General features: G+C 41.5%; 5 protein-coding genes across 10 annotated transcripts; all 5 read left to right on the top strand.

Annotated features, from left to right (window-relative positions):
* On the top strand, positions 5,084-16,460 carry TLR3 (toll like receptor 3). 3 transcript variants are annotated; one of them, XM_018041934.1, is made up of 6 exons: positions 5,084-5,420; positions 7,618-8,070; positions 9,577-9,768; positions 12,656-14,505; positions 15,256-15,424; positions 16,301-16,460. In XM_018041934.1, the coding sequence occupies exons 2-6, from the start codon at positions 7,627-7,629 to the stop codon at positions 16,445-16,447; spliced, it is 2,802 nt and encodes a 933-aa protein (XP_017897423.1). In that variant the 5' UTR covers positions 5,084-5,420; positions 7,618-7,626; the 3' UTR covers positions 16,448-16,460. The 3 variants fall into 3 exon arrangements, with proteins under 3 accessions (XP_017897423.1, XP_017897421.1, XP_017897424.1); XM_018041932.1 differs by having other exon boundaries at positions 5,084-5,430; XM_018041935.1 differs by lacking the exon at positions 16,301-16,460 and having other exon boundaries at positions 5,085-5,430; positions 15,256-16,167.
* On the top strand, positions 32,487-71,160 carry FAM149A (family with sequence similarity 149 member A). Of its 3 annotated transcripts, none has more exons than XM_018041936.1 (14): positions 32,502-33,820; positions 52,325-52,435; positions 52,729-52,867; positions 55,012-55,154; positions 56,458-56,583; positions 57,667-57,837; positions 58,375-58,559; positions 59,370-59,524; positions 62,437-62,540; positions 62,956-63,165; positions 65,577-65,697; positions 67,336-67,464; positions 67,551-67,629; positions 70,840-71,160. In XM_018041936.1, exons 1-14 carry the CDS (start codon positions 33,114-33,116, stop codon positions 70,911-70,913), a joined length of 2,454 nt encoding a protein of 817 aa, XP_017897425.1. In that variant the 5' UTR covers positions 32,502-33,113; the 3' UTR covers positions 70,914-71,160. The 3 variants fall into 3 exon arrangements, with proteins under 3 accessions (XP_017897426.1, XP_017897425.1, XP_017897427.1); XM_018041938.1 differs by lacking the exon at positions 32,502-33,820 and adding an exon at positions 47,953-48,160; XM_018041937.1 differs by lacking the exons at positions 65,577-65,697; positions 67,336-67,464; positions 67,551-67,629; positions 70,840-71,160 and adding an exon at positions 63,581-65,158 and having other exon boundaries at positions 32,487-33,820.
* LOC102188826 (cytochrome P450 4V2) lies at positions 76,724-92,737 on the top strand. Its single transcript, XM_018041939.1, has 11 exons — positions 76,724-77,469; positions 80,173-80,285; positions 80,662-80,747; positions 81,515-81,705; positions 82,098-82,167; positions 83,452-83,578; positions 85,465-85,656; positions 87,801-87,903; positions 88,851-88,985; positions 89,080-89,259; positions 90,464-92,737. The coding sequence occupies exons 1-11, from the start codon at positions 77,256-77,258 to the stop codon at positions 90,634-90,636; spliced, it is 1,584 nt and encodes a 527-aa protein (XP_017897428.1). The 5' UTR covers positions 76,724-77,255; the 3' UTR covers positions 90,637-92,737.
* KLKB1 (kallikrein B1) lies at positions 95,242-117,431 on the top strand. 2 transcript variants are annotated; one of them, XM_005698743.1, is made up of 15 exons: positions 95,242-95,328; positions 95,922-95,980; positions 97,647-97,809; positions 99,559-99,665; positions 100,294-100,453; positions 101,963-102,072; positions 108,576-108,735; positions 109,801-109,910; positions 110,047-110,215; positions 110,310-110,422; positions 110,589-110,754; positions 113,429-113,604; positions 114,502-114,597; positions 116,344-116,483; positions 116,984-117,431. In XM_005698743.1, the coding sequence occupies exons 2-15, from the start codon at positions 95,923-95,925 to the stop codon at positions 117,164-117,166; spliced, it is 1,911 nt and encodes a 636-aa protein (XP_005698800.1). In that variant the 5' UTR covers positions 95,242-95,328; position 95,922; the 3' UTR covers positions 117,167-117,431. The 2 variants fall into 2 exon arrangements, with proteins under 2 accessions (XP_005698800.1, XP_013830847.1); XM_013975393.1 differs by lacking the exon at positions 110,310-110,422 and having other exon boundaries at positions 110,047-110,166; positions 116,984-117,428.
* Positions 122,333-142,338, top strand: F11 (coagulation factor XI). Its single transcript, XM_005698745.3, has 15 exons — positions 122,333-122,686; positions 123,536-123,591; positions 125,812-125,974; positions 127,391-127,497; positions 128,664-128,823; positions 131,113-131,222; positions 131,997-132,156; positions 134,344-134,453; positions 134,546-134,708; positions 134,796-134,902; positions 137,956-138,124; positions 139,210-139,385; positions 140,175-140,270; positions 140,826-140,965; positions 141,535-142,338. Exons 2-15 carry the CDS (start codon positions 123,537-123,539, stop codon positions 141,694-141,696), a joined length of 1,878 nt encoding a protein of 625 aa, XP_005698802.2. The 5' UTR covers positions 122,333-122,686; position 123,536; the 3' UTR covers positions 141,697-142,338.

Raw genomic sequence — 143,437 nt, 5'->3', positions numbered from 1 at the left:
CTCAAATATACCCAAAAAATGGAACTCAAAACTAATATCCAAACATCAAAGAGTCGATTATAATAGAGTTTTTTAAAAAATGCTCTCTTGACCCAGTTTGAGGCCCTAATCAGGGGTTGGTCAGCTCCTCTTCTTAGGAATTCACTCTTAGGAGTGAATTCATTCTTAAGAAGCATTTGAGGGCCTTTCAGAGTCCAAGCCACTTTATAACAGGTAGTTTAAGCAGAAAGAAACATTACTGGTTTTTTTTGGTGATGTTAAAAATGTACGTTTAACTCTTATATAAGCCTATTTCTAGGTAAAGAATAAGATTAACATTTTATACAGACTGTAGACTCTAGATTACAGCTTTCTGAGTTCCATGAAGTTTTTGTTCTTTTTCTCCAAATCTTAAGCCTAATAAACCTCCCTTTCCTCCACCTTTCTTCCGCTTTTACTTCTCATTTTCTAAGGACCAGTTCTCATATTATTATAAATCATCCCAGATGCAGTGTAGCTTCCTCTTAGGGGAAAGGCAAGAAGCATGTTCAAAAGCAAATACCAATCCTTTCAACACTAGACAACCTCTTTAATTTTCTGTGTTTATCTTGCCTGGGAAATGCCATGGACAGAGGAGCATGGGGGGCTAGAGTCCATGGGTTCCCAAAAGAGTCGGACACAACTTAAGAGACTAAACAATAACAAATTCAAATTTTGCTTTATAAAGTGGAAATCAGCCTGCAGGAGCATTCAGCTCTCACCAACAACCATTTCGATTTGATTCCAGTAAATTATTAGTTGCTTTTGATACTTTGAACTTCCTTGTGTTAAGTGTGATTGTTTAATGGCTTTGTCTAATATTTATAACTCCATTCATTGGAAACCCAGTAGGCATCAATTCATTCAGATTTAATTAGGATATTTAAAGTGTGTTGTGTCCCAACTGTTTGCAACCCCATGGACTGCAGCACGCCAGGCTCCTCTGTCCTCCACTATCTCCTGGAGTTTGCTCAAATTCATGTCCATTTAAAGTGTAGGATGATGTAATATTGCATATCAACTATACTCCAGTTCAAAAGAAAGGGGGAAAAATAAGAATAATAAGGACAAATGCTCTTATCAGCAGATTTTGATTTGAAATTAAGCTGCTCCTCATATAGACAGAGGTAGCACCCCTAGGGTTATTTATTTAATCATAACTCTGTAGAACAATTCCAGGAGGCCAGTTTAATCATTATAATTACTGAGAAAATGTCCACGTTGAAAATAAATAAATAGTGTAGGATGCTAGTGAAGTGGAATTTTATTTTATTTTGCTACTCCACATGGTATGTAGGATCTTAATTCCCCAACCAGGGATAGCACCTGTTCGCCCTGCAGTGGAAGTGAGCAGTGTTTAACCACTGGAGCTGGGATTTTATTTTTTTAATTAATAAATGAATACCAAATTTAAAGCAAAGAGTTTGAAGCACCCTTCACCATATCCTGAGACTGTCAGTGAAGAAGCGCAAGACCCATTCACACGAACCCACCTCCCTAGATTTACAAGAGAGAGAAAGTCTAACCACTTTCAACCACCCTGTAAAATTACCAAGAAATAACAAAATAAAGTTCAAAGTAGGTTAGATGCTCTGTGTGCCCAATGTTGTGTGTGCGTGTTCTTTTTTCTTTCGGAGGGGAAGTTCAGGTTCACTCTTGCTTAGCAGACATGAATGAAAGTAACAGGAGGGGCACAGCGTTACTTCCTCTCATTAAAATTCTTGCTGAGTTTGTTGTCTGGCCAACAACAAACTTAATTTAAACCATCACTTCAGTAAGCAGAAGTGGAAATGACGCTGGCAAGAGAAACTGCGTCTTTCACTGTATTATTTTTGTGGTTTTAAAATTTATTTTATTTGCTTTATTATTTTTGGCTGCACAGGGTCTTCACTGCTGCACTCAGGCTTTCTCCAGTTGTCGCAGTGCTTGGGCTTCTCATTGTGATGCTTTTCTTGTTGTGGAGCACAGGCTAGACTCCAGAGTTGTAGTGCATAGGCTTAGTTGCCCCATGGCATGTGGGATCTTCCTGGACCAGGGATTGAACCCATGTGCCCTGCATTGCAAGGTAGCTCTTAACCACTGGCCCACCATATGCGCCAGTACTTTAGAGAAAGAGTTCACAAAGAAAAAGCAATGCCTTCTGGAATTTCAGACAACTCAGAGCAGGATTAATGTCCTTTCTGAACAGTGGTTGTGAAAGGAGACCAGTGAGCATAGTTCAAACTGACTGTCATCTGATGCTTTAAGGGAAATATAACTGTTTATCTAGGTCCATAATACACTAAGCACGTAGTAAACTGATGGGAAGTTTTTTGTTTTGCAATCATCATTAACATACAATATTATATTAATTTCAGGTATACAACATAGTGATTCAGTATCTTTATGCATTTTGATCACAATAAGTCAAATTATAATCTGTCACCATGCAACCTTGTTCTCATATTATTGACTCTATTCCCTATCCATTACAGACTGGTGACTTACTTATTCTGTAGCTGGAAGTTTGAACCTCATCTGTTCTCCCGCCCACCCCCTCTGGTAACCACCAGTTTGTTCACTGTATCTGTGAGTCTGTTTCTGTTTTGGTTGTTTCAAGTCCATGTATGGACATATATCACAGTTTTAATTCCCTTAAAAGGGGGAAAATAAAGTTTTTCACTGTAGCACCTACCGCCATAATAGATAAATAAGTTAATGCATAATTAAGAAACATACACTGGAGAGAAATTAACCTGTGTTGTTTTTAGAAGCCAGCATGAACTGAGGACTATTCAATCACGATGGGAACTGGTATTATGCCTAAACTGATCATTGCATTATGAGATCACCATAAAAATTATTTTGGGAAGCCATTTGTTAGTTTAGCCAACATTATAGAAAGACTGATATGTACAAGAAGTTATAAGGCATAAGAGATGGGTGTGTTGGATTATGGAAGGAATGAATTTTATGTAATGATGTCTAACATATCACTTCAAATTTTTTTGATTTAGTACATCACGTTATTTATGCTTGTTCTTCTGGAATTGTTGGGGCAGCACTTGTGGGGACAACTCGTCTCTGCCCACTGGGGCATCAGCTGGAGTCACTCAGCTGGGATTGGAAGATCTGCTCCCAATGTGGCATACTCAATGGCTATCTTCTGGTTGCTCCGTTGGAGATACCGGTCAGACCCTCACTTCTCCTCCCTGTTGCCTTGCACAAGGCTAGGCTGGGCTTCTCACCGCATGGCCACTGGGTTCTGAAAGGAAGCGGGAAAGTCCTCATGTGCCAATGCTTATCCAGTCTTGGCTAGCTGCCTGCTCCTGTAGGCCAAAGCTAGTCACGTGGTCAAATCCAGGGTCAATATGGAGACCACTCAAGGGTCTGAATACTGAAGGGCAGCCTGGTCCATTGGAGCCGGCAGTGTTAACCTACCATGGAAGAGTGACCGGAGAGTCACACACAAACACATCCTGTCCTGCCTTCGGGGGCTCACAGAGGAGAAACCTTCTGAATACTGGGAATGTTTGACTGCACATCCCAGTGCGTAGATGTAGTGGATAAATTGTTTACTCAGGAAAATTACCTGCTTATGCTATTATAACATAGATGTGACAACGGAGGCTCAGAAAAATGTAGCCACAAGGTGGTACGCCCGATGCTGGGGGCCAGGAAAGGGCATTTTGCATCTGAAACAAGTGTATTTCTTGCTCTCATTTCTGCAGTCAAGTCAAGCTAGCGACAGGTTTCACCTGTTCCAGGCTCTTTTCTTCCCTCGTTTGTATAAAGCATTGCAGCAGCTTGCAGTATGTCCTCAGGCAAAGCCCTCTTCTTGCGGTGTTTCATTTTCTTCCTTTCTCAAACAAAGAAGTTGGATTCAGTGATCTCTACAGTTCCTGCTGATTGTTATATTTTACTATATAACATGATAGTGAGAAATGGAAAATTTCCTGCCGTATCAGTAAACAAGGATGTCACAGTTATCAGCGATTGCAGCCTTCCAACCTGAGCTGTTCAGCCCTGAGGGAACTCAGGAAGGAAAGAATACCTGCCATTTAGCAGCCATCTGACTGTAGCCACTCTCCACAGTGAGCTCTGAGGAAACTCAAGATGTGAAAACATAGGATACTGGCCCCAGATAGCCAAGGTGTACATCAAAGGAATGATTTCAGTGAAACCAGACTCTTGCATCTTCCTATAGGTAAAAAGGTGCTAAATTCCTTGAAAAGTGTTAGACACTCAGTCCTGTCTGACTCTTTGTGACCCCATGGACTGTAGCCCACCAGGCTCCTCTCCCATGGAGTTCTCCAGGCAAGAATACTGGAGTGGGTTGCCATTCCCTTCTCCAGGAGATCTTCCCAGCCCAGGGTTCTCCTGCACTGCAAGCGGATTCTTTACCGTCTGAGCCAGCAGGGAAGTCCTGAGAAACCAGAAGTCTGGTTTCTTTAATTAGTGATTGAATTGATACTCCTGACTACCTGCACTTTGTTGGAAAACTCTGATATATTCTAGTTCCTCCTCTTGCCTCCTCTGAATAGTTTCTCAGAGCTATCTAAAATGCTATCCCCCGGGCTGCATTTCTCATTTTACCCCCAAGCAAACTTACCTCCCAACTCTAAAAAAAAACCTGAGTAATTAATAAAAAAAAAAGCATATCATGTTACATTAACAATGAAAAAAATGTGTTCTTTTTTTGACAAGCATATTCCTTACACTAGGTGAAGTCAGTAAGCTAATTGATAACTAAATAGTGAATCTGAATTTTCTCTGGATGTGTCTATTTGTTCCCTAACGAAGTCTGACCATGTAAAGTGGAACAGAATGAGTTAGGACCGGCTCGTGGCTTTGCCAAAGCCAGCTTTTCCTCTACTGTGAAACTTGGTCTCTTTGGTCAAAAGATTAATTTCTACATTATTTGCCTTACAAGGTTGCTGGAAAGATAAAGCGAGATAAGAGAAGTGAAAGTGCTTAGCTTTAATTAGGGACTGAGGGTTTCTTCTGTTCCTCTAATCACATTCTACTAGATTTCTGACAGCCATGCATCAGACTTCAGTTTGGAAAAAAAAAAAAAAATAGAGGAATTCACTCTCAGTCAGATATTCATCAACCTCTAGAGTATTAGCTGTGCTCATATCAAAGGGTGAAGTCTTAATTCTTTCAACATTCTCTGTCACTGTGTCTGTGACCCTTTTAATAAAACCGAAGGGACTGTAAGGAAAAAGAAGACATTTTTAAGAAGCAATACAAAACACTTCTGAGACTGTGATGTTTTTCTTTTGAACGTACCCAGTAGAAAAGCTGTCTTTTTTTTTTTTTTAAACTTTAGTTTCACTTTCAAAATTGCGGCACATTCCCCAGATGAAAACGAACTGGATTTGGACTAATGACAAAAGGAAAAACGGTCAGCTGTTGTCACAGTAAGTGAAGGTATATTTTTTACATTCTTACTGGGATAGGAGCTCTCATGTTGGGTAAAGCTAGAATCACGTTGGTTTTAACACTCTTTGGTCTTTATTTGATCTGGTGCTTGAAATGGAGTCAGAATCATTCAACAAGAACAGAGGAAAGGGGAGAGGGTGAAGGAGTAGGGAGAAGTGTATGGTAACACAGAGGCCAACTGACATCAGCAATTTCTAATTAACATGATGAAACATTTTGTGCGGTAGTCTTTTTCTTTGTGATGTTCTGTAGTGGGAAAGCACGCTGAGGAGGTGATAGAAATCATTCTGCAACTGCCTTCTTAAAACCAACAAACAAAAAAAATCACATCTTTTATTAAAGTGACAAAGCCCTCTGAGCTTTAAAGAACTTATCTCCTTTTCTCAGTTTTGTTGGCTGGAGAGGAGATAGGGGCTGACATTCTGTAGTGAATCTGACTATGAGAAAATATTCAGGCTTTCCTAGGAGTAAGCAAACAGCTTTCTTTGGCCTAAAAAGGAAAACGGAAGACGAGGAGACATGGAATAACGTCCAGAAGTGTAGAAAGGTCAGAAATGAGTAAATGTGGGTTGATCAGCCTTGAGAAGTACTGGTTTGGGGAAATTGTCTCCAAATCTTCAAGTAGGATTACATGTTAGTGTGTGTCTGCATAAATTTAGGGGGAAATGTTGTGAATTTACAAACCAAACTATACAAGCCAAACTATAAACAAGGATTAAGCAGCCTGGCTCCAGACGCCATGTCCCAAACATTATTGTCTTTCACTTGGAAAAAGAAATGTATAATCCTAGGTTTTCCAAAATTGCAAGGCTCAGTGAATCTACTTTTCATCTCTTTCAGCCTTTCTTTGTTTCCATTACATCTCATGAAACATCAGCTCTTCACTCTCCTCTCATTCTCTCGCTGTGTTTTTGTTTGTTTTACTGAAGTACATTCTAGAATTAAAGTCCTTTATGGAGGTTGCTTAGTTATAAACTTACTGAGTCTGTGGGTATCTCAAAATGCTTTTTCCCCTTATCTTTAATTGTTCAGCCTGACATGAAATTTGAGGTTCAAAATTATTCCCTGTGAATGTTTTGAAAGCTTATCACTATTATTTTCTAGTGACTTAAGTTGCTGGTGAAAAGCTTTGTAGCAATCAGGATCTCTTTACTGTGGAAGTAATGGATCATATGTTCTCCTTAGAGAGTTTTAGGATGTTTTTGGTGAGTGATCACTGAAGTTTCATAAGCGTATGTGTATTTTTCCTTTATCACTCAACCTGCCTGGCATTTGGGGAGTCTTTTCTAGCAGATGAAGTGTTATCTTCAGATCTGGGAATGTCTTTCAGTCCTTACATGTTTTATAAATGGCTTAATCCTTCTCACTAATTCTGATTTCTAGCTGTTGCCCTTCTGGAAGTGGTAAATGTCACCTAGACAAGGAGGGGAGTGTATTTGGGGGACTGTGCCTATGAACTGGTAAATAGAGGTCCTACCCATATGGTACTAGGAGAAGAGTTTTAGGAATAGGTTTTAAAGTGAGAAATGTAACAATAGATTAAATGAAATAAAAAATAACAAGAAATGTGAAGAGGATGAGGAAAGTGTATAATTAAGTTCCCTATTTTTTGGGGGGTGGGAAGAAACTACTAAAGTCTGGAAATAAAGAAATAGAAACATAAGCATATCATTCAGGTTTGTGTAAGTGACCATCAGAATTAAAAGCAGAAGCTGTTAAGAGGTTTACCTTAGAAGGTTGCAACTGTGCTGTGTGCTGTGCTTAGTTGCTCAGTTGTGTCCGACTCCTTGTGACCCCACGGACTGTATCCCGCCAGGCTCCTCTGTCCATGGGGATTCTCCAGGCAAGGATACTGGAGTGGGTTGCCATGCTCTCCTCCAGGAGATCTTCCCGACCCAGGTATCAAACCCAGGTCTCTCGCATTGCAGGCAGGTTCTTCACCACTGAGTCACCAGGGGAAGGGGAGAGTTTGTGGGTTCCATTTGTGACTTCTTTGTGCTGATTCAGTCCACCTGATGTATTACTTGTTAAAACATACTTGTTTATCATAAACGTTATGAGTATCAAGAAGACACATAGTCATGTTTGGTTGCATATTATTGCAAGGAATAAACCAATGAATATGAAAACGTATGTTATTAATGCTGTCCATTATTTCTATGCTTTTCTTTATAGGGCAAAATCATGAGCAGGCCTTTGCCTTATCATATCTACTTCTTTTTGGGACTGTTGACCTGTTGGATATTATGTACATCTTCGGCCAACAAATGTACTGTTAGACATGAAGCAGCCGATTGCAGTCATCTGAAGTTGACCCAAATACCTGATGACCTCCCAACAAACATAACTGTGTTGAATCTTACCCATAATCAACTCAGAAGATTGCCAGCTGCCAATTTTACAAGATACAGCCAACTTACTATCTTGGATGGGGGATTTAACTCCATCTCAAAGCTGGAGCCAGAACTGTGTCAAAGTCTCCCTTGGTTGGAAATTTTGAACCTCCAACACAATGAGATATCTCAGCTTTCTGATAAAACCTTTATCTTCTGCATGAATTTGACTGAACTCCATCTAATGTCCAATGCAATCCAAAAAATTCAAAATGATCCCTTTAAAAACCTGAAGGTAAGAAGGAAATGAACATTTTCATGTAAGAAATGAAATATATATTATCAAATATTGTTTTCAAGTCATTTATGCATCATTAGACTTCGTAGCTATCAAGGTGAAGACTTCTCATTCTTCACCTAAATGGTAAGAGGGGTATCCCACACTCAAATATGGCCATTATGATTGGAAATATTTTCAAAAAGAGCAAATATTGCCTTAAGTCAGTTTCGATCTTAATTATAAAGAACTCTTCTCTCTGGCATCCTTCCACTTGAGACAGAACTTAGATACAAGACATGGAGACCAGAGACGAATCAATATCCCATGATGAAAGGCAAATAAACTCTCAGTACTGCTGATTTAGTACCTGCAGGGATGAAAAAGAGTCGAGTCCAAAATCTGATTTAAATAAAGTTAACAAATTGATGCATTACAAAGCAAATTGTTCAACTAAAAATTATCTCCTTTTGATTTATGAAATCTTCTACTGTATTGCTTTTCCAATGGCTACCATCTTTTTCTTGTCAGCACTTTGCCTGAATTGTAAATCCATGCAAAATGTATGCTAAATCTGAGGCAGTTATTAAGTGCTTTTTTATATCAGGGTTATTTTCAGAACTCTTTGTTTTCTTCATTTTGTGAGCTAACAAAAAAATAGCATGCCTTGGCCTTAGACACCAAGAATAATGAACACATTTAATATACTTAGACATATTTATAAAATGATTCATTGGATAGCTAGGGATTTGAAATGCTTTCTTGTTGTGCCTGATGTTGATGTGGGTGAAATGTCTTTGGACACAAAGACCTCAAAATCTGGTTAATTTCTGGCAAGATGTTATTTTTATTTTTAAAACATAAATTGACAGCTTAAGCTATTAATAGACATTACATAAGACTTGGCCCTAACGTGTATCAGCTTTTCCTTATGTTTTACCTGAGTGGAAGTTTACATATTCAAAAGTAGCATGAAATGGTAAAAACATTCCAAAGCACAGACAAAACAAATAAAAATTAGTATTCTGTACTAGTCAGGATGCAAAATTTACACAATCACCAATATTTCTCAATATAAAAATCCTTTTAAAATTTCATGGCCAGTAACATTCTCTTCATGCCTCTTAAGATGCTGTTTCTTCAACTTTTTTCCTGTTGTTTAGATTCAAGACTAATGCATGAGTATATGTTTGATAAGCCACATGAATATTTCCTATATCATAAATGAAAGCTTATTATAAATAAGTAAAATGCTTATTATGAATATTCTTTACACCATGACAAATAAAACATGTCCTTATATTTTGGAAGAGAAGTAAATTCTTTGAATTAAGAAATTCATCTTTGTAGCAATGGTGTTTTCAGTAACAATCAGGATTTCTTACTACGCCTACAGTCAGTTTTCTAGAGAATAATTGAGATGTGCTCTTTTGCTGGCCAGTTATTTCTAAGATTCATGTACATTTAGAAGAACCATTTTTGATGCCAAGACTATAACTTACATACATATTTTTTTCTCCTCAGAATTTAATCAAATTAGACCTCTCTCACAATGGCATATCATCTACGAAATTAGGAACTCAGCTCCAACTGGAGAACCTCCAAGAGCTTCTATTATCAAATAACAAAATTTCTTCACTAACACCAGAAGCACTTGATTTCCTTGGCAATTCTTCTTTAAAAAGATTAGAGTTGTCATCAAATCAAATCAAAGAGGTAAGGTAAAAATTCTTGTGTTGTACTTTTCAGTGTGGGCAGACCCTAATTGTCTCATATGGATGAGAATCTAAAGCTAGAGATGAGAAAGGGATGATAACCTTTGTCACGTTTTCCAGAAATCCTTCACACATACTGCTTTGGGCCATTGACATCAGCCTCACGAGAAAGTGAGTTTGATAGCTATTAGAATCCAGAATCTGGGGCTGTGCTGTCAAAAAGAAATGGAGGGCCCACTACAGACCAGAACTTTGGTCTTGGGGAACCTACATACTTTTCTTGGTCTAGTTTCTTTGCCTATAAAGTGGAAATAATGCTACCTATTGTACAGAAGTCCTGGAAAAGTTAATAATAGTATGATGGTTAAGAGCACAGACTTTAGAGTTGGGTTAGCTGACTCCCTGTCTGGGCTTTATTTGCTAACAATTATGTAATCAGGCAAATGATTCAAGTTCCGTCTGCTTCAGTTCCCTAGATCTGAAATGGATATAGTAATTACACTTCCCCATAGGGTTGTGTGGGGAAGAATTTAGCACAGTTTCTGGCATGTAGGAAGTTCTCGATAAATGATAACTTGCATTATATTTTTACAAACATCTTCCTATAAAGGAGTAAACCTAACCTTTTGGGGGGGGGCGGTCTATGACCATCAGTTTGCTAATTATTTTTGCATATAGGTATGTCTGTATTTTATTCCTTTACAAGCCAAGAAGAAGAGTATCAGGAATTCTAAGCAAAATCAAATGTTTCAAAGCTATGTTGATTTTCGGATAAAAAAAGAGACTGTGAATGAAATTATCCTGAGATAATAATTAAATATCTTACGCAAACTATTCATGTTTGTTTTGAACAGCGTTTTTTGGTTTAGAACATTTATTGTAGAAATATATAAATAAATAAGTGTAAAATATGTTAACTAATGAGAAAAAAAAATCATCCAAAACCCCACGATCCAAGGCAACCAGTGTTAGAATTTGCATATGTTTGTATCCAGCTTTTCTCCATGTAATAAAAGAAATAACAACAGCAACTGAAATTCATACAGTACTTATGTGTCAGGCATTGTGATAAGTTCTTTTTTATTAACTTTATTTTGTATTGGGATATAGCTGATTAACAATGTTGTGATAGTTTCAGGTGATTAGCAAGGGAATACAGCCTAATTTTATACAGTTCTGTAACTAACATGCTTATCATGGTATTACACAGCAGTAAATTGAGGGACTTCCCCCAGTGATCCAGTCGCTAAGAGGCAACACTCTCAGTGCAAGGGGCCCAAATTTGATCTTTGGTCAAGGAACTAGATTCCACATGATGCAACTAAGAGTTTGCATGCCAGAACTAAGTCCTGACACAGCCAAATAAATAAATAACTTTAAAAAAGAAAAGAGTAAATTGAGATGAGGTAAAGTTAAGGAACTTACCCAGAATCTCAGGTGATGGGCTGGTGACTGAGCTGGGTTTCTAGAAGTGTTAGACCAGGGCAATGTACTCTTCGCAGCTGTGCTATATTGCTTCTCTGAGGATGACGGTGCATCCTGCCTTTTAAAATTAATACCATGTCATGAGTATCCTGCGTGTCATTAAGAGTCATTCAAAAACTTAATTTTAGCGACAGCAAAATAACCCTATCATATAGATTTACCTTAATTAATCTGACCCTTAATTAATTAAAGACCCTGATGCCGGGAAAGATTGAGGGCAGGAGGAGAGGGGGACGACAGAGGATGAGATGGCTGGATGGCATCACTGACTCAATGGACATGGGTTTGGGTGGACTCCAGGAGTTGGTGATGGACAGGGAGGCCTGGCGTGCTGCGGTTCTTTGTGCTGGGGTTGCAAAGAGTCGGACACGACTGAGCGACTGAACTAAATCTAATCATTTTCCTGTTTTGTATTTTGACTCACTTATGATAAAGCACACTTTCTTCCCCGTCTTTGTTATTTCTTCCATTAGCCCTAAGGTCACAGAAGTGACAAGTTAGAAGCCAGAGCCTCTTTGCTCTCCCGGTAGACTTGATCTATCCTCTCTGGATTCCTTCTCTCCTGCCTTCTGCCCTCTTTGTTCCAGCACTGAGTCCCAGGGCAGCCAAGGCTTCCGGTGAGGGACTGGGGGGCAGAGCAGAAGGCAGATGGAAACAGGATAATGAAATAGTCAGGAGAAACCTTGGTGGAAAAACAGAGAGTGTCACTGGAGCTCAGAGTCACAGAAGGGAAAGTGCATGTCAGTGAACACTTTGGTCAATGGGTGGTAATAAAGTCCACTCATTCGTTCCAGAATGTTCACTGAGAGCAGTGATCACCAAGACAGAAACAGCATCTGCCCCAGAACTTACTTTGCAAAGAGTTTACTAATTACAGTTATTATACACAGTGTGGTGAAGTAAAAGTACTAAGTGTGTGTTAGCCACTCAGTCGTGTCCAACTATTTGTAAACCCTTGGACTGTAGCCCGCCAGGCTTCTCTGTCCATGGGATTCTCCAGGAATACTGGAGTGGGTCGCCATTCTCTTCTCCAGGGGATCTTCCCCACCCAGGGATCAAACCTAGGTCTCTCACATTGCAGGCAGATTCTTTACTGTCTGAAACACCAGGGATGCCACTTAACCTAGTCTGGGAGATCAGGGAAGACCCTCTGAAGAAGCAGCATGGAGGCCAAGATGTGGGTGCTGAGCAGTGGCCAGTGACCAGGGAAGTATAGGCTGGAGCAGGAGGCGGGTGACCCAGGCAAAGAGGAAGACGCTAGGAGAGAGAGGGATGGAGAGAAAGCCCGGAGGAGGTGGTGAGAGAGGAAAGGAAATTGAGTAAAGAACTGTACCTGTTTTCCAAGGGTCATACAGACTCTACTGTGTTTTGACTATTAACCTCTTCTTCCATCCCACCCTTAGTTCTCTCCTGGGTGTTTTCATGCCATTGGAAAATTATCTGGCCTCTCTCTGAACAATGCCAAGCTGAGCCCCAGTCTCACAGAGAAGCTCTGCTTGGAATTGTCAAATACAAGCATTGAGAATCTGTCCCTGAGCAGCAACCAGCTGGACACAATCAGCCACACGACCTTCGGTGGACTGAAACAGACAAATCTCACCATGCTGGACCTTTCTTGTAACTCCTTACGTGTGATGGGTAATGACTCCTTTGCCTGGCTTCCGCATCTCGAGTACCTCTCTCTGGAGTATAACAACATAGAGCATTTGTCTTCTCGCTCTTTCTATGGGCTTTCCAGCTTGAGACACCTGAACTTGAGACGGTCTTTTGCTAGACAAAGCATTTCACTGACTTCGCTCCCCAAGATTGACGATTTTTCCTTTCAGTGGCTAAAACGTTTGGAGTACCTCAACATGGAAGATAACAACTTTCCAGGCATAAAAAGAAATACTTTCACAGGATTGGTGAGGCTGAAAATTTTAAGTCTATCCAACTCCTTCTCAAGTTTGCGGACTTTAACAAATGAGACATTTCTATCACTCGCTAGTTCTTCTCTGCTCCTACTCAACCTAACCAAAAATAAAATCTCAAAAATTCAGAGTGGTGCTTTTTCTTGGTTGGGGCACCTGGAGGTCCTTGACCTCGGCCTTAATGAAATTGGGCAAGAACTCACAGGCCAGGAATGGAGAGGCCTAGACAATATTGTCGAAATCTACCTTTCCTACAACAAATACCTAGAGCTGACCACCAACTCTTTCACCTCAGTTCCAAGCCTTCAAAGACTGATGCTTCGAAGGGTGGCCCTGAGAAATGTGGATAGCTCCCCTTCACCTTTTCACCCTCTTCCGAACCTGGTCATTCTGGATCTAAGCAACAACAACATAGCCAACATAAATGATGAACTGTTGAAGGGTCTTGAGAAACTGGAAATTCTGGATTTGCAGCATAACAACTTAGCTCGGCTCTGGAAGCATGCCAACCCTGGTGGCCCTGTTCTGTTTCTGAAGGGCCTTTCTCGCCTCCACATCCTTAACTTGGAGTCTAATGGCTTTGATGAGATCCCAGTGGAAGCCTTCAAGGACTTGCGTGAATTGAAGAGTATTGATTTAGGAATGAATAATTTAAATATCCTTCCACTATCTGTCTTTGATAATCAAGTGTCACTAAAGTCATTAAGCCTTCAGAAGAACCTCATAACATCTGTTGAAAAGACTGTTTTTGGGCTAGCATTCAGGAACCTGAGTTATTTAGATATGCGTTTCAATCCATTTGATTGTACCTGTGAAAGCATCGCCTGGTTTGTTAATTGGATTAATAGCACCCACACCAACATCTCTGAGCTGTCCAACCATTACCGCTGCAACACTCCGCCTCAGTACCATGGTTCCCCAGTAATGCTTTTTGATGTATCGCCGTGCAAAGACAGTGCCCCATTTGAACTCCTTTTCATGATTAACACCAATATCCTTTTGATTTTTATCTTTATTGTACTGCTCATCCATTTTGAAGGCTGGAGGATATCTTTTTATTGGAATGTTTCAGTGCATCGAGTTCTCGGTTTCAAAGAAATAGACAAAGCAGAGCAGTTTGAATATGCAGCGTATATAATTCATGCCTATAAAGATAGAGATTGGGTCTGGAAGCACTTCTCCCGAATGGAGGAAGAAGATCATACTCTCAGATTTTGTCTGGAAGAAAGGGACTTTGAGGCAGGTGTTCTTGAACTTGAAGCAATTGTGAACAGCATCAGAAGGAGCAGAAAAATTGTTTTCGTTATAACACAGAATCTATTGAAAGATCCATTATGCAAAAGGTAGGTGAACACTATGACATTTGAATTGTATTCTTATCTTTAAACTGAGCTTTTATTTTATTGATTTGGCTGTGTCCAGTTTTAGTTGTTGCACTCGGGATTGTCCATGCATTAAAGGGGTCTATCGACTCTCTAGGTGGCCTGTGGGCTCAGCAGTTGGTGGCATGCGGGCCTAGTTTCCCCACAGCATGTGGGATAGTAGCTCCCCTGTGCGTGCTTGTTCAGTCACTTCAGGCGTGTCCGACTCTTTAGTTTCCCCACCAGGGATCAAACCCATGTCCACTGCATTGGCAGGTGGAGTCTTTACCACTGAGCTACCAGGGAAGCCTCTGAACCACCAGAAAGTGATGGTCGCTCAGTCGGATCCGACCATTTGCAACCCCGTGGACTTCTACAGTCCATGGAGTTCTCCAGGCCAGAATTCTGGAGTGGGTAGCTGTTCCCTTCTCCAGGGGATCTTCCCAACCCAGGGATCAAACCCAGGTGTCCCATATTACAGGCGGATTCTTTACCAGCTGAGTCCTTAAGGAAGCCCCTGAACCACCAGGAGAGCCCCTGAATCAAGCTTTTAAATATTACTAACGTTATTACTCACAACTCAAAGTATTTTAAAAATAAAATTAAGAAGAAACATAACCTGTGTTTTAGTGACAAGACTAAAGTTAATTACAAGGAGAATGTTAGATTTTAGAGTGTTGGGCTGTTAAAAACTGTGTATTGATATATGACTTAATAATGTTTTTAACTTAGATTCAAGGTTCACCATGCAGTTCAGCAAGCTATTGAACAAAATCTGGATTCCATTATATTGATCTTTCTTGAGGAGATTCCGGATTATAAACTGAACCACGCACTCTGTTTGCGAAGAGGGATGTTTAAATCTCATTGCATCTTGAACTGGCCGGTTCAGAAAGAACGGGTAAATGCTTTTCATCATAAATTGAAAGTAGCACTTGGGTCCAGAAATTCAGTACATTAAATTTATTTAAAGACTAAATTAAAGGAGTAAGTTCCAAATTTTAAAAAGTTCCATAGTAAATTTACATTTTCCTTGACAATAACATAAATCTGTTCATTCATATTCATAAGTAAGAATATCACCACTGTGTCTCTTCTATGGAAATATGTCTCCCTATTTCAGGCCTTTTATTACCAATTGACATAATCTGACCCAAAATAAACATATAAGAATATCTCTTACTAATGAACACACAGGTTACTGAGGCCTATGAAAACAGTTTTGAAATAGTCCTCAATTTAAAGAAAAGTTAGAGGTATATGAGGGTTTGTGATAAACATATCTTTTTTTTTCTGGATGCACTCAGAATAAAATATGACTTTTAAGAAAAGTTAGAGGTATATGAGGGTTTGTGATAAATATATTTGTTTTTTTTTTTCTGGATGCACTTAGAATAAAATATGACTTTTAAGAAAAGTTAGAAGTATATGAGGGTTTGTGATTAATATATCTTTTTTTTTTTTTTTCCTGGATGCACTTAGAATAAAATATGACTTTTAATGGGTACCATGCTATTTCAATTGTGAAAGGGTAAAATGTACACCTATATTTTTAAAAGTTTAATTACAGCAATTTTTTAAACTGAAACTTTGTGTTTTAGTGGTGCCTGTTGCAGTGTTGATTTTATTAAATGTTAACTTCCATTTTAGTGTACATGTGTGTGTGCTCAGTTGCTGAGTTGGGTGTCTGACTCTTTTTGACCTCGTGGCTAGGCACTTCAGTCCATGGGATTTCCCAGGCAAGAATACTGGAGTGAGTTGCCATTTCCTTCTCCAGGGGATCTTCCCAACCCAGGGAGCAAACCCGTGTCTCTTGTACCTCCTGATCTGGCAGGCGGATTCTTTACTACTGTGCCACCTGGGAATCCCATATACTCAGGAAAAAAAAGCATTCATTCTTCATTTTGATTACTTAATAAAATGAATCTTTTAATGAATACTTGTGTTTCCTGATATTTGCACTTCTGAGGCATTAGAAGAAACAATTCTTTTGCTTACAAGTGTTTCAGGAAGGCTTACGTCCCAAAGGTTAATTAGCAGATTGGCTTTGTGGAAACAAAATCTTGTCTTTTACCCTGGTCACAGACTCAGGAGATGGCCTTGGCTGATTCACTTGGTTCCACTGGGATTTTCTGCCTGCCGATCTTAAAAATTATAGTGATTAACAAAATCTTAACTATACCTACCTGACTCATTTGAAAAGACCCTAATGCTGGGAAAGATTGAAGCAGGAGGAGAAGGGGATGGCAGAGGATGAGATGGCTGGATGGCATCACTGACTCAATAGACACGAATTTGAGCAAGCTCTGGGAGTTGGTGATGGACAGGGAGGCCTGGCACACTGCAGTCCATGGGGTCGCAAAGAGTTGGACACAGCTGATCCACTGAACTGAACTATTCCTATGTCATAAGTGATGATGATCGTGGTATAATATATTCACATAGACTGTATTATTATAACCATTTAAAAAGTATCCTGTGTATAAGTTACTCCTATGATTATTTTGTTTTACTTTCATTTTACAATTTAAAAAGGGTCTAATTATTGGAAATTGACATGAATAGCTTTTTAAAACCTTTATAGTTCTGGTATTCAAATATAAGGGAGAGTTGAAATGATCATGCTGAGATACTTTCTGTATCTGAGGCACTCATTTGTCTGCTCAATTTAGGAAGCATGTGAGATGTCACATTTTGGAGATTTGGTTTAAATATTTTGTATTTCATATTAACTGTATATATATATATGAATACAGAACTATTTAATAGTTCTGTATCTCAGGGTAGGTTCATGTAATCCTAAATAAAGTACACTCGCTGTACTGCTGGTTCTGAAGAACTCTACAACAACGTGAGTATATGGAGAATTCACTTTCACGCTCGCATTTATATGCCGCCTTTATGCTTGAGATGTTAGTTTTGTTGTTTTTTGTAAAGATTTGTTTTCTAACTGGGAAAAGTGAAAGTGAAAGTCACTCAGTCGTGTCCGACTCTTTGCGACCCCATGGACTATAGTCCATGGAATTCTCTAGGCCAGAACACTGGAGTGGATAGCCTTTCCCTTCTCCAGGGAATCTTCCAACCCAGGAATTGAACCCAGGTCTCCCGAGTTGCAGGTGGATTCTTCACCAGCTGAGCCACAAGGGAAGCCCATCTGTGAAAGAATCCTGTTTTATTTTGGCATCATAAAAAAAAAATCACAACTGCTTTTTTCTTGATGCACTTTGTATGTTATCAATACTCCCAACCTCACTGAAACATTTTGAGGTCTATTTATTATTATTATTATTATGAATTTATCAATATATTATCAGTTTGTAAAAAGCAAAGCAGGAAGTAATATTGCTTTCTCTCTCTTGTTTATTTGTTTATGAGGTCATTGATCACAGGGTCACAATTTAAATTGAGTTCAAATGTCATTTTTTACAAGTTGCTTAATATTTATGAGGTTAGGCTGTACAAGGGATGACCAGTTTAACTGAATGGTATAAGCCTTGACTTGTGTTTGACCCACACAGGAAGCAGCAGCCGGTTCTTCTGCAGGGTGACCTTTCTAATTGTTCTCAGGGGGAGTCCATCCCCCTTGGGTTCAAGACAAAGGGAGTACAGAAAAGGATGTTTGTCTGACCTAATTTCCATAGTTGAACTGACTTGTCTGAATGCGCTCAGGATGTCATCATGTAAACCATTCACCCCAACCCCTTCCCGTTTTCACTTTCAGAACAGAATCCAGCTGAATCAACAACATGGAGTGTGAAATAAATCTAGGTATTGAGATTTAAAAATGATACCTTTTAGGCTGCAGTAAGAAGTAGGCACAATCCATTTGTGAGAAGGAGAGGTTTTCAATGCCATTTACTTAACATTTACTTTTTCGAATATCTACCTTGGATTATTTGTAAAAGGGTCTCAGTAGTAAGTGATGGCCATCCCGAGAAAATGTAAAGATGTTCCAAATCAAGAGCTCAAAATAAGTTTCTTGCCAACCCTAGAGACAGTGGGCACCAGAGATCTTTTGGGGGTGGTGAAAATGTCCTGAAATTTATTGTGGTTAATGATTGTACAACACTGTAAATTTACTAGAAATCAGACACTTAAAACAGGTGAATTTTTGGTATGAAAATTAAACATTAATATCAGTTCAGTTCAGTCACTCAGTCGTGTCCAACTCTTTGCAACCCCATGAATCGCAGCACGCCAGGCCTCCCTGTCCATCACCAACTCCCGGAGTTCACTCAGACTCACGTCCATCAAGTCAGTGATGCCATCCAGCCATCTCATCCTCTGTCGTCCCCTTCTCCTCCTGCCCCCAATCTCTCCCAGCATCAGAGTCTTTTCCAATGAGTCAACTCTTCTCATGAGGTGGCCAAAGTACTGGAGTTTCAGCTTTAGCATCATTCCTTCCAAAGAAATTCCAGGGCTGATCTCCTTCAGAATGAACTGGTTGGATCTCCTTGCAGTCCAAGGGACTCTCAAGAATCTTCTCCAACACCACAGTTCAAAAGCATCAATTCTTCGGCGCTCAGCCTTCTTCACAGTCCAACTCTCACATCCATACATGACCACAGGAAAAACCATAGCCTTGACTAGACAGACCTTAGTTGGCAAAGTAATGTCTCTGCTTTTGAATATGCTGTCTAGGTTGGTCATAACTTTTCTTCCAAGGAGTAAGCGTCTTTTAATTTCATGGCTGCAGTCACTATCTGCAGTGATTTTGGAGCCCAAAAAATAATGTCTGACACTGTTTCCACTGTTTCCCCATCTATTTCGCATGAAGTGATGGGACCGGATGCCATGATCTTCGTTTTCTGAATGTTGAGCTTTAAGCCAACTTTTTCACTCTCCTCTTTCACCTTCATCAAAAGGCTTGTTAGTTCTTTACTTTTTGCCACAAGGGTGGTGTCATCTGCATATCTGAGGTTATTGATATTTCTCCTGGCAATCTTGATCCCAGCTTGTGTTTCTTCCAGCCCAGAGTTTCTCATGATGTACTCTGCATATAAGTTAAATAAGCAGGGTGACAATATACAGCCTTGATGTACTCCTTTTCCTATCTGAAACCAGTCTGTTGTTCCATGTCCAGTTCTAACTGTTGCTTCCTGACCTGCATACAGATTTCTGAAGAGGCAGGTCAGGTGGTCTGGTATTCCCATCTCTTTCAGAATTTTCCACAGTTTATTGTGATACACACAGTCAAATGCTTTGACATAGTCAATAAAGCAGAAATAGATGTTTTTCTGGAACTCTCTTGCTTTTTCCACGATCCAGCGGATGTTGGCAATTTGATCTCTGGTTCCTCTGCCTTTTCTAAAACCGGCTTGAACATCAGGAAGTTCACGGCTCACGTATTGCTGAAATATTAATATAGCTATTTAAAAATCATATTCATTGAAGAGCTAGCTACACGTGCCTGTAGTTAGTCATTAAGTCGTGTCCGACTCTTTGGGACCCCATGGAGTGTAGGCTTCTCTGTCCATGGGATTCTCCAGGCAAGAATGCTGGAGTGGATTGACATTTCCTTCTCCAATATGTGCCTAACCCTGTGCTAAGCACTGTGGGGTACAGTTGGGTCTGAGATGCACTGTGAGAAATGGGGCAGTAGAAGTTGAGGTGGGAAGGGATGCTCAGAGATGGATCTGGCCAAGGAAGGATTCTGGTGAGTGACAAGGAAGATGGCAGAACGAACTGTAAGATGGAAGGGAAGGAGGGAGACATGGCTTGGTGCTGGAAGACAGTCAGGGTACGCAGAGGATGGAACCATATTGCGGAGGGCATAGCAGAAGAGCTTAGATTTAAGGGGTTAGGTATTTTGTGCTTATTTTGGTTTTGCTTGTTTCTCATATTTATTTATTTATGTAGCTGTGCCTGGTCTAAGTTGCAGCACACAGGGTCTTTGGTTGTGGCATTCGGGCATCTGGTTCCCTGAGCAGGGATGGAACCTGGGTCCCCTGCATGGGGTACTTGGTATCTAAGCCATTGAACCACCAGGAAAGTGCTTAAAGTATTTTGAAGTTGTAACTGGGTGGATTTCTATTGGCAAAATTAGAAATTATCATAAAATTCCCTCTTGGGGTCTGTGACTTCGATTTACATGACACCTGGTTGAACAGAGGAGCATAACTTGTAACTTCACAGTCCACACAAGCCAGACTTACTCTCACATAACACAAGGGGATTTGAAGCGTTTATTTTTTTCCGATACATATATAAATCTGTATTAAAATAGTAAAGCATGATAATCAACTGATCACTAGTTACTGAATACACCAGGTGATATATCAGCCATTCTTAGCTCTTGCAACCAAGCTTCAATCCAGATTACTGTTTAGCGGAAAAACTGGTTCTGTGACTTTCCCCGCACCAGTTTAACAAACAGTCACAAGGGAGGGGTCACGGCACTTTTCAGTGATGGAAAACGTTTCCAGTTCTGTGTGAGAATTCCTGGGAAACCTGTTCTGAATTCTTAGCTCACTTTTATCTTAAATCATTTCCCCAGGAAACAGACTCCTGCATGGAGATTAACTGAAGCAGGTGTCGAGTTAAAAAACATTCACAACCTAAAAGTTGAGTCGTGTTTTATTCGCCAGGAATTTTTAGAACTTCAAGCCTGGGAAGCAGCATCTCTAGTAACCCTGAGAGAACTGCTCCAAGGAGGCGAAGGGAGGAGCCGGATTTCAGAGAAGTTTTATAACAAAGACAGGGTAGTGTGAATGTCAAAAGATACTTGTTAATTAAAGGAAATCAGATATCTCAAGTTAAGAAATTTAGGGCTTTTCCATCTATGGGCTTCCCAGGTGGCTTAGCAGTAAAGAATCTTCCTGCCAATCAGGAGACCAGGGTTCAATCCCTGGGTTGGGAAGGTCCCCTGGGGAAGGAAATGGCAACCCACAATAGTTATCTTGTTGGGAAATCTCACGGACAGAGGAGCTTTTGGAGGTCTACAGTCCATGTGGTTGCAGTCAGACACAATTGAATGATTAAACAGCATGCATGGGAAGGTGCAAGAGTCTGGGATCACTGAAATCATTCCTTTGATGTGCACCTCAGCTATCTGGGGCCAGTATCTCCTCTGAAGAGACCTAACCCTCGAAACTTACAAGCTTCCTAAACATGCCTCCTCTGTAGAATGAGTTATAGAACTTTATCTTAGATCAAGTACTCTTGGACAGGAAGGGCCCAGGCTCGTAAACACCAGGAATGCATGGGAGGAGTCACAGGAAGGAACAACCTTAGGACCCACTGTTACTGATGCAAGCATCTGTACAAACCAAAGCCCTGGTAGAAGAAAGGGCTTTTTCTTGGCTGTGGCCTCAGAGGGGACTCTCAGATCAGAGACTTTTCTCCACTCTGCTTGTTTGCTGAAGATAACCCTTCGGTGCAGGGGGATTTAAAGAGCTGTTCTGCTGGGGTTGTTTTGGTGTGAAGCAGCCTTGACTGGGATAAACACTGGGTCAAATGAGATCGTCCTTCCTCAGAGAGACCCGGTTACCTAAGCAGTGGTGAGAAACAGAGGATCCCTCTAGATTTCCTGATAACAGTGATTCTGCAGCCTCTCCTGATGTAACTTATCTCTGGCGGCTCACAACATTCCCTGGCCTTAAAGGGCGTGTGCTCCCAAGATTAATCCTCACCCAGAAGAGAGAGGAACGCCCCTGCCCACCACCAGATCCACACTTCCTAGGGGACAGCAGGCGAGTTCTGGACAGGATAGCAGAGTCTGCAGAGGGAAGGTGGTATTTCAGGGATGGTCCAGGACTGAGGTTAGGAAACAGAAGTTCTGGTTAATCTTTCAAATAGGTTCTTTTTATCATTCATTTTCACTTCTCTATGTATTTGGGGCTGGGTCATCATTGCTTTCTCTAGTTGTGGGGAGCGGGGCTACTCTCTAGTTACAGCGTGCAGGTTTCTCATTGCAGTGGCTTCCTACAGGCTCTAGGTGCACAGGCTTCAGTAGTTGTGGTCCATAGGTTTAGTTGCCCACAGCATGCAGCATCTTCCCGGACCAGGGATTGAACCTGTGTCCCCTGCATTGGCTGGCAGATTCTCAATCACTGGCCCACTTGCGAAGTCACTTAGCCCATTTTAGAAATTGGGTTATTAGGTATTTTTTTTTCTTTGTTATTGAATTGTAGTTCCTTATATATTTGAGAAATTAATTTCCAAGTTTCTAAAACCAGTTTTAATGTGTGGTGGTGTGGGTGAGTTCTCACACAACCAAGTAGTCCTCTGACACAAGCTGGATGTCCTGTAACTCAACTCAATTCTGACACTATCTACCTGGAGAGAGCGTTAGACCCCAAAGGTGGAGGGCTCAATCCTACAAGACTGCCTCCCCCCCCAACTTCAGACAAAATCACACCAAAGTCACCACCTGATTGGATCAGAGTTCCTGGTACCAACTCCTGGGGTTCCATTAATTTGCTAGAGTGGTTTGCAGAACTTAGAGAAATATTTTACTTACTAGATTGCCAGCTTATTACAAAAGGATATAACTCAGGAATAGGCAGATGGAAAAGATGCCTAGGGCAAGGTAAGGGGAAAGGGTGTGGAGTTTCCATGCCTTCCTGGAGTTCAGCCACTCTCCCTGAATCTACCAGTGTTTGCCAACCCAGAAGCCCTCTAACCCTCATACTTTGGGGGTTTTATGGAGGTTTCATTACATGGGCAAAATTGATTATATCGTTGGCCACTGGTGGCTGAATTCAGTGTCGTCCCCTCCTCCCCAGAATGTCAGTCCCCTCCTCCTCCAAACCTCTAATCACATGCTCAGCTCTGCTGGCACCCAGCCCCCATCCTTAGGTTCTTTTCACGTCATCTCATTAAGTTAAAGCCAGTTGTGGTGGAAAGGGATTTTTCAACAGTTGTGGTAAAAAGTGAAGACACCAAGCTTCACTTTTATGGCTCTGAGTATTTCAGGAACTGAGATCAAGAAACCAAATATTATAACAAAAGCTGCTCCCATTGCTCTTCTTACTGAAAGAATTTCGAGGGTTTTAGCTCCATGCCAGAAATGAAGAAAGGCCAAACACATATTATAAATCACAGTATCACAACCCATTATCAGATATACAGCTTACAAATGTTTTCTCCCATTCTGTAGGTTGCTGTTTACTTTCCATTGTATTCATTGCCGTGCAGAAGCTGTTTAGTTTGGTGTAGTCCCACTCGTCCATTTTTGCTTTTGTTGCTTGTGCTTTGCGGGTCATATCTGTGAAATCATTGCCAATACCAAGGTCTTGAAGGGTTTCCCCTGTATTCTCATCTAGCAGGTTTACAGTTTCAGGTTTTATGTTTAAGTTTCTCATCCATTTGAGTTGATTATTGTGTATGGTGTAAGATGAGGCCAACAGGTATATGGATAGATACTCAGCATCAGGGAATTGCAGATCAAAGCCACAATGTGATATCATCTCACATCTGTTGAAATGGATTTTATTGAAAAAACCAAAAGACAGCACGTGTTGGTGAGGTTGTGGAGAAACTGGAACCCTTGCACACTGGTTCAGTTGCTATGGAAAATAATATGGAGATTCCTCAAAAAACTGCAAGTATCAAATGATCCTGCAATCCCATTTGTGGGTATTTATCCTGTAAAACATTAATAGAGACCAGAAGAGGGCGCTCTCACACCCATGAGGATAGCTGAGCCAAACAGGAAGGAAGACTCTCTTTCCTGGCAAGGACCCAGCCAATGAAAAGTCAGGGACTCTGTTTACTACAGCTCTCCTTACTTCGCTGGGTTTTCTTCCTCCCTAGAAAGATGGTCTCCTTCTCTTGTGTGGGAACTTGCACGTGGCTCACCCTGGTTATGGACCCCCAATTGCAATTCTATGCTTATCCCAAATTAGCTCATTTTTTGCTGGAGAAATATCTGGCATTTGTTTCAGGTCAGCAATCCGAAAGAGTTACTGTTAAGGATCTCAAAGAGATACTAGCAGATTCATTACACCACAACAGTCAAAGGCACAAAAGTGCAAAAAACCCAATTATATATTATTATTGTCTATTATTATCTAATGTATGCATGCATCCGTGCTCAGTCACTTCAGTCCTGTCTGACTCTTTGCAACCCTATGGACTATAGCCTGTCAAGCCCCTCTGAACATGGGGTTCTCCAGGCAAGAATACTGGAATGGGTTGCCATGCCCTCCTCTAGGGGATCTTCCTGACCCATCTTCCTGACTCAGGGATCGAACCCTCATCTCCTGTGTCTCCTGCATTGCAGGACAATTCTTTACCACTGAGTGACCTGGGAAGCCCTAATCTAATGTGTGTGTGTGTGTAAAATTATTTTTTATAATATTTATAAGCCTCCTTAAGGCAAATTTATTTATATGCAGCTTGGACAGTAATTAGCACACTATGACATTTTGTCCATGCTATATGAGAAATTATCTATTTTTAAAAAAGGAGATATTGGAACTTCCCTAGCGGTCCAATGGTTAAGACTCCAAGCTTCCAGTGCAAGGCCCTCAAATTCCATCCCTGGTTGGGGAACTAAGATCCTACATGCCGTGTAACATTGCCAAATTAAAAACTAAATCAATAAAATATTCAAAACTTTCCTTGAACTCACCTTTCTGTGACGCCCTTCTTAATCTTCCGCTTTTCCTTGTGTGCTCATTGGCCACAGGGCTTTAAGCAACCAGAGAAAGCTTATGGCCAGTTACCATAACCTCAAAGAAATGACCACTGGAGGAGTCCAAAGAGAGAAGGTCCTTGACTGTATTCCTGGAAAATTGATGAGGCAGTCCCCAACAGTGCTGTTGTTTTTGAAAACTGTTTAAATTTATCATATGAATTATCTCTGTGCTTTTTAAAACCAGTTTTCCTCACAGTGGCCTTTTCTTGCTGTACTTTAAAAGTCAGAACTATAAGCATCATGTCCTTTATAATCTACTGAACTTTAAGCACTTAAAGTGTTATAAGTCAAAGGTAAGAATATTTTATGCCCGCCGTGCTTTGTATACCACTCCAAAATGTGTGACGCTGGCATAAGCGTCCTTTTGAGCTGACGGCAGTTGAGAAAAAGGACAACCAGGATGAGCAATCTGCATCCCTATCCACCTCCCCTCCAACCATCTGCATGAAAGCAGAACAGAAATTCTCATGTGAAGGTGAACCCCCCCGCACACCGTCTGCATCAAAGCAGAACAGAAATCCCCATGTGAAGGCGAACCCCCACCACCAACCGCCACCCCCAACCTCCCGAACCAGGAGCAGGAAGAGATAAGATGGCACCATGGAAAGGTCAACAGTAACAAACCTCACTAAGCAGCCGTATCATCCATTACTCTCCCCATGTTTTCACTGTCCCACACTTTACTCTCCCTAGAAACGTGAAGTCCTTTTCCCATGCCTTCTTGATCTCAAGTCACTCCAACCTGCAGCGCCTTGAAGCAGCATTTTGATTTTTGACCAGAGATGGAATGAGGTCTCAGAGTGAGAGCGCTGACCGGCGGGCCAGTGACAAGGCCCCTGGCCCGTCAGCTTTGTGGAAATGAATTCCCACAATGTAATGGAAAGCAGTGAAATAAGTCAAGTGTTTATTAGTAGGAACCAGAGTGCCTGTGAGCAGGCATAGGGGGCAGAGGCAGAGAGTCATGCCCTCGTGGTACTTTGAATCTCTTACATGGGGCGTTTCTTCTGGGTTTCCTCTGACCAGTCACCTTGCTTTGCCTTGTTCTGAGTCCTGTGTTTGGTTTAGCTCAGGGTCCTCCCATCTGGGCGTGCATCTCTTAGCCAAGATGGATTCCAGGGGAGAGGCCTATGGGTAGGTTGACGTCAGCACTCTCTTTTTGACCTCCACCGAGCCTTTCTGTACAAGTGTAGTCAGGAAGCTCTCCTTGACCTTGAGAATGAAGAACATGTGGTCTCTATCTCTTATCTGGGCAGGGCTCAGCCTCTCCTCTTATCCTCCTACTATTGTCTTCATCTTGGAGTGTCTGTCCACAGGGGAGGAACTCCAGCTGAAAACCTCTGCTCCGGGTGACTTTCCTCCTCTGGATCAGTTTGTGCTTTGTAATCCCAGCCAGTGGTTCGATCTGTTCCAGTGTCAACTGCCATATGCTCTGTTTCAAGTGGAGAGCTCAGCTTTCGTGAATTCTTTGTACATAAATATTTGTTACCAATATTGTATCAGATGCTTTCAATTTCTCTTGTTGATGCATTATCTTGGCTGGTGTTACAGAAAAATAGTAGAAATATTATTTCCTTACTGGGAACCTTCTTAACTTCACTGTTGTTAATCTTTCTTTGATCAGTCTTTTATTTTAGGGCCCAGCCAATGAACCTAGGATATAGAGAGGAAAATAATTTTCTTCCTCTTCTACAGTTGCAAACTTTTTTTAGAGAACTGTTCACCAATCCTTTAGTTTCCTCTCTGTTCCTCTTTTGGAGTGTCTTGGTTTGTGAAATGTTTTTCATGAAGATTCAGGGATTTTTTCCTCCCCCTCCCATCCCCCAGCAATGACCTTGGTTCTGCAAATGTTTTCAGATTTCAATTTATCAGTCGTTTGCAAGACTAACATGTGTTATGGAACAGAAGTTCACGTGCTCAGTGCACGGTGAGGCCAAGCAATCTGAAAGGGCACAGTTTGGAGCAGAGAGAGGTTTACTGAATGGCCAAGCAAGGAGAATGAGTGGCTCCTGCTCAAAAAAATCTCAAACCCCTCAATGGTTTTCAGCGAAATGCTTTTATAGGCTTAGGGTGTGGGCTACAGGATGTGTGACTTTCTTCTCTGGTTGATTGCGAAATAAAAGAGACTGTTCCAGGACTCAGCGGGAAGTTACCATCCTCCACGTGGGTGGAAACCTTAGTTCTTTCAGAACTCAAAGGTATTGGTCTGTGTGTCCTTTGAGGAGGAGCCTGGACTCTGCCTTAATCGCTGCACTATTGTTTCTTGATTGTTCCTCCTTTGTTTCCAAATTCCTTCACTTCCTTGATTCAGTTCAGTTCAGTGTCTGACTCTTTGAGACCTAATGGACTGCAGCACACCAAGCCTCCCTGTCCACCACCAACTCCTGGAGCTTGCTCAGACTCACGTCCATTGAGTCAGTGATGCCATCCAACTATCTCATTCTCTGTTGTCCACTTCTCCCACCTTCAATCTTTCCCAGCATCAGGGTCTTTTCCAGTGAATCAGTTCTTCACATCTGGTGGCCAAAGTATTGGAGTTTCAGCTTCAACATCAGTCCTTCCAATGAATATTCAGGACTGATTTCCTTTATTATGGACTGGTTGGATCTCCTTGCAGTCCAAGTGACTCTCAAGAGCCTTCTCCAACACCACAGCTCAAAAGCATCAATTCTTCGGTGCTCAGCTTTCTTTATGGTTCAACTCTCACATCCATACATGACTAGTGGAAAAACCATAGCCTTGACTAGACAGACCTTTGTTGATGAAGTAATGTCTCTGCTTTTTAATATGCTGTCTAGGTTTGTCATAACTTTCCTTCCAAGGAGTAAGCGTCTTTTAATTCATGGCTGCAGTCACCATCTGAGCCCTGAAAAATAGTCTGTCACTGTTTCCACTGTCTCCCCATCTACCTCCTTGATTAGCAGAGGCTTGAATTTGCCGTTTGGAACTCTGGTAAGTTCCAGGAGGCTGAAGAAACCTTTCCCTACAAACACAGAAAGGATTTATACCCAGGTGGACTCCGCAGGTTCTTGCCCCCTTTCATTAGTCTTACACACAGTTACTATGTGCTAAAACTGAGGCTTTATACCAAATCACTCTCAGGCACAAGGCTGCTGTGTACCTCCCAGTTCACTTTAAGCACAAACTTGGACGTGCTAGACCCTTGAAGTGGACAGAGACCTGCTGGTGAGACCTAAAGCCCTTGAGCCCAGCAGCCCTGCGGCATGCACTGATTTCCTGTGCTCCGCTGGAGGGCGATGCAGCTGCAGGCGCTGCTGCCTGAGCCCTGGGCTTCATCTGTGCTGAGATAAAGAGGATCCTGTCAGTGTAACTCGGTATCTGCTGCCACTGCTGCTAAGTTGCTTCAGTCGTGTCCAACTCTGGGCGACCCCATAGACGGCAGCCCACCAGGCTCCCCTGTCCCTGGGATTCTCCAGGCAAGAACACTGGAATGGGTTGCCATCTCCTTCTCCAATGCGTGAAAGTGATAAGTGAAAGTGAAGTCGCTCAGTCGTGTCCAACTCTTGGCGACCCCATGGACTGCAGCCCGCCAGGCTCCTCTGTCCATGGGATTTTCCAGGCAAGAATACTGGAGTGGGATGCCATTGCCTTCTCCAACTTGGTATCACATTGATGAAAAACCAACATCTACTGAGAGCTTATCCTGTGGGATCATATCACATCCCAAGTATGTGTCAATTAATGTAGCTCTCCAAGTCCCATTATTTGAGATGGAAACTGTCATCACCCTGGGATTACAGGTGAGGAAACTAAGGAACAGAGAGCCATGGGTGTTGTCCAGTAGCAGAGACAGTGTGAACTAGGAAGTCTAGCCCTAGAGGTTTCCATACTGTACCGTCTCCACCCAGGTGCTAAGCTAAATCTTTGTCTAATCAACAAATGCCTTTCCTTGCCCAGAAGTTTAGTTGTTTCTTTTATAAAATCGGGCTTCCCTGGTGGCTCAGACGGTAAAGCGTCTGCCCGCAGAGCAGGAGACCTGGGTTCGATCCCTGGGTCAGGAAGATCCCCTAGAGAAGGAAATGGCAACCCACTCCAGTACTCTTGCCTGGAAGATTTGGGGTCACAAAGAGTCAGGCACAACTGAGCAACATCACTTCACTTTATAAAATCAGATTTGATAGTATTTTTCGTTATAGAATCTTGACCGTGGTGTGATGCTGAGACAATATAAATCCCTAAACAGATTAATTCCTCAGGCTGTTTTAACTTTCAGGTTTCCAAAACATAATATCTCTACATAGCAACATGGTCATCACTTCCTAATACTTTCTCAGTGATGTAGCCAAGCATCATTATACACATCAGAAGACCAATTAATTAAACAACTTAAGCAGGAGAGTTTTATCACATAAAACACAGCTTTGACATTTCAAATAAAGTCTATCCAAAATCAACACTGTCAAAGTTAGAAAGGATGATTTGCTGCCTTTACTCTCATTTCCCTACTCTGCCTGAGCCAGGCCATCATGGTACATCACCCGGGGCTCATGTTTTAAGAATGACATGCTACTGGTAATTAACAGAAAAGCCGGGTAGCCTCTAACATCTGTCTGAAAGACTGTTGACAGATGCACAATGGGTATAAAAGACCTAGCGTCTTGTGTAGAATTGTTTATCATGTTTGCAATTACTGTCGTTTTCAAAGGACCTTCAAACAAAAGGATCAATCACTTATCCATTGTGCCTTCTTCATGAAGCTGGCTGACCAGAAGGTTCTTATGTCCACTGTTTAAACCACGATTATATTTTTTTCTGTCCTTTTTATATATTCTGTCATCCTCCTTGTAGATTTTTTTTAGACAATTATGATAATTATTTTAATTTGTAGCCAGCTTTTTAGAGTCAATACACCCACTGAGGAAAAGGAAATGGCAACGCACTCCAGTAGTCTTGCCTAGAGAATCCTATGGACAGAGGAGCCTGGAGGGCTGCTGTCCATAGAGTTGGACAGAGTCAGACACGACTGAAGCGACTTAGCATGCCTGCATGTGTTGGAGAAGGAAATGGCAACGCTCACCAGTATTCTTGCCTGGAGAATCCCAGGGACAGAGGAGCCTGCTGGGCTGCCGTCTATGGGGTCGCACAGAGTCAGACCCGACTAAAGTGACTTAGCACAGCAGCAGCACACCCAGCGAAGACTTTCATAGAGGTACCAGAAAGATCCTATGATCATGAAGCACCCCAAATATTAACTACTACCCCAATAGTGTATTTGTGCCCTAGGGCTGTTATAACAAAGTGTCACAAACTGGGTGATTTTGTTTTTAATATTTATTTATTTATTTTGGCCGTGCCAGGTCTCAGTTGCAGCATGTGGGATCTTTTCATTGCGGTGCATGGACTCTCTAGTTTCGGTGCATGGGCTCAGTAGTTGCATGGGCTCCAGAGCACGTGGGCTTCAGTAGTTGTGGCTCATGGGCTTAGTTGCCCTAGGGCATGCAGGATCCTAACTCCCCAACCAAGGATTGAACCCACGTACCCTGGTGGCTCAGCTGGTAAAGAATTCGCCTGCAATGTGGGAGACCTGGGTTTAATCCCTGGGTTAGGAAGATCCCCTGGAGAAGGGAATGGCTCCCTACTCCAGTATTCTGGCCTGGAGAATTCCATGGACTGCATAGCCCATGAGGTCGCAAAGAGCAGGACACAACTGAGCGACTTTCACTTTCACCCTGCATTGCAAGGTGGGCCACCAGGGAAGTCCTACAAACGGGGTGAGTTAAAACGATAGAAATGTTTCCTATCACAGTTCCGGAAACTAGAAGTCTGATAACAGATGCCAGTGGAGCCAAGCCCCTCTGAAACCTGCAGGGAAGGGTCTTCCTTGCCTCTTCCTAACTTCCGGGGGCTGGCCTTCAAAGACTGCCACCCCTGGGCTTACAGCTGCCTCACTCCAGCCTCCACCTCTGGCATTACATGATGTTCTCCTTGTGTGTTTGTGTTCGGAGATCTCTCTCCTTAAGGGCATTGGATTAGAGCCCATGCTAATGACCTTGTCTTATGTTGATTTTATCCGTAAAGATCCTATTAATATCTCCAGATAAGGTTACATACACACACACAGTTAGGACTACATCGTATCTATGTGGGGAACACAGTTCAGCCCATAACAGAGAGGCTACCTGCAAACACACCTCAGAGACAAACTATCTTCAAGGCTGGGGCTTGAAAGAGCAGGAACTTTTCTGTTGGCCTTATTGACAGTATCTTAGTATTTAAAGCGGTCTTCCCTGGTGGCTCAGAGGTTAAAGTGTCTGCACGTAATGCATGAGTCCTGGGTTCGATCCCTGGGTCAGGAAGATCCCCTGGAGAAGGAAATGGCACCCCACTCCAGTATTCTTGCCTGGAGAATCCCATGGACGGAGGACCCTGGCGGGTCCACGGGGTCACAAAGAGTTGGACACAACTGAGCGACTTCACTTTCCCAGGTGACTCAGTGGTAAAGAATCTGCCTGCCAATGCAGGAGATGCAAATTTGATCCCTGGGTGGGAAAGATCCCTTGAAAAGAAAATGGCAACCCACTCCAGTATTCTTGCCTGGGAAATCCTATGGACAGAGGAGCCGGGCGAACTACATCCATGAGGTCGCAAAACAGTTGGACAGGACTTCGCAGCTATACAACAATAATAGCATGTATGTAAAAAAAGGCCTGTGCAATAATGGAAGTGGTTAGTAATGAAAGCATAGAAATAACTAAAGTTAGAGAGCTGAAGACAGGTGGGTGAATTCCCGGCTGTTCATGGAAAGGGTGATTTGCTCCTACATTGCTGCCCTCTGTATACGAAATATATATCATATATATGACTCACTCCCCTTGCTTTGATTCTGTGCTCAACTTAATTTGACCTCAACAGGAATTCCTCTCTTAGAGAAAGAGCAGACAACACTGCAGCTGTTATTACTTAACACATCTGAGTTGGATTTACACATCAGTATTTTATGAGTTAAGTTACTGGGGCTCCATCCTAAGAGGTTGCTCAGCAATGAAGGTCCTGGGCCTGTATAATCAGAAACCCAGAGAGGTGGCAGCAGACAAGTGCAGCTCCCAAGGAACTGGGTGAGTTGAATCAAGCTTCACTCAGCAATGACCCTTTGTGCTGACTCTCCCTTCAAGTTACATTACTTGTGTTCAGAATCAATCTGATGATTACAGGCTTAAACCCTGAAAGCTCATACTCTAGAAATGATCTGAATACAGCTTCTTATTAACCTTCCCGCCTATCAGAGAGCTGGCCATGGTTCATTTTGTCTTTGCTAGTCCAGATCTTTTGGTCATTTGGTTCAGTTTGTGTCAACTTCGTATTTTGCCCAGAGTCCTGCGAATCTGGTGAAGTTCTAAGGGTGATGGAGAAATTGGAGAGTGTTCCTTTAAGGCGAGGTTCAAGGAGGAGACCCAGGTGTCTATTGTAGACGCAGCCGAGGCTGCAGTCTGGGGCCCAATTAGCAGTGAGCTAATCCGGGTTTTTGTTTAGCTTAGCAACCGCCTTCGGCGTCCCAGGGGCCCGTCGGGGTCTCTTCAGGGGCCGGAGGCCCGGGTCTGAGTCCTCCGCCCGCAGTGGCACCGGCGGCTGCGGGAGTCGCCCCCCGTGGGCACGGGGACCCCTGCCCTCGGAGTCTCGCAGCAGCGCTAAGGCAGAGAAGGATCTGCTCACCGCAGAGGGCGGCCAACCCGGCGTCGGGGAAGGTCCGGCCGAGGAGTCGCGGGGCCGAACGCCCCGAGGGTTTCCTCCGCGAGGAGAGAGCATCAGAGGCCCCCCGGGGGTGCGCGACTAGAGAGGACCCCACGGGCCCCGCCGCGCTCCCCCTTTCCCCCGGGCCCAGGGCCGCTTCGTCCCGAGCCCTGCGGGCGGCGGTGGATGGAACCCTACAGCCCCGCTCCGCGTGGACTTGAGGTTCGGGCCACAGCCAGGACGGCGTTTCTAGGGCCAGGACATGAAGGTCGCAGTGTTGGACCTCGGGTCTCTCTTTGCCAAAATCTTCAAGACCTCGACGGCGCCCCCTGCGGCCCCCTCGCCGGTTGCCTCCTCCAGCCCCTCGCGAGGCGCTGCTGCCGCGGGGGCTGCGCGTTCCCGCCCGGGCACCTCGCTCAGCGCGGCCCGGACTTTGACCGTCCTCCCGGCCCTGGCCCCCGACTCCCCGTCCAGCTCTCGGGGGCCCTCGGTCCTGCTGCAGCCGACGCCCGTCGCGCTCCATCCCCTGCTCGCCGCCCCCCACGCCGGAGTCTCCGTCGCCGGCCGCCCGGCAGAGGCTGTGGAGACTCCCGCTTCGCTGCCCAGTAGCCCCGGAGCAGCCAAAATCGGGTCCTCACCCCTGCCCCTGCCCTTGGCTCTGCCGCCCGCCCCCTCCAGCGGCGGCCGCAGCTCGGCGGGCTCCCCCGCCCACCTGGTGGTCGTGGCGCGGCCGCCCCCGGGCCCCGGCGCGGTCTGGGCGGCTTATCCGTCCATCGGGGGCTCGGCGGGCAGCAGCATCAGCAGCAGTGTGACCGCGAGCCCGCGGAACCCTTGCCCCCTCTGCCCTGGGGAGAGAGAGCCCAGCGCTCGGGTGCCCCCCGGGCCTGGCCCCAAGACCCTGTTCTTCACTTTGCCCGACATCGGCGAGGAGTGGGCCTCGGACAGCGACTCAGAGGACGGCCGGCGAGGGTGAGTAGTCCCGCTGGGGCCAGGCAGGTCCTTCTGGGGACCCCACCCCTCCACCTGCCACAGCCACCTTGCCGGGCACCGGGTTACAGAACGGCGCTATTTGCCATCACTCCCACTAACTCCCCTGGATCACCCTCCTTGCACTTTTCTTGGGTCCTGATTCCTCGGCTTTCTGTTCTTTTCAAATACAGGCTGTGACAGGCTTGCGCTCAGCTTTCTGGGAGATAATCCTCTGGTGTTTACCATCAGGGAGGGAGAGAAGATGAAACAGGGCTTGCAGGAAAGGAGGGCAACATTTTGTTTCTTTTCTCGGTGAAACCTTCCCTCTTAGATCATTTCAGAGAGTCTGGTTTCCTTAAGGATTTACAAAGGAGCCTTTGAGTCCTCTCTGATGCAAGATTAACAGATGTGCAGGTAACCCAGTTCCTACACAGGCAGCTCTCATTTTAAGAAATGGTGAGACTCATGGCACTCGCTTTGTCAAGGATCAACTCCAATTCTCATTCCTTTAAGTGGGATTTTTTTTTTTTGTATGAGATTTGGAGTTAATTTATGTATGCATAACATCATCTGACACAAATGGATTTGTTGTATCTTGTATCCTAGAGCTCCTGCGTTCTTGACATGGGACCTTGAGATACTCCGGAAACACTGACTGACTTCATGGGGACCATCTCAATGAGAATTGGGAGACACTTCCCTCAACACACAAACTCACACACATTCCTCTTGTAAAATGTGGATGTCAGAAGTCAGGCAAATTTTATTTTATTAATGAGCAGAAGATAGAGCTTTTCTTAAGTGGGTATAAAGATGTTCAGCCTTCTGAATTTCACAAAAGGATACAGTCAAGGGCAAATGTAGTGAACTGGTCAAGCACAAACCATGAAGTCCTGTTCCTGGATGTAGATTTCTTCATTGTAGTCTAGTGAAGGAAGAATGGTCAGGCCTGCTAGCAGAAAAGCTCTCCTCTGCCCACAAAAATGGACTGGAAAGCTTTGGCATTAAGACTGATTCTAAGTCATTCAGAATTCAAATAACTACTTTCACAAAGCCATGTGACAGTCATCTCAGTGTTAAACAGTTAAGTAGGAAGTTGTTTCTTTTCACTTAAATTATTGTATTATGAAATAAATGAATTAACTGATTTTTCCCCCTAAAGGAAAATCAGTTGCATTTGGATGAGTGGCTAGAATCCCTGGAGGAGGGCATGGCAACCCACTCCAGTAGTCTTGCCTGGAGAATCCTCACAAACAGAAGAGTCTGCCAGGCTATAGTCCATAGGGTCGCAAAGAGTCGGACAGAAGCGACTGAGCATGCATGCCTGCAAGTGGCTAGAATACGTATGCCTAAGGAATTAGACCTTTGTCATTGGCTATTGGTCCTTAACATTTATGCAATTAATGTTTTATGAGAAAACAGATATACACACTGATCTTGAACTCTAGTCAGTCCTTTTCCAGCAGGCACTGAAACAGGGCCAGTGAAAGCACTAGTGTGGTTTTCTTTCTTGAACATTTTAGTCTATGTTAGCATTGTCCAAAAATGCTCAATGGATACTTTTTTGAATTACACTGTATTTGGCACTATTTACAGTATGCTAATCTGCATTAGCAGAGATCCAATTGTCTTGAAAGGGCAGACACTAAATTTTATAAAAGTGCTTTGAGGAATAATAGGCACAGATAGTATGTTCAAGGATCTTCCTATTTATGCTTGCTTGTTCTCTCTGTGGAACACCCTACAACGCTTTGAGTACATTAGTTGTTTATTTCTTTTTTTTGCATATACAAATAGTCATATTCCCTTCCTTTCATACCTCATTTCTTTTTTTTAATCATGAAATTTACAAAGGGACAAGGGGGAAGAAAGAAAGAAAGAAATTTTTCTTTCGATCTTACAGACCTTTTGCATCTTGAAATGTATTTTCTCCCTCCTGGACATCTGGGTTGACTGTAACACTGAATAAGAAAACATCCTTCAATAATGGATTTAAATTGCACAATTTTCACCTTATCTATTTGTTTTCAGATAGCTGCTATTAATCATTAGCCTGCTTAACTAATAATACAACCATATATTTGGTTTTCTCAAGCCAGGTATGTGAGGAGTGGAAGGTGGTTAAAGTAGGAATAAGAGAGGGAAGGGGGGAAGGCATAACTAAAGAGAATGTAGATACATGTCAAACAAAGGTATGAAAATCTTGAGAAACAGTTAATCTAATTTTAAGACCACCACTCATTTACAAAGAAAAGTCCTCATTCACAATTTATATATTTTGGAAGATCTATGCATCTTACCTTTGACCTGATTCTGTTCTTGGCCTTTACTAAAATTAAAAATACTGAAATTAATTTCAGTGGGGACATATGCAAACTTTCTTTTAGTTCAGAGCCTTTTTTCTTTTTCACTGAGGTGGTGTGTAATAGCATAAGTTTTGATCTCTGAGTCATAGATTAAACGAATGACTAGCCCACAGAAGAGGGGTTCGCTCTTTCCAGTGACACGTTTAAACAAGAGGCGGAGGTACTGAGTTGCCTCCTTTACCCCATTCTCCCACACCCCCCCAGTGTGTGAGCCAGCACTTGTCAACTTCACCGTCATTTCCCTGTGTCTTTCATAGACACATTGTCCCTCCTTCACACTGATTTCCCGTCTCCCCATCCTTCATCACTACCTCCTTTTGCATTTCTGGTTTGATCTATACAATTATCACCTTGTTAAAGGACTTATTCTTTCTTTTTCTATGAACAGAAGAACTTCTATCAGTAGATAAGATAGGCAGATAGAGAACTGTTGTTTGTGAAGACTGGTAGATTGAAACTTCATGTGGTTGGAAAGTATTTCTATCTTTTTAAAGTTATTGCTGATAATATACAGTCATTGCTTTTGTGAGTGGTTGAGTTCCCTTGTTAAAAGTCTTGTAAGTGTGGAAATATCACAATAGTTGCCTGCAGGACTTATGAACTTGACTGCCAGTGAAAAAGAATGCAGGGACTTCATGTGAGTCCAGAGCTGGGGTGACTCTTCAGGACTCAGGCAGAATGAGTTGAATTCCAATCTCAAACCATTTGCTCACTATGTAATTCTGGGCAAGCTCTTCAGTTTCCTCCTTGATAAAATGGAGATAATAATGATGCTTTTCTCATACAGATGTTCCAAAAATTCATTGAAATAATATTTTAAGTGCCTAACATAGAGAAATGTGTATAACCTTGGGGGCTCAGATAGTAAAGAATCCTCCTGCAATGTGGGAGACCTGGGTTCGACCCCTGGGTTGCAAAGATCCCCTGGAGGAGGGCATGACAACCTACTCCAGTATTCTTGCCTGGAGAATTCCACGGACAGAGGAGTCTGGTGGGCTACACTCCATGGGGTTGCAAAGAATCAGACACGATTGAGTGATTAAGCGCATCTGATTTTTATCTACTTCTTGGTACAGAAATGAAAAAAGAAATGTATGTTTCATTGAAGAATACATTCCAGAGGAAGAAAAGTGACAAAAATTCATTTATATTATCTTTTAGTGCAGTTATTAGGCAGAACAAATAAAAATATACTCTAATCTTTCATCATTTTCCCTGTAAAACTTACAGAAGATACAGGCTACTTTAATTAGTATTACTACTGATTGCTGTACAGTATCTAGAAGAAAATGTATTTGCCACCCGGGGATCAAACTTTTAAATTTTAGAGACACTGCAGAGTAACCAGTAGCCTCACAAATCAAATCATACATGGCCAATAGTTCATATAGCCCTTGGCATTCTTACTCAATGATGTGTTCTTTATATGTACATCATATCTTTTTTAAACTATAAACTCTTTGTCTTGTGACATTTAAGACAGCACACATCCACAAAAGGCATTTAATAAATATTTATTAAATGAATAAATGAAAATATTTTCATTACAATATCCTCTTTCATATGTCCCTAATCTTGAAAAATCCAGAGGAAACTTAAATGTACTTACGTCTTGTTTTAATACGTATTTATTTATGGCTGTGCTGTCTTTGTTGCTGCTCAGGCTTTTCTCTAGTTGCGGGGAGCATGGGCTTCTCATTGCAGTGGCTTCTCATTGCAGAGCAGGGGGCTCTAGGCACACAGGCTTCGGTGGTTGCGGCATTTAGGCTCAGTAGTTGTGGCCCACGGGTTTCGTTGCCCCATAGCATGTGGGATTTTCCCGAACCAGAGATTGAACCAGTGTCCCCTGTATTGCAAAGCAGATTCTTAACCACTAGAGAGCCAAGGAAGCCCTCTTTAAGAAAAAGAAAAGTGTTTATTTGACTGCACTGAGTATTACTTGTGGCACGTAGGAGCAGCATCTTTGTTGTGGCATGCAGAATCTGGTTTCCTGACCAGGGATGGAACACTAGGCCCTCTGTGTTGGGAGGTTGGAGTCTGAGCCACTGGACCACCAGGGAAGTCCCTGAATGTCCTTCTTTAAGAATAATTGTCTCGGGCCTCTCTGTTCCCTTGTCTTGGAGTTTTCCCAGAGTTGGTAGTGCTTTCTGTTGGGACTTTGCATTCCCACAGGGATGAAAAGTGCACTCAGTAGACAATTGTCATTTGACTATTACTTTCTATTACAGTCAGATGACCATAAATTTCATTAAAAAATAGTAATGAATCTGACTTGGGCATTCATGCCTCGCATTTGCTTAAACCCAAGAAGAGAATTTTGTTCTTAACATCTTAAACAGTAGGTTTTTAAGCTTTAAATTATTTTCTTTACTTTATTACTTTGAAGGCTCAAAAACTAAACTTGAGCTATTATGTTCTTCTGCTGTGTATTTAAAAGACACATATTGAACATTTTCTAATGTCATAGCTAATGTAATGTAATAACTAATGTGTGTAACGCTTGGTTATTAGCAGTTACCGGTTACCATTCCATGGTAAGTATAGAAAGTAAGGACAAATTCCTGGTGGTCCAGGACTCTGTGCTTCCAGTGAAGGGGGCATTAGTTTGATTCTTGGTCAGGGAACTAAGATCCTGAATGCCATGGGGTATGGCAAAAAAAATAAATAAAAAAATTTAAAAGGACATCAAACTCCTTCCCAAATTATATTATAATAAAAATAATAACCTTTGAAAACAAAGAAAGAATGAGAGAATAAATGTTTAGAAAAGTTTTTAGCAATTGACGGAGTAACATTATGTCTATTGACTGATAAAACTTTTGGGCTTCGTATTTTGTGTATCTTTTTTTCCATTTTGCCTTCTAATAATTTATTTTTATTATACATAAAAGTTATAACATCCACAATGAGTAGGAATGAAAAATTTAATAGTCAGACTACACATTAGTCCTTGGGGTTGCAAAGAGGTTGCAAAGAGTCAGACACAACTTAGTGACTAAGCCTGTAAGCACATGTTAGCCTGAGAAGCACTGAAGCAGACTTTACTTAAACGCTTGTAAACCACAATGAACAGCAAATTTCAGGACACCAAGAGGGAAAAAAACAGCCGGATGACCACACTAGCATTTTACTCTTCCTAAAATACAGGGCTAAGCAATGTTTGAACAGTATCCTCTGATTAAAGAAGACATTCTTTAAATGATTGTTCAGATAATCTAGAGTCCAGAATATGCTCTAGTCACAAAGTTTTTGGGAGCCCTGGCTGTGGGGATATAATCTGTGTCCAGAAGGAGGAGGTTTCTCACACTTAATGCTTTTTTTGTTTTTTTTTTAAGTTTTACACCAATGCTGTATCCCATCAGAGCTCATTCACAGCCCTTGATGGCAGTTGTTTCTCTCGTAAGGCATAACTTGCAAGTACAGATAATGTGTTTTTTGTTTTTAAAGGAACTTTAAAGAGGAAATTTACAGACATGACATACTTTCTTCTCTTATTGCCAATCTGTAGTCTGTTTGGAAGAATCCCTGACTTACCACTAATAAACGATCAGATGTATTAATCCCTTCTGAATTGCGTTGGAGGGAATCATGTCCCATAGGAGGGAATCCTATGACCCATTAAGTTTTTTAAGTTTAATTTACATTTGAAACTCACTTTCTTCCCCTGGTGGAAATGAAAGCCCAGTTATCTGGGATTGCTCTCATCTTTATCCTTAGACTTGAGCCTCATTCTGGGGGCTTACATAAGACCAGGGCATTCATCAGTGGGGAAGGAGCCCACTTGTTTTTTAATAACCTCTGTTACTGCTGAATATACTGAGATATCCGTAATCTTGTCCTTCGTAATAACGCAGGTCCCATGCCTTTATCTACAAAGGCCCTTCCAGTTAGGGGTCTCCCCGCTTAACTCTGTGGTATTGCTGGGAGGCCCTGGGAGGAGCCCACTGCTCTCGTACCAACATTCTCTGTCACAGGACTTCCAGGAGGATGCCAACCCACACCACACAGCCTCCCTCTGGGGTTCTACCAGCCCACCTAGGCTGTGTACAAGGATCAGCGCCCTCTGATCCCTTACCTCGTAACATCATCGGTCAGCCTCTGTTACCCCTGAGGTCTGCACTTTGTGCTTCTGCGTCAGTTTCCTGAAGGACATCCTCTAGGAACTCCCTGGTGCTGAAAGGCTGATTCAGGGCTCCACTGGCATAAGAATAAGAAAAGAAGCACTTTTCCAATGATGGGCTGGGTGGATTTCCGCCCTCATTAACTTCCTGGCCAGGCACCTTCCTTATGGTACAGTGTTTCACTGCTTTAAAGCATTAGTTTTGTGACTGTTTCTCAAATATGTAGTATTCTATGGAGCCAAGGTTCTTAGCATAACGACTGGTATTTCCTTGTCTACCAGGTACCAAATGCTGTCTGCATATTCTATAGTCATTATCATGAATCCCGAGAACACACACACAAGGAAGGAATTACATTTCCATTTACATATGAAGAAATTGAGGTTCAGAAAGGATTACAAATGGTCTCATTCAGACGGTTAATATGTGGAAATGAAAGATTCCAATTTAGGCAGTCAATTTTTGTCACCCACGCTTACGTAGCCAAGTTTTTTAAAGAATTAAGATGGTAATAAGGATTAAAATCTACTTCTAAGGAAATCGGTAGCATTTTTTCTGAAACAAACTGACTCTAAGAAATTGTACTCTTTCCAATAGAAATTAGTTTGAAAATAAAAAATCATGTTAATAAGTAAAATTATCTTTCTCAAAATAATATTCCTAGTAATACTATAAGGACACAAAAATTAAAGTGTACTTTTGTCCACTTTGAGGCACAGAAAACAAATGATTTTTATTATAAAGCTAGAATTTCTTTAAAGCATTTCCTTTCTTTAAAGCAAAACTATTGTCATCTCTTTTACTTTATTATGTATGTGTTTTGCATAAATTATTTTGTGTATATTTAATAGTAAATCAAATATTTTATTTGTACCAGTAAGGCAGATAATTAGCAAGCATTGCCTTACTGGGGAAAAATAACAGGAGAAGCAATTAGATATGCCTTTGCTAAGGGGAAAACGTACACATTAGCATTTTCTTAATTAGCCATTTCACTTAAAGGGTTTAGAAGAAGCCTTATATTAATAATTAAATATTGACAACTCTAAAGATATGGGAATGGAGGTGAAAGGGATAGTCTTGGTAAAACTATTTTTAAATTTCTGATTTAATTTAATTAGAAATTTAATTAATTTAATTTTTGGCCGTACCATCCAGCCTTGGTAGGGTCTTAGCTCCCCTACCAAGAATCAAACCCAGGCCCTCTACAGTTAGAGCACTAACTGGACCACTGGACCACCTGAGAATTCCCTACTCTATTTTTAAAAATGTTAATTACTGATAAAATTAGTCCTAAATTTCTTGGTTCAGATTTCACACAACTGAGACCGAGGTGAAGGACAATCATTTTAGGTGAGATGTGGGTAAGAAGAAATTGTTCTCTTACTTACAAAACAGACTCAGAGACTTCGAGAACAGGCTTATATTTGCAGGGGATTGGGGGGAGGAAGGATGTGGGAAGGGATAGGTAGGGAGCTTCAGATGGACTTGTACACACTGCTTTATGTAAAATCGATAACCAGCAAGGACCTACAGTATAGTACAGGGAACTCTTCTCAATGTTATGCAGAAACCTGGATAGGAGGGCAGTTTGGGGGAGAACTGATACATGTGTATGTAACGGCTGAGTCTCTTCGCTGTTCACCTGAAACTATCACAACATTGTTAATCGGCTATACCCCAATATAAAAGGTTGACATTAACACATGTAATAGGCAGTTGACTAAAATAAAAGCAAAGCAAGAAAAAAAAGTTAAGAAGAAATTTTTCTCCATAGAAAATTTTAGTAATCTTATCTTCAACAGTAACTCAGCTCAGTGTTATAAAAAAGTGGGACACCTCACTACATAATACCTTTTTTCCCCCCTCCTTATAATGAGGAAAATGTGCTTTTACCTTTATTTTAGCCAAGGATTGACGTGTGTCTTAATGTTTCAGAGCTCATGATTCTTGTGAATTCAAAGTCAGTATGAAATTCAGTTTAGGAATGGAGCACTTTTCTTTACCATTTAATGTATTTAATGTTGCTCTTTTGCTTAACATGGACACTTTGAGTTTAGCATCGTGTGTGTGTGTGTGTGTGTGTGTGTGTGTGTGTGAACTCCAAATACACATAAGCCATCTACCTGTCCCTGTTGGAACCTCTGTTTTTGCCTCAAACTGACTACAAAGCAGCAGGCAATCTTGTTTTCACCATAAGTAACAATGAATCGTTCTTGCATTAAAGAATTGCAGGAGGGCCGGGGCCTTCCCTGGTAGTCCACTGATTCATCCTCTGAGCTACCAGTGCAGGGAGTGAGTTTTCTATCCCTGGTCAGGGAACTAAGATCCCTCATGCCATTCAGTGTGGCCAAAAGATTAAAAAAAAAAAAAAAAAAGAATTAGGGATAAAAATGTGTATTTTCCCTTGGGAGATGAATGGAGATTTGTATCACACATTGTACAATATTTCAGTGCAAAAATTTCCTTCATTCTACTTCCAACAGTGACAAATTAGGTTGTTTTAGGAAAACCACCACCTGAGTGCATCTAGAAGAGCTGGACAATAAATTTTAAAAAACCACTGAAGTTTTTATAAACTGGAAATTGACCAGCCTCATAGGAACTGAAACCCAGCTTTAAATCTTCTTAATTCCTGATTGGATTTAGATGATTTGAATTTGCTGGCGCTGCTAGCCCTGTCTGCTGTAAGAACCAAATTTAATCCCCTCTGTATTTAAGATTATAGCAACAACTGTGTATTGTTCATCAAAGACACAGTTTATAAGAATACAGAAATATTGAATATAAATGTTTATGGATGAAGAGTTTGTACATGCAATTTCTAATGAAAAGAAACACACACTTAGAATTTCCACAGCAGAGAAGTAGTAATATTAATCATCTGAGAAATTATGCTGGTACAATGTCATTTTCCAGTTTAGACTGCTTTTTAATAAAGGGTTACCTTTTCTATACAAAAAAGTAGTCACCTTTTAGGGTTTCTGTGAGGTTTGGGAGTAAGGTATGTAGGTCCCTGACCCCTAATTAGCTGCCAAGCTGAAAGCACCATGCATGGGGGGTGTCAGTGAGGTGAAACTTTGTGTTGGCTGTGCAGACTAGATATTGTTCACTGAAACAGTGATTTCTGACCTAAGCAGGGTCTATACCTGTGGTGGTGGTGGTGGTAGTTTAGTCGCTAAGTCATGTCCGACTCTTGTGACCCCATGGACTGTAGCCCACCAGGCTCCTCTGTCCATGGGATTCTCCAGGCAAGAATACTGGAGTGGGTTGCCATTTCTTTCTTCAGGGGATCTTCCTGACCCAGGCATCGAACCTGGGTCTTCTGCATTGCAGGCAGATAACCTACTGACTGAGCTATGAGGGAAGCCTATATCTGTACTATAATGAAAATTCACTAAACCTTGCAAAAGCATTGTTGTTGTTCAGTCACTCATCCATGTCCCACTCTTTGTGACTCTATGGACTGCAGTACGCCAGGCTTCCCTGTCCTTCACTATTTTCCGGGATTTGCTCAAATTCATGTCCATTGAGTTGGTGATGCCAATCCATCCATCTCAACCTCTGTCATCCCCTTCTTCCCCTGCCTTCAGTCTTTCCCAGCATCAAGGTCTTTTACAGTGGGTCAGCTCTTTGCATCAGATGGCCGAAGTATTGGAGCTTCAGCTTTAGTATCGCTCCTTCCAATGAATATTCAGGACTGATTTCCTTTAGGATTGACTGGTTGGATCTCCTTGCAGTCCAAGGGACTTTCAAGAGTCTTCTCCAACACCGGTCTTCTCCAACAGTTCAAAAGTATCAGTTCTTTGGTGCTCAGCCTTCTTCATGGTCCAACTCTCACATCCATACACAACTCCTGGAAAAACCATAGCTTTGACTAGACAGACTTTTGTCGGCAAAGTAATTTTTCTCCTTTTTAATACGGTACATTTGTCATAGCTTTTCTTCAAAGGAGCAAGTGTCTTTTAATTTCATGGCTGCAGTCACCATCTGCAGGGATTTTGGAGCCCGAGAAAATAAAGTCTGTCACTGTTTCCATTGCTTCCCCATGTATTTACCATAAAGTGATGGGACCAGATGCCATGATCTTAGTTTTTGGAATGTTGAGTTATAAGCCAGCCTTTCATTCTCCTCTTTCACCTTCATCAAGAGGCTCTTTAGTTCCTCTTTGCTTTCGGCCATAGGTGGTGTCATCTGCTTACCTGAGGTTATTGATATTTCACCTGGCAATCTTGATTCCAGCTTGTGCTTAATCCAGTCCAGCATTTCTCTTGCCTGGAAAATCCCATGGAGGGAGGAGCCTGGTGGGCTGCAGTCCATGGGGTTGCAAAGAGTTGGACACGACTGAGCGACTTCACTTTCACTTTTCACTTTCATGCATTGGAAAAGGAAATGGCGAACCACTCCAGTACTGTTGCCTGGAGAATCCCAGGGACGGGGGAGTCTGGTGGGCTGCCGTCTACGGGGTCGCACAGAGTTGGACACGACTGAAGCGACTTAGCAGCAGCAGCAGCACCCTGCATATAAATTAAATAAGCAGGGTGACAATATACAGCCTAGGTGTACTCCTTTCCCAATTTTGAACCAGTCCATATTCCATGTCTGGTTCTAACTGTTGCTTCTTGACCTGCATTCAGATTTCTCAGGAAGCAGGTAAGGTGGTCTGGTATTCCCATCTCTTTCAGAATATTCCACAGTTTGTTGTGAGCCACATAGTCAAAGGCTTCAGCATAGTCAATGAAGCAGAAGTAGATATCCTTCTGGAATTCTCTTGCTTTTTCTATGATCCAATGGATGTTGTCAACTTGATCTCTGACTCCTCTGCCTTTTCTAAATCCAGCTTGTACATCTGGAAGTTCTCAATTCACATACTGTTGAAGGCTAGCTTGAAGGATTTTGAGCATTACTTTGCTAGCATGTGAAATGAGTGCAGTTGTGCAGTAGTTTGAACGTGCTTGGCATTGCCCTTCTTTGGGACTGGAATGAAAACTGACCTTTTCCAGTTCTGTGGCCACTGCTGAGTTTTCCAAATTTGCTGGCATATTGAGTGCAGCACTTTAACAGCATCATCTTTTAGGATTTGAAATAGCTCAGCTGGAATTCCACCACTTCCACTAGCTTTGTTCGTAGTGATTTTTCCTAAAGCCCACTTTACTTCGCACTGCAGAGTGTCTGGCTCTAGGTGAGTAATCACACCATCATGGTTATTTGGGTCATAAAGATCTTTTGTGTATAGTTCTTCTGTGTATTCTTGCAACCTCTTCTTAATCTCTTCTGCTTCCTTTAGGTCCGTACTGTTTCTGTCTTTTATTTTGCCCATCTTGTATGAAATGTTCCCTTGGTATCTCTAATTTTCTTGAAGAGATCTCTAGTCTTTCCCTTTTTATTGTTTTCCTCTTTTTCTTATACAAAACATAATGGAATTAAAATGTAACTGGGCATGGTTTTCAAAGTGCAAAAAGGGTGCCATCTAGTGCTTGTGTGCCAGTATTGCATGCAAACAAGTCAGTTTTAAGGACTTGGCTCCCATTATTGTGGCTGCTGCTGCTAAGTCACTTCAGTCGTGTCCAACTCTGTGCGACCCCACGATGGCAGCCCACCGGGCTCCCTCGTCCCTGGGATTCTCCAGGCAAGAACACTGGAGTGGGTTGCTATTTCCTTCTCCAGTGGAGGCGGTGGTAAATCCCATAGCTGCAGGGTAGATCAGCGGGCTAAAGACCCAGGGGAGAATTTTAGTTGCAGTTCAAGTCCAAAGGCAGTCTGCTGGCAGAACTCTTTCTTGGTCTTCAGAGCCAGAGGACGGACATGCTCCCAAGGAGGAGGCTTCTCTTCCTCACTTGGCCAGGACTGGGGTGATGACATTTTAGGGGATTCTTGAGAGGCCTGAGTGTACTGGGCATGTGGGAGGGATAGAGACTCAGAGAGGATGATGGCAGAGTAAAGGAGTCTGCAGATTCTTACCCTTTTCCCGCTGAGAGAGGCATTCTGTCTTCCAGCAGGAGGGATAGATGGGCTTCTTTATACCTGCTCAGGGTTAGAAGGCCTCGGATCTCACAGGAGAATGGACGGCCAGGGCAGGCCGTGTCCCCTTTATTCATCGTAATTATTAAGAACTTCTTAGTGGGAAAGGGCACACCCCAGGTAGTGCCCACCTTTGGACATCTTGCTTTGATAATATATCTTACTTCAGCCAACTCTCTTGTTTCTTTTAGTTTATGAAAACAGTGGCTTGGCCACTTGGCTGTCTCACAGCATAGCTTCTGGTGACTCTCATCCTGGTGTCATTGTGTGGCTTCAAGACTGAAACAAGCACATATTAATAAACCAAAACAAGGTGTCTGAGAGAAAGCATCTGAAGATGGAGACACCGGACCGCACAGGAAGTGAATCCGGGTGCCTAATGACACCTAGTGCTGTGTGTGTGTGAGACAGAGAGAGAGTGTGTGTGAGAGTGTGTGTGAGAGTGTGTTGTGTGTGAGTGTGTGTGTGAGAGTGTGTGTGAGACAGAATGTGTATGAGTGTGTGTGTGTGTGTGAGATGTATGTGAGAGTGTGTGAGAGAGTGTGTGAGTGTGTGTGTGAGACAGTGTGTGTGACAGTGTGTGTGTGTGTGTGTGTAAGAGTGTGTGTGAGACAGAGTGTATGTGTTTGAGTGTGTGTGAGACAGTGTGTGAGTGAGTGTGTGAGAGAGTGTGAGTGAGACAGTGTGAGTGTGTGAGAGAGTGTGTGTGTGAGAGTGTGTGTGTGTGTGTGTGTGTAAGAGAGTGTGTCTGTGAGAGAGAGAGTGTGTGTGTGCGCGCGCACGCAGACTTGTGACTCCAAGGAGTGTAGCCCGCTAGGCTCCTCTATTCATGGGATTCTCCAGACAAGGATACTGGAATGGGTTGCCATTTCCTACTCTAGGGGGTCTTCCCCACCCCAGGATCAAACACCCCTCTCCTGCTGTTTCCTGCGTTGGCAGGCAGATTCTTCACCACTGAGCCACCTGGGAAGCCCAATGAGACCTTGAGTTCCCTGTTAATCAGATTAGCATCTTGCCTTTACCAGGCTGAGACTTCACTTTTTATTAAACCTCCCTCTACTTACCCTCACCCCCACTAGGAATCCTTTGACGCGAGGAGGGATGTGGGTGAAATGGTTCCGTATTCCTTCTGTTGATTAAAATTCTATTTTTAAAGATTAAGGATGTCAGACACCTGTCTGGGCAGACCCCGGGGAAGGGGGTGCGAAGCCCAGATCGGTGCGCTCTGGAGGCGCAGAGAGGGCAGTGGAGCGGTGGACGCCTGCGGTCAAAGCTCAGGGCACTGGATTGTGAAAGGTGGCCCCTGGCAGCGGGAAGAGGGCACGCGGACCGAGGCCCTGGGAGGCTTGGTGGGAGCAGGGAGCGCCGAGTCTCTGGAAGACGGGGACGCAGCCAGAGAACCAGCCTCCGGCACTGCCAGACCTCCGCGAGAGGCGCGGCAGCCACGGAGGCGGAGGGGAGGGCGGGCGCGGGCCGGGAGGCGTCGCCCCGCCGAGCCGGAATCTGGCCGGAGGAGCCGGAGGGGGGAGCAGCGCCGGGCGCCCGGCGATCGGCGATCGCAGTGCCCATGGTCCGGGCTGCCTGGGCCCAGACGCCCCTGGCTGCACCCCCTAGAGACTCGCGGTTCCCGGCGGCCCCTCGGAGGCACATGCAGGGCTAGCTAGTGGGCTGGGGCGCAGAGCTGGGCGGCCGGGGACCCCCCGCCCCCGGGGCGCGGGGGCGCCGCCTGCAGGGCGCGGGTGCGGGTTGGCAGCGCCCAGCGGTGCCCAGGCCTCTGGGTTCCGGGCCCGGCCCACAGGACGCAACCCAGGCCTGGGGCTGGTGGTGATTGGGTAAGTCCTGATCTGGGAAGGTAGGAGGCATGAACTTGCCTTCCGTATAGACAGCATTTTTGTGCCATGCGCTTGATTTTTATTTTCCCCCCCACTGCTTGCAAAGCCAGAATCCATCTGGTCTGTTCCTCGGCATCCATTCATGAAATCTCGTGCTGACATCATCCGGCCTCCTAGAGCCAAGATGCTCGCTTGGTCTGAGGAGCATTCGTGGCGTCTGAGATGACTTTTCATCAGTCCTGAGGGCAGAGAGCCTCAGTTGCTTCTAGGATGTGCTTGTGTAAATCCGGGTTTATCATCCTGCATTTCAGCCCATTCTCGTTTCAGACAGTCTTTTAAAGCAGAAATAGCATTTTGAAAGCTGCGGTTACTGATTACTAATTGAATTTCTGTATAGCAAAGTGACAGAGGTTTGTGGGCTATCGAGGGTTGTTGTTTTTTTTTTTTTTTCCCTTTCTGCTGTGGGGCGCTTATAGGATATCAGCTCGCCAACCAGGAGGGAACCCTGGCCAGGCAGTGAAAGTCCAGTTAACTGGACTGCCAGGTAACTCCCAAGAGACAACTTAAAAAAAAAAAAAAAAAAAAGTCGATTATCTAGTCATTTCCTTGACCTGGAATAGAGTGACTCAAGGAGGCAGAGTGCATGTGCATGCTAAGTCACTGAAGTCGTGTTCGACTCTTTGCAACCCCATGGACTATATCCGGCCAGGCTCCTCTGTCCATGAGATTCTCCAGGCAAGAATTGTGGAGTGGGTTTCCATTACCTTCTCCAAGGGATCTTCCCAAACCTTAGCCTTAATGTAACTTTCATGTAGCAACCAATTAGTGCAATAGAGTTCAGTGGTTGCCTGCCCTTCAGTCTTCCCTAAGACCCAGATCCTGTGCCCAGATCAACAGCCTTAAATATACTGACTAGTGGCATTTTACTATTTCTAAAACTTAAACAGAATGGACAGGAAATAGTGTAAAACTCTTATATGTCTGTGTATCATGTAATACAAGCTCGCTAGACATCTCACCGCTTTACAGTTTTAAGATATTTATAAGACATACTTTTAAGTTGTGTTTACTTTCCTAGACTCTATAGATGACAGAGGAGTTGACAGTTTACAGGATATTAAAGATGCTCAATATTAGGTCTGATATAACTATAGTACATGGTTAGAGGACAGAGAAACCACAAGGTTCAAAATAAACTGTAAAAAGAAACATGGCTAGTTTTATACATTTTATCCTTCATTCACTGCCTCAGTAACTTGTGGTTCCTGGAGAGACATCCAGATTAGACGGCCTGGGTCCCAGGACCAGCTCCAACCCTCTCTTCTTCATGACTTTGAGCAGTCATTGAGTTTGCTGGGCTCAAATTCCTCTTCAGAATTCCTCTGAACTTTGTGGTCAAATGTATTTGCTGTTCAGCTGAACTGTGATGTTGAAGGTGTCCCACAGAAATACAGGTGCTTCAGAGAAGATGAGGCAGGGAAGAGGTGAGGAGAGAAGAGTTGGAGAAATGGTGTGGAGGTATTTTCAGGCATCTGTTTTCCAGCTATCTGCCCCCTCCCAGCATCCTTGCATCTTTCAGTCCTCCTGTCCTCAACTACACTTTGAAGTGAGTAGGAATGCTGATCTGAGCAAGAATATGGTGTGATGCGAAGACAGGGGTTCCTTCTTCAATTTGTAAGCAGCTTTCTTCTTCGTCTGAAAAGATATCCCCTTGCTCCCTTAGAAAAAGGGTGATTTTTTTGGAAGAAGAAATTACTGTTCATTGAAAACAAAGCAGACTGGCATGAGTCTGATTAGTCAATTTAACTTTCAATTGCAGAAAAAGCAGAGGAAGAGCTCAAAATGAGAAAGGTGGACTTGAGAGGCTTAGGTGCTCCATAAATAGTCATTTTTGGAGATAGCAGCTATGCTAAGAACTGTGAATCTTCTTTCTTTATAAAGGATAAAGAATTCTCCAGCAATATCTTAGATGTGGAGGATACTTTCATTTTGTATTAAACAGAAACATTCAGAGTGATCAGAGGGCCAAAGCATGCTCTTTGAGGTACTAATTTAACTAGGGATCCTTGCAGCAAACTGAGAGCATCTCTAAGTGAAAGGAAGTATTTTGGGTGCTATAGATGGAAAATATTAATAAGGTATCAGAATCATCCCAAGAAAAAACTTAAGTAGGGGCTTCCCTGGTGGTCCAGTGGCTAAGACTCCACGCTCTCACTGCAGGGGGCTGGGGTCAATCCCTGGTTGGGGAATTAGATCCCACATGCCTCAACTTCAGTGTTCGCATGCCACAACCAAAGATCCCACGTGCTGCATCTAAGGCCTGGTGTAGCCCAATAAATAAATATAAATATTTTTTAAAAACTAAAGTACCAAGACAGATGAATAATAGGAAATGCTGGGAAAAGTGAAATAACATAAGAACGCAGTGTTTTCATTAAGTGGCATATGCCAACAAGGTAGTGATTTATCTGGCCTGATTATGTAGACACTTCACATATTCATCTAGTTTAAGTCTCACAACAACTGGAGAAATAACTTGGTCAAGCACACAGCCTTGGGCAAGATTCTAATCCATGCTATTTTGTTCTATAGATATTACCAAAGAATAATATTTTATCTAATTTACCACCCTGGCATTTAAAATTTTTTCTCAATAACAAGCAAATTAACTTATATATGAGTATGTATTTTATAACACTCAAAGCAGATCTATTTGATACAATTTTTTATTGTATCTTATGTCATAAGTATTTTATGTTTATCTAGAGTTATAGTGTCATGTGGAAATGACTGGATAGGGTTAGAGGTAAGGCAGTGTATTAGCATGAAAGCTTGTCTATATTTTCTCCATTACTCTTTCTTTAACAGCTTTGCTCTTAGGATTGCTTGCTTGTACTTATGACTATTAAACAATGAAGGGAGGGGAAAAATCCTATAATTCTGCTATTCTCCCTTGTAAATACATATATGATTGCTCACTTTTGTGTAGTAATAACTACACAAAGTAATAGTTGCTGCTGCTAAGTCACTTCAGTTGTGTTCGACTCTGTGCGACCCCATAGACAGCAGCCCACCAGACTCCTCTATCCCTGGGATTCTCTAGGCAAGAATACTGGAGTGGGTTGTCATTTCCTTCAGTAATAGTAATTAACTTGTTAAAAATTCTCTTTGTTGTAGAGTTCTTTAGTATATAACAAAGGGTAAAACTGATCCTCATATTAATATTTTTTAAAACTCCATTTACAGTCAGAAACACAAGTGTTGAAAATTACATACCATTTATTTGAAAAGCAAATTTTTAAATGAATGCTAGAGTGGTGTCCCTATTAGAAATATTGAAAATTGACTTTTTTCCTCAAATAACTACCATATCTAAAGTTAATATAAAACATGTGGGAAAATATGACTTTGATAAAAGAACAGAAGTAGTTTATTGTTAGAAAGGTTTTTTGATTAGAGGGAAGTAAATGTTTTAAGAGGTTCGTTGAAAGGACATTTTAATGATTAACACTAACTGGACTACACCAGCCAGGTTTAATGCCATATTTAAAATTGAGAGTTTTCTTCTGTTTTAGTTTTCCATTACTTTTAATATTTTGGTACAAGGCTAGGGGCTGGCTTTTGCAAGCCCAAGGGCACCTGGGGTCAAAAAATACCTGGGACCTGAAATCCAGCTCACGTTTCCATCGCCAAGTTTTGGAGTGAGGCTGTGTCCACCTAGGTTTGGGGCAGCCTTTAGACCAATCTGGTTGAGTCACAAGAAGTTGCTTTTCCCTAGTTTATGTAACAGTGCATATAGGTTAATAACAACCTTGATTTTTTAAAAATTAATTAATTTAATTGGAGGCTAATTGCTTTACAAAATTATGGTGGTTTTTGCATACATCAACATGAATCAGCCACGGGTGCACACGTGTCCCCCCATCCTGAACCTCCCTTCCAGCTCCCTCCCCACCCCACAACCTTGATTTTAAGAAAAATAAAAATGGTAGGGAACTAAGCCTCAGTGTCTTGAGGTGTGTGTGGGGTGTGTGTGTGCGCTCATACATGTGTGTGTTTAGGGAGACATGATGGGAAGAGAGGGGCAACTTTCTATGAAAGGAAATTTTAAATGTCTTAATGAATAAACTTATTACAGTTACTTTTCATATTTTATTTTTTCAGAAGAGGACTGTCAGAAGGATCTGGAAAGCAGAGTTTCACTGTGAAAAGCAAAGATCCTTTACCTACCCATTTTACAAAAAATGTACAGAAAGCCATTGCTAAATACAGCCGGTAAGAATTAGCCTTTTAAATGTTTCTGATCACAAAATCAAAACTTGCCTGAATGAATATGGGAAACAGAATCACTGATGGGCCATGGATTTCTATAAGGTAAAAAAAAAAAAGCTTTATTTTTAGCCAAGTGGAACATTACACTGCATAAATCTTTTAAAATCAGTGTAGTGTGAAAATTAACCAGTATATTTAAAGGAAGAAAGAGGAAGTAAGCTCAGAGAGGTGAAGCTGCTTCCCAGTAAAACCTGTTCCCAGTAACTGTCATTTGTTACTTATATTTCTTCCTGCAGGGAATCTGCGTCATCATTTTCATCAAGTGGGAGCCCCACGCCTACAGAAGCCCCCAACTCCTGGTCTGGGTCTGGGACACAGAGTTCAACAACTGGTTTATCTACGGAGAGGAGCTCCATTTACTCCTGGAGAGATGATGTATGTCTCACAAAATTTTGGATAATCTCATGGTTACAGTTCATAACGATGATCTAAAGTTTTTACCAAATTAAAACCTTTACCTGGTACACTTATACATACACATAAATATAAAAGCACTGACATGTCACACATAAAACTGAAAATACACTCTTAAGAAAAATTAAAAAGCTCCCATTACCACACAGTCCAGCATCTTAGCTATGGATAGTTCTGTTTTTCCCACCTCCAACCCCCCCATCAGGTTGTTATATATGATTTCTTGCATAAATATCTGTAGTTGCAAATTCAAGAGAGATTCTGACAGTTAGGAACTTGAATAAGAGAAAAATTGGGGGAAAATAAAAGCTGTTTAAAAACAAAAAAATCATGATTAGGGAATTTCCCCTGAATGTTCTAAATCAGATATTTTGCATCTAATCCTAGCAGATGTTAACCCAGTAGTGAGACTGAGCTGGGTGGGACTCTATTCTGCAGCCCAAGCTTGCCATTCACATCTGTGTGATTGCACAGTCTCTGACCTCTTCATCCCCTCAAGAGCCTGAGAATTCTGGAACACAGGCTTTTGTGACGCCCCTGTGCCCATGGAAGATTCCGGACTAGCTCCTTGGATGGTCTCATTCCTGCTGTTTTCTTGTTTGTGTTCTGGTTTTCTTTGCTTTCTTTAAAAGCAGCTCTCCGCCCTGGACTGTGCATGTGGGTCCACTCCCCGGGGATGGTCTTACATGGTTTTGTAGCAGCGGTTCTCCAAAGGGGCCAGAGGAAAAGGGTTGTGGGGTGCAGGGCAGGGGTTGAGGGGGCGGCTGAAAGAGAGTCAGCCCTGAATCACTTGGGCACTTTTCGGAGGAGATGTGAGTCTGTCACTGGGATAAACACCGCCCACTCCCACCCACACTCTTTGATCAAAAGAGGGCAGATGGGAAGAAGGCTGAGAACCATTGCTTTATGGAGTATTAGCATCCAAATGCTGGGTTCCTTTCCTACAAAATTTCAAGTAATTATCCAAAGAGAGTCTTACGACTTACATTTATAGAGTTTAAATTATTCCAGTCCCTAAACATTGTTTTGCTTTGAATTTAAAAACGTTTACTTACTTTTCAATAGGTAATATTTGTAAAAGCAACAAAATACAAAACAGAGAAAAATGAAAATAAGCCCTCTTCACACCCCAGCCAAATATTCTTCTGAGTTTTCTCCTTATTTTGTATTTTAAAAGAGGTAATTCAGCTACCCTGCAATCTGGGAATCTAGTTTTTTATCAACTAAGGGGAAGAAGTATCATGGAAAATATGGAATAGCAGTCTGTGAAAATCATCCTGAATTGACCATTTTGGATCAGATATGTCAGGCTGAATTTGTGGGTTAGATTTCACACACCCGCCCTGGGAGAAAACGGACCAGACTAAGGCCTTTGCCCGACAAGCCGATAATTGGTTCTTCCAATTGTGCTTCTGTTCATGTTTTCCTCACTGACTATAAGGGCACAAGGCCTGTTACTTCTCAGTCATTTTCAATATACAGAAAAACTGAAGGGTTTTCTCCCTGACAGTTCACTGCGCCCTCAGCCCAAGAATCTCTTAAGACCAGACAGGAAAAATGAATACTCTGGTCTCATCCTAATAACCACATCTTTTCGGATACCTAAGGTGGTTTTTTGTTTGTTTGTTTTTCTGTTTTTCTTGAGTGAAAGAAAGTGATTCTTTCCCTTTCCATGAAATAATATTCCTTTGCATTAGAAAAAGATTGCAATTTGCAAATGCAGTTAGGTGTCCAAGGCACAACTACATGAGGGACACATGTCTGTGTACACACATATGTGCATGTGCTTGGATATATGGTGTGTGTGTTTCCAGCATTATCAATGTCTATGTCAGTATGTATATTCATAGCTGTAACTATGTTTATGTAAAATCTTGGATTATGAGACTTTCTCGTAGTAGAGATTATCTCTATTTAACAGTTAAGGAAACTAAGTCTCAGTTGGGATGTACTTTTTCAGAAGAGTAAAAATTGGAGCCCTGGTATGTCTGGTTTCGATCGAGTCACGCTCCCTCCTATTATATAAATTTGTAAGTATCATTGATTCTGACACCCTTATTGACAGCTTCTAGTCCTGTAACTAAATGTGCGTTTCTATATTTTAGGAGTTTGACAAAGCCAGTGCACAGAAGGTGCAGCAGTTATTCTGGGAGATTGAGGAAATGTTGTTTGAAGGGAAAGGAAGCCCTCAGACCCAGAATCTCCAGGCTGAGTGCCGTGAATGGGCAGGCCGGTCCCTGCATCTGAGGTGAGGAGGTTGTTCACAAAAATTCTCCAGAAGGGGGTTGGGAACTGCTCCCTGTTGACCTGTTCAATACGTCGGTATATTTTCAGTGAAAGTGCTTGTCAAAATATGTAACGGGAACACACGTGCTTTACTGAGAAAAGTCACTCCCTTTGAAATGGTGTCTGAGGAAATCTGGAGACCTTCCAAGCGCACTTTAATTTGTGAGACGCGCATGGAGCTCATGCTCGGAAAGGCATTGCATGCATCACAGATGCAAGAATGGACGAAGGGAGGGAGCTATCCGTGCCTTCCCACTCCCTAGTCTGTGAGCAGCTGTGTCTGTCAGCCTCGAGGAGCAACGCATGGGGCAAGGTCTGGGCAGGAAGAGAGAGATTATTTGCATGGATGAATCTGACTATCTCATCAAGATCCCTTATGTAGGAGAAGGTCATCTATTTCTTTTTAATATCAAAGACAAAGGATATAGATCGAGTATATAGATTGTCTTCCTTCAATTACTCAGCCAAACCTACTAGGAGGGTAAAAAAAAAAAAAAATCCATGTCCGTTATCTGAAGTTTCTCGGGGTTATATCTGGGAGACTACATTAGAATTTCCATACAGATGTTGATAAATCTTCTGGTTATCTTAACTAAGTAACTAAGATTTTTAAAAAATCCTGACTTAACTAAGATTTTTAAAAATCTTTACTCAGTAGGTTTAATTTTTCGTCTCCAGGCCATTGTAAGCCCCTGCCTTAGAGTCCACTAGACGTTAACAATGCACGTGGACTTTCCTAGGCATCACCGTGCACTTGCCTAAACCCAGGAGCTCAGAGCTGTTTCTTTCAGTGTTGTCCTACATACTTAAAATGAAGGAAGCAAGAGGGTAGAGAAAAGAAAAGATGGCAAGGACCGTAAACCAAGTATATATATTCACATTATTTTCCTTTGTTGCGTATATATCGGTTAACATAGGGAGCTTCCGTGTGCCTAGCATTACCCTAGCTGTCTGAATGTCATTATACTGTCTCTAAGCTACTTGTTAGTCCTACAAGGGAACTGTTATTCTACTTTGCATACAAAATGGAACAAATGAAACCAGTGGCTCAGGGAGCCTGCAAACTTTGGCTCAGGGCTGTCCATCAATGGCAAGAACAGTGTAGTATGTCCCCCCTCAAAGCCCGTACGTTTCATGTGATCCCGTTACACTGTTCATGTACCAGTATTTACCTTATCGCTTCATCCTTTCAAAACTGCTTCAAAACATCTTCCCCTTTCCAATAAAAAGTATCAGTTTCCTTTTTTTTCCCCTCCCACTTTCAGAGTATTAGGAAGACAGCTCATCCCGCCCGCTGATGAAGGAGTTGAGCATTTCCAGAGCAGCCGGCCTGCTTCTGCCATCCGCGGACCCGTCCTTGATGACTGTGGACACAGCAGCAACATCAGAGAGTATGTTGCTAGAAGTTACTTTCGAAAGTGAAAATGTGAAGGTGTTAGTTGCTCAGTTGTGTCTGACTCTTTGCGATCCATGACATAGCCTGCCATGATGAACACTGATGGTGCCATCTTCTCCAGGTTCGACCGGTTCTGCTTGCAGCAGATGTTACACTGGCACTGGAGCATTTCTATATAATAGTAGTAGCCAGATGTCAGACTAGTTGCTCAGTTGTGACTGACTCTCTGCCATGACTCATCTGCCATGGTGCCAGTCCTCCTGTCTCCAGACTGCAATCTCTGCCATGCAGTGCAAGTAACTACTGGAGAGAGAGCTCGCCAATCTGTCGCTCGACTCTCAGCAGTAGGCGCATCTCTGTCCTGATCCAGGGATGGAACCCGAGTCTCCTGTGTCTCCTGCATTGGCAGGTGGATTCTTTGCCACTGTGCCATGTAGGAAGCCCTAAAAAGTATTTTCAAATGCATTTTAGTTATACTTTTTCATGTCTATCTCAGCTGTGATCCTTGGCTTCACCAACTTAGAAATTTAGATTTCAATAAAGGGCCAGTGCAGAGCACTTTTTTTTTTTTAACCCAAGATACTTCTGATTCTAAACTGATGATGCTGTGTGCATGTAATACATATATCAAGACAGTTAACTTTTAAACTGTTGTTTCAAATACTCTGAGGGGCGGGGTCTAGATGCCAAATAAGAACTGCCTCATGGTAATGGATACTAAGCCTCAAGACAGTAGCCGAAGAAATAAAGCTCTATTCTGTGTTCTTTTGCTCATGAACAGATTTTGGTAAGTCCCTTATGCCATTCACACATCTTAGGGACTATGCCATGATGCTCCTTCATCATAGCAAAGAAAACACAAACTCGTAGAATGATTTAGACTTTTAGGAAGCCCTTAAAAATTTTAATGATGCCTGGGTTAAAATGTTGCTTTTAAGCATATGACTTTTGTCAAATGTAGTGTTTAGTGCTTTTTAAAATTTGGAAATCTGTGGCCTTGTAACTAATTTAAGGGCCCACCCCGATCATGTAAACATTGTATTGTTGACCCTCATGCAGAATCTGCTTTTCCCCATAGGCTGTGCATCTCTGGGTCTCAGATAGTTCCGGCCGTGCTCTCAGCCCCCTCCCTGCCGGGTCCTGATGGTACCAGGGTTGTGGACCTCATGGCACATTCATCTCTGGAAGAAGAGGTTTTTGATGTGGATGGAAAGATTGAAGAGTATTTTGCTTTTGACCGAAAACAAGAGTAAATAGAATTTTATTCGACATTGACTTAGTACAGTAATATCTGTTGGGCATGTGTGTTGATTATAGGCTCATGTAGTGTTTTGTGCATTTTTCACTTATCCGAAAGATTTTCCATTCTTTTGAGAGTCCTGTGCTCCCCAAAGTTTTTCAGTTCCTGGCAGAATATGCATATGTTAGAGCAGTGTTTCCCTTTCTTACTGACAAAGTGGCACTGATAGAAAATAAGAATTGTGTTTAGCGCGTTGGTGAAAGTGGGAAGGCTTCTAGTGGGCTTTGTCCCCCAGGGTTTCGGAATCTGGCTGCCCAGGAGAGCAAAGGGGAAAAGGTCCAGGTCCAGTCTCTGCTCTAAATGCGTATCTGATTCTTAGAGAAAAGCTATTGGTATTGTATAATAAAAATTTGGTACTGAAAAAATGCTGTTTGTTTATATACATACAGTATACATATATGCATGTGAGTTGGATAGCTAGAGGAGTAGCATTCTTTTAACCTCAACCATTGATAGCTCAGTAATGAGAATGGGTTTTGTCCTTAGTGGCGAGGACTGTCTTGAACAAAAGCCAGCTCGTCGTCGCAGGACGTGGTGTACGCACGGACTTCCTCCCGTGTCGCCACATGACTGTATCAGAGACGCGGTGGCTGCGGAAGTGTTTGATCACGTCTGGATGAATGTGGTGGAGGTGCTGGAAAAGCTGACCAGAAAAAACTGGGAACTTAGAGGTACTTAATTTGTAGAATGTGACGTATTGAAAAGAAAAAGTAACCCCTGCTCCTCAGCTTTCTGTCCCACTTGCTTGACTTGGCCAAATCTAGGACATGACTGGAGTGAGAAGGGAAGTGGGTGTCTGCCTTTATTCACAAGTAAACTTTAATCACCTCAGAAATGATATTCTCATGTTTTGAGCTATAAAAATAAGATTGAGGTATTCCTGAAAAAATACAGAAATACATTAGAGAGAAGCTAGAAGTCACTTTTTAAATTCTGATTTTAAAAAATTACCTAACTAATCTCTAGTAATGGGATATTGTTTTTTAATTCTAGATGACATTATTTATAAAATAAAAGGTCAACAAGCTAATTTATTAATCACTTCATTTACCTGTATAAAATGTTTTCTACTCGAAACCGAGCAGAAACAAATGATAAAAAATGTCAGTGGTGTACAGTAATGTAACCAATGTTAACCAATTTTCACAATAGTATAATAATCATATTAATTAAATATTACTTTTTGCAATCAAAGGGAATAATTGGGATATTATAAAATACCAAGAATCATTCTTGCCTCAGTGTATAACTCTGATTTTTTTTTTTTTTTACCTACCACTGAAAGGATAGGGATTTCATTAGATGCTCTTGGAAAAGTGTCAAAGCCCATTCCTCCATAGGGTCTGTTCTCTTTAAGGTTCAGTGGCCACCGCAGACTCGAGGTATCTCAAGAAGAAATACTCTCTCTGATCAGTGAATTTTAAGTACATATATAGTATTACATAATGTTTCTTAATAACATTGGTTTTTCTTTGGCACAGAAGGAAGAAAACAGAAAGAAAAATTGAAAGTAGCTGAGAATAAATCTCCACCCATGGTTATTTCCCGCATTAATGCTGATATATCCAGTGTTCCGCCATCCAGAAGCTCTGAAACTCGAAGTGTATCCCTGGCTTCTCATCTTAACCCACCGCAGGTAGGTGCTTTCTCGCTCTCTCTTTCTTTCAGTCTTTATATCTGGCCTCAGGTTGTCCAGAGTGCCAGTGTACAGTGTTAAATTCTGTTATCAAGATATTTGGGTCTGTTGGACAATAAGACCAAAATTTTAAAATATTTTATGAAGTTTAATAGAATTTCCAGATTGTCTGATAGAACAGGGACACTCAGATGAAGTTTAATAAAATCGCCAGATTGTTTGACAGAACAGGGACACTCAGATTTGTGACATGCCAGCTGTTTGGAGGGGTAGAACTGGTTCCACAATTTTTGAAAAGAAAACATGCTTTCCCCAGTATTTCTAGACAAGTTGAAGGTTACAGATGTTCTCCTTCCCTCCCACCAAAGCAATAAAAGACTCAACCAATGAGTATGCATTGAGTTCATTCAGCATTTATTGAGTTTGTATTAAGTGAACTATATCGGGGCTTCTTAGGTGGCTAGGTGGTAAAGAATCTGCCTACCAATGCAGGAGACTCAGATCCGATCCCTGGGTCAAGAAGATCCTCTGGTATAGGAAATGGCAACCCACTCCAGTATTCTTGGCTGAGAAATTCCATGGAGGAGCCTGGTGGGCTATAGTCCATGGGGTTGCAAAGAGTCAGACATAACTGAGCACCACACACCAACTGTATTAGGTGTTTTAAGGACATACAGAGATGATCACAGCGTATTCTCTGAAATAGTCGCGTGAAAAGTATTATACAGGTCAGATGCAGTGTCTTCTCTAAGTGATGTACAAAAGAAAGGTTGTAACAGAATGCAGACGAGGATGATTTACCCTGCCTGAAGCGAGGCTTCATCTTTTCGGTTGGAGATGAAATTTGAGCCAAACATGAAGAAACAGGTAGTTTTCCTGGGTGGGAAGACTGTGTGGGTCAATTCAGACAATTGTCACGTGGAGGCGTGAGGGAGGGTGGCAGAGACGGACAGAGGGCTGGAGAATGGGGCGCTGGGACCAGCAGAGTCTCTGTGGCAGGATGTGGCGTTGGGAATTGAGACCCGTAAGGAGGATTATCTTGGATATGTTGTTCAACTTTTCTAAACTCCAGTTTCTTTATCTGTAGAATGAGGGCAATCATATGTTGTGCAAAGGGGGTGTTGTGAGCACAGAATCATACAAACATGTACTGGGAACTCAATACGGTTTTCTTGAATTATGTCCCTATGCAAAGATCTAGTAGAAAGTGGGCTGGAAAGGATGCACTTGTTCATGGGACACCTTCAGGAGGACTAAGGAGTTTGGACTTTATGTTTGCACAGCCCATCTGGTGTGGGGAAGCAGACAAAAGAGAAAAAGAAATTCCTGGTTCTTACAAGTTAATTGGAGGGCGTCAAGCCATGGCAAAGAGTACAGTGTGCGCGCATGCGCGCACACATATATACACACACACAAACACACACACACACACAGAGGCAATCTAGTGGATATGTTTAGAATAGATGACAGTTGTAGCTTTAGATATAGGCTACAACTTTGGAGGATGACAAAGCAGAGGCAGAAGTAGGCACCCAGCATAGGAGCAATAGGGCGTGAGGTTCAGGGAACAGTGGATTAAAACAGAAATAACTAATAGAATTTACTCTCTAGTGCCAGGGCTTTCCACTTAGTCTTTGCTTGTGCTGTTCAAAAGAAACTTTTGAAATTGCTACCAGCTTAATGTATGTTTTTGTCACTTTAAATTACTGACAGGCTCAGTAATATTTCCCACTTTTCATGTTAAAATATGAAATATGAATCACATACAAGTGAACACTTATAACAACATAGAAGAGAAGCTTTAACTATCAGGCAGCATAAATATAGGGCTTCCCTGGTGGCTCAGAGGTTAAAGCATCTGCCTGCAATGTGGGAGACCAGGGTTCAATCCCTGGGTTGGTAAGATCCCCTGGAGAAGGAAATGGCAACCCATTCCAGTACTCTTGCCTGGAGAATCCCATGGAGGGAGGAGCCTGGTAGGCTACAGTCCACGGGGTTGCAAAGAGTCAGACACAACTGAGCTACTTCACTTCATGTCAACATAAATATACTTGAGAAATACGGAAATTTTCAAATCTAAGGAAATTTTTCAACAGATATTTTGTTGTACTTATGGCTTTTTATGGTTTTTAGAAATGTTTTTTATAGCTATTTTGTTTTAATTTGGATAAATGTAAAAGAAAGTGAATGGGCAACAAAGTTATAAAATACTAGTAGAGTTTATTTTGAAATAGGCAAAGCATTTTGTGGTAATCACACTAGGTCTTAATTTATGCCTCTGACATTTATTTTTATATGTATTCGATATGAGGAAAATGGGATTAGGGTTGCCACATTTTTCTGGAATTAGAATTCTAGTTTCAGAAACCCTGTTTGCCTGAAACTAAATATTATTTTAAATCTACTTGGTCGTATTACAGGCTGGATACGAGATTAGTAATAATTTAGCCTTTATTTCATGCTTTCACCAAGGTTATCAAATTGAATTCTCCTAATAACTCTATGAAGTTGGACTTGTTACCACCAACATAAAGATTGAGTGAGTGTCAGTCACTCCGTTGTGTCCAGGTCTTTGTGACCCCATGGACTATAGCCTTCCAGACTCCTCTGTCCATGGGATTCTCCAGACAAGAATACTGGTGTGGGTTGCCATTCCCTTCTTCAGAAGATCTTCCCAAGCCAGGAATCAAACTTGCATCTCCTGCCTTGCAGGAGGATTCTTTACTGCTGAGCGACTGGGGAAGCCCATTTGGAAATTCAGTCATTCTTTATTAATTTCTCTTCACATATTTTTAGAAAATAGAGTCCCTTTGTTAAATGCACCTCTTATTAGCCAGTTTGAAGTTGTCCTTTAACAGTAATTGCAGTGACCGTGGATGCTTTTTAATTTTTATTGTGTTTACTTTCCTCAGATACATCGCTTCTCCAACAATTTTTATAGTGACTTGAATGGTGTGATGACAATTCAAGCAAAACCACTTCAGCAGAGACCTACCTGTTTTGCAGATAGAACACAGTGCGTATAAAAAATAGTGATCCACCCTCTTCCCTGAGCTGGACGCATTCTAGCCCTAAAGACCACGTGCAGTCAGTGTGTAAAAGTAAAAGGATGATAGTCAGGTATCAGCCACAAAACAGTTTCTGTTAGGTTGGGGCTGATAAGAAAAGGGGACTGTAGCTAAGAATTCTGCCTCTTGTGGACTATATGGTTTGATGCAAACAAGAAGAAACTTAGATCTTTTTTCCCTGTTGATGATCCTTCTTTGAAATTAAAATTGAGCTGGAAATGTTAGTCTGTTCATTCAGTGAACAAATGGGACTATGTTCTGCATGCCAGGCTCTAGACAGAGTCTGGTAAAGGATAAATATTCTAAGTGCCCTGTTCTCGCAGAACTTACCCCTGAGCAATTAAGTTGCTTTCTCTCCCCCAGGAGTGAGCAGGAGGACAGACCACTGGGTGTAGGATACGCTGTTCTCTCCTCAGCCCCAAACCGTCTGGCCCGGATCACAGATGCTCGTGGACCACAGACCTCCGCAAAGAAAACACTTGCACACAGGAGGCTGCCTTCTCTTACCTCGGACTCCCAGAGACTAAAAATCCCCAGTGTGTACAGTGATGAAGTTCTTAGGGGGACAAAACTGTAAGTCTTGCTTCTCTCTGATGGTAAAGCAAAGGTCACAGAGGACAGAGATGCTTGTCAGTTAGTTTGTGGTTTATTCCAGACAAAGCATCCGCTGTCAAATTTTATATGAACATTTTTCTAAATGGTTCATTACTCTGGATATTTAACATGAGTTGAAGTAGTATACTTAGTTGGATACTGGAATATAAAGTCAGGCCATGTACCTCTAGCACAGGCAGCCAAACAAAAGGAAGTTCTTTGAGGGAGAGGGTCTTGGATGGGTTTCAGTGACTGAGTCTGTAAAACTAATAAGTAGCTAAATATTAGCCTTTAAAAAAACATAATTGATACTTTCATTGTGATATGTAAAAGTTGATGTACATAGCTATTAGAGTAAGTGGCTCAGCGGTAAAGAACCTTACCTGCAATGCAGGAGATGTGGCAGGAGCTGTGAAGGTCGATTCTTGGACTGGGAAGATGCCCTGGAGAAAGAAATGGCAACCCGCTCCAGTATTTTGCCTGGGAAATCCCGTGGACAGCCCATGAGGTCACAGAAGAGTCGGACACAACTTAAAGACTCAACAACAACATACCTATTGGTTCTATTTATTGCTAAGGACAAGTTTCACTCTGTGTGGGGAATTTCAGAAAATCTTTTGGCCTTGGGGATCAACATCAAATCATTGCCTTATTAAAAAGGCATTTGGCACTTCCTTTAATTGTAGAATCACAGAGGAACAGTTTTCTCAGTCACCCAAGTGTCAGGCAATATTTAGGTTAATAGCTAGTGTCTTGTTGATTGCTTTGACATTCCCAAAATAGGTTTTATAAATGTATTTTTGGCTGCTTTGGTTCTTAGTCACTGGACACAAGATGTTACATTGTGGCACATGGGATCTTATCAGTAGTGCCTCAACCAAAGATCGAACCTGCATCTGCAAACAGATTCTTAACCACTGGACTACCTGGAAAGTCCTGTAATGTAGCACTTTTTCATACACTTTTTCACTTAAACATTATTCATATTTTCCATGTTATTGCATATTTTTGAAAGCATGATTTTAATGACTATAATTATGTGGGTATATGTGTTGCCCTGTTACTGGAAAATTTCATTTCTTTTATATTTTCACTATTATAATGTGCAGTGAATATTATCTGACATAAATCTTAGTTAGGGTGTCTTAAAATTGTTTCCTGGTGGGGAGTCCTAAAAGTAAAGCTACCAGGTCAAAGATTATGGATATTTTTAAGGCTCTTGAAATATTTTTTCAAAGTTCTTCTAAGAATGGTTCTACCAATTTTTATAGATCCCCTGGCAACAGACAAGACTCTTTCCTTTACAGCCTGTAAACTTTAGGTAGTATGTGTATTTTAAAACCTGATGGATCAAAACCTGTCATATTTTAATTTGCATAAGTTTATGATTAGTGAATAAATGAAAAATAGAATTCATTTCTAGAGTAACCATCTCTATTCTTGTGCATGAGTTGGATCATTTAATTTTTCAATGTTATTATCTGGTAAGGAAGGTGTCTTATCATCCTTACTCTTCTTTTATTAAAATTTCTAATCCATCCTGATAAATTTTACAATCTGGTTGTCAAATTTTAAAAAAAGTATCACATCGGACCTCATAGCTTTAAATCTATTTAAAATTTAGGAATAACTGACATGTTCACAATGTTTAGTTTTCCCATCAAAGAACATTATCTTGCCTCTTAATTTTATGGCCTTACATAAAATGTTGTGGTTTTCCTCACTGACGCCCTGCACAGTAGAATTAATTTTATCCTGCACTGATTGCTCTATTCTCTAAATTTCTACAGCAGTTGTAATAAGAACCAGATGCTGGACATAGCACTATGTTATATCAGCTGCATTACCTTGTAATCTAATTACTTACGTGTCTTCATCTTGTTTTCAATAACTTCTAATCTCCCTGAGGGCTTCCCTGGTGGCTCAGTGGTAAAGAATCCTCCTGCCAATGCAGGAGACACAGGTTCAATCCCTGAGTCCAGAAGATCCCCTGAGGAGGAAATGGCAACCCACTCCAGTGTTGTTGCCTGGGAAATCCCATGGACAGAGGAGCCTGGTGGGCTACAGTCCATGGGGTCGCAAAAGGTTGGACACAACTTAAAGACTAAACAACGACAAATCTCCTTAAGGGGAGGAACTAGACCTTCAGAAACTTGTGTGTTCCGTACATAGCTGAGCACTTATTAAACACAGGCTCATAGTCCTTGCAAAACACAGGAGTGACTGGAGCTGGGGCTCAGTCCCCTGCCCACATTCATCTTCAGGAAACTCAGCTCATTCTGCTAGGCACTGGAGGCAGGCTGTGATCAATAGCTCAGGTAAGGAGCTTTGCGGAAAAGTCTTTCGTCTCTCTGCACCTGGGTGCTCAGGTCACATTGTTGTGTTTACAGGCAAACTGGCGTGGAGCGTATGGGCTCCCCACCGACTCAAACCCCACGGAGCCGGCTGCCCCCAATAGGCTCCGAGACTGGAGAGCACCACACGGCAGGTCCAGGATCGCGCCCTGTTTCCGTAAGACAAATGTCTTGATACTTCAGTGCACCATTTTCACTGTTTGTTGGAAAGCAAGCAGACATAATTCGAACACTTTCACAAGAGCTCAGTAGCATAAAACATCTCCCTGATCTGCTTCCTGAAAGTCAGTGTCTTGTGAGAATTTACAGGAGGTCAGAGGGTTGATTGATTATTTTGTGAAATACAAACATGGCCTGAATTAAATCAGAGAGTCCAGCTGTCAAGGAAATATCTGATGGTCAGGATGGCGTAGTAAGAAAAACAGTGTGATGGTTAGGTCAGGAGGGGCTTCCCTAGGGGCTCAGATGGTAAAGAATCTGCCTGCGATGCAGGAGACCCGAGTTCGATCCCTGGGTTGGAAAAGTCTCCTGGAGAAGGAAATGGCAACCCACTCCAGGATTCTCACCTGGAGAATCCCGTGGACAGGTAGATCTGTGTTTGAAGCCTGTCACACAGACTCTCTGTATGATTTGGTACAAATTAATCTCCCTTAATTGTCTTATTTATAAAAGGGCAATAATGATTCCCACCTCAAAGAACTGCTATAAGGATTACATGAATTTATAGATGTTAAATAATGCCTGGCATAGATTAAAAGCAGCACAGTAAAATACTCTGCCATTTTTAATAGTTCTCTCTTTTTTTTTTTTGGCCCTGCCACATGGTATCAGGGATCTTAGTTCCCTGACCAGGGATTGAACCCTGGCCATGGCAGCGAAAATGCCATGTCCCTAACCATGGACTACCGGCGCAGCCCTAAACTCTCATCTTTATAGCTAATCTGTACCATGTTCACTAGAGTGTTGAGGCACTATCTTCTTCACCCAAGCTCAGTTCAGCCAAGCAATTACAGAAAGCCTGAGGAAGCTATGCTGCTGGTAGGAAGCATAATCAGATTTCCCCCAGATTTATACTGACTGCTCACTGCACTCCAGTATAAGCAACTATTTATTTTTATTTTTGGCCATGTAGCATATAGAATCTTAGTTCCCTGACCAGGCATTAAACCCACACCCTCTGTATTGGAAGTGTGGAGCCTTAACCATTGGAGAGCCAAAGAAGTCCCTAACTTGTGTCTCTTTGATAAAATATAGAAGAATGCCAATCGTAGGGACATAAGGCCTAGACAGAGAAAAACCAACTGAGGCAGTGCTTTCTCTCACACTCCTTCCGCCTCCTTGGGCACAGCAATAAAACTCATTCCCAGAAGGCAGGAGTTGCGAAGCTTTAATATTTACCCTTAGAATATTGTGGCTTAGAGTGGAATCATAGAAGCAGTCAAACATCACATTTAAAAAAGTCAGATGCTTCAAAAATGCACCCATGCTGCATTTACAAATGCAGAATAACATTTCTATCATAATTTAATATTAAGAGTTTTATGTGGTTAATGCTTTAATCCATATTTACTTATTAGGGCTTTCTCAGATTAAAAGGTACAGTTACTTATACAAAGTATATTTTGATACTTGGGTTTAGTAGACCTTATACTTAGCAACATCTAAATAAAAGTTTTTCAAATAAGCGAATGAAAGAATGAAGAGAGGAGAGACTGATTGAAACATATACAGATTTTTCTTTTGTCTTTTTAAGAACTGCATTTGTTTTAACAAGAATGTATTATCCTTTATTTAGCTCAGAGGAAGACATCTACAAAACCATGGGTTGAGTGCATTACCTGATAGTGTAGAACGGTCACCTCTTCGAGAAAGATCTCTAACCGTGGAACAGTTTTCAAGGCCCAGCACTACCCATACATTTCGGGTAGGTTCTCTGTTAACCATAACTCTGATTCTTAAAAATATTCGAAACAATAGAACTCATCTTTCATTTTATTTTTCTTCTAACAGTCAGATACACCTCGAAAAGGTTCATTGACACTGATGGAATTTGCTGGGCAGGTGTGGACAGGTCAGAGTTTTTTAACAGGTCAGTGCTTTGCATATACAAACAAAACGATGTATGTGAAGTTTCAAGTTTTCAAGATTATCTACCTTGAGTGAATAATTTTGACCGTGTTTGTAGTCTTTGGTTGTATCTCAGGAATTTTTATAAAGAGCAAAATACAAAGGCAAGCACTTCTCTACTGTTGGTTAAAAAACAAAAATCTTCTCTGAGTACATTTGAAGATCTAACTAGGTTTTTTTTAAACAGTTCATGAAGCCAGTAGCATCTCATCTGGCAGATACTCTGAGGAGTTGCACAGCATGGACAGCTTTTATAAAAGGAAGGCAGGACAAGGAAAGGAAGTAATAAGTAAAGAAAAAAGGAAAGTTCATTGGAGGAAAGGAAAGGTTTAAGTAATGATGGCTTCTCATTGGCTGAGCTGCTGGGCTTGTTGCTAGGCAACAAGGAAGTCTTCCCTCCTGCTGGGGTAGGAATGTGGCTGGGCTGCTTGTTTGGGAGACCAAGATAGTTTCTTTCTGTTGTGCTGTGCTTAGTCACTTAGTCGTGTTCCACTCTCTGTGACTCCATGGACTGTAGCCCACCAGGCTCCTCTGTCTGTGGGGTTCTCCAGGAGTGGGCTGTCATGCCCTCCTCCAGGGGATCTTCCCAACCCAGGGATCAAACCCAGGTCTCCCGCATTGCAAGTGGATTCCTTATTGTCTGAACCACCGGAGAATCCCAAGAATACTGGAGTAGGTAACCTATCCCTTCTCCAGGGGATCTTCCCAACCCAGGAATCGAACTGGGTCTCTTGCATTGCAGGCAGATTCTTCACCAGCTGTCTTCCCATTGGGATTTTTGAAGGTGAGTGGTAAGCAGGCCACGAGAGCTCCCTCTACTGGCCTTCTGAGGTTGGCTGAGGTTTCCTTTTATTAATTTTCATAATCTTAAAGGAGAAAATACCCAAAGGTTCTGAATAACTTAGGGCCTTGCTGCTATTGCTGCTAAGTCGCTTCAGTCGTGTCCGACTCTGTGCGACTTAGGGCCTTACCCACGTGAAAAAGAAAATGCTGTCTTATGAGTCTTATGAGAAATCAATGTCTTTCTCTGTTGTAGAGTTTCTACACTTTTCTTCTAAATGAAACTTGATCCTTTTAGATTCTCTTTGAAGATCTAAATATAAAAATGCTTCACAAAAGTAATAATACAAATATTCCAGTTATTTTATGATTTAGAGTTTTACAGATAAATACTTATTCTCAGCTAGTATGCCATTTAATGCAGTATTCTTGCCTGGAGAATCCCAGGGACAGAGGAGCCTGGTGGGCTGCCGTCTGTGGGGTCACACACAGTCGGACACGACTGAAGTGACTTAGCAGCAGCAGCATGCCATTTAAAGAATGACGTTTCTAGACTGAACTCAGGCCAATGATATTTTAATTTTCAAAACCATTACCAGCATTTTTACTTAAGGAGGTAACATAGCATCGTCCCCTGGAAAAGGGATATGGCAACCCACTCTAGTACCCTTGCCTGGAAAGTCGCATGGACAGGGGAGCCTGGTGGGCTACAGTCCATGGGGTCGACACCACATAGCGTTGTCGTGAGGTGTGTCACTCTGGAATCAAATGCCTAACTCTAGTACCTATTGGCTGAGCACTTTAGGAGAGCCTCAGCCTCTCCTGAGGGGCCTTCCTTGGTGGCTCAGTGGTAAAGAATCTACCTGCCAATGCAGGAGATGCAAGAGAGGCAGGTTCGATTTCCAGTACGGGAAGATCCCGGGAAGGAGAAATGGCAACCCACTCCAGGATTCTTACCTGGGAAAATCCCATAAACAGAGGAACCTGGTGGGCTACAGTCCATGGGGTCACAGAAGAGTCAGACACGATTTAGCAGCTAAACAAAGACAACAACAATCTCTCTGGATCTTAGTTTTTTTTATAATAGACTAGAGTAATTATTGGAAAAACGTATGGAAAGGACCTAGCCAGATGTCAGGGATACATTGTTCGCTCAAAAATTATGAACCATTTGTATTATAAATAATCTGAAATGTAGAGGACAGTTTGCTGTTTTAAGGGAAATACTTAATATAGTATCATTTTAAAATAAATCTAGTGTAATTCAAGCATTGGGACAATCTAGGCTTATCACTGTTTATATCAGCCCAGCATAGTGATGTCAAAGATTTCTTTATTTGTTTGAAATTTCCCTTGCTATGCTTATAGCTCTAAGCTGCCAGGCCTTTTTGTTGCTGTTATCCTTATACGTTCCCCGGCAGTGTTTGCTGTTGTTTTCAGTAACAGTGGTTCTTTCTGTAAATGGCAGCCATGATGCTTGAGAGACAGGAGAGGGAGGGGTGATAAATGTGATTGCTGCAGACGGTGCTGAGGAGTTCTGATGAATTTGATTTTGGAGACATTGATCAAAGCCTGCTAAGTGGAAAAGTGGAATAGCATGCAGGAAGAGAGGTTAGGAAGGGGAAACTGAGCTCTGAATTTGTTTAAAATCTACACTCCTACTTTTCCACCAAATACTAAGTTACTGTATTCTCTTATCAAAAACTTCCTGACAACTATTATTATTGCTGGTTGGAGCCCTCTTTCATGTCTATAGAAGTGATGGAAGGGAGAATTCCCTGGTGGTCCACTGGCTAAGCTCCATGCTCCCAATGTAGGGGGGCCCAGGTTTGATCCCTGGTCCAGGAACTAGATCCCACATGCTGTGACTGAGACGAGGCACAGCCCAAATAAAATTAAAGTAAAATAAAGTAGTAATATGATTTTTTTTAAAGCAATGAAAGGTACATAAGAAAGATGATCCTGTATTTCTAATGATGTATTTTCTCTCTGACAAGCAGGCATGTGGTTTATGCTTACCTTTGTTCCCAGATTCAAAAGCAGCAAGAGCTATAAACTTACCAACATTTGCTCTGTAGCAGGAAAAAAGAAAAGAAAAGAAATGAGAAACTGAGAGGCCAGTAGTGGGAAGGACTTCTTAAGGCAGCTGACAGTTATCTGGGACAACTCACAGCCAGGATTCAGGCCCGGTTAAGGGGAGCACCCCTCCTTCTTCTCAGCACCCCAAACGGCAGTTTCTCCATATGACTGTTACCTGATTTCTGTAAAAGTGACATTACAATTTTTTTTAATTAAAAAAAATATATCATCTGCATGGAACATACAAACATGACCCTTTTGAGAGCTGGGGTTTGTAAAAACATTTGAATGAGAATTTTGCTTGGTGTTTCAGGCTCACAGTATCCACCTAAATCTTTCCAGAGGACAACACTTACTTTAAGAAAGAGATTCCAAGTGGCCTCCTGATGTGACGTCACCAGAACTACAACCCTTCTGGAGCATTCAAAGCCTCAGCACACCATTCATCACTTGAAAAGTGGAAGAAGTATTATGTTATGTATCTGACAGTCTGAGATGTTAGACTGCCTGAGAGAAATGCAAACAAATAAACAATTTAATTTTGAACACTTTGCATTGTTAACAGAATATGAGTCAAAATTACCAACCTCCTCCTTTATCGGAAGCATTCCAATACAGATTCTTTTAAGTTTTACTCAGACTAATCTAGTATGTGTTTATAATCCATCCTTTTATCAGTTATACACAGACATCCACATGCTTAATGTGTGTATTCATACACTAATATATGGAAGTATATTATTTAGGAATATGCCTTTTTATCTAGCAGTATGTAACTGTCTATTGACATTTTTGTCTCATTCTGTTATTAATGCCATCACAATCCTAGTCACTAATAGATATCATTCCCTCTTTAAAAAATAGAAAAGTTGGTACAGTATGTTAGGTTGACTAATATTCAGATTATTCTATTCATTGCACTCACTGAGAGGAAGGTCAATGGCTAAGTGTCTCAAGCCAATTTTGTTTTTACTAGTTTTCATGCTCAAATTCAGGCAGTCTATTTAAAATACAATAAAAGTATCCCAAATTGATTGCTTTTGTAAAAGCTGAATATAAATGTATTTAAACCATATTGCTTATGGTTTCATCTTTACTATTAATGACAGAAGTGCTCATCCACTGGTGGGAAGTTTTTGCAGGAGCATCTTCCTCATTTTAACACAATCTGATCTCTGCTTAAATGGTCACTGCTGCAGAAAACCTTCCAGACCCCTCTGTCTGAACAGTAGCTCTATCTACCCTCTGCCCTCTAGCCCTGCCGTATTTTTCTTCAGAGCACATGTCCTGACCTGATATTAACATAGAAAATTGAACAGAGAAGGTGTGGGAGCAGTATTAATTGCAGGCAAGCCTCTGCTGCTGCTGCTGCTAAGTCGCTTCAGTCGTGTCCAACTCTGTGTGACCCCATAGACAGCAGCCCACCAGGCTCCCCCATCCCTGGGATTCTCCAGGCAAGAATACTGGAGTGGGTCGCCATTTCCTTCTCCAATGCATGAAAGTGAAAAGGGAAAGTGAAGTCGCTCAGTCGTGTCTTACTCTTCGCAACCCCATGGACTGCAGCCCACCAGGCTCCTCTGTCCATGGGATTTTCCAGGCAAGAGTACTGGAGTGGGGTGCCATTGCCTTCTCCCGGAGGCAAGCCTCTAGGGTCCTTTAGCTTCCTTTTCCCCCCACCTACCGTTGTTTCCCTTTAATAGTGACTGAAATCCTTGGACTCAGATATTCTCAGATCTCAAATGGCCATGTCTTCTTTTCTATCAGTGAAGTATAGTCTATGCATATAAAGTGCCTGTAAAAAAAGGCAAAAGAAAGTCAGCACAATGACTAGAACAATCTGATTATTAGTCAACCTGGCATATTGTACAAACTTTTCTAAAGGAGGGAGTAATGTCAGTGACTAGGATTTTAATGGCATTAATAACAGACAAAAGTCAAGACAGTTATATATTTGCTAGATTAAAAAGGCATATTCCTAAATAATATACTTTCATATATTAGTGTGAATACATGAACTAAGCATGTGTGTGACAGTCATCCTGGATTTATTACTTCATCAAATATTTATCAAGCACCTTCTTCGTGTAAGATTCTAGAACATTGGGCTGTACAAGACAAAGACTTTGCCCTAATAGAACTTATATTCTCATGGAGGACATAGAGTATAAACAAATCAATAGAAATATAAGGTCAGATAATAATAAATGCTATGAAGAAACATAAAATATGGCCATGTGACAGGATGGACAGACAGAATGATCAGGAAAGGCTTTATTGCAAAGAGTATTTAAGCAAAGACTCAAAGAAAATGAGAAAAGAAGTCATATAGAGATGAAAAAAAAATAGAATTCTAGATAGAGGGGAAAACACACAGCCTAAAACAGGAGCATACCTGGAGGTTTAGAGGCTGGTGGGACACAGGATGGACTTAAAAAGGGGGCAAATAATAAGAGATGAGATCAGTAAAGTAACAGGGGCAAGGGATTAAGATTCTTTTTGGCGGTGGGAGTTATGTTACCTGAAACCAGAAGCCACTGGAGAATTTTGAGGACAGAGTGACGTAATCTGATGTGAGATGATGTTTCAGATTAGATGACAGACGGGCAGCTGGCGACAAGTCAGTGACTTTGGGTGTGTTCTCAAATGTGAACCAATTGGATTTGCTGTTGGATTGGATGAGGAGGGCAACAACAACAAAAAAGAATCCAGGTTGACCCCAAGGCTTTGACTTAATACTTGGAAAGATAATGTTGACATTTACCAAAATCAGAAAGAATTCAAGAGAAGCAGATTTGGAAGCAAGTTGGGATGTGTTTGTTTGATGCCTATTGATGTCTAAGTGGAGATGTTTCACTGGGGTTTAGAGAGGAGGTTCAGACTGGGGGAATATATATACATATAGATAGAGATAGATACAGATATATATATATATATAATGCTGGTATAATTTAAGTACTGAAATGGATGAGCTAACCAAGAGAGTGGAGAATGGAAAGCAGAGAAAAAGAGTTCGAGCTCTAGGTGTTTTAACATCTAGCAGTATGTGGTGTGAGGAGAAACTAGCAAAGCAGAAGGAACAGCTGGTGAGGGAGAAAGCAATCCAGAGAATAGGGAATCCTCAGAGTTAAACGGGGCAGGGGTTCAAGGAAGTAAAAGCACTCACATATGTTGAATGCTGTTGATAAGTCAATTTAGATAGGGTCTGAGAAATGACTTAAAAGGTCAGCTACATGGAAGATAGGGCTTCCCTCATAGCTCAGTTGGTAAAGAATACGCCTGCAATGCAGGAGACCCCAGTTCAATTCCTGGGTCGGGAAGATCCCCTAGAGACGGGATAGGCTACCCACTCCAGTATTCTTCTCTTGTGGCTCGGAGGATAAAGAATCCGCCTGCAATGCGAGAGACCTGAGTACCATCCCTGGGTTGGGAAGATTCCCTGGAGAAGGAAAGGCTACCCACTCCAGTATTCTGGCCTAGAGAATTCCATGAACTGTATAGTCCATGGGGTCACAAAGAGTTAGACACAACTGAGTGACTTAAGAAAAAAAAAAAGAACATGGAAGATATTGGTGATCTTGACAAGATCTGTGCTAGGAGAATGGTCAAAGCAAAACTTTGACTCCAGAGGCTTCAGGAGAGAATACAGGGAAAGGAATTGAAGACAATAGGAATTAACACTGATGGTTTCATGTGTGTGAGTATATAGATACCATAGTTCTGTATCCAGCCAGAATTTGTTTTTGAATCTAAAATACCTTTTTCATATTGGGAGCCATTCCAAGTGACAGAAAACTAAAGTAAATCCAAGTGTCAATATTTACAAAGCCCTTCTGTAGTTCATAACATATTCTGGCCTACCACTTTAACTGTCAAAAGCACTTATTTCAAGCTGGAGAGAGTGGCAAAGACCTTCCAAGTAAGAAGGAATTCATCCTTTGGAATGAATCTCCAGGAGGGGAGGCTCACACCTTCCTACTCAGTCGGATTCATTCCTCTAGGCTGACAACCTACACGGTTACAAAGGTTGAGTCTTGACCTTGGCAGAGCACTGTTCCCTACACAGAGGATCCTTCCACTGTATGGTGGGCTCACTGTGTACTTTGTTGCCAGGAGAGAGGATGGTGCTGTACATTTCTTGCAGGCCTGGCCATTGGACTGGTTTCATCTGAAATTTCAATATTCCAAGGCAATATGAGAAGGTCCTATCTGGTAACAAGGAAACCATAGGAAAGATGAAAGGGAACAAAACAGAAGGCTTTTACTGCGTTGCCTCTTAAAAAAAAACAACAACAAACTTCAGTGCCTCTTCCTCACTCACAAATTATCTTCAAAATAGAAATAAAATGTTTAAGCCTGGCAGTCAAGCTCTATTTCACCTTGCTCCATGCCGCCAGTCAAATTATCTTGCTCTTGTCACTGTGAGTTGACCTGTGTGCAAACAGGAGCCCCTCCATTGCCTTTTGAATCCCTCATATCCTCCCCTGGGTGGGGGCATTTCTTGGCTCACATTTGCTGCTCCTGGGATCACCCTGTTTCTCCACTTCCGAGGGCAGCACTTGTATGTTATAGTTCTTGTTTTGTCCACAGAGATTAGCAGAGAGTCAGATATATACAAACCCTGTACTTTTATATGTATAACTGACCTTGCAGTTCAGCCTCAATCCATTTTTTGGAGAGATCTTAGTCATGTGGGATCTTAGTTCCCAACCAAGTAGAAGAGCAGAGTCTTAATCGCAGGGCCACTGGGAAGTTCTATCCTTGATCCTTTAGAGAGGAAGAAATCAAAGTCCAGGAAGATATACTAACAGATATTGCACAGATACCCTTTTTTAAAGTCTTAAAGTAATTAAACAATATAGACGTGAATTACATAAAAGTGCAAGTTTCTTCTCCATTCCCAAATGATCAAGTTGCTCAGTATTTTTCTTTCCAGATATCAGTCTAGTAGTAGAGAGAAAAAAAGTCTCCCAAAGAGGGTATTAGGTTATATACTTGGTTCTGCCACTTGCTTATTTTTTTCACTTAATATTTCATAAACATTGTTCTATATCAGTAAATGTTGATGACTCGAAATCCAGTTAGAGAAAAGTCTTAGGTTTCCTCTGCAGGTGGCTGTGAACAAACTATACAGTAGCTGCTGGTAAAACTAATCCAATTAAAGTAAAAATGCAGGATATTCTCTTTGCATCCTGCTGTTGTATGAAAATTGTATAAATCTTAATTATGTTGAATTGGTTCATAGTGCTTTTCAGGTCTACTATATCCTTCTACTTTTCTGCCTATTCTATTAATTTTTGAGAGTTTGATATTGAAATTCCAACTAAAAATCTTAATTCATCTACTTTTTGATATGGAAACTCCAAGTAAAAACCTTAATTTATCTATTTTAAAAATAATTTTAATATATAGTGGAACTGAATGTAACTGTGTTCTGTATTTCTCACGGCTCCTGTAAATGTGTTATCATACTTTCATAATTTAAAAAAGAAAAAATGCAGGGTATTCTCAATACTTCACCTTCCTTGGCACTTTTCCTATAATTTAGGGACCTTCTGCTAGGAGAGGAACACTCCCCTCTCAGCCCCTTTTCTAGGCAGTATCAAGAGTAGAGGAAAGGAGAGTCAGAACTGGGCACCTGGAGAAAAGGAAGGAATCGAGAGTCAGAGAACCCAGGCCCTGGGCAGAACCGGAGCGTCCTTCTCACTGTCTTTACCTTTTCCCTCTGTGGGCTCAGCGGCGTGTCGTCTTTCCCTTTTCAGCGTGCTCCCCAACTGCTGTCTCCTTATCAAACCCTTCTTTCCCAGCATCTCTTACCTTCACCGCTTTCAGAGACCCCCACCTCCATCCTCACCCACTCGCCCTTTTCTTGTTCTCTTGGGGTGCTAACTTTTCTTGGTCCCAAAAAATATTCTGAAAAATACTTGGATCACAGCTTGGATCACTCAACTCACCTGTGTCGCAATCAGCCGCCCAATGCAGCCTGATAACTGGTGCCCCGAAGGTCGTGCCCCTAAGGCTACTCAGCGTCAAAGTAGGTAGCTGCCCGGGTGACTCTAACGAGGAAGCCAAGAAGCAACCCATCTCCATCCGGGCTGGCAGCCGGTCCTAGCGGAATGCAAAGGAGTGAACTTAGATACCCAGCTGGGGGCGAAAAATGAGCTCCAGAGGCTGAGCTTCAAACCAGATGCTTTTTTTTTTTTTTTTTTTTCCATTTTAAAACATCCAGCTCGCTGTACCCTGAAGTTGTCCGGGACCCAGCAGCTGGCAGTACCCCCGCCCGTGGACGCCTCTCCATCACTAACCAGCTTGCTTCCACTCGACCTTCATTATCCTCCAGTCTCCACCCACTAACGTGCCTCCGTTTACACCCGCGCAGCCTATTGAGCGCTCAAGCCGCTTTCCGAACTTTCGTTTTCCACTGGAAGCACAACAGAGGCCAGTGCGCGTTACGAAGGCTTTGACCCGTGGTAACAAACCCGGCCGGGCGTCGTCGGCTCGGAGAACAGAGTGTGAGCCAGGCGGGTGCCCACCCCCTCCAAGGGCCGGAGGGGGAAGTGACCCTGCCCGGCGCGCCCCCTCCTGCGGCTCCGGGACCGCCCGCAGGCCGGGAACTCCTCCCAGCGCCCGCGCACTTGACCTCGGGGGGCTGGACCGCGCCGGCCGCCCGCAGCATCCCGCCCGGCGGTCCCCGCGGTCTCGGCCCGGGTGCACAGCGGCCCCGCGAGCGCGATGCTGGCGCCCTGGTTGCTGAGCGTCGGGCCAAAGCTGCTGCTCTGGGGCGGGCTGTGCGCCGTCTCCCTGGCAGGCGCCACCCTCACCCTGAACCTCCTGCAGATGGTGTTGAGCTACGCGCGGAAATGGCGTCAGATGCGTCCCGTCCCGACCATTGGGGACCCCTACCCCTTGGTGGGACACGCGCTGATGATGAAGCCGGACGCAAGAGGTAAGGGCTCCGGCCGCGTCCCCATCTGAGGGCCCGGGATTCCGGCACGCGCCGCCCGCCGGCTCTCGTGCATATATAGTCTGTACACTGAAGTACGCCGGGAGAGAGAGAATTTGTCACCCACTCATTAAAAGACGGGTGCCCAATTCTATCCATGTTCCCTATGACACCTGGCAAAATTGCGGGTGCGTCTGGTCCAAATGAACTTTGCCTGCCTGTGCAGCACAGATCGCAAGCTTTCTAAGCTCTTGTCCTGCTTTTTCTGCTGCTGCTTTTTCCACCTCGTAGCTGCTCCTACACCTCAGAACACTGCTGTCTTTGCTTCTGTCTGGGCTCTTAAAGCCTTTAAGGGCAGAAACTTCCCTGTGCCCGCGTGCTAAGTAGCTTCAGTCGTGTTCCACTCTTTGTGGCCCCATGGGCGGTAGCCCTCCAGGCTCCTCTGTCCAGGGATTCTCCAAGCAAGAATCCTGGAGTGGGTGGCCATGCCCTTCTCCAGGGGATCTTCCCAACCCAGGAATGGAACCCAGGCCCCTTACATCTGCATTAGCAGGTGGGTTCTTTACCACTGGCACCACCTGAAACAAGATAGATCCCTTAGAACACAGACGCCTCCATTTGTCTCTCTCTCTCTCAAAAGGCACTTGAGGTTCTTCGCTATCTAGACATCACAAGACTTGACCACAACTTTGATTCCTTCTTGACTTTCATATTTTAGCCCTTTTAAGGAGGTTATGTAATAACAAAACTTATGCCCAGGCCTTCTTGAAAACTCATGCAGGAAGTTTCAAAACTCTTAAGAGTGAATTTATTTTTATTGAGATCATCTTTTTGAAGAGAGAGATTTATATTGTTTTGTTGATGGAAAAGATCGCTTTAAGCTAGAAGAGTCTCAGAAGTATCTGAGATTTGGAGTCCTCCATTAGGGAGGATGAATTATTAACAGATATGAGCACTTTATTTTCAGGGCTTCCCAGGTGGAGCCGGTAGTAAAGAATCTGCCTGCCAATGCAGGAGACCCAAGAAACTGGGGTTCAAAGGGACTGGGGTTCGATCTCTGGGTTGGGAAGATCCCCTGGAGGAGGAAATGGCAACCCACTCCAGTATGCTTGCCTGGAAAAAAATCCCATGGACAGATGAGCCTAGTGGGCTACAGTCCATGGGGCCGCAGAGAGTCAAACACAACTAAGAACGCGTACTTTATTTCATAGGGGTATAAATTGAATTACCCAGCGCTGAAAAGATTTGCTCAATATGACATGTTTTAAAATAAGTCAGGGACCAGAACCCAATTCCCCCTCCAATTAATTGTAAATACTAGTGGTTTTACAGGCTGAAGAGTAACTGCGATGCTTGAAGGGTTATTTTCCTTTGTTTTCTCAAGCAAAACAATACTGTCATCTTAAACTCACAAGAATACCACAAGGCCTTGTGGGAGAGTGTTTACCAAAATACTGAACGTATTTTAGGGCAGAAGAAATCCAAGTAAACTTTTCACCAGCCAAACATCAAAGTGACTAACGTCACAAGTGATCCAACAACACATTTATTTATATCAAAACCACATTTGAAAAGTCATCTTGAAAGTGTTAGTTGCACAGTCGTGTCCAACTCTTTGTGACCCCATGGACTGTAGCTCACCAGGCTCCTCTGTCGTTGGGATTCTCCAGGCAAGAATACTGGAGTGGGTAGCCATTCCCTTCTCCAGGGGATCTTTCCCACCCAAGATTAAACCCAAGTCTCCTGCATTGCAAACAGATTCTTTACCATCTAGGCTACCAGAGAAGTCCCTAATACTTAAAAGCTAACTTCCCTTTCTATCCTAAGGCTTTATAATAGTAAACAAAACAGTTATGTAAAAATATAGACCTTCCCATCCCCACTAAAGAAACAGTATGCTTAAGGAGTCTCATGTTCTTTTTGAGAATTTTTCTAATTGAAATCTCCACTGAATAAAACCTATTTTAAAACAAACTGCAAGTTGTCTTTGGAATTACTTTCTGAGTGAAGAGAATGGCAGTGTACTGTCTTTCATAAAGGGCCGTTTTAATCTGGCGTATAAATACTGGATTTTGGCATCAGGCAAACCTTGGCTCAATTTCCAGCTTTGGAACCAAGTTGTTTGATTTTGGGAAGTTGTTTAAAACTCTAAGAGTGGTTTCTTTTTTTTTCTTTTTTTTTAACCATGGATGTACAAGTCCATGGTTAAAAAAAAAGAAAAAAAGAAAAAAATTCTTGTAATACTTGTAGTATTACAAGTCCACGGTTTAAAAAAAGAAAGAAACCACTCTGGCCATTAGTGCTAAATGAAATGTCTGATGAAGATAAGTGTTGTGTGATCTCACTTCTCTGAGGAATCTAAAATAACATAAGGAACTTACTACAAAATTCTTGTCTTTTTTTGAAAAAGTATTGTAGTATAGTTGATTCACAATGTTACATTAGTTTCAGGTATACAACAAAGTGAATCAGTTATACATATATATGTATATTTATATATTTTTAGATATATATATGTGTATATATATATTTTAGATATCTATATATGTGTGTATATATATATATTTTAGATATATATATTTATTTTTAGATTCTCTCATATAGGTCATTACAGAGTTTTAAGTAGAGTTTCCTGCGCTCTACAGTAGATCCTTATTAGACAGAATTCTTGTCTTGATTGACTTTAAGGTTAAATATTTCTCCTAGATTTTTTTCAGCAGATAATTGATTGCACTGAAGAATTCCGACACCTGCCGCTGCTGAAACTCTGGCTCGGGCCCGTTCCTCTCGTGGCCCTTTATAACGCAGAAAATGTGGAAGTGAGTATGTGGCAAATAGGGTCCATATTCCACTGTTTGATGGAGTGGGAATCTCATTAGATGTGGTCATTCTCCACATTCACCTGCCTCTCCGCATTGCCCTCAGCAAATTCTCTTTTCAGTTCCTAGTTGGTGGCAGACACCAGGAATTATCTTGGGTGTTTTCTTTCAATTCCATTTAGTCCTCAAGACTGAATGACAGTGATATGTTCAAAACTCTTAACTGAATTTCTTTGAGGCACAGGAATAAAAATGAATCACAGAGAAATAACAATTATGAAATCTTGTTTTAAAAATAGTTGTGTTCTAGCCAGATGTTCTTATAATTGATATCGTTTTGATGTCTATATCTCTCATTTTTTTTTCTCTTTTTGAGGTAATTTTAAACAGTTCAAAGCACATTGAAAAATCCTATATGTACAAGTTCTTAGAACCGTGGCTTGGACTAGGACTTCTTACAAGGTATGTCAGTGGAAATTTGTAAAGCTGTCTTATAGAAACAGTTTCTTCTCTGGGTAACTTGTTATTTCAGGAACTGACCCAAAGTATTCTTCCAATGAGCTCTGGAGAATTATGGGAGCAGGTGGAAGGAAGAGTCTAGTTAACAATGGGCTTTTGATTGACAGGAGTCCTGGGTATATGGTAATATCCAGGCACTGTCTTCAATAGTGATAATCACTAGTGTTTCAAGAACAACGAGGAGGTACTGATATATGAATGGAGTAAAGCAAAGGATAGTTTGGAGGAGGGAAATCTTGAAAATATAATGAAAAAGCAGTCACATCCCCCCAGAGAAGTATATCAAACATAGGGACCTCAATTCTGGAGTCGATTCAGAAATAGGACTCCAGAATAGACAGGACCCTTGTGGGGACTTTAGAGAATTCAAAGATAATAGAGATTAAAGTGAATCATGGAGCGGCGGATCATGTGAGGACTATGGTATTGATAAAAGGGAGAAAAATTCTAATCTTTAGAACCTCAGAACTTAGACATGTAGGAAACATTTTGTTTCCATTTTTAATAAATGCCCCTGTAAATATTAGGAATATAGAACAATATCCGAAATATTCACATTCTGTAGCTATACATGAGTCTTTGCCATTCTGATCAAAGCAATTGAGAATCTACAGAATACGCTATTTCAGGAGAACGTGGTGACTTGACTATATTTTATCTGTTTCAGATGTTGCTTCTTTTTCCTTTGTAACCATGTATTGTATTTCTAGTACTGGAAACAAATGGCGCTCTAGGAGAAAAATGTTAACACCCACTTTCCATTTTACAATTCTGGAGGATTACTTAGATGTCATGAATGAACAAGCAAATATATTGGTTACTAAGCTTGAAAAGCATGTTAACCAAGAAGCGTTTAACTGCTTTTTTTACGTCACTCTTTGTACCTTAGATATAATCTGTGGTAAGTCTCACTGATTTATTTTTAAAGTTAGGCTGTAAAGAATATGGCCCAAATAGAAAATAACAGTTCATGGTGTATGTGGAGGGGGTCCATTTGGAAGGAATCTGGGGTTCATCTGGATAGTCCTAGTACTAAACTAGCCTCCTGAGAAGCAGTGGCCATTCATAGGACTTCAAACCCAGCAGTTACAGAGCCAACACGACCAGAAGGTCAGAGGGAAGGAAGGGCAGGAGCTGGGAGGAAGAGAAGCAGAAGATTCAAGAGAAAAGGGAAAAGAATTCTGCAATATATCAGAACAGGACATAATGTCTTTTTAAAAAATGTCTGACACTGGAAAATGTACCCAAGGTGTGTTCGTGAATTGAATGGTTACTTCTCACTCTATTTTACAGAAACAGCTATGGGAAAGAACGTTGGTGCTCAAAGCAATGATGATTCCGAGTATGTTCGAGCTGTTTATAGGTAAATGAAATCCTTTCAATTATTTCTAAAACGGTTACTGATTAGGGCTTTAAAAATTATTGCTAATCACTTCTGTCTATATTGTATATTTTTCATAATTTCAAAATGAAACGTTATACTAAAAATCAACCTAATCATTAAAGCATGTGTTTCAATAGTAGAGGAAGAGTTGCGTAAATTATAGCACATTCAGATTACACAGTAATTTTAAATGATTATTTTATAATATACTGAGAGCCTATATTTTGATGCTAAATTGTAAGAGAAAGATATACATTTTCATGGAAAAAATGAGAAGATACTACATCAAAATGTTAGCTGTGTTTATTGTTATTGTGTGTGTGCTTCTTTTTCTTATTGTGTTTTATTTTTGTTGTGGTTCATTCTCCTTTCCTATATTTTCTACACTTGAGTATGTATTATTACTTAATAGAAATAATCAACTTTACTTTTAAAATTGCTCATGATTATAAAGAGGCAGCACCAGGATCTGATTCAACATATCCTATGTTTAATTCATGGCTCCTTTCACTTAATCTTATTAATTGTTGAGCAGCTAACCTGCCATTCACTGCACAAGGTACTGACTAATTTTATATGGGCACATGAGACAGAAACGGGGGAGACAGGCATTGCAGCAGCTGACTATAAACTTATAAACTATGATAATGACTTGGAAAGAAAAGATCAAGTTGATGCGAGAGGGGAAACGGGGATACATTTTACAGATTGAGTGGCTGTGAGAGGTCCTTTCTGTGGAATTGGCATCTAAGCTGGTCACAAAGGAGGAGGTTGTGTAGGTCTTTCTGCTTTTCGCTGGAAATGCTGAGGGTGGTGCTCGTGACAGCTATGTGACAGACGGGGATTAATGAGCACTTTTCCTTGTAAGAGGGAAGTCAGTTGTTTTGTTGGCAGTGCAGAGGAGTAAGCAAGCGAATCAGTGGACATTAGAAAGAGGCAGGTTTCATATGATCTTGTGGTGCAAGGGCCGTGTGTGGCCTGGGGAGGGCAAGACCTCTCCCTGGAGAAGCAGCAGCAGAGACCAGATGGCCATCTGGCCAGAATGTTTTATAATAGATTCTTCGTTCCTCTCAAGAACACATTCAATGTTTAAGCTTCCCTGGATAGTCCATGCCTTCATGTTGATGGTAAAGCTTGGAGTTCTCAATAGCCTCTGAGACGAATCATCGCCATTCCCCAAATCATGGGACGACGCATCACATCAGGGCCCAAGAAATACACATTCTCAGTATGTCAGCTGATGTGTTTTTATCCTGTTTATAGGATGAGTGATTCGATACATCAGAGAATGAAGACACCCTGGCTCTGGCTTGACCTTATATTCTATATGTTTAAAAATGGACGAGAACACAGAAGGAGCCTAAAGATTGTACATGATTTTACCAACAATGTAAGCCCTCAATTTTTTTTTTACTTGTGATAATACATACTCAACATAAAATTTACCATTAAGTGCATTCACGATGTTGTGAACCCTCGCCACTCTCCACTTCCAGATCTTTAGAAGTCCAAGATTTTTATATTGTGTTACCATAGCCTGGAACCTGTGTCTCTTAAAAGGTGAATAATAATGGGAAAAAGTAGACAGCACAATTGCATCTTAATTAGGTGTTAGCATTATGTGTGTGGTTACTGGCAGGAGATGTTGGATGAATGAAGTTTTAGATCAACGTGGCCACAGTGGAAGACAGAGTAATCTCCATTACTGGGTGGTGGGAGAATGACCAACAGTTTGTGTCTTTTAACTATAATTAATTATTTTCTCAAATTACATGCATTACTATCAATGCCAATAATTAATGAACTGCAAATTGGATGAACGATACTATTTACTTAGTAAATATTGAAAATTGCATACTGAGTGCCAGGCACTAGGGGTTTCCCCAAGGATGAAGAGAAATATGGTGTTTTGTCCCCAAAGAACTTAGGATCCATTCATTCAGACCACTTAGCATCAGGTTTGGTCAATTGCTTGATAGGAGGAGAAAGTTGAAATACATGACCAAATTAAGTTTATGGGCTTTAGTTCTTCTATTCACTCAGAAAAGATCTAATGAACGTCCTAAAATGCCAGACAGTGCTCTGAAAGTTAAAGTGAAAGTCACTCAGATATGTCCGACTCTTTGCAACCCCATGGACTATACAGTCCATGGAATTCTCCAGGCCAGAACACTGAAGTGGGTAGCCTTCCCCTTCTCCAGGGGATCTTCCCAACCCAGGGATCAAACCCAGATCTCCCACATTTCAGGTGGATTCTTTACCAAATGAGCTATTAGGGAAGGGTTGTGACTAACATCAGTGAACAAAGACAGATTTGCTGCCATGGGGATGCTATATTTGAGGTATGCGTTATATTATACAGCAAGTATAATATAATGTCAGGGGCTGCTGCTGCTAAGTCGCTTCAGTCGTGTCCAACTCTGTGACCCCATAGACGGCAGCCCACCAGGCTCCCCCATCCCTGGGATTCTCCAGGCAAAAACACTGGAGTGGGTTGCCATTTCCTTCTCCAGTACATGAAAGTGAAAAGTGAAAGGGAAGTTGCTCAGTCATGTCCGACTCTTCGCGACCCCATGGACTGCAGCCTACCAGGCTCCTCCATCCATGGGATTTTCCAGGCAAGAGTATTAGAGTGGGGTGCCATCGTCTTCTCCGAATGTCAGGGGGTGAGTGAAATGGAAAAAAATAGAGTTAGGAAGATAGTGCTGGAGACTGGTGTAGCAGTGATCTGGGAAGGTCTTTCTGATGGTGTGCAGAGAGAACAAACCTTAAAGAAGGAGGCAGCCAGCCACACTGGTGTCTGAAGAGAGAGACGTCTAGGCAACAGGAACAGCAAGCACATCAGGTGACGTCACCTATGAACTAGCTGTTTCTTTTCTCCAACCCAACCAGTAATGAGAGCAATCCATCATTAGCCTCTTATATAATGACTGCATTCTCTTCACCACCCAAGCTTTTTCTCATTAGCTCATTCAAATCTCTAGGGCACTGTTTAGGGGACTACCAAGTCTATTCCTGTGTTAGGAGGATGGCACTTGAATATGCTGAATTTTTCTGATGTTAAATTTGTTTTTAAAAGTCTTATCAAATAATGTCCTAAAATGTTAACAGGAAGCTTTATCTATATTTTCCACAACAGCCTAAGTTATTGTCGAGTCAGAATAGGAAAGGTTTAGAAAAAAAAATCCATGAAAGAAACTAGTATATTTTCATGGGAAAATGTATTATGGGGCTCTATCAAACTCCACACAAGAGCATATTATTTAAATCATACAGGTCATCACTGAACGAGCCAATGAAATGAAGAGACATGAAGAAGGTACATGTAATGACAAGGACAAGGACTTTCCTCCACGCAAAAGTAAATGCAGGGCTTTTCTGGACTTGCTTTTAAATGTGACTGATGACCAAGGGAACAAGCTGAGTCATGAAGATATAAGAGAAGAAGTCGACACCTTTATGTTTGAGGTATTTTATCTTGTCATATTATTTTTGGGTATCATTTTTAAAATTCCAGTTACGTTTTTGAATCTTTAGCATTATTTTATTTGTTTTAAAGTAGCTTCATATAGCTGAGGATGAGTCACTAAATTACGACTAGCAATTACAAAAGAGCCTGATTAAGTTATCAGATCAACTTCCTTCTTCAGAAAAAAGCCTTTGACTTGTGGTGAGTAAAGCAGTTTTCTTGGGATAACCTAAAACCCATCAGACTTTTCCAAGTAAAAAAGCAGCCAGAAATTTCTCAGTTCCCTGTATTGCTTCATGCTTAAAAAACAGAAAAACCCTGAAACCCACAAGTCCGTCTTTTCACTACCTCCTTTTTGAAGTTCTAGCAAATGAACTCCTGCTATGAGCTGCCCAAACTAAAGAAGATTAGCAAGAGCCCTCTGATAGTGAATTTAACTAGTTTGTGGATTCTAAAGGGATTTCTGGCCTTCACATCATTAAAAGAAAGTTGTGGTTTTTACAAAAGGTAATTCTAGTGTTATTAAATATTATAAAGAATGAATCGTTCAGTGGATGGATTGCCAAATAAAGATGAAGAAATGTTTTAAAAACCACCACGTGGTAATATCCCAGAAGTGGAGGAACGTGAAGTGCATGGGTGGTTTAGCATGGCTCAGTGCAGGCCGCCCCTGGGTGGGTTGAGCCGCCCTGCCTGCAGATGTCTGGGGAACACACATGCTCCTGAGAGCGCAGTGTAGGAAAGCAGGCTGTGTCGAGTGTCCCTAGACCTGAGTTCTCCTTCTGGCTCGCTCCTGATTAGCCTTATGAGATGCTCCTTGTCACCCCAGATCCTTGTCACAGCTTCCCTATGCTCAGCAGGCATCTCTTACTTGTTTGGATCAGGCTTCCGCTTACAAATTCAAGAGTAGTTATTAAGAAGTATTTAGCAAGAGCACCTCCTTCTGTGGCTTTGGTGAACAGCTGAGTGAAAGGGGCCAGATCTTGTCTGGAGTTCAGGGTGGCATCCGTGAAGGCACTGCAGGCCGGAGAAAAGGCCAGGACACCAATATCAGAGACTCCAAAAATTTATAAAAATTTTATAAAAATTGCAGAATAAGCCTCAAACAATTCAACTTAGAGGCTTCCCTGGTGGCTAAGTGGTAGAGAATCTGCCTGTCAGTGCAGGAGACGCCGGTTCGATCCCTGGGTTGGGAAGACACCCTGGGAAAGAAGTGGCAACCCACTCAGTGTTCTTGCCTGGGAAATCCATCGACAGAGGAACTTGGTGGGCTATAGTCCATGGGGTCACAAAGAGTTTGACACAACTGAGCGACTAAACAACAGCAACAACAAATTCAACTAGAAGCTGTTTTAGGAAGCAGGTGCTTTGGAGATTTCTGCCCAGAGAAAGAAAAATGACAATTATCACTTGTGTTGCCTAGAGAAAATGGAAAAGTAAGGACTTCCACAGAGGAATAATTTTGCCTTTAGTGCCCCTGAAAGTCTTATTCATAGAGCTTATACTATTATTATTGATTTTCCAAATAATTTTTTTTTTTCTGAAGAACTCAGGTAAACAATTTTGGGATCTGTTTTTAATCTCTAAAATGTACATAGTGGTATCAAGTATTTCATGGAGTTTTTCTGAAGAATAATTGAGTTAGTTTCTGCAAAGTACTTAATATTTTGCCTAAAGCTCAGCCAGCATTACAGGAGGGGGCGTATGAACTTCTGGACGTGGAGGATGTTACTCAGAACCACACATAGACTCCTGGCCTCCAAGGTCCACAGGTAAAGCCCACCTTACAAAGGCTAGAAGGTGCAGGAGTACAGGTCTGGCAGACTGGCTCATGAAAGTCAGACATTTCCCCCTTAAAAACAGTCTAGAGCACCTTGTCCCCTTGGAAAACTCCCTTATCACAACCCAGCCACTTCCCCCCACATATGGAACCTTGTGTGTCGTTGAAATGCCTCTCCAAGCATGAATCTCCCCTCTGAAGGACTGTTTTGTTTCTTATCAAGGTGAAATACTGCACCCAGTTAACTTATTATGTTTGGAGTCACGGTGCAGCTGTCAGATTCCAGACAGTTCAAAATGGAGTTCTCTCTTCTAATCTTTGCCATACGACTCTGCTAAGCTATTTTTTCCCTTGCATTTGTAGGGCCACGATACAACTGCAGCTGCAATAAACTGGTCCTTATATCTATTGGGTTCATATCCAGAAGTCCAGCAGAAAGTGGACAGTGAACTGGAAGAAGTGTTTGGTATGTTGAAGCAAGAGTTGCTCTTGCTCAGGAAGGGTATGCAGTAGGATCTGTTCTAAAGGTACCACACTAAGCAGGAAGGCTCCCATGTGGGGTCCCTTCCAATGCCAGTTTTCTTAGCAAGGCCTGGTTAAGAATATAGGCATTTGCTAAGTGCCTGGCATGTGATGCCCAGATAAATGTTACGATCCTCAGGCATCTCACTGCTTAATAGATGAAGCAGGTGTACATGCAAAAGCACTGAGTCATGGGGTCAAGGAAACCTGTTTCATCCCGCCTCGCATCTGGCCACGAATGAGAGAAAAGATGCATTAAGCTGCTAGGATGTACATTTCTGTTACACAGCCAGCAATCTGCAGGCTGACACCAGCAGTGATGTCCTCAGATTCCCAGCACCACAAAAGCAAACCCTGTCTCATTCCTTGACCACTCTCCTCTCTTCCCTCAGCCCCTGGCAATCTCTAATTTACAGTCTGTTTCTAATGGGACTTACTACCTGTTCTGGGTACTTGCTGGGCTTCTCAGGTGGCTCAGTGGTAAAGATTCTGCCTGCCAATGCAGGAGATGTGGGTTGGATCCCTGGGTCAGGAAGATCCCCTGGAGAAGGAAATAGCTACCCCTTCCAGTATTCTTGCCTGGGAAATCCCACAGACAGAGGAGCCTGGCGGGCTACAGTGCATCGGGTCACAAAAGAGTCAGACATGACTTAGCAACGGAACAACAGAGTACTTCCTATAAATGGAATCCTACAAGTATGTGATTGTTGGTGTCTGGTTTCTTTCACGAAATAGATCTCCTTTTATTTTGATTGTGGGTAATATTAGAGATTCTACTTTAGCTGTAGATATTTAACATTCAGTGTTTTGATGTGTATCCTTCATCAACGTCACATCTCCCAAGCTCAAATAATTCTTTCATTGTTATTCTGTGTATTCTGTTAAAACCAGGGAAGTCTGACCGTCCTGTTTCCCTAGAAGACCTGAAGAAACTGAAATATCTGGAATGTGTTATTAAGGAGAGCCTTCGCCTTTTCCCGTCTGTTCCTTTCTTTGCCCGTAATCTTACCGAAGACTGTGAAGTTGGTAAAGATTGTATAATCTGAATAGCAGGGAGAGTGGGTTATTTTTATGGTCTGTCTTGCTCCATCCTCATGGCCTATTGACTACTTCTTGACAGCGGGTTACAAAATCGTGCAAGGCTCTCAAGTAATCATCGTGCCCTATGCACTGCATAGAGATCCAAAGTACTTCCCAGATCCTGAGGAATTCAAGCCAGAGCGGTTCTTTCCCGAGAATTCGAAAGGACGTCATACATACGCATATGTGCCCTTCTCTGCGGGCCCCCGAAACTGTATAGGTCTGTACCCTCCAGAACTTGTTTCACCTTTCAGGTTGGCAGAGCGGTAGTGGTTTTCTTACAAAAATTTCTTGAGATATAGCATCCCATAGGCAACTGTCTTAAAAAAACTGACTTCCTTTTTCTTCCCCTGTGCTACACATTATTGCTTTAAAATGTGACTGTCACAAAGTTTATTAGTGTTCTGGTGCAGCCATAACAAAGTACCCTACACTGGGTGCTTAAGCCACAGGAATTTATTTTCTCCCACTTCTGGAGGCTAGAAATCCAAGATCAAGGTGACAACAGAATTGGTAATAAACCTCTCCTTAGCTTATTGGATCCATGCTGCTCTTCGCCCTGCATCATGGCCTCTGTGTGTGTGTTCTAATCTTTCCTTTCCGTAAGGATACCCGTCAGATTGGATTAGGATCCACCCATCTGACCATTTTAATTTAATTACTTTACTTTTCCTGTCTCCAAACACAGTCCTCTTCTGAGATACTGAGTTTTAAGATTTATGAATCTTAATAAAAAAGCTATGAATTTGGGGGATCAGGGCACAATTTAGCCCATAACATAAAGCATAATTCTTTCCTTGGTAGACGTTGACAATATTGTAGCTTTTAGATGAAAAAAGAATATACTTCATAGGGTAGAAAACTTATGTATAATGATTTGTTATATTTAATTTCTGTTTGTTGCTTTTAAGAACTTCATTTTGTAAAACCAAAGCACAAAACACCCTAAGGCCAGCTGAAGTGCTGAAACGAAGTGAATGCACATCACCAAGCATTATAAACACTTTCAGCTTCAGAATCTCTAGCATTTTATCATTTATGCAAATACAGGCATTCATAAAATAAGACCGGATTTAAACGGGTGAGTCTGAAGCTTATTTGGTGACTCTGTAGTAAATTAAATTAAAGGCTCAATAAGAAAGTAATCTAGAGTAGTGAGTCTCAGGCTTGAATGAGCCCAGGATTTGGTTAGGCTTTTGCTAAAATATAAATCCCTGGCCCATCCCAGCTGTTCAGATGTACTGGGTAGGAGAAGGAAAGGGCACTCAAGAATCTTTATTTTTAATAAGCATCCCGAATGATTCTGATTCTCCCAGGGCCCATTGCAAAAATATAAAATTGTTTGCTTCCTCTGATTGGATTTCTGATTTCTCACATTTAAGGTATATCTATCTAATGATGTTGGTATTTACTTTAATTTGAAGGTCAGAAGTTCGCCATAATGGAAGAAAAAACCATTCTTTCCTGCATCCTGAGGCACTTTTGGGTAGAATCCAACCAAAAAAGAGAAGAACTTGGTCTGGCAGGAGAGCTCATTCTTCGTCCAAGCAACGGCATCTGGATCAAGTTGAAGAGGAGAAACACAGATGAATCCTAACTGTATTACTGGGTTATGCTCTTATCATAAAAAGGTCTTTCTTTAAAGGGAACTTTTCATTTACAATTTGTAGATCATGGATTCAGTATTCTTAATCCCTCAATTTAATTTTTTTCTTGTCCCACTTAGCTTAGGGTCAAGTCTACCAAAGCAAGAGTTTCCATATCTTCATCACCATCATAGCTTTGACTCCTGGTCTTGATCCCAAGATAAATTAACTGGTGACTGTACGCTAATGAACATATAAAAACTTCACAGAAGGATCCACAGGCCAATTCCATTCCAATCAACAGACCCAAAAGATACAATGTAAATGAAATTCTAGAATATTTTTAAGATGTTCTTATTGACTCAGGAATAAATATTTGCATGTATGCATATACGTTTGTTCAAAAAGGCTGTGTAATTAAGAACTATGACTTAAGGAGCTTAAATTTCAAGAGTTGTATCAGTGGCATCAGTTTTGAGGAGAATAATCCTTATGGTACTTTTCAAAGATTTAATCATGTACAGTGGATCATTTATGTTCACTCATAGATTCTGTTCCTCTTTCCCTTTGGACTGTGTACTTACAGCTTTCCTTTCATTTTTCACAGCATCACAATTACCTTTCTATATTGTATATTATTGGGAGAGATTCCTCCTGGTAATCTCTAGTCCCTTTCCATGCCTCAGGGCATTGATTGGGAGCTCTAAGGCTTTGGAAGGTCTAAGGACCTTAGAGATTTTCTAGTTATGCAGTGACCTCTCCCTGTCTACAAGTTCTGAATCCATGGATTCAACCAAGGACTGATAGAAATCATTTGAAAAAACAATTCCAGAAAGTTCCAGAAAGCAAAACTATTTACAAAGCATTTACATTGTATTCACAACTATTTATATAGCAGTTACATTGTATTAGGTGTTGTAAGTAATCGAGATGATTTAAAGTATAGAGTTGGATGTGCAGACCCATGTGCAAATGCTACACTATTTTGTGTAAGGGGCTTGAGCATCCACAGATTAGTGTCTGTGGGGGTCCCGGAACCAATCCCTTGTGAATATCGAGGGGTACTCCCTCTTAATAGAACAGGCTGAGTTCAGGGGAAAGGTAAGTCCCAAAGCCACACCGCTAGTGAGTGATGATAAAGCTGGCAATGGAGATCTTTAAATCTCTCCACTCCCAATATGGTGCCACTTCCACAATAGGATCTTGCTTCACGGCACCCATGTCTAGATGTTATTAGAATGTAGATGTTCTGCCTCTGACCTTGGCATATTTCCTCTTCCATTATTAAAGGAAAAGAGAAGCCGTTCATCTATATTAAGTAACCCAGTCACATCTCACTTAGTATAGGGTTAGACTTGGAGTCAATTGAATCCTCCAGGACATACCTGTCAAGCTGATAACAGACACCCGTTCCCCAAATTTTAATGCCATAGACAACGTCTCTAGTCCCTCATTCAGTGACTTTTAGAAACTTCTTTTAAGAAATAATTGTAATAAAATTTTCTTCAATTTTCCAAGACAATAACGATAGAAACAACAAATTAAGAAGACGCATGATGTATTCTTCAGTGGATATCAAAGAAAGAGGTTACAAAACCAGAACCACTTGGGAAGCACCATGGGCTGTGGTACTAAGGGCAGGGTCAGCAGATCCACCCACCTTCATATCCCCAGTGTGGACCACCCAGCCCCTAAGCTGAGCAGAAAAAGTCAAGAACATATACAATAGAAGGAAAAGATTTCCATCTTATGGTTAACCTTCTTACTTAAAAACTGGGTATGTAGAAATCTTGCTCCCTAATGACCCTGGATAATTGGAATTTTATTTGTGGAAATTGGTCTTATTTCTGAATTTCATGCACTTACATGTAAACCTTTGTGTGTGTTTAAGTGACCCTACAATATGATGTAAAGTTAAATGTAAAGTAAAATATTACTACATGTTGTCTTTTGGTCTAAAATCTTCATTTAGCCTCAGAATAATTTGTTTATTTTTTTTAACATGGAAATTCTCTGAAACTGTGTCAGAGTTGTAACTGAGAAATATGTCATTTTTTGTAATATGGAAATGCAGATGCTGATTTTTTTAAAATAAAAGTATGATCAAATATCTATATCCCTATTACCTGTCTTCTACTCAAAAGAGGTAACTCAAGAAAAATAAATTACATTTTAAACATGGGTGCTACATTTTATCCTAAGAGTTGACATCAGTTGGAAATATGGATAACTTTAAAGGATAATTTAGTGGATGACTGATTCATAATGTAATAAAAGTATTAGTACTTTTGAGTTGATATCATTAGTGTCATTCACATTTTCTAACAAAATGATCCTTATGCTGCCATCATAGACTGATTTCAAGTTTCCCATACTTTGAAGCATAAACTAGAGGAGAAGCAGAAATCCCAGAACGTTTTGTTCATCTGATAGCAAAAAGTAAAATCCCTCGTAAGGGCTTCCTGGGAGTAAGCAAAAACCATAACATCACTGGGTCCCAGGGGTTTACAGCCTAGAGACCTCTCCAGGACGGGGCCTATTGAGCTGACACTCTATTCTCGGTCACAGACAACCGAGGATGCCAATTTCTGAGCCACCTGACCTGTCTCACAAAGAGACGCTGGTCATGAAAAGGTCAGTTTTTACCCTCGAATGTATTTGGATCAATCAAATGTATTAATTTCCAGCATCTAATGAGATGTTGACAGATACATTTAACTTTGTTTACTCTGCCTAGAGACTCCCTCTTTCTAGGAACAGCACCTTCTTTATTTTTAGAATTATCACGTGATACCCCCACTTTCTCTTCTCCTTTTGCTTCTTCAAACCACACCCACTGTAAATATGTGGTTCCAGAGCCAGCCATGGGGAGCTCCTCTCCTGCCCAAAGGCTCTCCCACTTTGACTCTCTAGGACTCTTATGCTAACGGCAGAAGCAAGCTCTTTTTAAAGGGCTCCGTGGTAAGATTAGGCACAGCCAGATAGTCCCCACTTGACTAGTTACTAAAACAGTTTAGTAACCGTAATTATTGATGATACATCTTCAAAATTGCTTTTGTCCTGTAACATCAAGTAATCATGGACAAATGTGGTACCCCATTTTCTTCGATGTCTGGGATGATAGAGGGAAGCCTTGGGGGACATTTTAGAATTCTGCCTACCATTGTCTCTTTTCATCTTCTTTCTGATTTGCTCCTTCTGAATCCACAAGCAAATCTTTAGTTTTATTATATTACGAGAACATATGTTCCACTATGAGAAAAATTCAGAAGAAACACAGGAGTATATTTAAATAGATTTAAACCAGTAATCGCACCATTTAGGGAAAAAACCTCTGAGGGTTTCTGCTGTAATCTGGAGACAGGGCAGTTTTTTTCCAGTCACCTTTTTTTCCTAATGAGGCCGGTAGCAAAGAAAATCACCAATTTAGATTCTTTAATACTGCACAAGTCAGAGGATTCCCTTTTGTTGTTTGCTGGTGTGTCAGTTGATACACCGAATTTAAATGGATATTTAAACATGCAGTATGAATATTTGAAATATGCTACTTCATTATAGCCAGAAAAAATGTTTTACTGGCAAAATTTTCCTACATTCTTAATAAACACAGTTCTGCACTGCAGTAACATGCGTTAAATATTCATTTAAGAACTCCCTAAAAATCTAATTTACTAGCCAGAAAGATGTATTGCATCTTTGAAGAATGGTTAGGAAACAAAGGAGATTTAGTGGGCAAGGGATTGTAGTCTTTATATATTTTTAAAAGGACAAGAAAGAGAGTAAATCATTTCATATAGATTTAGTAGGTCGATCTAGAATGATGGATAGAAGTGGCAAGGAGATCTATTTCAGTATATAGGGAGATTTTTTTTTTCTTTAAAATAAAATTCCCTGAACAAGAATAGGCTACTAGGAAAACCAGTATGTTTCTTTCAGGTCTAGATGTCCTGAAAGAGAAGTCTACATTCTATGCTAGGAGTGCTAACTTTATCTGAAAAGGGGCAGATGGTAAATCTTTTCAGCTTTGCAGGCCATAATGTCTCTATCACAACTACTTAACTATATAGGGTAAAAGCAACCATGTATAATACAGGAGTGAATGAGCATGAGTGTTCCAATAAAACTTCATTTCTGAAAACAGGCACTGGACCAGATTTGGTCTGTGAACAAATTGTCAAACCCTGCTATGTTCTATTTCCTGAACTGGATGGAAGGAAGTCCTAAACATTGGTCAATTTCATTCCATCCTACAAACCTCACTGTTACAGGATTCCTTTACAAAGGAAGGCATGGATACCATTTGCTAAAAGGCTCATCATGACTTCCAAGAGGATGGATCCCTTTCCACCCCCTTATTCATATGTATCCAGGTCATTATATTGGAAATGTCTAGTTAGATATATTATGAGCCCCAAATGACTAGGAATGTTGGCGACATTTTAAAAAATGGAAACGTGTACATAAATTATGTGGGCCTATTATGAAATAGTTAACGTATTAAATAGTTGAACACAGAAATGGGATGTTCATAGAATATGTTGACAGGACAAAAAGTTGAAACTCCTGGCAGAAAACCAAAGTCAATATTGGAGCCAAGCAAATACTGCTTGCAGAGCCCTATCGGGAAAGCTTGAAGACCAGCCATTTTTCAATGGCAAGAGACACCCTCAGCTCCAGAACCACGGAAGCAATTGTGCTTTCAGGTACAGGATTTCTATTATTCTGATTGCTTCCAAATATTTTTTTTTTCCATTAAGCATTGTTTTTACGTTATAAAGCAACTATTAGTTGACATTCTAATTTCCTGTGTATTTAGAGAATGTAGAAGGAACTGATGCTTTTATATGTGGAAACATGTAAGTGCAAGATATTTTTCAATCAAAGAGAACATTGATTAAAAAATTTAAAATGGGCTTGAATATTTGGAATATCTTTCCTTAGGGATTTTTGGACAGATACCATTACCATGGTTTACAATAATTTTCTTTTTGCTCATATCAAGAGGTTTCACAAATGTTTAATTTCCCTCTACCAATTCCCTTCGCATAATTGCTAAGAACATAGGTGCCAAATGGACAATAAACACAACAGTAATCTAGAGGTCTCAATTTGTATCTCATGCCAAGTCCTTGAGCGTAAAATGCTCAGAAAACCATTGCTTTTCTATACTGATAATTGTGTGCTTAGATTTGCTATCCAGACATTTACAAGAAAATCTGTATTACCTTAAATTAAGATTCATGTTAAATATGATCTATAAACAGTAGAGTTATGTGCCTGTTGCTTTCTCTTTTAGGATGATTGCACTCAGGCAAGCCGCTTACTTCATTTGCTTGTTTGCTACAGTTTCCTGTGGTGAGTGGATTATCTCTAAGATGCAAAGTTAAGGGTGAGGGGGAGAGTAATCGAGCAAGACATCTGACCCTCAGGACACATATCCTTTTAAGGTTCAGCACCAACTACCACTTTGCAGATATATCATCCTAGACACACCAGAAGGAGGGGCCCAGAAACAAGAAAGTTTTGGCAGGTATCAACAGAAACTTCTGTTTGGAAAAAGACTCTCTACAAAGCAGAGCTTAAAACAGGCAGCCCTCTATTTTTATTATCAACATTAAAAAATCAACTTTATCTGAATATTCAGAAGAATGCTAGGTATTTATAGCATCTGGGTCCAACCCGAGTACCATAATATGTACTTAGTACATATTTTTACTCTGTTAGACTTCTGGAGAATCATTTCAGAAAAGAAAGTACCTAATTTATATTTAATTTAGGAAGTTGTCTATTTGAATAGTTTGAGTTTCCCTATAGGTTTTGATCTTATTTCTCTTTCTATCCACTAAAATTTCACAGAATAGGAATGATTTTAGACACTGTTTTTCATTAATCATTGTAGAATGGAGTTTTTACGATGCCACCATTATGGGTGGTTTCTGAGTCTTTGTTGACTTAGGAAGACCACATTGCAAAGATGTTTATGGCTAAGGCAAACAATTCTAGGTGTCCAGGGTAAGGGTGACATTTGGCAAAAAATAAATTCTTAAGAAAGAAGCTTTTTTCCCCTAAACCAAACTCCCCTCCATCTGTCCCCTCATTGCAAATTGCTCTTCTGAGCCATAATCATTACCACATACAAATACATTGAATGCTGAAGAGTAGAAGCCAGAGATGCTTTTTATTATTTTTGAAAATTATGATTATGCTAGGGAAATTAGAGGTGCAAATTAGCAGAAAATGAGAAAATACCTGTCATCTGTAGTCTTGTAATACAGAGATGGCCTTTGTTAAAAATATCTTTTTCAGATATTTTTCTGCATGTGTCTTTACACACTCAACAAAGATGTTATTAGATACTTTTTTGTAACTTATGTTTCCCATTTATAGTGATCTTTCAAGCAGATAAATATATATCATGTTTTTGGAGCTTAATATTCTTCTCTATTCATGGTAGTTTTGTATGCCCATTCTTATATACATGTTTATTTCTGTAAAAAAAATTTGGAAATTAAAACACCAGATATAGTAAAGATGTGCATAGTTTTGAAGGTTTTATGATTTATATCATCAAATTATCTTCCAGAAAAGTTGTTCCATGTTAGAAGATAGGGAGAAACCAAGCTAAGATTGCATTTGAGGGAAAATAATTTATGTACAAATTATTATGGTTGAGCATGATAAATGAAAATCAACCAAGTATTTTTATGCATAGGCACCCCAAAACTAATTTTAACATCATGCATCAAGCCCTAATACATCACTATTTCAGGAATTCCTTGGCTGTCCAGTGGTTAGGACTCTGTGCTTCCACTACAGACATGGGTTCGAGCCCTGCTCAAGGAACTAAGATCCCACATACTGTACAGCTGGTATATTTCATCCTGCCTCTGCGTTTAGTCATGTCGTAAGATCTTTGGTTATTCCATGGACCAATTAAGAAGGTTTAGAACGCAGATACATTTCTTTTAAAATTATTATTTATTCCAAATTAATGTGTCTTTTTTCAATGATTCTGTCACAGGATGCTTGACTCAACTATATAGCAACACCTTCTTCAGAGGTGGGGATGTATCAGCCATGTACACCCCAGATGCCCAATACTGTCAGCTGATGTGCACCTTCCATCCCAGGTGCTTGCTATTCAGTTTTCTTCCTGAAAATTCAACCAGTGATGCAGACAAAAGGTAAAAGGTGATATTTCTTTACTGGAGAAGCCATTTTTCAAAATGGAATCAGTTTGATAGCAAGATTATGTTTCTACATGGCCAGCTTCATCAGAATCACCCTGAGGAGTTCTTATCTAAGCAGATTCTTAGGCTCAGGCCCAAACGTATCAAACCTAAGTCTCTTGGGCCTGGAAATCTGCATTTTAAACAATGACTTAGAGCCATAGAAAGTAGTGTTTTCTTATCCAAGACCTCAAGGAAAACAGTTGAAAATCATTGAGTTAAGAGATTATCTCGAGAAAGGGTCTAATGCTGCTGCTGCTAAGTCGCTTCAGTCATGACCAACTCTTAGCGACCCCATGGGCTGCAGCCCACCAGGCTCCTCCGTCCATGGGATTTTCCAGGCAAGAGTACTGGAGTACCATTGCCTTCTCCAGAAAGGGTCTAATAATAGGTGAATATTTCACCTGAACAAGAAAGGTACTGCTGTCTGACGCTTGATCACACTATGGATCACACGCATGAACTATGGATAGCATAGTTCTTAAGAAGATACTATAGAAGGCAAGCATTTTGTTGAGAAAATAATTAAAATCCATCTTGTAACCTTGGGAGAAGGTAGGTCTGAATGATGCCTACAATGAGCCACTTTGGGCACCTATAGTATTCATGGAGTATGTACGCCTACATGTGCATGCATGTGTGTGTGCACGCATGTGTGGACATGAATATATATTGTTAACTGGTAATTTGAAAAAGTAAGAGTATTTGCAAAGTAGTTGTAAGGAAAAGTCTTATTCAGTCATAAAGTTGCTCAAGTACAACCACAGTTTTATTATAATTTTCTTTAATTTTGATCAATATCCAGAATGAATGTTTCTTCCTTGTTCCTATTTCCATATCCATCATTCTTTTCCTTCACCTTTATTCTATCTGAATTAAAAACTAGGAGTTAGACTGTCATTTCCCGATTCTACAAGGGAAACAAAAGTGAAAATGTTCGTCGTGTGGTTGTGTCCGGCTCTTTGTGACCCCATGGACTGTAGCCTACCAGACTCCTCTGTCCATGGAATTATCCCAGACAAGAATACTGGAGTGGGTAGCCATTCCTTTCTCCAGGTAATTTTTCCCAACCTTGAGACCAAACCCAGGTCTCCTGCATTGCAAGCAGATTCTTTACCATCTGAGCCACCAGGGAAGCCCTCTACAAGGGAAAACTTGGATAGCAAATCGAGACTGTATGTTAGAGGCAGCAGCTTTTCATTTAAAAAGTTGAATTGGGTTCTAGAATCCTTTTAAATAAGGAAATGACATGAAAGTTGACATTAAAGACAGAATGAAGTGTTTTAGTAGGTGTGGACTGTAAGGAGTTAGCAGTCAGGAGGAATACCAAATATAGATGCAACTCTCATGACTGATTTAATTTCTTAAGTAAATGAAAATATTTATAACAACAATCACCAGGTGGGAGCATAATTCCCACAAAGTTTGGGAACACAGGAAGAATCATTCCCTCTTTTATATGACTGACTTTCTGTACTTTGAAATGTGAATATAAAGGAAAACAATGCTAAAGTCAGGTTATTACAAAGATTGTTAGGTATTAAGGAATTGCCTCTAAGAATGTTTTTTTCCCAGCAGGTGTCAGGCATGCCGTAGTATTTTCCTTATTTCTGGCTGTATTTATGAGTGCATAGAAATGCTAGACATTTTCTCAATGTGTGTTTATTATCCTACTTCTTATTAAGCTACTTTAAAAAAAAACAGGTTTGGTTGCTTCTTGAAGGACAGTGTTACAGGAACCCTGCCGAGAGTGTCACGGACACATGCAATTTCAGGACATTCCCTAAAGCGATGTGGTCATCAAATTAGTGGTAAGGTGTGGATTTCTGAGCTCAGTTTGAATGGACAGTGGGTCTACCTTAGAAAAGCTTCTGCTCAAACTCTGTAGCAGCACGCACTTTTGGAACGGAGATAAGATAATAGAGATGGGGTTGTATTCTGGACGTACCCTCTTATTTTCAGCAGTCATCTCACACTTGAGGAGCCTCTATTATTTATGAGGTTGGCACTTTGGTGTAAGATGTACAGAAAGTAAATACACAACCGAATAATAGTCTCCCTTTGATTTCCAAACAGAAACAGGCCGACAGAGAACCAACTTAATGGTTACTAATGGAGAAGGGTAGGGGGAGGGATAGATTGGGAATTTGGGATGGACATGTACACACTGCTATATTTAAATAGATAACCAACAAGGACCTACTGTATACCACAGGGAACTCTGCTCAATATTCTATAATAACCTATATGGGAAAAGAATCTGAAATAGAATGGATATATGTATATGTATAACTGAATCAATTTGCTGTTCCCGAAACCAACACAACATTTTACATCAACTATAGTCCACTATAAAAGTTAAAAAAAAAGCTACCCAGCCCAGATTTACTTCTAGAAGGGAAACTAACTGAATTTGCTGTATGTGTTTTATTTGGACAGCTTGCCACCGAAGCATTTATAAAGGAATTGATATGAGAGGAGTCAATTTCAATGTGTCTAAGGTGAAAAGTGCTGAAGAATGCCAAGAAAGGTGCACCAACAACATTCACTGCCAGTTTTTCACGTATGCCACGAAAACCTTCTTCAATGCAGAGTACCGGTGAGTAAAATTCAGTGTCTGTTCTTTCTGATGGTGTTTTCAGAAACATAGCGTTTTTTCCTTCATAACCATTTTTTCCCCCAATTGAAAATCAGAGAGAGTTTTTAGGTCTAATCAGTTGTCTTAGTCTTAAAGAGAATGAGAATATTCTTAAAAGAGATGGAAATACCAGACCACCTTACCTACCTCCTGAGAAACCTGCATGCAGGTCAAGAAGCAACAGTTAGAACTGGACATGGAACAACAGACTGATTCAAAATTGGGAAAGGAGTACATCAAGGCTGTATACTGTCATCCTGCTTATTTAACTTATATGCAGAGTACATAAGGCAAAATGCCAGGCTGGATGAATCACAAGCTGGAATCAAGATTGCCAGCAGAAATATCAACAACTTCAGATATGCAGATGATACCACTTTAATGGCAGGAAGTGAAGAGGAGCTAAAGAGTCTCTTGATGAAGGTGAAAGAAAAGAGTGAAAAAGCTGGGTTAAAACTCAACATTCAGAAAACAGATCATGGTATCTGGTCCTATCACTTCATGGCAAATAGATGGGGAAAAGGTGGAAACAGTGTCAGATTTCATTTTCTTGGGCTCCAGAATCAGTCTGGATAGTGACTGCGGCCATGAAATTAAAAGACACTTGATCCTTGGGAGAATAGCTATGTCAAACCCAGACAGTGTTTTAAAAAGCAGACATCACTTTGATGACAAAGGTCCATATAGTCAAACCTATGGTTTTTGCAGTAGTCATGTATGGATGTGAGAGTTGGACCATAAAGAAGGCTGAGCACAAAAGAATCGATGCTTTTCAACTGAGGTGCTGGAGAAGACTCTTGAGAGTCACTTGGACTGCAAGGAGATCAAACCATTCAATCCTAGAGGAAATCAACCCTGAATATTCACTGGAAGGACCGACACTGAAGCCAAAGCTCCAATATTTTGGCCATCTGATTTAAAGAGCTGACTCATTGGAAAAGCCCCTGATGCTAGGAGAAAGTGAGGGCAAGGGGAGAAGGGGGCAACAGAGGATAAGATGGTTGGATGGTATCACTGACTCAATGGACATGAGTCTGAGCAAACTCAGAGATACTGATGAACAGAGAAGCCTGGCATGCTGCAGTTCACGGGGTCGCAGAGGTGGATGCGACTTAGAAACCGAACAACAGTCTTCTTATTATTTTATTCCATTTTGGCATCATTTTTCCTGAAGAGAAAAATTTCCATTTGGTCCGCAAATACCCTGTGCTTGTGGAGTGAGAGTTCAGTAGCATAATGTCCTGGAGAAGAACAGTTCCTACTGCACCCTTACCCTAACCTTCCCTCTAAAGAGGGGGAGATGTCTCTTTGATGAATAACACAATCCCTAACTCACTCATCACTGTGATTGCTTTGTTCTGATTGCTTTGTTTATTTTCCATGGACCATGGATCGTTTTCAACAGGGAATGGACTTCTGCAGGCACCTTGAAGTTTAGGAAGCAAAGTAACCTGTGTTTTTCACATTCAGGAACACCTGCCTATTAAAACGCAGCTCACAGGGGACACCTTCGCGTATAAAGGTGCTGACTGACGTGGAGTCTGGCTTCTCACTGAAGGCCTGTGGAAACTCGAAAATTGGTAACTGTATGGCTCCTACTTCCCTGTGTGGACTTCTTCCCCAGTGGCTAGATAATAGACACCACCAAGAAATGACCGTATGGTTTTCTCTACAATGTCACTGTACTAGTTTCCTATGGCTGCTTAAAAAATTATCCCAAACTTAATGGCTTGATCCCTGGGTCGTGAGGATCCCCTGGAGAAGGGAATGCAACTCACTCCAGTATTTTCACCTGGAGAATCCCATGCACCAAGGAGCCTGGCGAAATACAGTCCGCGGGGTTGCAAAAGAGGCAGAGACAACTTAGTGACTAAACAACAACAAACAAGGGAATGCTAGTCATTATGCTACGAACCTTGGCTTTGTAGAATAATGCACATTTGAGCAATCTTCACATCAGCCAGAGAAACACTGTACCACAAGGAAGGTAACCAACCAGGAAGTCAATGAGGGCGGATATTTATATAGTCCTTCATTTGATTTGCACCATAGAGAACTAAGGGTTTCCCTAGTAGTTCAGACGGTAAAGAATCTGCCCGCAATGCAGGAGATGGAGGAGACACAGGCTCAATCCCTGGGTCGGGAAGATCCCCTGGAGAAGGAAATGGCAACTCATTTCAGTATTCTTGCCTGGAAAATCCCATGGACTGAGGAGCCTCGCAGGCTATAGCCCGCAGGGTCGCAAAGAGTCAGACATGACTGAGTGTGCGCACACATACACACACACACACACACACACACACACACACACTTCACTGTGTGATTGTACTAGGCAGCAAAAGAGCCTCCCCAAAACATCCACACCCTAATCTCTGGAATCTGTAAATATGTCACCTTACAGGGCAAAAAAGGCTTGATTCAATATGTGATTATGGTAAAAAACACTTTGAGATTATTCTGGATTATGTGGATAGACCCAATGTAGTCACAAAGGTCCTGATAAAAGAAAGAGAAAGCAGAATGATCAGAGAATCAGACAGAGAGATCAGAAGAGGTTACACTTCTGGCTTTGAAAATGGAGGAAGGGTCCCTAAGTCAAGGAATGCAGGTGGCCTCTAGCATCTGAAAAAGGTAAGGGAAAAAGTTCTACATAAATTCCCAAAGGAACAAAGCCATACCGGCATCTTGGCCACCTCATGCGAAAAGTTGACTCATTGGAGAAGACTCTGATGCTGGGAGGGATTGGGGGCAGGAGGAGAAGGGGACCACCGAGGATGAGATGGCTGGATGGCATCACAGACTTGATGGACGCAACTCTGAGTGAACTCCAGGAGTTGGTGATGGACAGGGAGGCCTGGAGTGCTGTGATTCATGGGGTGGCAAAGAGTCGGACACGACTGAGAGACTGAACTGAACTGAATTGAAGACCCATTTACTTCACTGAGCGACTTCACTTTCACGTGTCACTTTCGTGCATTGGAGAAGGAAATGGCAACCCACTCCAGTGTTCTTGCCTGGAGAATCCCAGGGATGGGGGAACCTGGTGGGCTGCCATCTATGGGGTCACACAGAGTCGGACACGACTGAAGCGACTTAGCAGCAAGACCCATTTGGTTCAGAGATTAAAGCATCTGCCTGCGTCTGCCTGCAATGCAGGAGACCTGGGTTCGATTCCTGGGTTGGGAAGATCCCCTGGAGAAGGACATGGCAACCCACTCCAGTATTCTTGCCTGGAGAATCCCATGGACAGAGGAGCCTGGTGAGCTGCAGTCCCCGGGGTTGCAAAGAGTCGGGCGTGTCTGAGTGACTTCACTCACTCACTTAAGACCCATTTCTAGATAAGGAAATTGCAATCCACTCCAGTATCTTTGCCTGGAAAAATCCCATGGACAGAGGAGCCAGGTGAGCTACAGTCCATGGGGTTACAAATAGTTAGACACGACTAATGACTAAGCACTACACGTTATTCCCACAATGAAAGAACTGAACAACAAGGACAAAGATCCATTTCAGACTTCTCAACTTCTGATCTTCAGAACCGTGAGATAATAAATTTGTGTTGTTTTAAGCCATTAAGTTTGGGATAATTTTTTAAGCAGCCATAGGAAACTAGTACAGTGACATTGTAGAGAAAACTATATGGTCATTTCTTGGTGGTGTCTATTATCTAGCAAAATCAATCAATGAAACCCTATGTTTCAGACATGGGGTAATTTTAATTGAAAGAGTCAGAAAATTTGCTAAGATAGTCTGTCTTATTTAGCGTATCAGCATGTCAATGATAACACGTTATTGAAACCAAATTATCAATAGCCACTTCTATACAGTATCAAGTGCTGACTCTGTGCCAAGCCCTGAATGGGGACCTGGGCTAGGATCCTGCCTTAGAAGACTGGGAAGTTGGCAGCAGTGCCTCTTTTCCCATTGGTTCCCAGCTTCCCCCAACACACCTCCGCCGTGGTGTGCTCCAGATTTATTGCTTCAAGTTAAGTATTATTTTGTTTTTTAATATACAGATTTGGTTCTTTTCTGTAATTTAATTTCTGGTTATTGATATTGTCTGGTGAGACATTGTTTTCATACTTCAGTCCTTAAGATCTTTTTTCTGTTTTTTTTTTTTTTTTCTTTTAGATGTGTGGACCATTTTTAGTCTTTATTGAATTTGTCACAATATTGCTTCTGTTTTATGTTTTGGGGCTTTTTTTAATTTTTTTGCCATGAGGCATGCAGGATCTTAGCTTGCCTGCTGCTGCTACTGTCATGTCCAACTCTGTGCGACCCCAGAGATGGCAGCCCACCAGGCTCCCCCGTCCCTGGGATTCTCCAGGCAAGAACACTGGAGTGGATTGCCATTTCCTCCTCCAATGCATGAAAGTGAAAAGTGAAAGAGAAGTCACTCAGTCGTGTCCGACTCTTAGCGACCCCATGGACTGCAGCCCACCAGGCTCCTCCGTCCATGGGATTTGCCAGTCAAGAGTACTGGAGTGGGTTGCCATTGCCTTCTCCGCTTAGCTCACCTACCAGGAATCAAACCCACATTCTCTGCATTGGAAGGCGAAATCTTAACCATTGGACCAACAGGGAAGTTCCCTCTCCAGTTCTTTGGACATGGTTTCCTTTAGTTCTTTGAACATATTTAAAATAGCTGATGTAAAGTCTTGGTATAGTAAACCCAATGTTCTTGCTTCCTTAGTGATGGTTTATATTGACCTCTACTTCTGTGTATGGGCCATATTTCCTTGTTTCTTGACATGTCTCACGATTTTTTTGTAAAAAAAAAAAAATTAGACTTTTTAAGTATAAGCATGTGACAAACTCTGGACATCAAATCCCCTCCTTCCTCAGAGTTTATTGTTGTTGTTGTTACTGTTTTGTGATGCTGTTGCTGTTTGTTTGGGGACTTTCCTGAGCTAACTGCACACAGTGGTTAGTCTCTTTTGTGGCATGACCACGGATGTCTGTGCTCAGCTTCCCCCACAGTTTTCTAATGACAGGACAGAAGTTTCCTTGGGTGCCTACAAGTAGTGAGTTTGCCAGCCATCGACAAGGAGCTTTCTGTGAGACTTAGGGCATGCGTTTCACTGCCCTGCCCTGCCCTTTACAACTTTGCCCTGGCCTCCACTTTGCGCTGACATGGAGCTCCCAGAGGTCAAAGTCAGTCCTCGGTGAGGGCCCGGGGCTTTCCCAGCATGGGAAATGTGCAGAGCCTCTGTCGTGCACACAGTCAAGTGTATGGCTTTCCAGATCCCTAGGAATATCTCAGAGATTTTCAAACTCTCCTTGGTTTTCCTTCTAAGATTCTCATTGGCTTGTGGTATGCCCCTGTTATTACTACTGACTTAAGCAGCTACAATGTTGTATAATAGTCACAATCTTTTTTTTTTTTGACAAGTACTTTCAAGGAAAAGGCTGTTGACACTGAGGAAGTTCTGAATCAGGTCAAAGAAACTCAGTCCTTGGGAGTGGGGTTTTCCTGAGAACCTCCAGTCAAATAATGACAGTTATCTGGGCACAGGGCTTGGGAGTAGCTCCAACTCCGTTCTGCCCTCTCCTGAGGCCCGTTAGCCTGCTGGTTTTCCCCACAATTGTGGGTATTTTCAAGGCTTCCATGGAGCTGTGGAGAGGGGATGAGAGGGCAAGTTAAAAACCTCACAGAACTCAGGGCTCTTGCTGAGATTTGGCTGTTGTTTTTGGATAAAAACTCCCTGTGCTGTTATCAGCCTTTGGTTCACTTCTAGAGTTCTGAAACAACATTAATTTTGACATTCTGGCCAGTGCTCGTTTCTTTTTTTTTTTTTTTTTAATGGAGGAAAGGGTTTGGGAAGGTCTTTACTCTGTCATCCCTACTGACATCTTGCAGTGCTTTTGACAAACAAAACAAATGAAAACGAAACTAGCTTTAGAAAACAGCATGGTCTTTGGAACATAGTTAGCCCCTGTTCTTTTGTCATCTTGACAGGTCAGACTGTGACTGCACTTTATATTCAGCAATGCATTCCGTATTTTGTTTGGAGCAACAGACACGTCAAAAGAGAGTAACCAAGATCCTGAGATACCTAGAAACATAGGCAAATAAGATACCATTAAAGAAACAGATTGGACATTTAACCCTAAAAAGTCAGGATGACTATCTTAAATTTTTGTTTTTAAAGAACGGTCATTGGGAAAAGGATTAGACTAATCTGTGTGGTTTCATAAAATAGATACAACTATGATGAAAATAAGAAAAAAATTCTGACTCCTAGAGTGGTCCAGAAATGAACCTCTCGCCATGAGGTAGTCAGCTCCTTGTCATTATAAACATCTGAAATAAAGGTTGAACTACTTGAGAGGATGCAGTTGTAGGTAGACATGGAATCCCATAAATTCTCTTCCAGCTTAAAGTCTGATTTTTTTTAAAAAAAGATTTAATTAGTTGAGGTCTAATTTCCTAAACTTCCCATCTGAAGATATTATGTGTGGCAGGCACACTCTCTTGATCCAACTATGTTCATTTAAATTTGGATTCTTTTTGTCTTTCTCATAATTGCTACCATTATTCTTTAAGCTTACATAAGTTTAATAGAATTTGTTTTTGTTTTCAGTGGATAAATCATGTCCAATTCTTGGCAGTTCCATGGACTGCAGCACACCAGGCTTCCTTGTCTTTCACTATCTCTTAGAGTTTGCTCAAATTCATGTCCATTGAGTGGATGATGCTATACAATCATCTCATCCTCTACCACCCTCTTCTCCTTTTGCTTTCAAACTTTCCTAGCATCAGAGCCTTTTCCAATGAGTCAGCTCTTTGTATCAAGTGGCCAAAGTATTGGAGTTTCAGTTTCAGCATCAGTCCTTCCAATGAATATTCAGGGTTGATTTCCTTTAATCTCCTTGCAATCAAAAGGACTTCCAAGAGTCTGCTCCAGCACCACAGTTCAAAAGCATCAATTTTTCAGCAGTCAGCCTTCTTTTTGGCCCACCTCTCACATCCGTACATGACTAATGGAAAAACCATAGCTTTGACTATACAGACCTTTGCTGGCAAACTGATGTCTTTGCTTTTTAATAGGCTGTCTAGGTTTGGTATAACTTTCCTTGCAAATGTCCAACTCTGTGACCCCATGGACTGTAGCCTGCCAGGCTCCTCTGTCCATGTGATTTCCCAGGCAAGACTACTGGAGTGGGTTGCCATTTCCTCCTCCAGGGGATCTTCCTGACTCAGGGATCAAACCTGCGGCTCCTGCTGTGTCTCCTGCATTGCAGGCAGATTCTTTACTGCTTAACCACCTGAGAGGCCCTAATAGACTTTTAAAGTGAAAGTGATAGTTGCTCAGTTGTGTCTGACTCTTTGCAGCCTTGTGGACTATACAGTCCATGGAATACCAGAGTGAGTAGCCTTTCCCTTCTCCAGGGGATCTTCCCAACCCAGGGTTCAAACCCAGTTCTCCCACATTGCAGGCAGATTCTTTACCAGCTGAGCCACCAAGGGAAGCCCAAGAATACTGGAGTGGGTAGCCTATCCCTTCTCCAGTGGATTTTCCTGACCCAGGAAATGAAATACTTTATGTGTTATCAAATTGAGTAAATAATAAGAACATAAGTAAAAGTATAATTGAGATATAATTATGTTATGGAAAATGAAAGTGGATTTCCTCTTCTTCTAATGGGTACACGGCATTTTTGTTAGAAATTCAGGTTTTTGTTGATGTATTTATTAAAATATGATGTTTTTATTAAAATATTCAGAAAAACATAACACAAAAGCTCATGCGCCTAAGGCCTGAATTTCAGGGTCAGGGTAATGTAAAGAAAATATAAACAAAAGCTGAGTAGCTTAGGTATTTCGGACCAAGTAGGATAGAGCACAGGTTAAGACATTTTATTTCTCTGACATAGGTATCTGTCTTTTATCAGATTGAGACCAATTTTTTCTTCTCCCAAATGGCAAACAACAAGCTTGGGGATGTTCCAACAGACACTTTTTTCACTAAGGATGTGTAGTTCTGTGTACAAACAACAGTCATAGTTTCCTTAGTTATGATGACGAAGTACAAGCACGTGTAGCATCGTGACGTGTACGTCTTCCCCTGCGGGTTCACAGGCTGCCGCGTGGACGTTTTCCAACATCGTGCGTTTTCAGATGTGGATGTTGCCAGGGTTATCGCACCAGATGTTTTTGTGTGTCGAACCATCTGCACCCATCACCCCAGCTGCCTTTTCTTCACATTCTATACAAATGCGTGGAAGACAGACTCACAGAGGTCAGCAGGCGTGGGTCACGTTTGCTACTGTCTTGGCATCATTTTCATTTTATACTTCGAGTTTTTCCCAAGTTTTGTTCATTTCCCTCAAAACACCTGAGCTCATAGAATGAACTTATGGTTATCAGAGGGGAAAGTGGCGGGGGAGAGGGATAGTTTGGGACTTTGGGGTGGACATGTACACACTGCTATATTTAAAGTGGATAACCAACAAGGACCTACTGTATAGCACCGGGAACTCTGCTCAACGCTATATGGCAGCCTGGTTGGGAGGGGAGTTCGGGGAAGAAGCATATATGTATATGTATGGCTGAGTCCCTTTGCTGTCCACCTGAATCTATCACAAGATTGTTAATTAGCTATACTCCAATATAAAATAAAAATTTTTTTAATTAAAAAAAAACCAAAAAACACTTGAACTCATAGTTTAAATAGGGGCTCTTCTGCCAGGTGCAGAATAATTAAGAGATTAGCAGACTTTCCTACCCATCTTCTCTTACTTAAACAGACCATCCAATCAATGAAACAATAGCCATGGGTACCTTTCCTACTAATCTTAATGTTTTGTATTAGCTTGAAGTAAACCACTCACTGGGAGCATATCCTTTAAGCTCCTTTGTTCTGACCCCAGTGTTTCAGAAACTAGAGGCCTGTTAAATCCTGATCAAGGTTCTGGTTCCATCTCTTGACCCATAGATAACCTGTCCTTTTCTTTACACACAAGATGGAGCTAAGAGAAGGGTATCAAGTTATGATAGCATCAGCACCATAAATCCCCAGAATCTGTTCTTTCTTCTTTTTTTTTTAAATTAGAAGGTAGAACTTTACCTTTCTCCTCTTTTCGGGCTATCTGTGCCTATAAGTTTTCTTCAGAGGGAGATGTGGCTTGATTTACATTTAATCTCTGTAACTCACTAGAGTCCTGTAGTCTGATGTTCTTTGGAGGGAATTTCTCAGAAGAATAAAATTTGCAGGAGTGGGGGCGGGGTTTGATATGAGGTGTTCTTGTATTTGCCTTTAATGGGGTTTTCTTTCTTTCTCTTTTTTTTTTTTTTTTGACCATAGAAATGTTTGTTTCCTTAAGACTTCCCAAAGTGGGAGCCCAAGTTCCCCTACTCCTCAGGAAAATGCCATCTCTGGATATAGCCTTCTAACCTGCAAACAAACTCTGCCTGGTAATGCAATTTGATAAAAAAATATTACACAAAATGTGATACATTCTATGATCTTCTAACAAGGCTCAATGTTCCAGAAACTTGTGTATGTGTGGCTTATCATTTGCATTTTCTATCTTTTTTACATTCGTCATAGGCATAGAGCCCTGCCACTCCAAAATTTACCCACAAGTTGCTTTTGAAGGAGAAGAGCTGCATGCGACCTTCGTTAAAGGAGTGGATGATTGCCAAGAGACCTGTACAAAGATGATTCGCTGTCAGTTTTTTACTTATTCTTTATTCCCAGAAGACTGTAGAGGAGAGAAGTTAGTGAATGCTTATTTTTCAAAAACAGTTGGCAGATAATTTCCTGGGCTTTCACCCTCTGAGGTTTACTCTCATGCTGATCGTCTTGTCTAGGTGTAAGTGTTCCTTACGCTTGTCTTTGGATGGCTCCCCAACTAACATTACTTATGGGACGCGAGCAAGCTCTGGTTATTCTTTGAGGTTGTGTAAACGTGGGGACAGCCGTGGTGAGTAAATCTCACTTTTTTCATAAAAATGTAGAGGGATGTCTGAGTTGTTTAGATAGCTTTCTAAATCTTCTATAATGGAACTATGTGTCTTGTTTTCCTTAATTGAAGGGGACTGTGATTCACCCTCTAATCCCAACCATTAACTTCAATGCTCTCTTTTTAGTCTGTACAACAAAAAGGGGACGCATTGTTGGAGGAACAGATGCTTCTTGGGGAGAGTGGCCCTGGCAGGTCAGCCTGCAAGTGAAGCTGAGAGCTCAGAGCCACCTGTGCGGAGGGTCAATCATTGGACGCCAGTGGGTCTTAACTGCTGCCCATTGCTTCGATGGGTAAGATTTGGCTGCATCTTATCTGGAGTTGTATCTTGCCTCTTCATTGTGAAGACTCTATAATCAGTTTCTACATCATTGTGTCAGTTTATTAATATCCATCCCTCTACAAAGTTACAATAGCTTTTGGTGGTCAAAACTTTGGAGATTTTCTCTCTCAGCAACTTTCCCAGGTAACTCAGGGATAAAGAATCTGCCTGCCTCCAGGGAAGGTTCGATCCCTGGGTTGGAAAGCCTCCCTGGAGGAGGAAATGGCAACCTGTTCCAGTATTTGTGGCTGGAAAATTCCATGGACAGAGGAGCCTGGTGGGCTCCATGGGGTCGCAGAGTTGGACATGACTGAGCGTCCATGCACGCCATTGTTAACTGTAGTCACCATGCTGTATGTTATATCCCCAGAACTTATTTATCCTACAACTTTGCTCTACATAGTAATTTTAGACTTATTTTGCATATATCCATATTTAAAGAGTTAATTTAAATTTTCACACTTCCCAAAATATACATATAATTTAAATAGTGCTGAGGTTCCTCTCATTTGCCCTATTAGAGGCATTACGTAAAAACTGGGTTTTCCTCTTGGTTGGATGTCAAAAGACACAACCAAGCCAAAAACTGGGAGAAGGAAGGATTTATTATTGCAGTGAGTAAGGAGAACACTGGGGATCTTTCCCAAAGAAATTGTATCCCCAAACAACAGAACTGGAGAAGTTTTAAGCTAAGGGTACATACATATTACTGAAGGGCCTTGGCCTGAGTTCAGGCCTTGGTTGATTGAAGTCATGAGGGTCAAAAAAAGTCAACATCACCATATCTTAGGTTCCAGTTGATCTGGTGGTTGAGTGCTTCTGGCTAATCTTTGCCACTGAAAGATAACTAGGAGTCTTTACAGCTGATCCATAATCTTTGCTATTGTTGCTTCTCTTACCTGTAATAGTCCTTTGTCTCTGCATTCTTTTATTCCCTTTAAGATCATTAATTAGTGAGACCTATTCAAGGACAGGGCTTTCCTGTGGTTTAGCCATAAAGAATCTGCCTGCAATGCAAAAGACGTAGGTTTGATCCCTGGTTGGGGAGAATCCCCTGGAGGAGGTCATGGCAACCCACTCCAGTAGTCTTGCCAGGAAAACACTATGGACTGGCGGGCTATAGTCCATGGGGTTGCAAAAAGTCCAACACAATTGAAGCGACTGAGTACATTCAAGGACTAGCATTGTGGCCCGGCTTAGATCACAAAACGGCTTAAGCTAAAAATGGTTTCTTTTATATCAAGAAAACCACGACTGGATGTCTTTCTCTGGGGACCCACTATCCTATCTGGTTACAGAGAGACTTGTGTACAGTCATTCTTTCTTGCCAGTTCTGAATTTCACGGAAGTGATTGCTTTCAACTTGGTGAATGACTTTCCACGATAAACTGTGAGATATCTCCCAAACGGTTTATCTCAGAAAGAGACAGCAACATTCTTCTATATTCACTTACAGAAAACATGACATAATTATACACTTCCCAATATTTTTAACTAAATCTTCAGAGTTCAGCACTGCTGCTGTTGGTGCTAAATTGCAAGGAGAAATTAGGTATGTAAACATATGAACTGGACATGGAACAACAGACTGGTTCCAAATTGAAAAAGGAGTACGTCAAGGCTGTATATTGTCACCCTGCTTATTTAACTTATATGCAGAGTATATCATGAGAAACACTGGGCTAGAGGAAGCACAAGCTGGAATCACGATTGCCAGGAGAAATATCAACCTCAGATATGCAGATGATACCACCCTTATGGCAGAAAGTGAACAAGAACTAAAAAGCTTCTTGATGAAAGTGAAAGAAGAGAGTGGAAAAGTTGGCTTAAAGCTCAACATTCAGAAAATGAAGATTGTGGCATCTGGTCCCATCACTTCATGGGAAATAGATGGGGAAACAGTGGAAACAGTGCCAGACTTTATTTTGGGGGGCTCCAAAATCACTGCAGATGGTGACTGCAGCCATGAAATTAAAAGACTCTTACTCCTTGGAAGAAAAGTTATGACCAACATAGATAGCATATTGAAAAGCAGAGACGTTACTTTGCCAACAAAGGTCCGTCTAGTCAAGGCTATGGTTTTTCCAGTAGTCATGTATGGATGAACGGGTTGGACTGTGAAGAAGGCTGAGCGCCGAAGAATTGATGTTTTTGAACTGTGGTGTTGGAGTAGACTCTTGAGAGTCCCTTGGACTGCAAGGAGATCCAACAAGTCCATTCTAGAGGAGATCAGCCTTGGGTGTTCTTTGGAAGGAATGATGCTGAAGCTGAAACTCCAGTACTCTGGCCACCTCATGCGAAGAGTTGACTCATTGGAAAAGACTCTGATGCTGGGAGGGATTGGTGGCAGGAGGAGAAGGGGACGACAGAGGATGAGATGGCTGGATGGCATCACCAACCCGATGGATGTGAGTTTGAGTAAACTCCGGGAGATGGTGATGGACAGGGAGGTCTGGCGTGCTGCTATTCATGGGGTTGCAAATAGCTGGACACGACTGAGCGACTGAACTGACTGAACTGAAACATATGTTATATGCAGTATTTTCTTCCCAGTTCTTTTTTGAAAGGTAAAGAGAAAGGAGAAAAGAGCAATATGAAAGGCCAGTCTTCCTGGTTTCAAATCAGTTCTTATTTTTCCCTCCTAGGCTTCTCTTGTCAAATATTTGGCGCATTTATGGTGGCATTTTAAATCTGTCAGAGATAACAACAGAGACATCTTTCTCGCCAATCAAAGAGATTATTGTCCACCCAAATTATAAAACCTCAGAAGGCAGTCATGACATTGCCTTAATAAAACTTGAGGCTCCTTTGAATTTTACTGGTACGTAGCATATTTAAGGAGACATGTATTGCTGAATTGTGTTGGTTTAAATTTTCAGATCAGTTTCAAGGAGGGGTCAGAATCTAAGGAGACTGTCTTTATTTTCTGGTTAGTAAAGTTGCGGGAAAGATGAGTATTGCCAGGAAAAATAATTTGAAACTTGACATAAAATGTCTTCTACTTAAGGGCCAAGATGTGTTACTTAGTTCTTTCAGGAAGGAATACAGCTGCATATTATACTATTGAAATAATAACAGACATGGAAGGGAGCATGACTTCCTTTGACAAGAGTAGCAGAATTAGCATTGCCTTGGGCCTAGGCATATTGGGAGTATCTGAGGGCAAGCATATTCAAATATTAATTTCCAGGTAAAACCTGAGTAGGGAAGAGACTGTTGGACAAGGCAATTCTGGGAGACAATAGCTTTGTGGTTGGACGGGGTGCGTTTGGACGTATAAAAAGCTCCACAGTTGCTGGATGCCTGCTGGGTCTGCTAAAGATTCTGTGACCTCAGGGCAGGATGTCCTTGACTCCAGTTACCCCCTAATAGGATTGTTATTAAAATCAGTTAATAAGTTAGAGTGCCTAAAAATCATGCTTAAAACAGTGTAGACCCCTCTGCTATTACTATTGAGGGAATCATACATAAGAACTTGTAAAGGCTCTTGACAGTAAATTTGGGTTCGGAATTTTAAAATTTGACACCCAAAATGACTGTGATTGCTGAGACATTTTCTTGAGTCACTGACCTTGGAAACTCAGTGGAAAGTAAAAGGTGTATTCTACTTGGTGCTACTCTAGAGAAAGAGAATATAGGGGCGGGGAGAGTAGGTATTTTTAAAGTCAATGTCCATAACTAAATCTAGCCAAACTCTAATGTAAAAATTACCTTTCAGATTTGCAGAAAGCAATATGCCTCCCTTCCAAAGATGATACAAAACCAGTTTACACTGACTGTTGGATAACTGGATGGGGCTTCACAGAGGAAAAAGGTACCACGTGGCATTTTATATGTTAAAATACAGGAGTGGATTTGTTTAATTGGCCTCTAAAGTTATATCCAGATTCGTGATTTTTTTCCTAACTATTCATTCCCACATATGTATTCAGTAATTCTTGAGAAGACAGTTTTGCTTGGTCCTGGAAAAATTCCTAGGGTAATCTCTTAAGTATCTTTGTTTAACTTCTTCTAAAGGATTGGTCCCATACAGGACAAACAACTTCCCCAAGCCCATCCTGTCCTCAGAATTAATAGAGTTCCCATCTCCCAAGGCCACTGTTATCCCTTGGATTAATAACCAGGAGTATAGGCAGACATGTCATCTTTCTTTCTGGAAGGCTTTTAAATCTTTTTTTAAAACACATCCTTCCTGCAACCTGGTAAAGCCTGCGAACCTCTTCTCTAATGCTTTTATACCCATAAATAAAACACATAGGATTACAAAGAAAACCAATGACACTGCAGCTTATCAGAATACTTTGAAAATGACAGTGTTAATAGCTCAGTCCTGTCAGACTCTTTGAGAACCCTTGGACTGTAGCCTGCCAGGCTCCTCTCTGTCCATGGGTTTCTCCAGGCAAGAGTACTAGAGTTGATTGCCATGTTCTCCTCTGGGGGATCTTCCTGACCCAGGGATCACACCTGGGTCTCCTGCATTGCAGGTGGACTTTTTACCATCTGAGCCACCAGGGAAGCCCTTATTTCTTAACAATCAATGTAAATCAACTTTATTATAAATTGTATAGTTCATTCCTGCCAAATTGAGAACTATAGATTTTTAAAAACTTTTTAAAATTGCAGTATAGTTGATTTACAATGTTGTGTGACTTGCTGTTGCATAGCAACATGAATCAGTTATACATATATCCACTCTTAGATTCTTTGCCCATACAGGTCATTGCAGAGTATTGAGTAGCATTGCCCATACTACACAGTAGGGCCTTATTGGTTATCCATTTTATGTATAGTAGTGTGTATATGTAGATAACCAATAAGGACCTACTATATGTGTTGAGGGGCTTCCCAGGTGGTGTTAGGGGAAAAGAACCTGTCTGCTAAGGCAGGAGATGTAAGAGACTAGAGTTGGACCCCCTAGGGTCGGCAAGATCCCCTGGAGGAGGACGTGGCAACCTACTCCAGAATTCTTGCCTGGAGAATCCCATGGACAGAGGAGCCTGGCGGGCTACAGTCCATGGGGTCACAAAGAGTAGGCCTCGACTGAGTGACTAAGCACACGTATGTATACTTTTTCCAGTTTTACTGAGATATAATTGATATACATGACTGCATAAGTCTATGCTGCACAGAGTAATGTTTTGACTTTTATATGTTGTGAATGATCACTATTATAAATTTGGTTAGCATCCATCATCTACTATAGATGCACGTGTGCTAAGTTACTTCAGTAGAGCCTGACTCTTTGGGACACTATGGACTGTAGCCCGTCATGCTCCTCATCCATGAGGTTCTCCAGGCAAGAATTCTGGAGTGGGTTGCCATGTCCTCCTCCAGGGGATCTTCCCAACCCAGGGATCAAACCTGCATCTCTTATGTCTGCTACATTGGCAGTCAGGTTCTTCACCACTCGTACTACCTAGGAAGCCCCTATTACAGATACAGACATACAAAAATTATTATGTGAAGAAATGACCTTCATGGAAACTTCAGCATTCTCATTTAAGACTGCAGTCTTACTTCTATATTTATCTTATTGCCTCCTTCTGATGTTGCCTCTCAGGTAAAATCCAAAATACCCTACAAAAGGCAAATATTCCTTTGATATCAAATGAAGAATGCCAGAAAAGTTACAGAGATTATAAAATTACCAAACAGATGATCTGTGCTGGCTATAAAGAAGGAGGAAAAGATGCTTGCAAGGTAATGCGTTAGAGTACGAAAAACACACAATAGGCCACTTAAGAAAAATCATTTCAAAATATGTTTTTCCAAGAGTAGTTCTCTATAGCTTTCTAAATGACTTGGAACCAAATAACCTGATAATTACATATAAAATCTTTTAAAAATTGCATATATGCCTATAGTTTTTATATATTATCTATCTCACAGCAGGAGTATGCCATCTTTAAGGGAAGACAATTGTGCAGACAAATCATTGTGCTAAAATACAAGCACATTAAGTTCATTTCATCTTGGGATGTGATGATGTCAAATTTTCGGTGTTGGAATGAACAGAAAACGCCAACTATATACTGTTGATTAGATCACTCTTACTATGTCCAGCAGCTCATGAGACGCATGAAATATCTGAAGAGCTATGAGAAATTGTTTGCATGGTGTGTGTGTGGTATGACTACAGAATTTTAAAGGCACATCCATCATAACCTCCCATTTTGCTTTTTCCACTCACTGTGACACAGGGTGATTCAGGCGGTCCCTTGGTTTGTCAACATGAAGAAACATGGCATTTGGTGGGCATCACTAGTTGGGGTGAAGGCTGTGCCCGCAGGGAACAACCAGGAGTCTACACCAAAGTTGCTGAGTATGTGGACTGGATTTTAGAGAAAACCCAGGACAGCCACGGTCAGCCTTTGAGCAAGTAGCCAGCTTGAGAAGCTTCATAGACATGGGGAAGAGCCTCCCTTGGAATATTCGATTAACAACCTGCATTCCATTCATGTGCTGAACCTTGGGGTTTCTCATCTGCAAAACCCCCACAGAGGACGAGAGGAGTGGTGTGTACCTCTTGTCCTTGTCGTAAAAGGAACAACGCACAATGCTTTCAGCATTCGGTAACGATACCGTGCTGGGAGAGAAATCAACCGAGTATTCTACAATTGTTTGTTATGAAATAAAAATGGCAAAAGAGTGTGATTAATGTGTTTTATTCTGATAGTGAAACAGAATGGAAGACAAGTGACTCCAGGTTATAGCACATTGCCTGGGATCATTCTAACCTTACCACTGCCTCCAGAACTCCGTCTATCCAGGGATAATAAATTCTTCTCTTGGCCTCACCTGCACAGTCATTCATACCTACTACTGCCTGCCTCTCTTGGGGTGAAGAGCCAGTGATTTTGGATTTTGTTCTGCCAAGCGGAATGGAAGAAACCTGCGAAATGCACACTTTTGCAAGGAAGAGATGGGTTATCTGAACCTGGAAGATTAGCAGCGCAGCTTTCTATGTCAGCTTCTTACCTTGGTTCCCTGGGCGTTGCCACAGGGCTCCAGACTGGCCGTGCAGGGGAGACCTGTGGGGCTGCAAGTGTCTGGGTGCAACTTCCGCCATAAGATCCTCACGTAGCCTTCGTGGAAGGCAGGGGATCTGATTTGCTGGGGGTTCAGTGGGCTTCCCAGGTGGCGCTAGTGGTGAAGAATGTGCCATAAGAGACACAGGTTTGATCCATGGGTGGGGAAGATCCCCTGGAGGAGGGCTTGGAAACCCACCCCAGTACTCTTGCCTGGAGAATCCCATGGACAGAGGAGCCTGGCAGACTACAGTCCATAGGGTTGCAAAGAACTGGACACCATTGACTTGGCGTACACAGTGGATCCTGGGTTCTGCAGTAGTAACCCAAAGGCAGTAATAAGTAAATTCCTGGTGGTAGGAAGCAGTCCTGGAATGAATGATATTAATTCTTATGTAACACAAATTCCAAACTTGTCAGTGACCCACCACCACAACTGATATCAGGAAGTTATATTCCATCCCGCTGAACTAACTTGACATTGACACAGAATTTGACCATTCACAAAATACTGAGTAAATGAATTAGAAAAATAGAAAAGCAAAGTTCCTAAAAGAGGTTGAGTTTTTCCTTCTGTGTTCACAGACACAATGAGAGGTGGAAAGAACTAAAGATGGAGGGGACTGACTAAAAGAAAACCACAAGGTCTGAGTCATTCATAAACCACATAGTAGGAAATTGAAGAGTTAAGGGCTTACTCCACAAATAAATTCCCCAGATTTTGCAATATCCGGCTGGATTCCCTGAAATGATTAAAAAAAAAAAAAAAAAACCCCACAACTTCATCTTTTACTTTAGTGTACAACACAGATACTGTGAGTGTTGTTTTCTACTTAAAAAGAAAGCGTGGTTTGCAGTGAAAATCTTTTATCTTCACTACTAGTGTCCTAAAGGATGTTTGAATAGGACTTGAAGGGCTTGCAGTGTAATCCTTGGGCTATAAAAAAAATTTTTTTTTCACCCTCGGGCTCTTGCTGGTCAAGGAATGACCAGCTTTGGGCAAAAGAGGAGAGCTTAAATGTGAAGCTCCTCTGGGATATGCTGATCATCTTAAAGTTGCCAACTGGAACCAGTGGTGCTGGACTGGTCTCTTTATTACCCATCATGTGTTCAGTACAAGGGGGAACAGAAAGAGCACTTCACCCAGTAACAGCATCAACAAACTGAGATGTGTGTAAGAGGCTAAGAGGGCCAGAGGCTGGCATGACTTCACTTTCACGAGGGCGAATGGACAGAGAGGCGTGGGGCAGCACCGAGCCTGCAGGCCAGCTCTGTGCCACCAGCATAGCAAGCTGCGGAAAGCCCAGCACGTGAACACATCTGGTTAGCCAAGGGCTTCTGCATCTGTCTCCTTCCTCACCGAGGTGTGGGAAACATCTAAGGTATACTTAAAATTTATTAAAGTGGGAGCCACTTTCATTCACATCTCATAGATTATAAATGGGCATTCATGTCTAATGAATGAGTATGTCTTTAGGCTCAAGATGAAGCAATGGCGGCTTAAAGAGGTAGAGAGACCAGTTCAAGGTCACCCGCAAGGACAGAGTCAGGACTAGAACTGGTATTCATATCCCAGGTGAAAGTTATGAGCAACCTAGACAGGATATTAAAAAGCAGAGACATTACTTTGCCAACAAAGGTCCGTCTAGTCAAGGCTATGGTTTTTCCAGTGGTCATGTATGGATGTGAGAGTTGGACTATAAAGAAAGCTGAGTGCCAAAGAATTGATGCTTTTGAACTATGGTGTTGGAGAAGACTCTTGAGAGTCCCTTGGACTGCAAGGTGATCCAACCAATCCATCCTAAAGATCGGTCCTGGATGTTCACTGCTAAGTCACTTCAGTCATGTCCGACTCTGTGCGACCCCACAGACAGGAGCCCACTGTCCCTGGGATTCTCCAGGCAAGAACACTGGAGTAGGTTGCCATCTCCTTCTCCAATGCATGAAAGTGAAAAGCGAAAGTGAAGTTGCTCAGTCGTGCCCGACTCTTTGCGACCCCATGGACTGCAGCCTACCAGGCTCCTCCATCCATGGGATTTTCCAGGCAAGAGTACTGGAGTGGGGTGCCATTGCCTTCTCCTGGGTGTTCACTGGAGGAACTGATTTTGAAGCTGAAACTCCAATACTTTGGCCACCTGATGTGGAGAGCTGACCAATTGAAAAGACCCTGATGCTGGGAAAGAATGAGGGCAGGAGGAGAAGGGGATGACAGAGGATGAGATGGTTGGATGGCATCACCAACACAATGGATATGGGTTTGGGTGGACTCCAGGAGTTGGTGATGGACAGGGAGGCCTGGCGTGCTGCGGTTCATGGGGTTGCAAAGGGTCGGACATGACTGAGCGACTGAACTGAACTGATGTATCCTAAGTCAGTATCATATTGTATTATGAGGAAGATAAAAAAAATGACAGGAGCACATATAGCCGTCATTCGCTATTTTCATTATCATCTAAAGCAGTGGTTCTCACCTGGACACACTCCCAGCCAGGGGACTTTGGGCAATATCTAGAGACATTTGGTTGCCACACCTGGATGCTGTGGGTACTAGTGGGTAGAAGCCAGGGATGTTGGTAAACATCCTACTATGAACAGAACAGCCCCTCAGAACAAAGAATTATCTGCCCCAAATATTAGTAATGCCAGGGTTGAAAGGTCAGTATTAAAAGAGAATGAAAAGGGGATATTTCAGGAACAGCAAGAAAGAGGTTTCAGGATGTCGGAGTGTGTGCTTTTCTTTGAAGCAAGTCTTGATAAGAAAGGAGCTCCAAGAGAAATCTGATGTTGGCCGTGACTGAGAAAGCGCACCTATGTGTTTCTTCCTGTCCCAGACAGAGAATTTTAGGCCACCAAGGATTCCAGCTTCTAACTTATTCTTGGGTCTCTATAGACCAAGTTCTGAATTTTTCCTGAGATTTTGTCCAGTAATTCCCTATTTTCATTAAGCTTCAAAAGCATTCTACTTCACTGCAGGGGTTGGGGGGAGAAAGCTTTAAGAGAAAAGTATTTAACATTAGAATTCTAATCTGCAAAACATTGGTCGAAGAGAATTCTTAGAATACTTGGTGTCAATTTGCAAAGAAGCTCTATTTAATATGGAAGAGTTCCTACACAGGTAAGACTCTTATTCTATTTTCATTTGAATAGACAAGAATATTTCAGAATCCTTATATTATTTCGAAGGCTTTAGAAATTTCACTAATTTAGCGAGACCAAATTTAGGAAAATATTATTTGGTTTCCCAATGATGTATATCGCTTATCAGAGTCTTTCTGTTTCTCTCAATAGAGTTGGAGGCCTATCATTATAATCTTTGTACTAAGGCTTTAGGATAGAGATGGGGTTTCATGAAGTAAACAGCACAGGGAAATAAGGACCTTACATAATTTCATGTATCAGTTTTCCACAAAAAGCTTTCCTGGCATAAATTCGCTATTCTATGTTCGAACTGCATAAAGAACAGTGCATTATAGACATATGCTTTATGTGTAGCTGAAATTTACTTTTATTTTCATTTATTTATTTTTGGCCCTGCCACATGGGATCTGCTACTGCTGCTGCTGCTAAGTCACTTCAGTCGTGTCCGACTCTGTACGACCTTGTAGACGGCAGCCCATCAGGCTCCCCCGTCCCTGGGATTCTCCAGGCAAGAACACTGGAGTGGGTTGCCATTTCCTTCTCCAATGCATGAAAGTGAAAAGTGAAAGTGAAGTCACTCAGTCATGTCTGACTCTTAGCGACCCCATGGACTGCAGCCCACCAGGCTCCTCTGTCCATGGGATTTTCCAGGCAAGAGTACTGGAGTGGGGTGCCATTGCCTTCTCTGCATGGGATCTAGTTCCCTGAAAGTGTTAGTCACTCAGTTGAGTCCTACTCTTTGTAGACCCCATGGACTCCTCTGACCATGGGGTTCCCCAGGCAAGAACAGTGGGGTGGGTTGCATGTGTTCCTCCAGGGGATCTTCCCAACCCAGACCTCCTGGGTCTCCTGCATTGAAGATGGATGCTTTACCGCTGAGCTACTAGTGCTCATTACAACTAATCCTTTCCAGGTCTCCAAGGTAACACTGTGTAAGGGGAAATGGGCTTGCAGAAAAGCAGGGATCTACAATTGACCCCACCTGCTCCACAACCCTGGAACAGCTGAGTTTCAATTCTCTACTTTTCCAAACATCAGTTAGTCCATCAGACTTTCCTTGTTTTCTTTTCAGATGGTGAGATTCCAGTTAGCCTGGAATTAATGATTAACAGTTGCTATTTGAAAATGTGGTTAAGTGCAGCTTTGGCCAGCGGGCATCCTCATTTTGAGTTTAAGGAAATGGCAACCCACCCCAATATTCTTGCCTGGAGAATCCCAGGGACGGGGGAGCCTGGTGGGCTGCCATCTATGGGGTCGCACAGAGTCAGACACGACTGAAGCTACTTAGCAACAATGGTTAAGAAGTGAAGAAGTGAAAGTGAGGTCACTCAGTCGTGTTCGACTGCAACCACATGGACTGTAGTCTACTAGGCTCCTCTGTCCGTGGGATTTTCCAGGCAAGAATACTGGAGTGGGTTAAGGCACACAGGCAAATTTAAGTTCTCTAAGCTTCTCTCTGGTCACTTGGGATACACAGGAAAACGAGAGAGAGAAAAAAAATCAGTGTATTGAAAAAGCAAGCACCTCTACCAGAGTACATGTTTGATATGCAAAGATTTTAAGTACTCTGACAGGCATTCTGCACAAGGAAATGATGTTACATCACACTGGGAATCAGTAAAAGTAAATATTAAAGTTAAGTGAACAGTACCTGCAAAAACTCATTGAGAAGAGGATGGCCATTTTGGAAGACAAAAAACATTCTTATTAAGAATCACAACAAACAAAGTGTTTCAGGTATGATTTCAAAAATTATTATTTAAGATGTCCCTCAAACAATTATTCCTTGATGTGCCTTTTTCTGTGGAGTTAAAAATTTTTTACAATAGAGAATAAAACATGTCTGATTTAATATTTTGGAAGTTTTTAGTTAATACCCTTAAGCAATGTGGGAGGAGATTGCAGAATGGAAGAAGAGTAATAGTTTGTACTCAGTAGCAAGTATTTTAGGAATTGAAAAGATACTCAAGAGTAATATGAACACATCAGAAGACAATCTGTCTCAGAGATTTCCCTTGAGACAGGAAAACTGTCTCAAGTTTTCCATAGAGATGTCAATTCAGGGCTTTGTGGAGATAAGTATGTGCGTAGAAGACCAAGACAATCTAGGAATATATTTGCAACCTCATTTTAAAAATAGAACATTTTAGAAGTAGAAAATCAATTATAGCTTCTTTGATAGATTTAGAAAAGAAACTTCCAACAATGGAAACAAAGGAAAGGAATTGGAAGAGAAGATAAATACGGAAAAATGGAGATGGAGAGAGGGTCAGATGATCATGAGAAATGTCTGATCAATAGTGAGCTGGAGGCAAAAGAGAGGGAGGGAAGGAAGGAAAGGGGACGACCCTTCTAAGTCCTCGGTTCCTCCCAATCGTGAAGGTGTTGACCACTGCACAAACAAGCACGTTGAACATTCTAGGATTGGGGGGAGATAAAATTCAGCATTATGATAAGGAGCTCTGTGACTCCTACTGAATTATTTACTCCTCTCCCTCCACATTTCCTGTAAACTCTGACCTCAGTAAATTAATTAAAATTCATGTCTTATGTTGTAAACATATGCACATTTTTCATTTTTTGTAGGATGACTTTATTATACCAAATGGTACATTTCACTTTATTTGCCTCCGTTGCTGGTGGTAAGTACAGTTTTATCTTTAGTGCGGACTGGAAATAGCTTGGTTCCCCAACTTATGGATTAGAAAACAGGAGGGCATAAACCCAAAAGGGAAAATCACACATGGTCTTATAATATTTTATTTAAGAAGGTCTAGTGGTGGGTCTAAACCTGCATGGTAATTACAATCAAACTAGTCATGAGTGCTAATGATATTTTGAGATATCTGAAACAGTAGTTTTTTTAGATCTGCTATTTTTATTATGCCAAAGGCACAGGTCCTGTGGACATGAATGCATTTTTCTCCTACATTAGCCGTGGAAAGATATGCCATATTTTAGTTAGAAGTTAGTGAAAATGAAGTTGAAATTTCTCCTCATTTAAGTCCATGGACTACATAATCCTCTAAGCCTCTAGTGATAATTTCTACTGTTTTTTTACATGTATACTTTTCCACATACTTACTGGCATGTTGGTTATTACTGAGGTAAAATTATTTATTTTTAGTTTTACTTATATTTATGTTGCTGCAATAAGTTTGAGTTATATTTTGTTCCGCTCAAATATTTTAATTTTTGTTATATATATATACTTATATATTTAAGAAGACCAAGGGTTATATCTTAGTATTTGTCAAGGAAAATATACCAAGATTAAAAACTCCAATACCTTTATTCAGTGATTAAAATAGCAGTGACCTAAAAATCCACAATCTGGAATATTAGATGTTTCTTTCTAGAAATAGAAGAAAATTTCAATTTTATGTAATTTAGTTTTGTTTGTATTTTTAACTTATTTATGGTTTCAGTGGAAGGGGCTTCAATAATTTTTCTAAGAGTCTAAAGTTTTTGTTACTAAAATGACCTATTTATTTGTTTGGCTTTGTTTTAGTAAAATATAATTGATGCACCACACTGTATATGTTTAAGGTCTACACTACAATGATTTTACTTACATACATCATGAAATGACAGCCACAATGTGGCCATCATCTCATATAGATACATTAAAGAAACAGAAAAAAATGTGCCCCTTATGATGCTATCTCATAGGATTTACTCTCCTAACTTTCACATATAACGTACAGCAGTGTTAATTACATTTATCATGTTGTACATTACATTTCTGGTACTTATTTATCTTATAACTTGAAGTTTGTACCTTTTGATTTTTTTTTTTTTTTTCGGCCATGTCATGCGGCATGCAGGGTCTTAGCTCCCCAGCCAGGAATCGAACCCAGGCCCTCTGCATTTGGAGCACAAAGTCTTAACCACTGGACTGCCAGGGAATCCCCCTTTTGACTATCCATATCCAATACCCTTTTCCTCCAGTGAATGCCTCTGGTATACACAAATCTGATCTCTTTTTTAAAAAAATGTTTATTTTTAAAATATAATTGATCTACAATGCTATGTTAATTCCTAAAAACAAAGCAAGTGAACAAACATAATGAAACAGAAATAGAGGCATAGAAACACAGAACCAACAGGTGATTTCCAGAGAGGAGGCGGTGAAGAGAGAAATAGGTGAGCGTGATTAAGAGGCCCAGACTTCCAGCTGCAAAATAAGTGATTCATAGTAACAGACTGCGCAGCGTGGGGAATATAGGCAATAATTTTGTACTATCTTTGTATGGTGACCGATGGTAACTAGATTTGTCATGATGATAAACTGAAATGTACAGAAATATCCAATCACTATGTTGTGCAACAGGAACTAACATAGTGTTGTAGGTCAATTGAACTGGTCCATTCAAAAGAGTGAAGTGATATGATACCTTATCCCCTCAAGGGCCATCAAACGCTACCCAAAGCAGTAGGTACCCAAAGTTGGGTGGCTACCCAAAGGCTACACGGAGCCTTTGTTTCACACAAGCATGGTGTTTAGACATAGAGAAGTGATAGGGAAAGGAAAAGAAGAGACCATTCTAGACCTGGATGGGGTCCTAGAAGGCGTTTCTGCCAGAAAAGATCTGAGAAACAAATCAATTACTCGCAAAGCACCCACGTCTCCAGACAATCACTCAGAAGCGCTGTTCTATTGAGACACATGCCGTTTCATAATTTTCTTTTCTATCTGTGGCTGCTTATCCAATAAACTAAAAGTGTTGATGGCCCTGGTTTCTAAGTTCTGATATTTCCCGTTAAGCAGACCTATTTCACTTGCCTTTGTGAGATTATTACCTGATCAGACATGTGCCCCATAAAATCCAAAATCACATGCGTCATGTATTACGACCTAGAGTGTGTGACCACGCTGTTCCAAGATGCCTGCTTTAAAGGAGGAGACATCTCTGTGGCTTTCACGCCAAACGCCAAGCACTGCCAAAGCGCCTGCACCCACCATCCGAGGTGTTTGCTCTTCACTTTTATGGCGGAGTCGTCATCCGAAGATCCTACCAAGTGGTAAATGTTTGTTTTTCTACGTAGAGGAAATAGATTGTATATGACAGACAGTTACCAACAATGCACTGTCGTCTACCGTCTTATAAAACGACGTTAACACTGGAAAATGTATGTTCCTTCAACTGAAATACTAAATATTTACAGAGGAAAGAGCAGCATTTAGGCAGGTCAGGAGGAACGGCCGTGCCCCTCAGGGTGGACTTTCCAGCTCTCTGGTGGTCTCAATATTAACGGTACTCTCTGTCTGATGTTTTTCTACTTGAAAGCCAGTTCATCATTTTGTTCTTTGCCTTTCGATTGATTACTGATACTTTAAGTGAAAGTGAAGTCGCTCAGTCGTGTCCGACTCTATGCGACCCCGTAGACTGCAGCCCACCAGGCTCCTCTCTGTCCATGGGATTCTCCAGGCAAAAATACTGGAGTGGGTTGCCATTTCCTTCTCCAGATTGATACTTTATATTATTCAAATTAGTATATTTCCCTCAATGATGTTATTAGAAAAAAAATGCATTGTTTATAAAGGTAATTTGAAAGAATAGTACAATGATTTCATATCATCCCAAGTCTTTTTGTCATTTTGGTCTTCTCTATTATGTATATGTAGATGTCTAACCATTTGAAATAATTTGAAGCCATCATAATATTTCACCCTTAAATATTTCAGCATATATTATCGTACACAAAAGACATTAAAAATTAACAAGAATCCCTTTATATCATCTCAGTTGTCCTTCCAATGTAATTTACAGCAATTAACCAGAATCTTATCAAGATTCACAAATTACATTTGGTGGTTTTGTGTCTATAGTCTTATTCTTAAAAATCTTGGGACGTTCCACCTACCATTTTTGTTTTCATATTGAGTTTAACATTTAATAATAAAGCTTTTCAGCAGGATGACATTATCAGCATCTTTATGCACTATTGCTGCATTCAGAGTATTTACATAGTTCCCTGAAACTTATAAAACGTACTATTCTAGAATTTACGACTGAGGTTGGCAAAGTTTTTCTTAATAGGCAGAAAGTAAATATCTTAGGCTTTGTGGATCCAATAGCAAAATCAAGGATATTATATAAATACTTATATAATGATTCAAAATATAATCATTGAAAACTATAGAAACCATTCTTAGCTCATGAACTATATAATGAAACAGGCAGAGAGCTGCATTTAACCTAAAGGCCATAGTTCACCCACTCCTATTTCGTGTTTGGAAGGAAAATTTTATGTCCTTTTTTCAATGTCGAGATGTTGGAATGAAAACCAAATTCACAATCTCTTAAGAAAATATTTGTTTTGGCATGAGATGGAGGAATGTTTCCTTCTCTTTGACTCTCTGTGGGCTGACTTTTAAGATCCGTTATTTTAAAACATACATTTTCACCCAGTAATGTTATTTCTTTAAAAAAACAGGTATACGTGCATCCTGAAAGACAGCATTACAGGAACACTGCCAATGGTGAATATGACAGGAGCAATTTCTGGATATTCTTCCAAGCAATGCTTGCACCAAATAAGTGGTAAGACGTCTTGCTAGAATTGATATTAGTTACTGTGATGTATACAGGTAGTTACACCAGCTATGGTTTTATGGCTATAAAATAAAATCCTGCGATATGGAAACAAACCCTCTCAGCGACGCACTCTTCACACAGAGTAAAAATTAGCACATGTGTGTCTTCCCCCGCCACTCCATTATGCTGTGCTTGTGCTTAATCACAAGCTGTGTCCTTGTGGCCCCGTGGACATAGCCCACCACGCTCCTCTGTCAGTGGAATTTTCCAGGCAAGAACATTGGAGCAGGGTGCCATTTCCTACTCCACAGGATTTTTCTGACCCAGGGATAGAAGCCCTGTCTCTTGTGCCTCCTGCATTGGCAGGTGGATTCTTTACCACTAATGCCACCTGGGAAGCCCCATCCTATTACAGGTCATTAATATTTATCTCATCAGACACATCCAGCTACATCAGGTCATCATTCATTTTTTCCCCTCTCCTTTCCAGCTTAAAGTTTTATATGAAAGTCCTTATTAAATACATTAATTCAAATCAAGGAAAGCAGCTATAAAGGTTGAGATGACACTCGCCATAATAGTGAAATAGATACTAGTATAGGTTAATTAGTGAATCAGTCCATTAGTGGAGTGAAGGAGACAAGAGAGGCCAGTTCATAAAACTGAAGCAGAAATGTACAAGTCTCATGCTGCTGGTGGTGAAGGCAATGGCACCCCACTCCAGAACTCTTGCCTGGAAAATCCCATGGATGGAGGAGCCTGGTGGGCTGCCATCTATGGGGTCACACAGAGTCGGACACGACTGAGTGACTTCACTTTACTTTTCACTTTCATGCATTGGAGAAGGAAATGGCACCCCACTCCTGTATTCTTGCCTGGAGAATACCAGGGACGGTGGAGCCTGGTGGGCTGCCGTCTATGGGGCCGCACGGAGTCGGACACGACTGAAGCGACTTAGCAGCAGCCCCATGTTGCTGCAGTGTAAGAAGGCAATGGCATCCTCTCACTGTTTCCATGGAAGAGTAGGAATTGAGCAGATTAAAATAGAATTAGAGGATTTCTTAGAAAAAGTCAGTGAAAGAGCAAGTCTGGAGGAACAGTGGCTGAGACTGAATGACCATACTTGACCCCAGAGACTGGAAAATACCCATAGATTCTGATTTTATTTCCAGCTTGCAACAAAGATGTGTATGTGGACCTAAACATGAAGGGGATGAACTATAACAGCTCTATTACCCAGAGTGCTCAGGAATGCCAACAGAGGTGTACAGACGACACGCACTGTCATTTTTTTACATTCGCCACAAGTCGCTTTCCAAGCACAAAGGATCGGTGAGTGAGCTGTGGGCTGATGGAAAACAAAATGGAATTCTTTTTTTCTTTCCTATCAACTTGAAGTCAAATTTTATTTTTAACCCATGCAAGACAATTCTAAAAATACTAATACTATAGATTTTCTGGTGAAAAATGTATTTAAAGTCCAGGTTGGATGCACTTCCTTTTATAATACAGAATCTGTCTTTCAAGGACACTTACCAAAAACGTTAAATCCACCTCTTAGCTAATTTATTGTCGTTACTGTTTAGTCTCTTAAGTTGTGTCCAACTCTTTTGTGACCCCATGGACTGTAGCCTGCCAGGATCCTCTGTCCTTGGGATTTCCCAGGCAAGAATACTGGAGTGGGTTGCCATTTCCTTCTCCAGGGGAATCTTCCTGACCCAGGCACTGAACTTCTGTCTGCTGCTAATTTATAGAGTGCTACATTCCTTAATTGGCAATCTTAAAACAGTTGCAATGGTCAGTCAGTTCCCTTCTCAGCCTAAAGGATGCTACAGTCTGAACTTGTAGAATCAAAAAGAAAAACCTACTCAGATATCCTCCCAAATAACAGTTCCCCATCTGAGACAAAGTAACTGAAACCTGTGTGAAATACTTTAAAACTTGTCCCGCTACTAGATTTTGAAATATTCCAGGGATAAATATATTATGTAAAAATATAAAAGGATCTGATTTGCAATTTATTAACTTCTTTTCTCTTAAGAAATATTTTTAGGGAAAAATATCATTAACTTTTTAATTTAGAAGTATTTGAGATATTTTGGATTTGTATAGGGAGCTACAATTATCTGGAGCGTCCCTGGTGATTCAGGGGTAAAGAATCTGCCTGCAATGCAGGAGCCATAGGAGGTGTGAGTTCCGTCCCTGGGTTGGGGAGATCCCCTGGAGAAGGAAGGGGCAAACCTTTCCAGTATTCTTTCCTGGGAGACTCCATGGATAGAGGAGCCTGGCAGGCTACAGTCCATGGGTTCGCAGAGAGTAGGACATGACCGAAGAGACTCAGCACATACATGTACTACACTTATCTGAAATCCAACAATGAAAGAACTCAAAATGACTAGTATTTGGATTTTAACATTCTGGTCTACACATTCACAGAAAGGAGATGAGCAGAAATAAAGTGTCAAAGATTTTCTTGAAGAAAAGCAATGAATGATAACATAAGATGTGTTGAGGTCCTTTAATGGACTGGAACCTAGTGGTCTGGAGTCGACGATGAGAAAGTAAAAGAGAGAAAGAGGCTGATATTCTTTGGTTTACACAGAAAGCCAATAAAGCCTCTGGCATGGGGCTTGCTCTGTTCAAGGAGGCCTCAGATGCCTTCTTGATGGGGTGAAGGCACAGAGCGCCTTCTCGAGAGGGTCTTAGAAGCCTGGGCAGGAAAGTGAACTCAGAGAGCCTCTGTGCTCCAAAGAAATGGCCTGAGAGAGAGAGAAAGAAAGAGAAATAAAGACATGGAGACCAGAGCTCTGATGGAGCAAAGGTGTTTTAATCAACATGGTGTGGGCATATATACTGTCTTACGAGGTAGGAATTCTCAGCAATGATAAAGATTAAAATTCCAGACTTACAAAACGTAGGCGATCCATATTAAAGAGAGAGAGAGTTGTAAACAATCACTTTTACCATATGGTTCACAAGAAGGAAGAGGGTACTTATCACCGTATAGAAAAACTATTGAAGGAAATGCCTGGATTCTTCAGCCCCCGGGAGAGGCTTGCCTCTCCTCTTAATTCCTGAATGGAATTAATAACGAACAGAGAATTCCTGACAGATCCAAAACAACACATAGGAAGCCTCCTATTAAATGCTTCCTGACAAAGATAAAGTTCTCAAATCAATAATTAAGGTTTTGTGGTTTACCTCTAGCTCAGCTCAAAGCCACCTTTCTACATATTTTATGTGTAAGATTCAATGCAAAGTGAGCAGCAAGCCAGGACATCAGGAGTTGCTAGGTATTATTTGAAAAGTTAAAATGGTAAAATTGAGACGAGCTTGAGAGGTCTTCAGTTCCTACATCTCCACTCTTCATGTCACTACCCATCTAAAGCTGTCATTTTACTGATGAAAAAATAAAACGGACAAAATTCACAGAACCACCAACTCCCAGCAGAGATGGGACTCAAGAGCAGCTGTCTAGTCTCTCAGATCAAAGTTTTCAGAGCAATTCTTTAGCTTCCATGCCCAGGCCATCTCTAAATGTGATTTTTTAAAATTATCTTATAGTTTTCCTTACTTGCATTTGGAGGGATAAAATAATTTTCCATTTTGGTCTTTATTCAGTAACACTTGTCTGTTGAAGAACACCCAAACAGGGACACCAACCGGCATAACGAAGCTCCGTGAAGTGGTATCTGGATTTTCTTTGAAGTCCTGTGGCCTTTCTAACCTGGGTAACTCTTATCTTCTTAATGAGGTAGTTCTGGATTTTCTTTGAAGTCCTGTGGCCTTTCTAACCTGGGTAACTCTTATCTTCTTAATGAGGTAGTTTAGCCATTCAGTGCTAATGATATGTACAGTAGGCCTCACTTAGGATACCAATTTGTGCTCCCTGGTGAAATGGATCCATTGACCTTATATTTTCCTCATGAAAAAAAATTCCTGATGTTCTATAGGATAAAAATTTATATTGGAATTTAAAGCTTACAGCAGTCACTTCAGTTATCCTAATTTTAAAAATGTAAAAGATCTTGGGATAAACAAATCTTTTAAAGTTACTAGTAAGACCTTGTTTCTTTAGAGCCATTTTAGGTTCGCAGCAAAATTGAGAGGAAAGGATAAACATTCCCTTTACCTCCTGCCCAGACACATAGTCAGCCGCCCCTATTACCAGCATCCCTCACCAGATGGTACATTTGTTACAACTGACGAACCAACATCAAAATAACATCATAATCACCCGAAGTTCAAAGCTTATATTACAGGTCACTCTTGGAGTCATACATTGTATGGGTCTGAACAAATACATAGTGGCATGTTTCCATCATCAGAGTACCATTCAGAATACTTTCACTGCCTTAAAATTTCCCTGTGTTCTGCCTGTTCATCCCTCCCTCACCTCCCAACAAATGTTTATATGGAATTTATGAATACTGTGAGTGGGGTTTTACTTTTATCGATGCTACCAATGGACTGACCTTCTGAATATGCTTTCTTCTGCCGTGCAGCTTGCATTAGGGACATTTTCCCTAGAACGGCGTTTGTGGACATCACCATTGACACTGTCATGGCCCCGGATCCCTTTGTCTGTCGCAGCATTTGTACTCACCATCCCAGCTGTCTGTTTTTTACCTTCTTGTCTGAAGAATGGCCAACAGCATCTGAAAGGTAAGGAGTTAAGATTAAGGGTCATGTGTTATCTTTTAAAACAGTTGATCAAAACCCACCCTTGAAAATTCTGAGCAACTACAAATTTTATCTAAATGTCTCTCTAGAATAGATAAAAACCGCAAGGAAGAATCCTAGCGCCCCTCTTTCCATTTCCCACTCAGTGACCACAGGACTTTTGCTTTTCTTTAGGTGAGGGAGGTCTTTGCCTTCAGCAAAAGGACAGCAACAGAGGATGAGATGATTAGATACCATCAGCGACTCAATGGGCATGAATTTGAACAAATTTCGGGAGATGGTGAAGGACAGGGAAGCCTGGTGTGCTATAGTCCATGGGGTCCCAAAGAGTCAGACACGACTTAGTGACTGAACCACAGTGGCAACAATGAGAGGGTTGCTAGTTCTGAATAGAAGGAAGAAACTAATGATAGTCACTGAGAGGTATCTCAGCCCAATGCCTGGTTTAAGATCATTGATACAGGAGTACAAAGAGCTGGAAATCGCAGTGACCTGTCAAATTCAAAGTGGAGAGCGGGGCAGACAGTGGCTTTCATCAAAAGAATTGGGCATAATGGTGGAGGACGCTTCGAGAATTTAGGCCATTTCCCTAATAATGCATATTAACACAGGAAACTGTAATAAAAGCATGGAAAACTGCTATGATCATCAAAAGGATGTTTGTTGCCCCCATTAACAAAATTCACTAAAAAAAAAAAAGGAGAAATCATCTTAAGACTGTTTGCTTTAAAATCTAGGTTGTAGGTATTTTCTGAATCTGAATTCTTAAGAGTTCTTGGCATTTGCTTGACATGGCTGTTCATTCCTGGGGGGAGTGTCCTCCAGAGAAATTCAGCCAAAATAAGCCCTTGAGCTTCTGTCCATCAAGCAAGGCTGGTTTTTTTTTTAATCGGGGGAGGATATAACTATAGAAGTATCAATAGTAGGTTTGTCACATGAGAATATCTTTGCTACTTTCATTTTTTCAAAATGGTTCTAAACATGGGGATGCGATAAGTATGCTCAATAGATTAAAAGTCTTGTACTACTTGGGCCAGAGTGGAAGTAAAACAGAAGTGATTAGATTGGGATATATTGTTAACGTAGAGCCAGTAAGATTTGTTGATGGATTGAATACCAGCATGAAGGAAAAAGTCAGTGATAGCTGCAAAATTTTTTGGCTCAAGAAAGTTGGAAGGATGGAAATACCAATGAAGAGATGAGGGAAGATTTCCTATAGAGTTGATTTCAAGAGGGAAGAGGTGTCTGGTAGTCAATAAGAAAGAAATATCGAATTGGCAGTTAAAAAGAGAGATTTAAGTCAGTGATTAGGTATCCCCAGCTGGTAATTAATGCTGCTAAAACTGATGAGATCATCAAAAAATTGAACAGAGAGAAGGAGGGCACAGATTGGGCCTTAAGGCATTAAACATTTCAGAACTTAGAAAGATGCCTTTGTAAGGTGTTATTTTGTCTTAATCACGGTTCTCTTTCTTTCATATTCCATTTATAAAATTTCCAATCAATACCTATAAGAGGAGGTATTTGATCATCATTACAGGATGAGAGAAGAACATGGGTGCTACAAGCCAAGACTTGGCCTCTTAAATTCAAATTAATGAATATTAAATAGAACTAAATCTTCATTTCCTCAGCTGTACTAGCCACATTTCAAGGACTCATCATATGGCTGGCTAGTGGCTGTCGTAGTGACTAGCATAGATGTGGAATGTTTACGTCATTGCAAAAACCTCTGTTGGACATCACTGCCCTGGACTGTGATTTTGTACTAGTTAGGAAAGGTTCCTTTCTCCCAGAGAAATGCTGCCTGGGTGTGGAGCCTGCATTTATCTCTGTCTAAGCCTACAGCAACTCTTCAGTAGCAGATTTCTAGGCAGCGTGAAAATTCTTGGATAGCTGAGATAGTCTAGGAAAGTTGAGAGAAAGGAAATGAAAAAGGAAGGTGCTAGGCACAGTGATGTTGAACAGAGCAAGCTCAGAAAATTGAGAGGCAGTTTGGAAAATGTCTGCCACCTATGCAACCTAGACTCTGACTCAGTGTACTTTCAAAACGGGAACCCCTTCCCTATTGAATACCAACAGGAACTGATTTCTATATGCACTATGAAAATGTCTTCTTCTTTGATACGGTTTACATGGTGCCTCTTGACATCCCTTTTTCACTCTTAGAAATCTGTGTCTCCTTAAAACATCTTCAAGTGGATTGCCAAGCGCACGCTTTAGAAAGAACAAAGCCTTTTCTGGTTTCAGTCTACAAAACTGCCGGCACAGTGTCCCAGGTAATCAGTGCAAGCTCTTCCTTCTGATCAAGGCCAGCAAATGGGCGGGAGGGTCTGCATTCCGCATCTCAATCTGTGCTTCTGCGGTGCAGTGTTCTGCCATTCTTCATTCTATCGCCACACTGAGTTCTTGGGAGAAGAACTGGACATCGTAGACGCGGACGGGCATGAAGCCTGCCAGAAAACATGTACCAATAGCATCCGCTGCCAATTCTTTACCTATTCTCCATCTCAAGAATCGTGCAACGGAGGGAAGTAAGACCTGTCAAGTCCCATAGACGCTCCTGTCCCAGCTTGTTGAGAGATGTGTTATGTTTATACCATTTTGCTTCCAACCTGCAGGGGTAAATGCTACTTAAAACTTTCTGCAAATGGATCTCCAACTAAAATACTTCATGGGACAGGAAGCATCTCTGGATACACATTAAGGTTATGTAAAATGGATAATGGTGAGTTTAACGTCACTTGAAAAAAGTAATAACCTGAAGGGGTTATTTTATCCTGAGTATGTCATGACTAAGAGAATCAATAATAGCCACAGAGGGAAGAAAATTAGTACAACAATGAATGTAGTTACAATTTTCTGTTATTTTCACTGCTGTCAATCAGGCTGACCTGTTATAAAGGTAAATATTGGGCTTTAACTAAACTCTGCATTGCCTGGCATTAATTAAATATATGTTATAATCCCTGGGTCAAGAAGATCCCCTGGAGAAGGGAATGGCAACCCACCCCAGTATTCTCGAGAATCCCATGGACAGAGGAGCCTGGTGGGCTATATAGTCCATGGGTTTGCTAAGAGTCAGACACCACTGAGTGACTAACATTTTTTGCTTAAACATTTTATAATTTGATACATTTATATAACCAGTATTTCCTGGCGAGGCTCAGGTTTAGTCAACATTTTTATGTCTGTTTGTTGATATCAAGGTCAGTGATCTTTCTTATTATCCTTTATAATAGAAATATCAACCAGCATCTTAATTAGTCATCTTCTTTCTGTTGGTTGTTACTTGATCTTTAATTGAAATATAAATAATCATCTTATGTTTGGAAAATTATGTTATATATACAAGAAATATTCAGTAACTCCTTCTCCAGGGCCTTCAGATTTCCTACAAGTGTTCAGAGTATTTATGAATATTAGCAAAAGTTACAGTAAAACCTTATTAACTTGTAACAATGAGTATAAGAGAGTGGAAATAAAAAGATTATCTATATTAAGCAAGACCTATAATAATATAAAAATGATAATACCAGATCAGCAGTACTTCCATTCCAGGGGCCAATTTCTAAGCATAGTAACAAAACAACACTAAGGGATAGAATAGGAACATTTCTCCCTACACGCATTCTCCCCTAAATTATCGTAATAACCTATGACGTCTTTAGTGTTCATGATTTACATACACTGCATGTTTCTAGACTTTTATTGCTTACTGCCCAATATTACAATGCAATATAAATTAAGTTGCAGCTGAGATTTAATGAGTGAAATGGACGTGATAATTATGCTTTGTAGTAGATTTCAAAGTATGAAAATCTTCTGTGTCAGAAATACTGGCTCTACTGAGAGGTGAATAAATAAATCCTGAGGTTCTGAGAACTTGTTTTGTAGAACACACAATGTTACACTGTGTCCAATATTACCCTCCTAGCTGGGAAATTCTGCCTTCCTAGGGTTTAGAGCGGAGAAGGCAATGGCACCCCACTCCAGTGCTCTTGCCTGGAAAATCCTATGGACGCAGGAGCCTGGTAGGCTGCAGTCCATGGGGTTGCCAAGAGTCGGACACGACTGAGCAACTTCACTTTCACTTTTCACTTTCATGCATTGGAGAAGGAAATGGCAACCCACTCCAGTGTTCTTGCCTGGAGAATCCCAGGGACGGGGGAGCCTGGTGGGCTGCCATCTATGGGGTCGCACAGAGTTGGACACGACTGACGTGACTTAGCAGCAGCAGCAGCAGGGTTTAGAGGGGCTCTGATGGGACTCTGGATGGTTCTAGCTTCTTTACAGTCAGTTGAGTTGTATCTCATACCTTCTCTGTTTTTCTTACAATAAATTTCCCTAAGACAAAAAGGAGCATTTACGATCTTTCTATTGTCCTGGTGCTGCCACGCAGTAGAAAGGATGGAGTCGATTTTATTGTCAGTAATGGTGACATCGCTTTAAAAAGGGGAGCCAGCACTTACACCTTAAATTGCAGAATCCATTCTCTTCCCTCTTTCCTTTCTAATGTTCCTTATGCTTCTAATGTTCTAATGTCCCTCCTTGTGTTCCTTTCTAATGAATCTATGGACTCTGATCTCTAAAGGTTGCAGACTATATCAGGTGCAGACTGACAGCTAAACAGAAACTATAAGATAAAGGAAAATTAAATCTTATGTCTTTTTAATGCACCTTCTGATATAAGTGAAATGAGTTGATTAGGTTTTATTGCATTAGATTAAAAATGTGCTAATATGCAAGGGAATATCTGACTGAGACATTTATATCTTTCACTGTCATTGGTTTATACTATAACTTAACTTTCTGAAGACACAGAGCAATTGCCATCCAAAGCAACATCTATTAGTTCAAAATGCAAGGCCAAGCATGGGTATTTTCAGTACTTTGTTTGAATTGAGAAATGAACACCGAGATCTATAATTCATCTTAACAAGGTCTTTATTTACGTGTTCTTAATATATTTTAGTTACTGCTGACATATTAATTTTCCAAGTCAAGAAAGAAACAGGGGTGAGTTTGAATCAAAGTCCTCGGAAATATCAAGGGTCGAGCATAAAACCCCAATCTGTCAATAAGACCAAAGGGCAGAAGCTGTTCACAAACAGAAGAGAAGCCGGGTTGGGGTGTGGGTGGAGCTGGAGGGGCCAAGCGGGCCAAAGGGCAGCTGGGGTGGGAGGGCAGTGGGCGGAACCGGACAAAGGCTGCAAACGGTGCTCACCTCTTACCAGAGCTCTCAAACGTCAGTGAGGCTGATCAGAACTTAGGCGGTCAGGGTCCACTGTCAGAGTTTCTGATTCACGACGTCTAAGGTGGGGCCCAGGAACGATCATCTCTCACAAATTCCCAGGTCATGCCTGGGAGGTCGGTCTGGGGGCCACACTTGACAACCATTGCTTTAAAAGAATCGCTGGGGTTGTTATTTGAGGGAGGGCAAGCCTCGAAGTCCCAGATGAGACATTATTTTGTTGTTGTTCAGCCGCTCGGTTGTGTCCGACTGTTTGTGACCCCATGGACTGCAGCGTGCCAGGCTGCCCTGTCCTTCTCTATTATTTGGGGCATTATTTGGGAACGTGCAATTACAAGGTGAACCACGCATTCAGGTTTCATGTTCATATCGTGCTTTGCCAACTTGAGTCTAAAGTATCTTCAAGTGAAGGTCACGGTACATTATTGAACCCAGGGAAGGGCGTTCCCTGTGTGCCTGAAGGAACGTTAACTACTGATAGAAAATGAAGATTTAGGAAGCTACTCACTGCAATCCTTCTGTCGTAGTGTGTACAACCAAAATCAAGACCAGAATTGTTGGAGGAACCCAGTCTGTTCACGGAGAATGGCCGTGGCAGATAACTCTGCACACGACATCACCCACCCAGAGACACCTGTGCGGAGGCGCCATCATCGGAAACCAGTGGATACTAACAGCTGCTCACTGTTTCAACGAGTTCAGTACTGTTGCTGGTTTTACTCGTTCACCATGCTCATGCATATATTAATATTAAATCTACTCTAGTATTTTATTTCAAAGATGTCAATTTTCCTATTTGCTAAATTAATTTTGTCTTTAGTGGGGAAAAAAGTTAAAAGGAAGAGCTGTTCATATTCTATACCAGCATCAGAAGAGGGGCAGGAGCATGGCTGTTTGACGCCATAATATTCCACTTTTCTGGCTAAATGTAGACACATCCCCAGGGGACTTCTGCTTACCTCCTGTTGATTATATCACCTTCTGTGCACTGTCCTGGGCTTTGGGTTTAGGACTAAACTCAAAGAGAATTTCCTGCGTCCTGAATGTAATTTCCCACTTATTCTCCCTCTCCGCTCTGACTCTGTCTCCTCCTCCTCCTCCTTCTGCGCTCTCTCTCCCTTCCTCTCTCCCCACCCCTCACTCTATTTCCAGACACAGAAAGAAGGGTTTATTATACATCATCATATTGGATTCCCTACTTCAGTCATTTTCATTACCGGCCAGATATAAAAGCTCCATCGAGCACATAGAGGCTGTGTGTATCCCAGGGAATTTTAGTTGACCAGACTTCCTCTTTGCACTGCAGTATCTTCTAGGTTGTTTTTAGACTCAGATTTGTGGTTTTGTCGGTTTATTTTTATCATTATTCAGCTTACTCATAACTCAAAGATTTGAGGTCATTAGTCTCTTTTAGCTCTAACATATGGGCCAATGGGGTGCCAGAAAGTATGTATGAATTTCTCAGGGTCACAGCCAATCAACAGCCGCACCTAAAGTAAAACCCAGAACTCTCTGTGTGTGTGTGTGTGTGTGTGTGTGTGTGTGTTGAAGGGTGGAAAAAGTATTCATTGATGTTTGTGCATTTAATATAAGGTAATTGATAGCCCAGGACCTTCCATAAAAGAGGACTATGTGACTGAAAAATCTTAGCAGAAAATCACTTCTTTCCACATAAAAGCCCCTCACTGGCTAGGAATAGTGAGTTAAATAGCACTGTATCTCAAAAGGTTGGGAATTATTTGCTAACGGAAATCTCTTTTCCTCTCTTGCTTACTCCTTAGGGTCGAGTCACCTAATGTGTTGCGTGTCTATAGCAGCATTTTGAATCAATCAGAAATAAAAGAGGATACATCTTTCTTTGGGGTTCAAGAAATAATAATTCATGATCAATATGAAAAGGCAGAAAGTGGATATGATATTGCCTTGTTGAAACTAGAAACAGCACTGAATTACACAGGTATGGAAAATTTCAAACAGAAAGTTGTCTGCAGTGATGCTGGGGTTCACACTCCCAGGTTCATGGCCCGACCTTGGCAATCCCTCCACGTATTACTGTCATTAAAAAGGGAGAAGGGCTGCAAAGCTCCCCTTTCAGTCCATTAAGACTGAATGCTGGGATCTTCCCTGGTGGTCCAGCGGTTGAGATTTTGCCTTTCAATACAGGGAGTGCAGGTTTGATCCCTGGTCGGGGAGTTAAGATCCCACATGCGGCATCCCACAGGCAAAACAAATCAGAGCATAAACAACAGAAGCAATATTGTAACAAACTCAATAAAGGCTTTCAAAATGGTCCATATTTTTAAAAAATGCATATGCATATAAAAGGCTGGTATGCTGTCCTGATGATTGAATCTATTTTTTTGTGGGGAGGGGTTCAAATGGCAAGTTTTCTTCAGATTCACAGAATGACATGACTTCATAATATATTGGAATGTTAGAGATGATTTATATCTCCTTTTTCAGCAAGAAAGGATGGCAAGTCAGAATGAGGAAGCAGTTTCTATAGGATCCCAGACCTCGTGAGAGTAACAGAGTTAATGGAGGAGGCTGTCTCTTCCCTCATCCTTGATGTGTGATAGATAACTCTGACCATGAGGAATGAAAACGCATGACAAAGAGGAAACGAAAACCCGAACATAATAACCTGAGAACACACCCTGATCATAGAAAGTGAAGGGAGAGAGTTTTCCTGGGAAATGTGATGTATTCTGTTTCTGATAACTAAACTGTGATTTTTAAAATTTAGATTCTCAATGGCCCATATGCCTACCTTCCAAAGGAGATAGAAATGTGATGTATACTGAATGCTGGGTGACCGGATGGGGATACAGAAAATTAAGAGGTAAGAAACTATATTTTTCTGTGTGCTACAGCTGAAGATACAGAACACAGTTTAATCACAACATTTTCTGCTATCTCAAGTCACACAGCCAAAATGAGAGCAAAATAATAACATTATTCAATTGCAGAAAGTGTATTCATAAGGATGGAAAGGCAAAAATCACCCCAATGAAGACGATACCTCGCCTATTTGATTGGAAATTTTAAATATGACAATCTCTTTAAAGACTCATTACTTTTAATGAAGTGTAATTCAAAACCTAGCACTTTTCAGTAAATGTCTTAGCCTGTTATCCAATTATTTTCTCTGGAAAGTAATTCCAGTTAGAGCCGTAATTAATTTTGAGCTTAATTAACATGAACAAAAGGGTACAATAGTGAGAATAACATCTTCTCTACATGCTGTAATTACAAAGGTCTGTGAACTAAACCTTATTTTTGTTTTCTTCTAGATTTTTAAATAGGTGCGGTTTTGATTTTAAATATAGGTACTTATATTTAAATTTATATTATGTGTATGTGATTATTCCATTTATAAATCAAAATTTTGTTTTAGACAAAATACAGAATACTCTCCAGAAAGCCAAGGTACCCTTGATGACTAATGAAGAATGCCAGGAAGGTTACAGAAAGCACAGAATAACCAACAAGATGGTCTGTGCTGGCTACAGAGGAGGAGGGAAGGATGCCTGTAAGGTAACCCTGTCTTCAGCCAATTGAATAAACTCAAATTGGAATGTTTAATGCATTAAACTTTTTTTAATTTTTAAGTTAAAATTTTTAACTAATTTATTTATATCTGGCTGCACTGGGTCTCTGCTGCTGCGCAGGGGCTTTCTCCAGTTGCAGGACCTGGGGACTATTCCCAAGTTGCGGTGCTCAGGCTCAGTAATGTGATGCGTGGGCTCCGTTGCTTCACAGTATGTGGGATCTTAGTTCCCAGACCAGGGATCAAACCCAGCCCCTACCCACCACCGCATTGGCAGGTGGACTCTTAATCACTGGGCCACCAGGGAGTCCTTGGTTTGGTGCATTTTTAAAAAATCAGTCTTCTGCCAATGAGCAGGGAACACAGTGGGTTTGTTTTTTCCTTACCCTAAGATCTGACGTGGATAGATTGGTATGGGGAACAGGTAATCTGCTTCTTTGAAGTTTATTAAAGGGCCAAGACAGAATTTCAGGTGAAATCACTCCCAGGGCAAGGTATTTAAGATGCGAAGTCTGAACTGATCTGTGTGCCCTTTTCTTTTCTCTGTTTGTCACAGGGGGATTCGGGGGGGCCCCTGTCCTGTAAACACAACGAGGTGTGGCACCTGGTAGGCATCACGAGTTGGGGTGAAGGCTGTGGCCAAAGGGAGCGGCCAGGAATTTACACCAACGTGATCGAGTACGTGGATTGGATTCTGGAGAAAACGCAAGGCCCTTGAAAGGGTCCTCAGAGACCATTCAACTTCCTGAAGGGTAAATCGGATCATTCCCTGAAAAGGGTTTGGATTTCACTGAAGAAGACACTGCACCTTCATTTTCCTCCACAGGCTACAATTCTGAGACTGTAACAGACTGGAGGGGTTGGGTATTAGTAAGAAAAAGCAAACTGTCATGCCGCCTAAGCTCCCAGGGTTCCGTGATGATCAGAGTCTGACTTCAGTATCCAGGTTCTGTTTTGTTGGCTATACCTCTCCTAAACCAAGGATATACAATCAAGATTAAGATATTTAAAGATGAAAGCATAGCCAGATAGACCAGAAAAGGATCAAGTGGCGGCACCAAAGGATTGGGTAGAACTGCTCAAAGAAACCACTGTAAAAAGGTGTGGTGAATGAAACATGGGAAGTCGAGAAAATAGGAACCAGGACAGTCGTCATCCAATCGCAAGATTCTGTGCTCTGCGTACGGGGAACTCTTTTGGGAAAAAAATAACTGAATTTGATGGCAGGTTTCAGAATAATCAAGAATTCTTGTCGTTAATTTTTAAATGGGTTTGGGTAGAGACAAGCTATGAATAAGTGAGAATGTGGACTCCAGAATTTCTGTAAGGGAAAGGATTAAAAGCAGCAATCCACCTGGAAGTGGGTCCTCTGTTTGTGCATGGATTTCATATGCATTTGGCATAGTTTTGGGTACAGGAGGGCTGGTGAAGATGAGGGGGGTAAGCTAAAGACTTTAGACAACCTGCCTCTGTGAGTGTGGGTTCACAAATCTACATTTGTAGATGATAAATGTATTGGAGAGAAATCAATGTAACATACACCAGTCCTACAGGAGACAATGATTTGGGAACACATGGATGGGAACAGTAGTGTTTTCAGCATTTTCAAGGCAGCACCTTGTATTCTCAGTACTGGGATGTTCCCTGTCATGCAAATATTTACATGGTTATTGTTTTTGATAGTCTAATAATCTAAAATTTGCACTATCTCCAACAGTTTTCAATCCATGCCAACAACCTGTGTCAAGATTCTGTCTAATATGCACAGTGTTGATTGAGCAGACTGGACTGGGGGGAATACGGTGGTGAGCCAGTCAATATATCTCTACCTTCATGAAGCTTCCAGTCTGGTTAGCAGGAGCCACAAAAAGAAAGTAATTACATGTGTATAAAATATAGAATTTTAAATGGAAATGAGGAGGCAGCACAGGGTTCTATGAGAAGGGAAGGGAAAAGAGAATTTGGGGCAGGTTCAAAGATTGGGATAAAAAGGAATTTTCCGAGGAAGACCCAGTAAAAACAAAAGCAAAAAAAAAAAAGACCGGAATGGCATTAAGACCTTGGCTACTGTCCCACCTCATTAAAGACTCAGGGAAACTTTGCTTCATTTTGACAAAGAGGCTTGTCCCAGCTGGCCCTGTTGGACCCCCTCCTCCCTTCACCCCCTGGGTCCTCCTCATCCTCTCATCTTCTGCTCTTACAGGCTTTCCCCACGGCCCACATCAGAACGGGGCAGAACGGGCCTGTCCCTGTCCTTGCGCAAGGCGCGTTCCCACATTCTGGTTAAGGTCTTCAGAGTTCACATGTAGAGACTTCACTACTGCCCTAGGCTCCAGCAGCCGTGAAGGGTGGTGCCATGCTCGGGGCGGGTGGTTTCCTCTCTCAGCCCGCCTCTCCCCGAGAAGGCCTGAAGCTGCCTGGTACCTTGGGGACGGGGGGCGCTTCTGGGGGCCTCTCCC

This window comes from Capra hircus, chromosome 27 (genome assembly GCF_001704415.2).
Source record: "Capra hircus breed San Clemente chromosome 27, ASM170441v1, whole genome shotgun sequence".
NCBI classification, from domain to species: domain Eukaryota; kingdom Metazoa; phylum Chordata; class Mammalia; order Artiodactyla; family Bovidae; genus Capra; species Capra hircus.
This window is presented reverse-complemented; position numbering and strand designations above follow the sequence as displayed.

Bases quoted from the DNA above. Each gene is read 5' to 3' on its own strand.
- TLR3 (XM_018041934.1), top strand. From the start codon at position 7,627: ATGAGCAGGCCTTTGCCTTATCATATCTACTTCTTTTTGGGACTGTTG. The intron at 14,506-15,255 runs GTAGGTGAACAC...TTTTTAACTTAG, and splicing joins AAAGATCCATTATGCAAAAG to ATTCAAGGTTCACCATGCAG. The intron at 15,425-16,300 runs GTAAATGCTTTT...TTCCTTCTCCAG, and splicing joins GGCCGGTTCAGAAAGAACGG to GGGATCTTCCCAACCCAGGG.
- FAM149A (XM_018041936.1), top strand. From the start codon at position 33,114: ATGAAGGTCGCAGTGTTGGACCTCGGGTCTCTCTTTGCCAAAATCTTC. The intron at 57,838-58,374 runs GTAAATAGAATT...TTTTGTCCTTAG, and splicing joins GCTTTTGACCGAAAACAAGA to TGGCGAGGACTGTCTTGAAC. The intron at 63,166-65,576 runs GTAAGTCTTGCT...TTGTGTTTACAG, and splicing joins GTTCTTAGGGGGACAAAACT to GCAAACTGGCGTGGAGCGTA.
- LOC102188826 (XM_018041939.1), top strand. From the start codon at position 77,256: ATGCTGGCGCCCTGGTTGCTGAGCGTCGGGCCAAAGCTGCTGCTCTGG. The intron at 80,286-80,661 runs GTGAGTATGTGG...TCTCTTTTTGAG, and splicing joins ATAACGCAGAAAATGTGGAA to GTAATTTTAAACAGTTCAAA. The intron at 80,748-81,514 runs GTATGTCAGTGG...TTGTATTTCTAG, and splicing joins GGACTAGGACTTCTTACAAG to TACTGGAAACAAATGGCGCT.
- KLKB1 (XM_005698743.1), top strand. From the start codon at position 95,923: ATGATTGCACTCAGGCAAGCCGCTTACTTCATTTGCTTGTTTGCTACA. The intron at 95,981-97,646 runs GTGAGTGGATTA...ATTCTGTCACAG, and splicing joins GTTTGCTACAGTTTCCTGTG to GATGCTTGACTCAACTATAT. The intron at 102,073-108,575 runs GTAACTGTATGG...GCGGGTTCACAG, and splicing joins CTGTGGAAACTCGAAAATTG to GCTGCCGCGTGGACGTTTTC.
- F11 (XM_005698745.3), top strand. From the start codon at position 123,537: ATGACTTTATTATACCAAATGGTACATTTCACTTTATTTGCCTCCGTT. The intron at 127,498-128,663 runs GTAAGACGTCTT...TTTTATTTCCAG, and splicing joins ATGCTTGCACCAAATAAGTG to CTTGCAACAAAGATGTGTAT. The intron at 132,157-134,343 runs GTAAGGAGTTAA...TTTCACTCTTAG, and splicing joins TGGCCAACAGCATCTGAAAG to AAATCTGTGTCTCCTTAAAA.